At 45.8% G+C, this 144,179-nt stretch overlaps 1 protein-coding gene across 2 annotated transcripts; it reads left to right on the forward strand.

The window, feature by feature from the left end:
• The first annotated feature begins 1,699 nt into the window (after positions 1-1,699).
• JPT2 (Jupiter microtubule associated homolog 2) lies at positions 1,700-114,624 on the forward strand. Of its 2 annotated transcripts, none has more exons than XM_086941305.1 (5): positions 1,700-1,828; positions 62,145-62,293; positions 63,092-63,234; positions 112,046-112,097; positions 112,190-114,624. In XM_086941305.1, the coding sequence occupies exons 2-5, from the start codon at positions 62,149-62,151 to the stop codon at positions 112,369-112,371; spliced, it is 522 nt and encodes a 173-aa protein (XP_086797431.1). In that variant the 5' UTR covers positions 1,700-1,828; positions 62,145-62,148; the 3' UTR covers positions 112,372-114,624. The 2 variants fall into 2 exon arrangements, with proteins under 2 accessions (XP_086797431.1, XP_086797430.1); XM_086941304.1 differs by having other exon boundaries at positions 1,784-1,924.
• The last annotated feature ends 29,555 nt before the right edge of the window (positions 114,625-144,179 follow it).

Raw genomic sequence — 144,179 nt, forward strand, 5'->3', positions numbered from 1 at the left:
TGAAAACACGTTTAAACTCTGGGGATTTTTGCGCTGCTAGCGCGCCGCCCAAACGCGACCGGAAACAGCCCAAAACAAGCCCAATTCAGCGCGTTGCTGCCGAGAGCCACCCGGTGCCTACAAAGTCATAGGGCGATGAGGGGAGCCCATGCACGAGGAGCGCACTCGTAACGGGAATGGATACAGAACCGGGAACCAGGCTCATTAAACGAAAAAAGCGTTATCGGTCTGCCTCCGGTCAACGACCGTCACATCTACACGCCCGAACTGGCGTGAATCTAGCCACAAAGGAATGCGATAGACAGCGGGTGAAAGCGACGTGCTAGCAATAACGCGCTCGCCCGCTAAAGCACAATTCCCTCAAATATATTCAAAAGCACACCAGGCATATATCGGATTAACCTGACATTATCAAATAATTGTAATCTTCATTTTAAAACTGAAATTTCGCAATATATACACAACATGCAAAACAGCAGATGGCGGGAACAAAGTGCACTTATCTCGCTGTGAGCAGCAAAGAAAGAGGAAGATGGCAGCACGCTAAGGGTTCTTATAGACTGTCTGGCGTGCCTATACATATGTGCACCATGGGAAATTTAGTTTTGTTATACTGTTATTATGAAAATATGCATTTTCATTGGCTGCTGTGTTTTTGCAGTAAAGATAGAGAAGCATAATCTGAAGCCTCCGGTCCTGTAATAGAATCAGAAGCCTCCGGTCCTGCCATAGAATCTTGAACTCGATCAACGTCACCTCGATCAACACCCCCCTCGCCACCTCGGGTCCAGCTGAGCTAGACAGTATATACCTTCAATTTTTACCTCCCATGCTGTGAAACTTCTGCCGTTTTACTGACCGACATAAACGTTATCAAAGATGCCAATATGACTATCGAGATAGAAAATAATGCTTGCAGCGTTTCTTTTTGTGGAGTGTAAGCTTCGTTATACAGCACATCACAATACTGCAAATAAACGTGTAATTTTAGGGATGCAATCGCTTTAATGGGACTGTACGTGGTCAACGTGTACATAGTAGGGTCGAGGTCCACATTGTAAAATGTAAAACGAGATGCCAAAAGAATAGCCTCATCATTGTGACTCCTCGCCGCGTGCCCTTGGCAACAAGAAACCCACGCCACGCGCAGTCAGACAGTGGCGTGATGTTGTAAGCTTAGCGTCTGCGCACTTACAGCCATTGGTGCACTAAACACTGAGTAGAGATTGGTTGGGACTAACGGCAGTCTGGGGCACGTAACCGACGCAGCCATTTCTACATTGTTCCATTTATGATGTAATCCGAAAGACGGTTGGAAAAAAAGCATACTCTTCAAGAACTACATGATACAACTTTATTTCTGCAAAGTTGAAAACATTTAGTCTATTTAATGGGTTTGAAAACGTATGCATACATGTCCTTTTCAGCCCTTTTGTCCACGGGGCTCTCTGACACACGCATTTAAAAAATAAAATTTTGCAGATTGTACAAACAAAATTAAACGAGTCCAGAAGCACTAGTATTTCGTTAGGAGTGTTAATGTAACACGGAGGTAGCTGCGCCATGTTAATACAGTGACACATTTAACAAGCAAATGGACCTTTCCTGTTCGTGCTCCTGTTGGCGGGCGCGCTGGACTGCCTACGCATGTTGTTCTCAAAGGATTCTAGCTCTAATTTTTTTTACGATGCTGGGAAGACTGTGGTTGGTTGGACAGGAGATTGACACTTCTATCGCCCAAAAGGAGCAACCCTAGCCATTCGTCTCTTGGACCCGCCTTGCTGCTCTTACTACCTACGTAGTGTGGAGTGAAAAGAACATTGAAGAGGTAAGCGGGCAGTAGAGAAGAGCATCAGTGGCGTGCCAGCATGACCTCTACCAACAACTACCAGTGGCTGGAAAGCACCGACAAACCCAGCTCCCGGTGAGACCCAGGAGAAGGACTCTCGTGGGAGGGAAAGCGCTAAAGGAAAGAGACGTGGACACTCGCTGCCCGACGACCCCGCCCCATCTGTGCTTAGACTTTGTGGATGGGAGGTCCCTGGGGAGATGAGTTAGCTACTCTACTAAATTCCTAATGCGCCATGCTCGGAACCTTAAATGTCGCTTATGCGCGCTCCGTGCATGCTTCCTGTATGTGGACCCTGCTACCACTTAATGTAGAATTATAACTGTCGATCTCCCGGGCAGCTTCTCACAGATACAATTTCGGAGACAGTGCATTCTGTTTGTTCGGCCCTAAAGGAAGCTGCACCCCCTCCCCCGTTATATTTGTGTTCGGTCTGCCGTACCTGAGTGCTTCATGTCTCGAGATTCGCTGGAAAATACGCATTTAAATTGTCTGGCCAAATTGGCCCTTGTGCCCCCCCGACACATCCTGGTGGCGCTTTGTGTCAAGGCTCATGCCTGACAGCGCTCCGCATGGGGGCTCGCCAGTTTGCGCCTCCATCTTTTTCCGAGTGGGATTGTGTTGTTGTAACCCTTTAAATGTTGCGTGTTTGTTATTGAATGTCGCTGACGCACACGGACTATGGATTCTCCACCCCCTGCCTGTGAAACACTCCTTCCTTCAGTGGATCGTAAATTGATTCCCAGACGAATCTTTTTTTGTGACATGTATAATTGCCCTATTTTAAGAGATTCTAAGCCCGGGACAAGTGTGAGCTGAGTAACCTAGTAGGTTTCTTAGCAAACGGTACTGAACGTCTGATGTAATACTAATTTGCTATTTCTTTTTGTTTTGACTTGAATGTAGGGCTAGCTAGGAGACAATGGTCTAGGTCGGTGAGGTTAGATTGCCCAAAGTACAGTGACGGAGCAGACCAATACAACACACTCCCCTGCTCTTTCCCTTATGGGATTGAAAGTGTCCTACATTATCTAAACAACATCTACACGTTTCTGCTGCCAGCTTCTGGCCTGTGTGTTTTGTTAGGGCTCCATGAGTGTGTGTGGCCACGCCTGGAACATTTGCAGATGGGTTGCTTGATAGGAGAGTCGGGAGAGTGCTGTGATAGGAGAGTCGGGAGAGTGCTGGAAAAAGGGAGAGCGCAGTCATAGCAACGGGAAATGCTGCTCTTCCATCCTTTTGGGAGTGAAGCGCGAGTAACGCTGTTCCAAAAGGGGAACTGGAACTCGTACTCCTGGGGCTCCGACTCCGTGCCAGTAACTTAAAGTAAAAAAAAAATACGTACCCAGTGATATTCAGTTCGGGCTGCAAAAATCTAACGTACAATTGATATTATCTGCTGAGCTATGGACGCCCGTTGATTCATAAAGGTAAAACATGGGCTATACAGCCCCCAAGTGCACGCTCTGTGATCTACCACACACAAGATACAAAATGCCAGCATCACAGGCTCAGGTGCACAATACAAGCAAGCTTCGCCGAGTGTACAGGACATCGGGTATTGTGCAAGCACTTTACATAAACCGAATATGTTTGTTCTTTTGTAACTTGAAATAATTTCCGCACGTACTGTTGAAATGTGAAAAACATCTGCTTTTGCGAGGGCTTGTTATATAGCAAGCGCATTCCCAGGCTTACTGGCTTGTATTTCTGGGAAGGTTTCATTTATAATTCAGTATGTTACTTTTACGTTTTCACAACTTGTATCTTCTTACAATTGTAAATAGCGATTTTTCCCGGATCTTAGCACATGCCATGTATCCATCCCAATTAGTGACTTATTTTTTCATTCAATGAGCTTCTCCATTAGTGTGCTTCTGAAAATCTGTTGCACCCCCATTTAGCCTAATAGATGGGTGCGCTCCGACTATCCATCCTGAAATTTCCACCGTGCTTTGGAGATGCTGTGCCTTTTTGGTAGCTTCCAATATAGGTGTCGATTGTCAGCCCACGAGAACAACCCTAAATCTGTAATTTATTTTTGATTAACAGCAAAGGTTATTTCTGTACATTGCCATCAGGTTTGCGTGTGCGTTTTCATTCTTTCATATAACCTAAAATCTATTTCCACGAAATTAGCAGTTTGCCTTATTAACTAGATTAAGATATGGCTCTTAAATACATTGGCAGCGTTGTGGCTACGTTTATTTTTATATTTTAGTAGGTGAAAGTCTACCATGTTCCCTGCTGTCTTGCCATTGCTTAGTGAATAACATCACATTCTTGCTATCGGACATTTTATTATTTGCATTGGTGCGCCCATGCTTTTGAAATGTATTTGTTTTATAGTTTTGGATGTCCAACTCGTTACTGATTGAATCGTTTTAGTCCGAGCCTTGGCAGAGCATGCGCTGTCTCTTACGTACATGCTGTATTCACTCTGAGGGCTTACTGCCCACCCATTGCCTTTTTATTCGTTACATCGTTTTGTCCTTTAAAACACTTGTTTGCTACTGGTTAATCTTTGCTTTTTGGCCCTCCTTGTTTTCATTTGCTTCCTACCACGGAGCAGTGCCTAACTACTGGTATCTTGCCACTTGAGTTGTTCCTGGAGTACAATTTTTGTATTTGTTTGCACCCTAAAGGCATAGTTTTAATGTGAGAATGGTAGGCCAGGCAACTTTGATTTTATTAGCATGACATTCGTGCTGCTTTTATTTTCAGCACGGCGCCCGCTTCATGGACAACACGTGTTATGTTTCTGCTCATTTTTAGGTCGAGTTTACTCGAACCTAATGTTGTCAACCCAAAAAATTCCTTTCTAGAGGATTTTGGACAGTGCATGAGAGTCATGTGACTCCTTGTGGACGAGCATGCCCAGCCCTCCCGCTGCCAGCAGCATTTCTCCACGGCCGCCAGGCCACATCAAAGGCTTCCACAGCACTGCCCCGCCCATCCATCACCCTCCCACTGCCAGCAGCATTTCTCCACGGCCGCCAGGCCACATCAAAGGCTTCCCCAGCGTGCGCTCGGCCGGCCTCTGGTATTTCTCCTCCCCTAATTATTCACTTCACTTTGGCCGCCAGGCCGTGACTTACTCGCATTTCTCCTCCCACCAGCCCATCGCAGCCTGCCCAGTCGTCTCTCCCTACCACTTAACCCTGCCCCCACCACCTCTTGATATTGCTGCTTGAGCTTTTGCTATTTAAACTTGTTTGACATCTAATGATGGCACAGAGTGTAACCTGACTTTACAAAGTGTCACCGGAAACAATAGCACTCGATAATTTGGCTTCAGAAAACTTGATATCTGACAGTATTTCATTTGAAAATAATATTTACATTTACTGTCCCATCGGATGAGCTCATTGACATCTGATGAGTTAAACGACATCGGATCATCTGATAGTACCCAGGCCCGCAGACACACATCCAGTTCTGCGCATTCTTGTTGACAATATGCGTGTTCTTATGGATTTCAGGGGTGCTCAATTCGGAGATGGACGGACGGAACTCTGCGTCTGCCTGACACAGATTTTTAGTGGCATAAGGTGTTTGTGGGGTTGGAGTGATGCTTGCTGATGGGACATGTATTTTAATGTAACACTCAGATAGTTAGTGCCTCAATCCGACATTCAAGTACTGTAATTTTACAAGTCTGCCACCTAAGGAACGGTCTACATTTTACCCAGGGTGAAGGATAAACAGCAGACCGAGCCACGTTGGGATTCGATCGCGTGCAGTTCACGCGCACTTATCTCCGCCGCGTACACTGCAATTCTGAGACTGTTTTTAAAGCCAATGACGCAGAAAGTGTAGAGAAACAATATCCGTATTTATTAGGTGGGTTTGGAGGAACTGGAGCCGCGTGAATATCGATACATAAGCAGAGTTGAGGATGCACCGTGCATAATGCACGTGCCCGTGAAGCAGCCAAAGAAGGTGTAGGCATTGTATTAGCAGGGTCTGAACCACAAACGTAGGAGCAGTAGCAGATATTTCACACTATAAGGCTACTTGTTATTCAAAAGCACCTCATAGGAGTGCGGCTAAAATGCATGTCCTTAAAAGGGCATTTTCACCCGGGAGCAGGTCTCGCTGCTCTCTGCCCCTTTCCCATGCGCCGAATCCTTCGCTCTAAAGATGGCAATGACAGCCCACTTTGGCCCCGCGAGTTTAGCGTGTGCACCTTGACAGCCCTCTACGATTTGTTACAACTCGAAAGCATTTTGAGAAATCCTGCGCAATTTCACCATAGTCTGTAATTGCTCAGAATGTTATAGTTTTATAGATTGCAATCTGTATATTTAGTTATATATTGTGTTTTATACTGGTTTTTGTTTTGAGTCAAGTTATGCGGTTTTATGTTTTGGCTTTGATGTTGTGTTTGTGTTTTAGGTTCTGCTGTCTTTCTTGTCCTTCATGTCACTACTCGCGCGTTGTGTAGGTATATCGTATGTGATATTTTGTGTACTGTGATTGTGACTTAAAAAGCTGCGTGGTTAATGTTTACAAAGCAGGGAATGTTATTTAAAGAAAAAAGTTCAATTATCGGGCACGCTACTGGGTTTAAATGGTCTTTATGTATATTCTTACTGCCTAATCTGTAATTCTCTGCTGAGGAGCGCTGACATCCCTGAAGTAAAATTGTAGTCCTCCTTCTATTTCCTTGAAATGTCCCGTTTTTTTTTTGCTTTAAAATTCTGTCCACCCTATCTATGGGGACTCTCAGTGTGAGTGATCACAGAGGTGGGAATGACCCCTGCATTGCAAGGTCCTATGGGGACTCTCGGTGTGTATGATCACAGAGGTGAGAGTGGCTCCTGCAGGGACTTCAGTGTTTAGGCTTACAGATGGCGAGGTCATTCTTGTATTGTTAGAACCTGCAGGTAATCCCAGCACACAGAATTACAGAGAGGGGGGTCCAACCTCACACAGAAATGGCTCAAGGAGTCCCCTAGTACCCAGGACGTACCATGTTAACTAAGTTGCAAGACATTGTACTCCAGTGATGCTCCTGCACAGGGCACTCAGCTTGAAAACACTTGACTTGCTAGCTGCAATGCTACATCCACTATGCTTTGCCTCTAGACACCCACTCACCCTCACCTTGCCCCTCACCCTCACAACCCTCTCACTCACCCTCGCCCCCTCACACACCCTCACCCTCACACCCCCTCATCCCCTCACCCTCACACACCTCCCCACCCTCACACCCTCACCCTCAGAACGCTCTCACCCTCACCCTCATACCCCCTCACCCTCACCCTCATACCCCCTCACCCTCACCCTCACCCCCCTTCACCCTCACACACCCCTTCACCCTCACACACCCCTTCACCCTCACACACCCCTTCACCCTCACACACCCCTTCACCCTCAGATACCCCTTCACCCTCACCCACACCCTCACAGACACCCTCCTCCTCACACACACCCTCATCCTCACACACACCCTCATCCTCACACACACCCTCATCCTCTCACCCTCACACAACCTCTCACCCTCACACCCCCACACTCCCCCACCCCTTCACACCTCCACACCCCTCACCCTCACACACCCCTCACCCTCCCACCCTCACTCACCCTCCCACCCTCACTCACCCTCCCACCCTCACTCACCCTCCCACCCTCACTCACCCTCCCACCCTCACTCACCCTCCCACCCTCACTCACCCTCCCACCCTCACTCACCCTCCCACCCTCACTCACCCTCCCACCCTCACAACCCTCACTCACCCTCACAACCCTCACTCACCCTCACAACCCTCACTCACCCTCACACCCCACACACCCTCACCCTCATCACTCAGCACCACCCCAGTATCACTCAGCACCACCCCAGTATCACTCAGCACCACCCCAGTATCACTCAGCACCACCCCAGTATCACTCAGCACCACCCCAGTATCACTCAGCACCACCACAGCACCACTCAGCACCACCACTCAGCACCTCCACAGCATCACTCAGGGGCACCACAACATCACTCAGGGGCACCACAACATCACTATGCGCTACCACAGCATCACTGAACGCCACAGCATCACTGAACGCCACAGCATCACTCGTCGCCACCACAACCTCACTCTGCAGCATCAATCTGTGCAACAATTCAACAACAACTGGGTCAATATGTTCTCTCAATGTTTCAAGCTTTATTACAAATGTCACAAAAAGATGTTAATATTTCACTTCTGTTCTTGGATTTTCGTCACAATAAAATACACTAAACATAATCTTCACTAAAGTTACTTACAAAAGTTTAAGCTATTGCCATTATAAATTACACTCACTTTAATTTAAGTATTAATTATTTAAAAAAATTAAAAGCGGTGGTTATTTGTAATATCAATACATCTAAGTCACGTAAATACAAAACATGGTGCATTACAAATGCTATAGGTGTCACATTTGCGAAAGTTATAACTATTGGCATTGTAAATGACAAAGCTATTAATTTAGCTTCTTTCAAAACCAACACATAAATAAAAAAATTGTAATTTACAAGACCAATAGCTCAAATTTTCATAATGCGAGACCTATTGCATTGCAAATGCTTGTTTTGATCAAGAAGGTGGCGTGTGTGATTTTGTCACACAGCTTTCATTTTATCAACACAGCACGTGTGCGGCTTTTATCAGCACAGCGCCTGCTGCACAGACACCGCATGTTATGTTTGTTTAAAAAAAATCAAAATCAAAAGGGAAAAGTGTGATTTTGCAGCTGGATCAAATTACGCTGGGTTGCCATAGAAGCAAAATACCCAGCCATCCATTTCCGATTTATATCCATAGCTTCTCATGGGTAGAGTCATTCTGCCATTAAGATTGCAGCCCCCACATGTTTACAGTGGTGGCAGCTGCCTGTGGTATTCTTTAGCAAACTGGGTGCCGGCCAGCTAACCGTTTCTCGCCTGCATACAGCCCTCCGTGACTCCTATCAAGCTATTACGAGACACTTGCCAGTCCGACTTCCCTACACTAAACGTGCAACTAATTTAATTTTCACTAATTTCTCACAGTGTTTGCAGTTAACTAACTCGTTATAAATTCCCATGTAAAGTGTGTACAGGACATATACACCAACTTCTTGCTAACTGCATGGTTACTTAGAGTGTTCCTACAACATGATTTCTAATTGAATGTTAGTTGATGGTTAACTGAAAATAGCCCAACTGTAGCCCAACCGTGTCTCTCTGAGGAAGGAGGGCCTGGGGCGCTGTTATGTAGGCCCGAATGAGCACTGGTGGCTAGACTGGCATCAGGGGTGTGTGCAGAGTGCTTCGTTCTGCTGAATGTTTTTTTTTTTTTTGGTCCTGTGGTTTGACACTGGCAAACGTGTGTCAGCTTTCGGTGAAGAGGAGGCACCCAACGCCTGCTAAAATAGCCCAAATGTACCCCAACAGTGCCGCTCCAAGGAAGGGGGTGCTGTGATGTAGGCATGAGTAAGCTCTGGTGGTTAGTTGCTTTTCTTGTGTAGTGTTGTTGCTTTCTCCTTCCACCCATCACTTCTCCATGTTGATTTCTCCTGCTCCCCACCCCTCCGTTCTTGCTTGCCCATACACCCGCCCGCATCCTTGCTTGCCCGTCCCGCTCTTCAACCCGAAAATAAAAAGCGATATGATGTGGCGCCTGTGCTGGCCGCAGCACAGTGCTTTTGTTTGGCAAGGAGGAATGCTAGGGCTTTTGTCGGAGTTGACACTTTGGCAGACTGCAAGCAGGGTAAGTTTTTATTACTTACACCTTATTGTCGCTCCTACATTTATTTACCAGGGTGGAACTTCAGGCAAAGTACAAAACCAGATTGGTTTGCCTGGGCTGTGAGGGGTTTGTTGTAATTTATTTGCCAAAGCAGTCCTGTTTTTTTTTTTATTTTATTTGTTTTTTTTTATTGATGACGATGTTATCACATTACAATCATTATTGCAAATTCTTATACAGAGCTATACATTTGAGTACTTCTTTATCACATCTTATTCTAGTGTCTTTACATATGGTGATACTGTTCCCCTCTTGTTACTCATTCTATGATGAAAGTGAGGTGATGCTTCGCCTGTGGAGGCTCACAAATGTTTCCTATATACTCTTTTCACTTTCCCCATATTTGCGGCCACTTTTTGGGACAACCCTGTGATTCATATATTGCCCTTTCCTTTTAACATGCACCAATCCATATCTCTCTTCCATGCAGTAATTATTGGTCTTTTTTGTGCTCTCCACAACCAGGCTATGTTACGCACCTATCATTCCCAGCGTCACCCAGGTTTTCTCTTTACTATTTAGGTCTGTGGGTTGCCAGATATTTAGAAGGCATCGTCCTATCTTGGGTTCTATCTTCGTTCCCAGCACTCTTCTCCCCCCCCCCCATATACATTGGATCACTGCTGTCCAATATCTTCTATTGTGAATACATTCCCAGATAGTATGGATGAATGTACCCGTACCCTCTTGGCTACACTGTTTCCCACACTCTGACAACCCATTTTCACAAGAGATGGACCTAATAAGTATATTCTATGTAGCGCTTTGAGTTGTACCAGTCTTAGTCTCCAGGAGATTGCGATTTCTCTGGGGGATGCTAAGGCTTCCTGAGAGGCGTCGTCCTCCAAGTCCACAATAGCTTTAGTCCTGCGGTTTTAAATAAAAAAGAAATTCTTTATCTCCGCTACCTTACTTGTTTTCATTTTGTTTACCAGCACCCCTGACAAACTGTAATTTCCACTATTTAAGCTCATCCAGCCCCTTTACTAGCTCCATAATCAGTTTCATTCTGACTCTACTAGCCATTCCAATTCTTCCTGGTGGTTCCCATTTTTTTAACTTTTTTTATTTTTTCCATTCTCTCCAGTTTTAAACTACTGCATTAATTTATGCCAGTCAAACTCACCCATGGAATGTCCACTAGACTTAAGTTAAAAAAACAAAGTGCCTTTTGAAAATAAAATAAAAAGTACAGTGCGTCCCAAACCCAAGGCAAGCACAGTCGTGTGCAACAACATACAGATCCAGAAAGAGAACCAAGTACTGGCTTGTATATAAATAGGGAGTAATCAGGAACAACTATACTAATTGTTGTTGTTGGTGTGTTATTTAATTGTTTTCCTATACAAACTAACTATAAATCAAAGTGGCTTTGGGTCCCAGAATGATAGCTAGTGCAGCAAATAGTGTGCCTGTTAAAAACCTACTTAACATGGTGATGGTATTTTCAAATCATGGAATGTTGCTTGTATAGTTTTGCAATGCAGTGGCAGCAAGCTATACTTACTTTTTGTGACTCAGTTTACTCAATGGAATCACGCAGGCGAGGATCCTACAATATTCTATTGTGCTGTGAGCATAGGTATTCAATACGTTCAGGTTTATTTGAAATGTTGTTCAGTTCATTCCGTAAACGTATTTTCTACATTTCTTACCATATTTATTGGTCTGTACATGAGAAGTTGATTGGTCTTGATGACTTTAACGAGGCAGCCCTCTTGGGAAATATATATATTCAGCCCCGAACTTCACCAAGTGAAGAGACTGCACTCAATTGAAGGGTGGAGAACTCTTGTTTTTAATTTACAGAGACAAACCAACAGGACGGGTTTTACCGTGCGCTTTTTTCTACTGTTTACTCAGATGGCTAATCCGACATATTTTGTAATCCGTTACGCCAACACCTAATTTCCGATTCTGCGATACATGGAAATTAAACACATACTTTGCTCAGTCGTTCGGCGTTCTTAGAGTGGATATATGTCGCGTTGTAAGCAATTCATTATCACAGGACAAATATTATTCTCCCTCATATAACACAATCATCAATGTACTGCTAATTAGTTTATTCATTGATTACGTTTGAAACAATAAATACGTATTGATGCAAACATTGCAAAGCACAAATCGAGCTTATAACTTGACATCGTTTTCACAATTGAGCGCTGTATGAGCACACCTTTCTATACAATCCTACCACAGTATTATAAAGATGGTCCGTAAAATAAAAAGAAAATGTTTTAACTTCGAGAGATTTCAAATCTCATTCTGTACAAAAAATTGCACATTTGATTTTATAACACAGTATTATTGTGCCCTGTATGGGCTAAGCAGAGTCGTAAAATCACTTGTTCCTGTCAATATTGTTATTTTAAATTCTCCCTCATTAATTGACAATTTGTACTTATTGTGGACAAAAAACAAGTCGTAGAACACAAATGCCATAACAATTCATGATCGAACACTCTGATAAATGGATACATGTAATAATCTGGTATTACAATGACTCAGACTTGTACTAACTGGTACCATTACTTTATACATTTTGTCCTAAGTCTATCTCTAACTCCCCTACTGTATTTAGACCCAAAGGGGCCTTTGTTTGAAGATAAACAATAAATCATGATTGAAGCCTGCACAATTTCAACTCTGTTACCTCCTCTTTCATGAGCTGTAACATGATCAAGACAAAATATTCGAAGTAGATTCCTATTACTTTGATACTTGGCAAAATGCTGTGCTACAGGATAAGTATGATCGTGTTTTTCAGTGGCTCTAGCATGTGCTAATATCCTGCGCTTAGTGGTGTGAATAGTACTGCCTATATATTTTAAATTACATGGGCAGACTAGACAATCAATACAGAAAGGAGTAGTGCATGTTAGAAATTTAGTGATGGCTTTGGGTTGCTTGCATCCTGGAATGGCATAAGATAATGTTTTTGAACTGTTTGTGCATGCTTACACTTGGTGCAAGGAAAGAATCCTGTAAGATAACTCATTCTGGGATTAAATGGGACTGAATCAAAGTGGCTTTGCACTAAGGTGTCTTTGAGAAAACAACACCACCTATATGTAATGTTTGGATGGTCTGGTAAATGTTTCCCAATCACCAGGTCTGTATGTGCTAATTCCGATTGATGACATTCCTCAATGTCTGTGACTCATTAGAGAAAGTTGTGATAAATCTAAGTTAATTTTTGTCACCCTCAACTATCTTATTCTTTTCACTCAAGACATTTTCCAGGAATCTTGTGAGTTTTCTGGAGTAATGATGTGGAATATCCTCTTTTTTTCAAACCTCAATCGCTTCATCCGCTGCCTGTGCAAAGTGATTATTTCTGTTACAATTCATTTTCAGTCGTAATAACTTGCCATAAGGAATACTATTTTCTAAAGAATTGGGATGGCTACTTTGAGCTTCTAAAATAGAGTTCTCTGCTGTTGGCTTTCCAAACAAGCAAGTGCAAATTTGTCCTTCCTTGACAAATACTTTTAGATCCAAATATGCCACTTCAGTTGCACTAATATATCCACTAAAATGTAAATTAACCAAATTCTTGTTCAGGACTTTAAGATATTGTTCTGCCTCTACTTGGGGACCTTTCCAAAGGATGCAAGTCCTCCAAATACCTGTACCAATTTGTTATCAGCCCAGGCCACCTGCTTCTCCCACCAGCCCACGAATACATTTGTGTAGCTAGGGGTGAAGCAGGTGCCCAAGGCTGTCCCCTTTGTCTGTCTGTAGAGTTGCATCTGGAACAAAAAGATGTTACTGGTCAGGCAGAACAAGAGGAATTCAATCAACATTGTTTTATGCTTCGCATATTTCAACAATCTTCTTTTCAGTAAATATTGAATGGACTTGATACCTTGATCATGATCAATACAGGTATACAAGCTGGTTATATCCAGTACCACCAGTAAAACCAAACCGAGTTCTCCAGCCTTCAATTGAGTGGGGTCTCTTCACTTGGTTTACTTGGTGTAGTTCGGAGCTGAATGTATGGTGTGGGAACACTGCCGCAAGTGAGACCGGAACCCGTTCCGGGTTGCCCAGCTCGTCGTCCTGCGGTGGATCGATCGATCTATCTGTCGCTGATAACCCATTTACTTTTCTTATATGCGTGAACAATGGCTGTCAAAGGGAATTTTTCCTACTTGAAAGAATGCACATTTCCACGCATACCCATACTAGTAATGTAATTCCCAAACAAACGCTGGGCTGTCTTTGTTGCCGATACCTAATCACATAAGCTCTGTTACTGTGAATGTGCTACTAATAATCCACCTACCACTGACCCCCCCCCCCCCCCCCCCCCACCTTTAATCTGGTGTAGGGTCAATTACAGAAGCATATGACCACAGATCCTTATCTGAGTTTCTTTCTCCTGCATCAGAAATCTGCCCATACTAATGGCAGGTTATGCACTCCGTAGGTACCTAATAAAAATAGCAAGATGTTTGTCTAGTGATCTGATTGTATCAGCATGTTTATTACAGTGGAAAGGGTATGTGCGTTGTAGCTGTGTATTTTTTCAGCTTTGAGGGCTCAAATCTATTCAAAATGTTTGTGATTGCATGATTCTCTGTTTACAATATAAAAAAACTGAAGTTTTGTTTTTTCTGTTCACTTCGGCAACATTGAATCCAGACTAGATTTCTTTATTCCAGCCACCAGACAAACGCAGATATTCCTATTTCTCTGCTGACTCTGCTGCAGATGTCGCTATTGCATAGCTTTGGAATGGAGTTATTTCTTGAGTAAACCTCCTCCCATTTTGTCTTGAATTTGTAGGTCAAAGCCTTGCCTAGGAATTCTTGGGGCCATTCCGAAAGCTTCTTGTGGAATGCATTCCGCTCACTACTTACCATTGTGACACCTAGCAGGAGGTTCAGGTGAAGTCAAAATAAACAATCAAACTTCAAAGGTAGAAAGAAGAGAAAAGAAAAGAAGCCGAGACAGAACAATAACGCTCAAGGAAAATGTTGGCAAAACAAAAACAGACAATTCACATGCCAGACAAGTGGCTAACGAACAAACATTATATATACAAGAGAACAACAAAAACAAAATGTGTCCTTCACAAATTCTGGCCACAAAAAGCGTCAACGGCGTTTCAACTGCTAGGTTACTGTGCGGTCATCATCAGGCATTTTGGCGAAAATTCAAGCTTTGGAAGGGTCAATTATGTGCACAGTGCCTCGATGGGGCAACCTCTTGTGTGAGAACTCTAGTCCTGACTTTGCCGATTATCCGTGGGCGCAATTTACACGCCACCCACTGCATCCATATCCTTGGAGATATTCGAGGGCATAATTCAGACGCCTTGAATGGAAGCATTGGATTGCACCCATAATTGACCCTTCCAATGCCATTCCATTTATGATTGGCTTGTCTTATATTAAGCAATTTAACCCTCAAGTAGTCTCTTGTCCTGATGATGACTGCACAGTAACCTAACGGTTGAAACGCCGTCGACTCTTTTTGTGGCCAAAATTTGTGAAGGACACATTATTTTGTGTTAGTTGTTCTCTTTGTATATATGTTTGTTCGTTAGCCACTTGTTTGGCATGTGATTTGTCTGTTTTTGTTTTGCCAACATTTTCCTTGAGCGATATTGTTCTTTCTTGGAATAAAAAAAAAAAAAATCATATGCATAATAAATTATAACTGTCCTTTGAAATTTGTTCTTGTATGTATAGGCTTCTTTTCTCTTCTTTTCTTTCTACGTTTGAAGTTTGATTGTTTATTTTGACTTCTTCACCTGAACCTCCTGTTAGGTGTCACAATCAATTGTCCCTGGTTCAGGGTTGTTGGTCAATAATCACTACTTGCCATTAGCGGTGTTTTGTAACTCTCAGTTGCTTTCTATTTGCTGGGTTTATTTGTTTCATTTAGACTGTCCACCTTGAGCTAGTTCCTCCCAGTGGAGCATAGGCTGCTCACTGCATTCTTCCACAAGAGCACGCTTTCTGCAAACAGGCTTATTAATTTCGTTCTAGTCACATTTGCTGTGCATTCAAAGACCGAGATCAAATGTTAGGCTCTTTCTTCCGGGGAGCTTTGTGTTTACTTTTCTTTCTCTGACTGGAAATTGAGAGGATTTATGTGACACCCTAGCTTGGTATAGGGATGTAAAAATGCTTAGGAAGTTGTTTTCTAGTACACAAGAAAATTAAATGAACAGTACAAATATTTCAGAATATATTCAGAATAGAAAAGCACAAATGAAGGACATTTTTTTGTAGTTCTGAAATGTGATGGAAACAAATAATTTAATAGGATGAGAACAAGTCAATACACTAGGTGATGCCAATTTCCACACATTATCATTTGTGTGAGGCACAGTTTATCAATTAAACTCCGTGCAAATGAAATGGTAATTTCATCTGACCACTCCACAACACTGCTCCAATCTGTCTTTGAATGCACAGCAAATGTGACAAGATAAACAATCTAAAGGCCTGTTTATTTCTCACTCACTTCTGAACTCCAGCATGGTTTTTATGCAGGTGTTTTATCGCACTGTCCCCATACTCCAATACTTCCAATGTTTATGGAATGGGCAGCGAAGACCTGGATTGAAGTCTGCTACCCTCTCAGGACTTCATCTCTAGTTTTGTAGTCACTTACAAAGGGTTGTAAAAGGCATCCTCCTTCATTAATATTCATGAGGCTGGATATTTTTTAACACCCCTAAATATATCTCTCGTGCTCCCACTAATTAATACATAAGTTGCATCTCAAAATAAAGAGCATTTTTTAAACAAGTCTGTGTGCCGTTTGGCACACCCTGGTTTGTGAGCAGCCCATAGTACTTCAGACTCCTCAAGAGCAGAGTAGTGAGACTGGAGAGGATGGTGAGAAATCTGACTTTGGCTGACCCCCATGAAGCACCCTACAACTTTAGGAGCTGCATAGACGCAGCATGGGTGATCACATGACCCCACGTGGTTACACCACTTCAATTGCAAGTACAATCTCCACACAACCTGTTTCATTCTGGAGCTGAAAGGCCCCCACATAACCTACTATATGGAGTTAGCTGGGAGAGTCCGCCAGCCTTCCTACTGGGGATCTGGTTAAAAGACTTTGGTCCCACTACTAGAACCAGCTGCCACGCACCATTCATAGTGACGTGGCATAGCCACAGGATCAAAAGTCACCAGTGTGTTAAAGCAGGATCTATTCTTTATCTTAAATAACAGATCAGTCAGCCAAGGGGATATTTATATCATTGCAGCGAGTGTTCCTGCGTCGAGCGACCAGAGATTCTGCGTGACAGAAAAAGCAGAGAGCATATATACCTTTCATGATTACATAGAATACCTAGAGCAATGACCTCAGCAGGAAAGCGTCAAGAGGGTCATGGAGTTACACAGCTACTTGAAGGAGGTTCCCAGACAGGTTTTCTCGGTTGTGGTTGCCAATACCAAACTTACTACTGTTCTCTTGATTCAAGACCTACTTCATACAACATCTTATCATAAACCTTAAGAAAGGAAACTGAGAGATGGAACAGCAGCAGTAAATGTAGGTAAGGAACTGCACAACTTTAACCATCTGGGAAGGTATCCCTTTGTCCCTTGGTAATAGGGTACAGAAATATGTGACAAATAAGCACTTTCTATACTTGAAAGGTTGAACAATTATCCGGTCCAGCTGCAAGGCCGTTTAAAAGCACTAGTTCCATAATTGTCAGAACATCCATCACTTACAGCTAATTTTCTTATTTTGCGAGTCCAGCCCCCACCTCCCCCACCCATTATTCATTCTATAGATAGGACAGTCTTCCCAGTGCCCACCTCCTTACTTTCTTCAGTCAAAGACCTGGTTCTTACCCTCGATTGAGCACAATTCGTGCTGTACATCTGGCCTACCTCATGTTACAAAGGTCAGGAGAAACTTTCCCGTCTATGCTAACAAGCTTCCTTTTGAGCAAGCATATCACAAAATAACATTTTTCAAAGGACAACGGTTTAAAGGATGATTTAAAAAAAAAATGGGTGAAACAATGGTACACATTATTACGCCGTGGAAAGTGCTAAAAGAAACATCACTAAGTTTGTCCCCAAAGCCTATTTGTCTTTTGCACCAGAAATCATACCAAGTCTGTCAGGTTGCTAAATGAGAAGCAGGTTGCCATATGCACACTGCCCAACTGGATTTTGAGTCTATAGCTTTACAGGTTTACAACTCGCAGAAACCGTGCAAGATTTAAAAGAAAGCAAGAGCCCTAGCCACAATCCAAATGACCAAAACAACAAACATAAAGAGGGCTCATATAAAACATGTTGTTCTCCTAATAGAAAATGGCCAAAATGCAGTATCAACCTCCTTTTACTTCTATATTTTGCCAACACATTCTTAGCATTGTCTCCTGTTGTCATTTGATTTGTGGTAAATACTGGATGGAAGAGTCTGTTCCTAATATCCAGGAGTAGCAGGCAAGTCACAAGTAGACATTTACCTTTGTTTATATTATCATTATTAAATTGGGGATAACCTTTAATTCACTGTACCATGTTTATAACAATTTTACATTTTAGAATTTCTTTCAGTCCTGCAGACACTCTAAAAGCTTGTCAGGGATGCTGGTGTAACAAGAGGGAGCAGTGAGGCTGCTATTCTCATTTCTTCTTTTAGTGTACATCCATAGCAATTTGACTTGGAGAAACACTTTGTATTCTTGTGCACATTGGTGATTTGGTGTTCTGTTTTGTGTAGGTTATTTGCACCTATATTCTGCCTCTTTTTCCCTTGCTGTGTCCCATGCATGACTATCCACAGCGAGCGAGATACAAAGGCGTTAGTGGAACATGGTGTGATCCAATTACAGACCGCACACCTTAAATTCCAAAGTGCTTAACATTCAATTGTTTACAGGATATGATACCATGAATCAGAACTACGGGCGAGGTATAGATACAAGAAATGGCTCAGCATGGGAGGTGATGGGTTACGCAAGAAGCATGAGGTCATTCTGTCTGTGTGCTGTAATTAGTGGTTGCTGAGCGCCCTTTGTGTGCTCGAGTTCTCTTTTTTTAGCTTGTAGTCTTTTGCATTATGTACGCAAGTGTTTACTGTAAGCTGTACTTGGCTATTTTTTTTTTTTTTTGGGAGACTGTTAAATCATACTTCCTAGGACTCAATTGCAAGTTAAATGGTGTGTTGTTCCGCTGTTGCCAATCACGAATACCTTTGTTTTAGCACCCAGTTTTCCTGGGTGCGGGAAAACCGGCTGGTAAAGCAATGCTCTGACACTTGGGCTCAGAACAATTCCTTCAGAGCCTCAAGGAACAGAGCAAATCATTGAGCATATAAAATGTTAAAAATTGATCTTTTGAAACCCTCCTGTGTTTGCTGATTTCCATCTTGGAATCTAACTACCAAGTAATGACATATAGAAGGTACACCTCAGGGACTCTGACCATCCATGACCAAGGGCACACTGGTGCCTCTCTTTTCGTCACCAGCTACCTCCTCACATCACCACCATATAGGATTTGATCTTTGAATCTCCATGCAGCGAGCCTCAACAGGCATCTAGCAAAACTTTTCTCTTCGACGGTATCACAAACGGTTCTACTTTGTGTATGCTGTCTCATAAATAGGTGTTCAATAGACTTACATTGATTCTAACAAAGTTCTGTCAGGTGGCTGCATATTTTCATACTTGGACCTAAGACCTATACCAAACAATTGAATAAAATACTAAATTGGTAACCTGTTCAGAAAGCAATTGTAGAAAGTGTTTGTGGATTCGAGCTTACTTAAAAGCGGGTTAGAGGCACCTTATTGTATAGTCTGACCTGTATCTTTTATTCTGAGTTGATCCTGTGGCTGCACATGTAATCGATCCAAATCATTGAGTAAGAAACAAATACTTTTACAAAAAAAATCAAAATTAACTTTAAAAGGAAAAGAGTGGTTGTCCTCGAAATTCAGGGAACCAATTTGCCCTAAATATTTGAGGCTATTCCGTCTCTCCGATCTGCCCCAGAAGACACCCAGGGATGGCGAGGCAGCAGAGGACCCCCAGACATAGGCATCATAGCCTGCGATGTAAGGGAGACAATCTAATGGTACCTTTTGCGAGTCTTATCTTAAGCAAGGGAGGGGGAGGCCGGGGGGAAAGGGGTGGATTTGTCCATTTTTAGTGTGTGTGTAAGTGTGTTCCTCATGCAGACCCGTTAGGTCTTCGACAAGTAACACATGCAAAGGGTAGTATGCATTGTATTTCAGGTACATGTTGTACGTGTTTATGAAATGAAGAAATGTAAAACAAAAAAAGGAAAAGTGTGTGCCAGTGAGGAGTATCATTACACACGTTGATAATATTAGGAGTTACAAGATGCATCAGAATCGTTGCAATCTATACAAGTATATTTTTTTGTCTGATTTTTACAGTGCACCTGTGAAACAGATCTGTTGCTAACAATATATAAAAAGTGTGTTTTGGGTCTACCTCTTACAGCAATTGGCTTTTCTCAACCAGTCTCTTTCATCTATTGGCTTGAGACTTTGTCACTCACATCTTGACTCATCACAATAGTTTTCATCTCATACATAATTTAATTGGATGTTTGGGTGTATCCTTCCACCTCTGCTCCAATGCTCGAATTGAACTGGCATGAGATACTAGTTTACGATTAAAGCCCGCTTTGGCTGCTCCTGCTGGGTACCCCATTTGTCTCCCACCATTGAGCTAACGCTGTCTGCGTTGGCACATAAAATGCAGACCTTTTGGCTTTAACAATACCGGTTTATATTCAACTCTGTTTTCTAAGATTGCCCACGTCAAAGTGAATGTAGTTTGGTCCTAGGAACACCATTCTGGTAACAATTAAGGTATTGAACAGAAATAATTAATTCCCTCCCCCCAGGCAGCAACTGGCAACATGATCTCTCCTTGTATGGGCATTTAAGGCAGACTAGCATAACTAGTTTAAGGTTTGTGTGAGAGGGTCGTTCGGATACTGCCTTTCTAAAATCATTGGAGATACTACACCCTTAAACTTCTCGTACTTGGTCAAGAGACCTCCGCCTTACCTCTGAGTTCATCAATAGCCGAGTATGCAAAGACCATATGTTTGAAAAATAACAACCTAGGCAACTAATATTTAAAATACCCTAATGGTAAAAAATGATGAATAGTTGGCTACAGCTGACTAAAGGACATAGTTTTTTATTTAGTAGTTAAAACAGTTGACAAATCATTCACATAACACACAATTAGGGTTAAAAATTCACAATGTACATTATCATAAACACCATTACACAGAAGTTAATAAACAGTATAAAATGATTCTTTATCTATAGTAGATAGGTGGCACAAAAATAAGTCTCTACGCGCGTTTCGGCGGCCAGCGCCTTCTTCCTGGAGCAGCCACGTAATATTAGTAGGAAATTTTTGTTTTAAAGAAACGGTCAAGTAAGGTTTCTGCTTCTTAATATGATTCTTTCAACGTCAGGTGTTGCCGAAGCTGATTGGTTTGGAAGTTAAATAGTTATTGCCCGCTTTTGGTGGCTTCCTATTGGCCTAGAAAATTGAATTCTTATACTTCAGAGATCTGGATGATGTTAAAAAAGATTCTCGAATCTTGTATATGAAGGATTATGGTTAAAAGATCTCCCTGCCTGAGGATGGTCGGCAGGGCTCTCTATGTCCGGTGGCGGGTAAGTACGTCTGGCAACAGCAAGCGCGGGGAAATGATGAACCCGCGCTTGCTGGGAGATCTTTTAACCATAATCCTTCATATACAAGATTCGAGAATCTTTTTTAACATCATCCAGATCTCTGAAGTATAAGAATTCAATTTTCTAGGCCAATAGGAAGCCACCAAAAGCAATACGTTGCTAACAGATCCAGGGGTGTGGAATTTAATAAAATATCTACTTGTCCATGGGACAGGTTGCTTTTATAAATCAACTTGTCCTGTAACTAAATCCACTTGTCCCTTTGGTGCCGTGTAGCGCACCGTCAAATAATGGCAGCATTCTCATTATAGAGAGCTCGGATAATAGCCTCTCTGGTTATGTCAGGCTCGGATTATAGAAGGTTTCTAATACTAGTGATTTCTTTATATCTACCCATTCATCTTTTCATTCACCTACTGATATCTAGCATTTCACCTTTACATTGGTATACATTCATTCTTTCATCATTCTGTTTGTCCATCCATCTATCCATCCATCCGCCCATCCATATTCAAACCTACTCATCCATCCCCAACCATATCCATCCATCTCAGCAATCGACCCATCCTTCCGTTCATTCATCAGTGTACCCTTTCACTCATCCATTCTTCCACTCATCCATCAATTTACCCTTTCACTCATCCATCAATACACCCTGCAACCATCTATCTTTTCACCCTTTCCTTCATCAACACATCCATCCACCATCCCCATCACTCATCCATCCTTTCACTCATTCCTCCATCTAGTAAGCCAGTTAGTCACTCATCCATCCATCCATTCATCCACTCACTCTCCGTTACACATTAATTATGGGCCTTTGACTGCTGAGCTGCAGAAAGATGAGGCCCATCAAAAGCTCAACCCCCACTGTAGCTGCTAAAGAGAGGGGTTCACAATGCCCCGGTCCAAACCTATCCTTCCAGCTCTAGATCTATCATTTTAAATTCATTCATCCCTCCTTCCTTCCTTCCACTCATCCATCCATCCATCCTTTAGCTCATCCATCCACTTTCACCCCCTCTATCCACCCTTTCACTTATCCCTCCGTCCTTTTGCTCTTCCATCTTTCACCCCCATCCTTCTTTCCCTCATATCCATTCACCTTTTCACTCATCCCTCCATCCGTCCTTTTGCTCTTCCATCTTTCACCCCAACCATCCTCTTTTTTTCCTCCTATCCATCCACCCTTTCATTCATCCCTACATTCACCACCCTTCTATCCATCAATCTATCCATCCTTCCACCCAGCCATCCATACACCCACTCCACCATCCATTTATCCACTCTCTCATCCATCAAGCCACGCTTTCATTTAACCATTCATCCGTCCACTCATCCATCCACTTTCACCCCATCCATTCATTCACCCTTGCACCCATCCATCCATCTACTCATCCATCCTTTAACTCATTCATCCATGTATATATCCTTTCACGTCAATTATGAACCTTTGTCTGGACCTGCAGAAAGAAGAGGCCCATGAAGAACCCTACAGCTGCTGTAGGGTGTTCAGATGCCCCTGGTGCACGCATGAAGTGAGACGAGAGGCCCAGTGCAAGGCCAGACATGAGGGTGTGCCTGAAGACTGCATGAATTCCCCATGGGGAAACTATTGAGCGTTATTGTAAGCCCTGGTTGATGCAGGATATGAGAGGCCAATGGGGCGGGTCAGGGGAGTCAGAGGGGGGTAACAGAGGGGGGTGGGATTAGCTAATTCAGGCACTGGGTGAAACATAAGGTGCACAGTAAAGGCAAAGTGCAAAGGAGGGTTGTGCAAGAGCATGATGATAAGGAAAAGCATGTGCTTTACTGCAGGCCCACGGAGGCGAGGGTGAGGAGCGATCCTGGGTTCCGATTGAGGCCCAAGGGTGAAGCACAGAATAAAAGGCAGCGGGTCAAGCACAGAATAAAAGGCAGCGGGTCACAAGGTTCAAGTCTGAGCAGGAGCCAAGAGGCCGATAACATTACCTTCCAGTTATGTGAGTGTTCTGGCGCTGCAGAAGCTCCGTGTTCGTTTTGTGCTCTAAGAAAATGAAAGGACTAGGGGAGGGCCTGAAAGCCACAAATGAGCCTCTGGTAGAAAGCAAAAAGACTCCAGTGCTGTGGAAGTATTATACGGAGCTGCAACCTTGAGCTCAGCAGAGCTTCATCATGTTGTGCTTCTGCTATTGGGAAATTAAAATGCAGACCCCAGCTTTTACATTTACCCTTTCACTGACAAACTTTGCAGAGCTACTTATTAACTGGCTGTGACCAACAGGGTTAAACAGCTGTGTATCAGATTACCGTAAGACTGTCTACTTGTCCTTTGGACAAAATAGAAATGAAAACCTCTTGCCCTTGTAAGAAATCTTGATGTCTCGGGCGTCGGGAGATAGGAATTCCCCACCCCTGGATCATATCATAGAACGGAAGCCTAGGCTCAAGATATCAAGAAAACATTGCAAACTTAATAGATACCAGAATATCCCTGGAAGAACTCACCTTGAATATTATCCAGCGCTATTCTATATAAAGGGTTCCGGTTGGCGGGCAATAACTATTTAACTTCCAAACCAATCCGCTTCGGCAACACCTGACGTTGAAAGAATCATAATAAGAAGCAGAAACCTTACTTGACCGTTTCTTTAACCCCTTCCATGCTCATGACGAGCTCAGCTCGTCATGAGGCACAGTTGAGCTGTGCTGATGACGAGCTGAGCTCGTCATGAATAAAGGTGAATAACGATTTACAGCACAGGGGAAAAATAACCACAGCAGCGATGTGGTTAAAACAAAAGTTTCCTACTAATATTACGTGGCTGCTCCAGGAAGAAGGCGCTGGCCGCCGAAACGCGCGTAGAGACTTATTTTTGTGCCACCTATCTACTATAGATGAATCATTTTATACTGTTTATTAACTTCTGTGTAATGGTGTTTATGATAATGTACATTGTGAATTTTTAACCCTAATTGTGTGTTATGTGAATGATTTGTCAACTGTTTTAACTACTAAATAAAAAACTATGTCCTATAGTCAGCTGTAGCCAACTATTCATCATTTTTTACCATTAGGGTATTTTAAATATTAGTTGCCTAGGTTGTTATTTTTCAAATGTACTGTTTTCCCTGACCTAGGATTTATAAGATTCATATACTCAGGGGGTCCTTGCTAAATACACACATGCAAAGACCATATGTACATGCGCCTGCTGGGGTTACCAGTAGCATGTTTCAAGCCGGCATGCGCCAATCTGGATATCCATGGGGCTTGTAGACCATGTAATTCAAGCGAGAATCATGGCTACACCTTCTGTGCTGCTGCTCATTGCTAGATGCCACAAGAGCCTTACTGAAACTAACTTTCCTGTTGAAGGTGCCGCGTACATGCCTGGAGATCCCTATATCGGCGTAGGAAGTTTGTTAAAGATCTGAGAGCTCCGCTTTGAAGTTCACCCACCAACTCCCACGGCATCAAACATGTTCAAAAACTCATAACTGATTATTGCACTATGAAACCTGGAAACACCTAGCCATATGGCATGGACAATAGCCCTCTCGTCTAATGATGCCCCGGCCTAATTATTACTTATGCATTAAGTCAACTGGCACTTTTAGTACTCTGCCTTGGGGGACATTTGTCTGTTTTAGCTCATATAGCACCTTATTTGATTTCCTTATAACTAATCTCATTTTCTTCGGTGCCTCCTAACATTTTAAAAATTCCATAATTGTTGAGGTGCACAAAGAAACATGTCAATATCCAGTGGTATGGCAGGACCAACTGCCCACCAGTCTAATTTTGTTCTGACTTACTACTACCCATGCCTCATATCAGCGATATGCACCTTTGCATTGTTGCCACACTTTCTTAGGCCATTATAACTGTTTTAGTTTTGTAGAATTTTAAATATTTTTACTATAACCACTCTTTTTCTTCTTTGGATGACTGAACTGCATTGCATCGTGTGCGTTTATACATTTTACTAAGTTAATGAATTGCACACATCAGTTAAAGTGGTCTTTAATGGGTGCTGTACTGACAAAGTAACATTAACTAATCCTGTTTTTATGGTTTTTTTTAATTAACTAAACATTTTACTTGACCTGCCCCAAACTATGTGCCTCACTGTTTTGTTTGCATCAAGGAATATAGTTTGAAATGGCCAGTGAGTTTTTAGGTAATCAGACTTACTTTTTGAGAACTGCTGCTTCTGGGAAAGCCAACTCCAATTCTTTGAAAACCTGTTTGAAAGGACAGCCTCTTACTATTTTATGACCCTCGATCACCATGAAGAACCCAATCACACTGTTAATATAAATCTTTAACAACCCTCTCACCCCGACATTAAATAATTGTGGGTTCAGATGTGGTTGACTGGTTGAGTTGCTGGATATGTAAGATTTCCAAGTCAATCTGTCATCAATTTCCAGCCCTGGGCTTTCTTTTCACAACTTAATGCATGCATGAAGTTAGTCTTGGTTCGTTTTAAGAAAGCTCTTTTCATTAACAACTGAAAACAATGAATTATAAAAGGAAAGCCTTATGGACTTGTGACCTGGCTTTTAATTCTGGGTTTCAATTCTGGTTTTGACTGCTGGACCATAATTGTATAATGGCAAAACATCTACATCTTCGTTTCACATTGTAAATGCATATAATGTAACCATAAAATAACTCTACCACTGTTGTCTTGGTATTGGTTCCCTCAAATCATTAAGATATTCTATTTCCTTACCTCGACATGTGTCACTCTTTGTTTGACATCATCTTGCTTCATATGAAAACGATACGACTTCTAGAACCACATCCCGATCTGACTTTTTCCCCATCTCCTCCACTTTCCTCCACAGTTTCCCAGCAAGCTTTATCCCAACAAGCCAGGCTTGGTTGCAGGAGTGGTGAATGTTTAGTTTTTGTAATTGCATCTGTATAGTGCTTAATACCCCATTGTGAGATGCCAAAGCGCTGGATCAGAGAGGTAGCAGGTTACACCACAAGGAAACGCTTGGGTCGATGGCTGTTGTTCGTGCAGTGAACCTAGGTGGGAACCGATTTAGTGTTGTCTGGGTGACCTAAGTGGTATTCTTATTGTGTTTTGGGTTGCACATGAAAGAGGATCGCCAAGTGAGCGATGGGACCCACAGTTTATACTTAACTGGTTGCAATAGATTACTCTGCAGGTTCCAACTTGATTTTCTGATTGTTCTAAAATATTTTCGGTCCACCTCTTGCCCTCTGCACATTAGGTAGACTATCCCAGAGGTCTGCAATCCCTTTTAAATTCCTTTCAAACATATTGCAACAGGAAAGGCCTTGAGATTAATACCAACTAGACCAAATACATGGCCATAAATCCTCATAAATCTTTTAGGGGGAACCTGTTCTTAAATGACCAAAAATTTGAATCTGTGCAAAGTTTTATCTACTTGGGAGTTACACTGGATTCAAACGTTTCGTGGAAACCCCAAGTAGAAAAAAGTAAGATGATATTTGCACAGAATACACTGCCAATTGTGAAAAGCACGGGTCGAGCCTTAGTAAGGCTGTATCCCCGGCACTCAGTTTTTAAATTCAAAGTCCAGTCTGCCTCTCTATATGGGGCTGAAATATGGGGGCCGTTTTGCAAGAACATCTTTGCAACTAGTGAAAACAAATTCTATAGGACCCTCTTAAGATTACCAAGAAACACACCACTAATACCGCTAATGCTTGACTTAAACATGAAACGCACGGACCATCATGCCACCTTGAGACCATTGTCACTATGGGTGAGACTCTGGTGTACACCAGAGCTAGTTATGGCTCTATTGTGCAGATATAAAGATTATAAATTAAATGAATTAGGTAGACTATCGAAACTTTAAGTCTTGTGTAAGAAAGAAAGTGCAGAGCAAGAGATCAAAATGAGAGTAATCATGGGTTTACCCCCCCCCCCCCCCCCCCAAAAACAAATGCTCCTATTTACGATTGTAACTTTAATCGTGAGGCCCAAAAAGCTCTTTATTTTGTTTGAAATATATGTTCATTGAACCGCTTAGTGCCAGATGTATTCGTGCCTTACTGCTCCGCTGGCTGTATTTACCCATGGTTGCTTCACCCAGTTGTTAAAACATAAATCGTTAGGTCATGGAGGACCGCTTAGGAGTGAAAAACTTTAAGGTCACCAGTTTTAAAGCAAGGCACCGTGTTATGACGTTCTGTAGTACAATTTCTAAAGAACGTTTCAATTTAATGAGCAATATGCTTCACGCAGGTGTGCGAGGGCTTCCCTGTCTGACAAAGAGGCTTGAAATGCAAGCATGCTGCTGCACCTGAAGACTTGTTTCCGTATCTAAAATGGATTTTAGACACCACCCATTTAGAAGGGTACAGCGTAGAGTCTTTTGGATGTGTTTTTGGGAGCACTTATTAAATGACGTCTTTTTCTGTTTTCGCTAAATAAAGTTTTTATTTTGCACTTCAACTATTTGAATGATTTGCGTGAAATATATCCACCATGCTGCCAATATTTAAAAGAACTGTTTCAGTTAAAGCGACACAGCGGCATATTTCCAGAGTAACACTCAGCACTGGCAAATATAATAGGTCTGCCATTGGTGAAAATAAATTAATTAATAACCCATTTGCTAAAATAAAAAAACTTGAACAAAGAGTCCACCACCTTTAGCACTGAAGTGGACTAACTTTTTAAGGAGGTGGGTATAAGTAAAATGTCATTACTCAAAGCTGAGAGAGTCCACTATTTAGGTGGGCCGATCCCTTGTCCTCATGATATATGCTGCGGGTATAAATAGAAATAGGAAAGAAAATAGTGCTCCCCAAAACAGCATTTCTTTTCAAAAAATGGCATCAACGAAAGGTTTGCTGTGCTAAAGTCACTATTTCCCAGCTTTCAGCAACATGCACAGCTGAATCAAAACTATTTCCCTTTTTTTAACAACAATTGTCATTTTTCAAAGATTTAGGCCATTGTTTTTCCTAATTGTTATGCTTCCAACCTACTTCTAGTTTGTGGTGGAACCTTGGGTGAAACCCATGGGTGACCCCGTAAAGCTTTAGATTTCTGAGAAGTATACCGAATTCTGAGTTCAGCAAGGAATAATTTGTGTCTATCAAGATTTTCCCAAAGAAACAGTTGAAATTAAAAAAAAAAAAAATTGAAAATGAGTTGGAAGAAAATGTTCATTTCGGGCAACGTTTTCATTTAGAACTTCTTATCATAATGGCCGATTTACAAAAGCAATATACAAATATGTTGCGGGGGATCAACGGGGCTTGTAGGTTTTCCTAGAAACCGAGGTACCCAGAGCCAACAGAACTGCATCTTTTAATGGGTTTTCATTGTGTACATAGAACAATTCAAATGGTAAAATATAAAGACGGTAAAATGGGTGATCAGGGAGACTTTTTTATTTCTGAAATAGATACCAAATACGAAGTTGAGGAGCAGTGGTTATTTGTTCACCTCTGACATTGTGGGTACCCTTGTTAGCATGTGATTCAGAGTACATTTTTCATAATGCCTTCTCTGTTTCACACTTGCTTACATTTCGAAGGCACAAATGCAGAAAAATACAATTGTTAATAGCAAATGTTCTAATATTCTATGGTCCCACATGTCTTCAATTAGAAACTACCTTACTTGAGTGGTTAGGGCCAGTGTTTCCTGATTTTATACCAAGTGCTGGCCAAGTCTTTTAAAATCTTTAAACGGACTTTCTTAAAAAAAAGTGGATCTCCAAATTTATATAGAAAGGCTTAATCTCCACCTTTTACATCTTGCAACATTGCCTTTAACATTTTGCCTATATCGAAGCTATTGAGTTCCCACATAAGCATTTTCCCTGCTTTTAATAAGAATACCCATGCATAGTATATCAGATCCAGCGCACATAAGCCTCCCTTGTTCTTCCTCCGTTGTAACTTTTTATATGAAATTCTAATTCCTTTAGAAGCCCAAATAAAATAATTTATCTTTCCCTGAATTTTCTTCAATCCAGCTTCTTTAAATGCTAAAGGTATGTTTTGAAAAAGAAAAATAAGTTTTTGCGGGGGCATCATTTTGACCAGGTTAACCCTACCGATTAATGTTAAAGGTAAGTATGCCCAGTTTTTTAAGGATTCTGACCGTTCTTTATAAGCTCTGTATAGATTTGTATCAATTAAATCATTGATATTTTGAGTGATCCTAATGCCTATATATCTTATTTCTTTTTTTTTTTTAAAGAATAATTAGTAGACCGCACATTAGCGTTCCATGCCATACATTCGGTTTTAGATTGATTTATCTCTTATCCCGAGAACTTTCCAAACAGCTCAGCTAAGTTATATATACAGGGGATGGCCATTTCTAAATCCGATGTAAAAATCAAAATATCTTCTACATATAGGTATACTTCCCCCCCCCCCCCCCCCCCCCCCCCCCCCCAATTTTTACATTTAAAAGGCAGTATGTGGTCATGCCTTCTAATCTTCTCGGCGAGCGGTTCAATATACAGATTAACAGCAAAGGTGAAAGAGGGCATCCCTACCTAGTCCCCCTTTGAATTGGTATTGGAGAAGAGCGGTTGCTGTTTATTAATATTCTTGCTGTTGGAGTATGATAAATTGACTAGATTGCCCTGCAGACATTTTTGCCCAAGTTATCTTTATTTAAGATAAAATTTAAATAGGACCAGTTAACCTGGTCAAATGCTTTCGTAGCGTCAAGCGTAATAATGGCCATCAGAGTTTAATAAAAAGTTGCCATATCTATGGCCCCGTTTAAATTATATGTTAAATCTTGAATGCATGAGTTTGAAACATACACCTTGACACACTTTGAGTGAGTATCCACGGTAGAAAACGATATCTGGACTTATGTACTCGAGCTCAATACCCCATGGCACCATGGTATTGGTAACGAAGAATAAGCTGCTCACACTCACTGTATGTTCCTGGACTGCACCGATTGCTACCTCTTATATTTGACCACTCACTAGTGGCTCTCCTGTGCCATGTAACCTACGGTTGACAGTTGTTCTTTGTATAAGCGTATCCTCCCGTACCTACCTATACAGCCAGCCCAACATGGAGCTCATCGGCAAGCACACATATAGAATCAACTACCCATCCACTCTCACCAAAAAAGCCGCTAAACGCTTTAAACACAATTTCCTGAGGTCTCACCCTGAAACCCCCTTTGCCGACACCTACTTCTCACCGGTCAATGGAGCCCTGAACATTGATATCATCTTCCACACCCCACGCAGAGCTCAATGGAAAAAGCGTTCCTCACCCTACTCACCGTCTCCACCACCAGGAAAACCGCTCATGGCCTAACTCTCTCCATCACACCATCCCAACTCTTCCCTGGCAGAACCACCATTGCTATTTACAATAACGGGATTGTCCTAATTCAATCCACAGACAAGAACCTGGAACTACTAGACAACCTGTTCTCCAAGTTCAAAGAGCACCTTTCCAAGCGGCGGACCCCACCCATGACTCCTCCAGCACTATCACTCCTGACGTCACAGCCCTCACCCACAACCCCTCTAACCTAGCACAGCATCAGAATGACACACTCCTCACCTCTACCCCCAGCACCTTAATCACCCACCTACTGTTACCACCCCACACACCTCATTCACAGTCACAAATCTCTCCCCCCTCATACACTAGCCCCCCCTCTAACACCAACCCTTTGACCCCCTCACATACCACTACCACTCCCATTCCTCTCTCCCCTGACATAACAACTCCCACCCACAACCCCTCTAACTTAAATCAGTACCAGAATGACACGTATAGCGACAAATCCCACCCGTTGTCCCCCCCACTCTTAGTCCCCACTTCCACCCGCTAATTAACGAAGCAGAGCACATCACACCTATTATGATAACTCCCCCTCCCCAGGACAGGACCATCCCCAGCCCCATCTTCCCCCCCACTCTAAGCCCTCACTACCCTTCAGGCTCCCCCATCACCACCAACATACACTCCACTTCCACCCGCTCTCTTCGCCCGCTACCAATGCCCTCCTATACGCCACCAACCTCCGCCGTACCTCATCCACTCCCATCGCCCCCATACCCTCTCACCTCCCTAACACCAACCCGTATGCCGACACCGCGGAACCCTGCGGGAACACAAACCCACCCCACCACTCGCACGATAATCCCCAGGTCAGCCACTCACCCATGACTCTCACCCCCAGCACTCCTACTTTTCCCACGCTGGACAAGATTATGTCCTCCCTCCTCCAGCTCAAAGAAGACATTCACACCATCAAAGAAGACATTCACACCATCAAAGAGCTACTCATCACACCCCCCAGACACACCTCACTCACCACCACTCCCCCTCTCAACTTGCCCTACACCCGGCCGGATGACGCTTCCAAGCTACACCCATCACACAGGACAGCGATCCGTGCCCACAATCGCAACAACCGCACCCGTCGCCCACACTGGACAACGATCCCTGCCCACAATCGCAACAACCGCCCCTGTCGCACATGCAACCCTTTGTCGGATCCCGACACTCTCACCCTCCTCCGCTCCTACGACCCAGCTGCCATCAACATCCCAACCGCCTCGCACCTCCCCATTCCCACGATTCACTCAAATCCCTGTAGACCCTCCACACTAAACAGAATCTCCGTCTCGAATAAGCTTAAGACAGTCCCCCTCTCTCTAGTACCCTCTACCTTCACTGACACACCCCGTCTTAAATGCACTCTCGTAAACTGCAGATCGGCCTCTAGACACTCCTCCGCCATCGCCGACCTAATCCTAACATTGGACCTTGACCTAATCATCTTGACTGAAACATGGCTAACTGAATCTTCCACACCTATAATGGACATTCTGGTTCCCCCCAACTACCACATCATTAGGCTTGACAGGTCTGGCAAGATAGGTGGTGGAATCGCATGCATATACAGGAACAACCTTGCTGTTCTGAAAGTCTCCGCATCGTCTCTACCCTCCCCAACTTCCCACGAATACATCTGCTTCGATATTATCAGTGAGGGCAAACCGGCATGCTCTCTTCACGGCATTTACCACCCACCCAGAGACAACCTCTCCTTTGTCCAACAAATCATGGACATGATTTCAATCAACGCTGGACGACAGCACACCCAAATATACCTTGGTGACTTCAACCTCCACTGGAACGATCTCAATGATGCGGTGGTAAATAGTCTTAAAAACTTCCTCGACGCACTGGACCTCACCCAAATATGCAACAGCCCGACCCACGAGAAAGGCTCTATCCTCGACCTTATCATTGCCAAAGAGGAAGCTATCCAACTTGAGTCTATCCAACCATGTGACCGGTCAGACCATCATATTGTCACATTCTTCATCAACGAAAAAGTCAAACTCAACACTGGTCAACCCTCCAGACTTAAAGTATGGAAAAGAGATCTGAAAAAACTCAACCCATACTCCCTACCCCCGAACAGCCGCGACCTCCTGCTCCCTCCTACGGGCGCTACAGATGTTCAATCCTTGACTGACCACTATCTCAACGCCATGACCTCAATAATTAATGAGGATGCTCCCATACAGCTAAAAAGAGTCTCCGCTAAAATCTCCAATCCATGGTACGACGGGAGTCTCAATGAAGATAGACGAGCCATGCGAATGGCAGAGCGCACCTGGAGAGCAGCTCCCTCTGCACTGCACCTGAAAATCCTGAAGAAAAAGAGAAACGCCTACTTCAGGAAAATAAAACGCTCAAAAGCAAACTACTTCAGCCTCCAGCTCGACCAAGCAAAAAACCGCCCAAGAAAACTGTTTGAGCTAATCAGAACACAAGCCAAGGAACAACCCCACCCTCTAAGTACTTCATGCGAAGCTCCCTCCTGTGAAGACTTCGCCGCTTTCTTTACCCAAAAAACTGACAACATAATGAGTGATCTCCGCACTGACGCAAACCTCTTCGCCACACCCAATTGCATAACACCCTCCGACCTAAAAAACAATGCCACATGGTCTTCCTTCGACACCTACTCCGAAGAAGAAATAGGCAAATTGCTCAGCACCTTGAAACCCTCCAATCACCTCACTGATCCCCTCCCTGCTAATGCTGTCAAAGATTTCACCCCATTGCTCCTACCACTCTGGACTAAAATTATCAACAGCTCGCTCCAACAAGGAACCGTCCCAGACTCCCTCAAAGTTGGACAAGTCACACCTTTACTAAAGAAACCTACCGCCGACCTATCCGACCTGAACAACTACCGTCCCATTACCAATATTCCCACCCTCGCCAAACTACTGGAAAAATGCGCACAACTGCAACTGACTATACACATTGATCAGTTTGATCTCCTCAACCCGCATCAATCAGGCTTCCGAGCAGGACACAGTACGGAAACTGCTATGACCCACATAATTGACCACGCCCTTCAAATCCTAGATCAAAATGATACCTGCCTCCTCATCCTTCTTGATCTCTCTTCAGCATTCGACACTGTTAAACATGAGAATCTACTCGATCTCTTGAACACAAGAATGGGTATATCTGGGACTGTTCTCAAGTGGTTCTCCTCCTTTCTACATAACAGGACGCAGAAATTCAAGAGTAACAACCTGATGTCCTCGCCAATACCTGTTTCGCTAGGCGTCCCCCAAGGATCTTCCCTATCATCAACTTTGTTCAACCTAGTTATGGAACCTCTCACCACCTTACTACAGCATCCAATGTACTCTTTCACATGTACGCAGATGACACCCAACTATATCTCAAATTACAATCCCCCAATGACATTTCACTCCTGAACTCAACGATCAGAAACACCCAATCCTGGCTTGCCAATAATCTTCTCAAACTCAATGCTCTGAAAACAGAGTTCCTTCTGATCTCACCTCCCGCGAAGATCTCTACCACTCAAACCTGGCTTAAACAGCTAACTGCACTCAATGTCCAGCCCACCTTAGTGGATTCAGCAAAATCTCTAGGCATAACTCTCGACTCCAATCTCAACATGCAGCATCATATCAGCAAGGCTACTAAAGGAGCGAACTTCCAAATCAACACCCTGAGGAAACTTAAACCCTTCCTGCCAGCCAAAGACTTCCAAACTGCAGTACAAGCACTAGTAATCCCGCGAATTGAATACGGCAGCATCGCCCTCTGCGGTCTCCCGCTAACGACTACTGCACCCTTAAGAGCTTCTCTAAACGCTGCAGCGAGACTCATCACGGGGTCAAAAAAAACACTCGCATATCTCCCCTGACTTGAAATCCTTGAACTGGCTGCGGTCTGAAGCCAGACTACATCTGAAAATAGCCTGCATGACATACAAGGCTGTACACCTGAGCTCCCCCGGGTACCTCACTCAGAAGCTGTCGATCTCGGGCGGCTCCAGAAACACTAGAGGCTCAAACCATCTTCTGCTAAAACCTCGAAGATTCCGGAAGGAAAAAACCTATAAACGCTCTTTCTCAGGAATGGCACCCAGGATCTGGAACTCACTCCCTCCTGAAACCACTCATCTCCTCCTTCACACTTTTTAAGAAAGAAGTAAAAGCTATTCTCATGGCCAAATACACTTGACCTATTAATGTTGAGCTGTAAAGATTCTGCACCGATCTGTATTATTCTGTTCGATTCCTATGACTGTGTTTTACCTGTACTATTGGCTTACCTGACTATCTTTGCACACATTTATCTGTAATATTTGCTTTATTGTTGTATCGTTGCTACTTTACTCCTTAATGACCTGCTTTTCATTCTCTTGTTGGTATTCCCCTGCATTGGAAAGCGCTCTGATATCTGCAAAGATCTTGTTCGCGCTATATAAAACTTTCAAAATAAAATAAATAAATAAAAATCCCCAGTTCACTTGCAGGACGGGATGCGGAACCTGTTAGTATACTACGCACCATACGCACTGTGAAGGGAGGAAAGTTGACAATTATACTGATATGACAACGAGAGACATTGCCTGTGAGACATGTGTGCTCAGTGAGTGCTGTGGAGGGAGGGGGGAAGGAAGTTTATATAAGTTTTAGTGATAAGTTGAAGAGAAGATAAAATTGAAAATTGCATTGCAGATTATTCTGTTCAGCAAGGAAGGACAAATTGTACAATACTGAGGTAATGTTTATATGTCTGTAACAGAAATATCAATGCAACAATAAAAACAATTACAAAAAAAAAATCTTGAATGCATCTGCCTCTCACAAATCCCTTTTGATCTTCATGTATTAAGTCAGTTATGATACCGTTCATTCTCTCCGCTAAGTTCTTGGTAAAAATGTTATAGTCCAGGTTCAGCAGAGAGATCGGCCTATATGAATATGACTGTCGGGGTGACTTAGATGGTTTCAATATTAGTGCTACCAATGCCTCGTCCCAAGAAGGCGTCTATCTCCCCCCTTTTTCGAAGATATGGGAAAATAAACTAGCCATTACCGAAATAATAACCTCTCCTAAATTTCTGTACAATTCTGCTGGAAGACCATCAGGTCCTGCCGCCTTCCCTTTTTTCCCTGAATCTTTTGCCATTTTAATTTCAATTTGATTTATTGGTCTATTGAGTGTGTCAGATTTTACATCCGTGATTATTTGAAAGGAAATATTTTCAAACCATGTTTCTATACTTTTGGCCTGTAATGTTAAATCCTCTTGATAAACTTTGTTAAAATGGCCTTAAAAAACGTCTTCAATTTCTTGCTGGATTTTTCATAGTTTCCCAGTATTTTCACAGACTTTCTTTTATGTTGGCTGTAACCCGATCGTTTGTAGTCTTCCAAGCTAGAAGCTGGCCACATCCTTCTCCATATTCAAAATTGGCCAGTTTGCTTTCGTCCCACCTTTTTTTTTTAAGCCTAGCATCTAGCAGCTCAACCAGCTCTGATCTGAGTGTTTGTAGAGCATCTGCATGAGGGGTGGATTCATTCTCTAATTTCTGAATTTTATATTCAATATTTCCTATTTCTGCCTTATATTTCTTTTGTCTAGTGATTTGTATGGCAGTTATCCTACCTCTCAAGAAGGCTTTATAAGCATCCCAAACTATTTCAATGGATGCAGTTTCCTAGTTAGTCTGGAAGTAGCTTATTGTGTCAGTTGTCAAACTAGTGATTACATCCTGACCTAACAAAATCACACTATCTAATGTCCATCTTTTGTTGATCGGGTTACTAGGGAGTAGTATATGGGTAAATGTCTTATTTCTTTTACCCATTCTCTCAATTCTGTGCTAATTTAAAAAAAAAACCCAGTCTAGCTGTATGATTATACTTCTAATTATGAAAGGTATATACCCTCCTATTACCCATCCTTGCCCTCCATATATCTATCCAGCCTTGGTGTTTCATCGTATTTTTTTAGCAAGTATCTCATTCTACAATTCTGGGCTGATCTGCTATTTACAGACCTATCTAAAATGGGATCCAAAACTAAATTAAAATCGCCTGCCAGAATCGAAGGATCCTGAAAAGGTAATAATTCCGCTAATAATTCTTTTTGGGGGAATAAATCATCCAAATTAGGACCATAGCAACCCGCATTCGTGAATTTGTATGTGTGAAATGTTATTCTAGCTACAACCCATCTGCCCAATTTATCTGCCTTAAACTTTTCCACTGATAATGCAGAATTTTTTCATGATTATAGTTGTGTTTTGTGAGGTACATATTACTTCATGAATCCACTTCCTATTTTTACATAAGTCCTCCATTTCCAATTCAGTGAGATGAGTTTCTTGAAGGATAAAAATTTGCTCTGCGGCATCCTTAATATATTGAAATATTCTTTCCATTCTAGGTTTCACCCTGAGTCCATTTAAGTTCCAGGACATCATTCTTAAATATGTTACTGCATCAGTTATGATCATCATTGTTGTTCCTTATGTGACTGTGATATCATAAGAATTGATATGGCGATTTGGCCAATTTTTTTATTCATTTTTTCCCCCCTGTGCTCCCCACCCAGTGCCCTATCTCTATACCACCCCTTAACCTTCCAAGTGCTCCCCTGGAGAACCCCCCCCCCCCCTTATCTTATGGCCCTACTCTGGCCTATAAGAACTCCTTTTTTGGTTGGGACAATGAACAATTCAAATATATGCACTTCGCTGCTTCTACCTTATTAGTCATTTTTGATCATTATTCATTCATTTTAGGGCCTGTGCGAGTTGCTGAGGCACTGATCCGCCTCCTTGATTAGAAATAAGACTGTAGAAATGCCTCCGCTTCCTCCACTCTTCTGAAAACATTCATCTTGTAATTAAACATCACTTTTAAAGTTGCAGGTATTTTAACTGAGCTGTTGCACCTGATTGTTTGAAAAGGTCTATTAGTTTCCCCAGCTCCCACTGTTTTGATGCTGTAATAATGGAGACGTCAGATCGAATTTGGAAAGAAAATCCTACCGCACTCCGTGTGTTTACTTTCAATGCTTTATTCAAAATTTCGTCCTTTAAATTATGGGTCAGGAAATGGATCAGGATTTTCCTGGGCCTAGTTTTAATTGGGGCTAAGTTTAAACAGGTCTCTATGCACCCTCTGGATGTCCGCGGCTAAAGCCTGTTCCCTGCTGTAAATTTTAATTGCTTCTTTAATCAATTTAACTATGAAGTCTTTTATGTCGCCTCCTTCTCCTCCCTCTGGAACTTTAAGTAATCTCAGATTATGCCTTAGCTGCGAGTTTTCAATTGATTCAAGCTTGTCCATCATGCCTATTTCTTGTTCTTTTAGCTTAGTAAGGTCTCTAGCATTCTCACTAACTTTAACCCCTTGTATGCTGGTGAAGAACCCCAGCCGTCACGCTCCGCGGTGCTCGTGTGCTGATGACGGCTGGGGTTCGTCACGGCCCCGCCCTGTTCGTTTGTTTACCGCACAGCGGCGGAAACGGGCCAGTAGCGAAGGGGTTAACGGTAGGCTCCTCCACCTTACTTTCCATCGCCGTAGTTCTCAATGTCAGAGAATCTAACTTATCCTCCATCTTCTCGCTGCTTTAATTTCTGATTGATTTTTCTCTGACACCTTAAACCTTCTACTCATTTCGTCCGTTAAAGATTGTAAGAGACCTAAAACTGAAGAACTTAATGTACCTTCTGCATGATCCTTTTCCGCTTGTTCTCTACATGCTGAAGTGCGTTCTATATACTTTTGCAATTAACAAGTGTGCAAACTGGTAAAGAATTACCTTACATCCGCAATGATAGATGAGCGCTTAAATCATTTGCTTCACAGTGGATCATTTTAAAGGATAAACACGTTTCAGTTTAAGGTCCAACTTTATTTTGCTTTCTTTTTCGTAAAAGTCCACCTTTTATGATTTTGTTCCTCTGCTCTTTTGTAAATTGGGGTTTATCTGGCCTAAAGGTTTATCATGGTAAAGAGAAACTGATCCACTGAATAGTTCCAATGGACACAAACTAATATAGAATGATAACAGACTAGTTGAATACTTATAAACAGAGTACAAAGGTTTTGATAGTTGCAGACACGTGGAAAAGAATCAATTAAATAATTTTTCTGGTAAAAGCCGTTTGTTTCCAACTATAGGTGTTCTATTATGAGTGTTCTATTGTGCCCATATAAGCACATACTAAAACAAATGATTTATATTTTACTGCAGTTTGCAAATACATAGACATTTTGAGTTCTATGCTAATTGAGTTGTGGTTTAAGATTATATTATTGCTACCAAGAATGTCCTTGCTTTACTAAATATCTTAAAGCTACTGAGTAAGGCCCCTGAGCTTGTCCATTATTGCCGTTCAGTGACCTCAGCCGGTAGCTACTCTTTTCAGTTGGGTCCAGGATGTTGCTAATTGAGAAATCTCAGACTCGCACCCCCCTACACCTTTGACTAAGCTACGCCCCTGCCTCCATCCTACTCTCCTGGACACACACTGGCTTCACCAATGCAGGGCTGCCTACTCTGGACTGCGGCTACACCACTGTAGATTGTGGCAACCGCCGCCCCCCTCACATGGACTGAGGCCAGGGCCCCCTGAGAGCTGCAGTCAGTCCCGGGAGTGTGGCAAGCCTCTCTGTGTGCGGTGCAGTGCTAGTAGCCCCCCTCCAGGAGTTCATTCAGCCCCCTTGGAGCGCAGTCGAGATTCCCATAATGTAGTCAGGACGCCTCGTCTAGAGCAGTCGACCCCTCCCCTGTAGAGTACAGTTAATGCGAGCCCCCAGCAGACAGCAATCAGCACCCCATGAAAAGTGCAGTCAGGACCCCCCAAAAGACAGAAAGTAGACATGATTCCCCAGGCAGCCACTCAGTGCTATGCAGTCAGTCACATTACAGATTGCGAGTCGGGACATCCTGCGGTGAGCAGTCGTAACACCCTGAGGGGTGATGTCGGGACATTGTGGAGTAGTCAGGACATCAGGAACACCCTGCGGAGTACAGCCAGGGCACCCCGCGGACTGAAGCTACTGCTAGCATCTATGGACTGCAGAGAAGACACACGTGCAGCGCAGCGCCCTCGTCCCAGCCGCCCCTCAGGGCCCGGCTGCCCCCCAGGGCCCGGCTGCAGCTCGGATCCTTCCCCGGAGCGGGTCCCGGGTGACTGCGGACTGACGCTGGGTTCATCGGCTACGACCAGGGCGAGGAGGGACTGAGGTAAAGGCCCCTGTGGGCCGCAGCAAGGACGACCTGGGAGCTAAAAAGGTCAACCCGTCGGCTCCCCAGGACCCCCCCCTGTACCTTTTGCAAACTGAAGTCAGGGGTCCCTGCGGAATGCCCATGGGTGCCCGGGGGTCCCTGCGGAACGCCCATGGGTGCCCGGGGGAGCTCACCTGGCCGGCGGCGCGAGGGTCGAGGTTCATGCTCCGAAGAAACTTCAGTCGGGAGTCCCCTCCTCCCCTGGCTGGACTGGAAGTGTTAACTTCTGAAGGTGTTGTTGTAAATTTCCCTTTTTATGTCTCGAGAGAGATGGTGGATGAGATCTGTTTAGGAGCACAAAAAGAGTATGCCAATAATATGGACAAATACCAATAACTTATTTTTATAGTGCTGGATTCCATCCACCATGTTGCAGTTTCGTGTATCACAGGTACTATATTACCCACTTATCTACCTCTGAAGGATAACACGCTGAGTCAGCCAAACCTGCTACCTGGACGTCACAAAGGGTGTGAACCGTGAGCACTTAGCTCACTGAGCTATCTGGCTGAAAAGATAGGTTTGGCTGATGATGTCACATAAGATGGAGTCACTCGGCAGATACCGTCCAACCCCAAGTGAGCGCTGTTTGTGTGATAAGAGAGAGCTCCTGCTGCTTGCTCTTGTTTCCTGTGGGTCATGGTTGTCTGTTATGCTCGAGCAGTCACAGTTATGGGAATACCTGGGGTTTCCTAGCCTGCTATGCAGAGCCGGCCATACAGAGAGACCTATGTCACCCTCGCAATATTCACAGGTTAGCTCCTAACTGATGGGATCACAGTGGTGTCTAGCCTCTAAACACAAACACCCCTGCACCTCCTCGAGTACACACGAATCATCCAAAGCTCAGCTTTCTTCACACTGGTACCAAGCTGTTTGTTGGGGGTGGCGGCAAGATGTGAAACTGAGATGGAAGGACAGGGAAGGGGGGGGGCTCACCTGCTACAGGTTTAGCAAATGATTAAACGCACTTCAAACTGAATCACTGGAGCCTCAGCCAAGTCAGACGGATTCTGCTGATTTCATGGCCACAATTTCGACCCTAAGTAAGGAGACTAATTTAGCTAAATCGCTGATCGTTTCAGGGCATTCTAAAGTGCTGGAGTCCCGTGCTTTGCGCTCTACTTGACCCCACAACAGCAGATGATGACACATCCTCGGCAAATGCCCTCTCCGGGATAGCAGGAGTTCTGGTGATGATGAACAATTGCCGCAGCAGCTGATCTGTAATTTGTGATTCCACTGTCTGTTGCTAGGTATGCTGGGACATGTAGTCCTACCCACACTGCGGCCGCTGCCAAATATCCAAAGGCTGCGGCCGCTGCCAAATATCCAAAGGCTGCGGCGGCGGGGGGGGGGGGGACTGCGAAGGAGCAGCGAGCGTAGGCTGCGAGCGTAGGCTAAAAAAGTGACCTCTCTTTGACCCGAAGGAGAATTTATTGAAAAACAATGGCCACTGCTTGGCGAGGCTCAGTGTACCTGCTTCTGCTATTGACCGACTTAATGCCGCACTGATTTCTGCACACGTGATGCGTCCGCCCGCTCAGCTGTTTTATCTCCTGGCAGATAATGGGGGGGCGCTGCTCCCCTCCACCTCTGACCCAGATACTACTTACTGTAAGCATGCCCTGAGCGCGTTGGGCTGCTTCTGCTGGGGTCATTGTAGCCCGCGAAGGGAAACAAGTCGGGGTATGGCAGGCGCGAGAAGAATGGTGTATTTGGGTTTGTGATAGTGCCCCTATCCTCTTGCAAGGCGGATGCCCGGGCCCTATTGTTATTCCAGAGAAACACCTCGCAGCTCCTGGTCAACACCGGCCTGATAAGCACAGGTGTGACCCCAGGCCTTTCTGATGCAAAGCAGGGCCTGGGGTCTGCGTCCTGTGGCACCCCGGGCCGTGGACTCCTGCTCTTACCTCGGGTCACCAGTAACTCGGAAAAAAGTCACACTTTCTGAGCCTTATGACTACGGTGCAATAAAAGTATCCCCCCCCCCCCCCCCAAGGCGGGACATCCATTTAACCCCTGTGGGTACACAGCCTTGATGTCTGGAAGATGAGGCAACGCTTGAGTGCTGCAGCTTGTTTTCAGTGTACTCTCATTTCCAAATACCCGTATTGTTTGTATTTACAAGATGCTTTTAGAGCATAAGGTCGGCAGCAGTGCATAGCTTGACAGGCGGGACTATATGGATAATATACTGCGAAGTGGGTGGTTATTCATTGTATGTTGTTTGTGATGATGCACAGCAGAAAGAAAATATTAATTAAAGTTGCGTGTCAGTTTCACTAAAACACCTATTTACAATGTACTTTAGTATGCGACTTTTTCCAAAGATGGGTGATACTGCAAGATATAATCAGGAACAGCCGCTTTAATCTCCTCTGCAGTGTGAGGTTGCATCTGTAAACGATGCAACAGTGAATCAACATTCGTGTTATGATGTATGGGTGGGACTGCAATATTGTCATCTTCAGGAAATCCCAAACAGTCACCAACCCCGCGATCACCTGCACCTGGGGTTGTTATGGATTCTTTGACCACATGTTCACTGCCATATGGTCTGCAGCAGCCATGCTCACTTGGCACGGACCCTACAGGCGAAGAGGCTGAAGAAAGACCCAGTGGCTCCTGCCTGCTCGAATGGAGCCTCGAGAGGGATCCAAGGAATCTGATCACTATCGCACATTGACTTGTCTTGTGTCACTGCAGCAAAAACCAGGTTGGAATCCTGCTCGATGGAACCCTGGCTGCCTATAGCAGGATCTGTTTCATGGGCAGGAGATGGAGTCCTTTGACCTCGCCTCCGCCCCCATAGCCTTGTGTCCTGAACATGTCATGGCATGCAGCGCCCCTGCTGGGCACCGCAGGGGCACTTTACAGCTGTGTGAGGGCCAATGGTGGCAATAGTACCCTTTCACGTGCAAGTATCGCAAGGTGGAGGCTGCGTCAGTAAAACTATGGATGAGAGACCGTTATTTTATAGCTACCAAATAACATATGCCCCCCCGCAGAAGGTAAAGCCTCATGTGCTCAGATATACAGTTTCCAGCCTTACCCTTTCAGGAACGCCACAGAATATTCCCGAAGGGATGTGAATTGTCCTCGCTCGGTGTGCTGAATAGAGACCTTGGAACGCCTCAGAGGATTGCTGAAGGGAAGGGGTGCATTTTGGCCTGGCTTCACACGGTCAACAGGGACCTTGGAATTCCAAAGTGAAATCCCATTGTGCGCCTCTGCTCTGCCCTGTTATGCTTTCCACGCCATACCTTTTTGATATAAAGAGAGCTCCGTTTTTGTTTTGTACAGACTTTTTCCCCCACTGTGACTCCCTGCCCCTCCACCTCTTCCGCACCCCAAAAAATGTCTGACTTCACTTTGATAGGTACCAGCCTGCCTGGAAACCGCGTGATTTCTCTTGATTCGCATCTGCATGGCAGACTTAATGTTCCTTCCTTCTGAAGCGCCGGGTGCACAGTTTGCCCCTTTCCTTCGGTGCGCCTCTCACATGGTCGTCATTTGTGGTGACGTGTATTCTCTGAGCCCTCAAGGGCGTAGCTCTACTTTGGTGGAGGGAGAAGAGGGCTGTCGGGAAGCAGATGTCCAATCTGTCGGATTCTCCCACAATATGGGCCGCCAGCCCTGGAGTGGTGCACGTTTCCTACGCTTTACTTGGAGGGAGTGGAGAGGGCCCATGATAAACTGATGAGTTCATCTTTCTTATGCCTTTCATCTTGGCTTTGGCCGACAGCGGGAGAGGGGGGGCGGGAACGGACACACGGGGAGAGGGGGGCGGGAAAGGGTAATCAAAAGGCAGAGCACTCGGGAACGGACACACGGGGAGAGGGGGGCGGGATGGGTAATCAAAAGGCAGAGCACTCACCTGGACTTCTTGGAGCAACGAGAAGTCGACGGGCCCCGGCGCCATCTTCGGCGCAATGACAAAAACATGACTTGAGGAAAACAAAAAAATAACCCCGCCCACTGCCGCATGACTACAGAGAGGGAACGCCCATGGAAAAAATCTCGGGAACGCCCCCGAATCTGGTCCGTGAATGACGGACAGATCTCTGTTCCAATGGCTAGCCTCCATTTATGGCGCTAGCCAATGAAACAGAGGGGCGTATTCAAGTGTCCTTACTGAAATCTAGAGATTTCTCCTGGGGGCGGAGCTAACGCTCCGTGCCCCAGGCGAAACCTAAAAAGAGGAAACGTAGCAGGCCTTTTCCATCTATGCATTCAGGCTTGGAAACGGCGCCCCCATAGCCATTGGTGTTCCAATTTACGAGAGTATCCAACTCCTCTTTTAAAAGAACACTACATCACAATGCATTCACCGTCCACAATCCAGCTTCCTCTCTTGTTACTCATGGACTTTTCTTGTATGTGGCCATTTACAGTGCTTTGTTGCCTTTTGGCTTGGTATGTGATATTAAAATACAATATACATAAGGAGCTGGCTTTTGATTCTCTGGAAATAAAATATCAACTGGCTTCTTCCATTCTAAACTACGGGGGGGATCAATTCTAGAGTCAGAAATTAGCTGTACAAGCTCTCATTCTGTCAAGCATGGATTATCGTAATAGTCTCTATCTTGGCATTTCAAATGCTGGGCTGTCCAAAATTCAGGTAGTACTTAATTCAGTCGCCCAGTTAATACTTGGTTTGTGGAGACAGGAGCACATGTCTGTTTTCACTCATAGATTACATTGGCTGCCTACTGGGAAGGATCTCATTTGGGTCTGCCATGTTTCTTATGCAATCCTTTGAAGAGAGCCCCTTTCTCAACATGCTTTTTACATGTAGCAACCCAATTGCCCACCACGCTCATAATCTTGTGCTCCTCAAGGTTAAGAAATCCAAAATGGGAGGTCAAGCTGCAGCTAGAAAGCTGAATGTTTTCATCCATAGCAGACAGGAGAAATCCTGCACCTTTTCTTTTAGAGGTCCTGAAATCTTTTACAAATATGGTGAAGTTGAGTACACAATGTGGTTTTAGGCAGTACAGGGATGCTCTTTGCCAGCCTATCTTTTCTAATAACGCCACAGTGCGGGTTTGCTTCATACCCCCTCTTCCTCCACACCACAGGGCCTCCTTCTGGCCGTCTTTTTAGTCAAGATTGCTCCTTATTTTAAAAACCTGTAACCTATGCTGACTCTCTCGCATAAAAACCATGGTCCTCTTTGTCTGCCCCTTCTTTAATAAGCATGCACTCGCTGTCTCCACACCGTGTCCTCCTATTCAGCAAAAGTACTTGCGCCTCCCAAAGGCGAGACCTATTGGCTATGCCAATGCTGGTTTTAAAAAACTTTTTCATTCTTATGAGGCACTAAATTTGCAGATGTGCAAACAAACATGCCAATATGCATCATGTGTCGGGTACCCCACAAGTCTTACCTTTTGACTTGTGAAGCAATCTCGCAGAGACTACATGAGCCACCACCACCGTGCCCATCTTACACCAGCAGGACTTGTAAATTGGCTATGATGGTGATGGGTACGGGGAAGGAAGCAAGGGAATATAGATGTGGTGTTCTTGAAGCCCGGTTAAGGAACCTCCCTTTGTCTGGGGAATATCCGTGAGTACCGATAACTAAGAAAGAGAATGAGCAGACTCTATTAGTAAAGACACAAACACACCCCTTGCTCCTCTCTATTACACACATGCGGCATAGGCTTTACCTTGTCAGGAAGACACCAGGCAGACCGGTAATCCAATTGGTTAGTGTCACTGTGGAATAGCGCTCCAGCACGGTGAGGAACATGTCAGGCGCCCCAGCATGGACTAGTCTCATCAAAAAACAATGCGCTCCTGCGCAGCCAGTACATACAAAAATAAGTGTTACAGCGCGATAAATGCAACCGAAAAAATAAGCACTCCTGCGCGGCCCGACCCCCAAAGTAAATAGTGCTCCAGCGCGAATGGCACACCAAAGCAGTAGACCCCCAAAGATCTTAGCGCTCCAGCGCGGAAGGCACCAAGAAACAAGAAAGCGCTCCAGCGCGGCAAGGAAAGTCTAGGCAACCCGGAATACCTTGGTCCTGGAATACAGGCGTCGGTGAACATAGTATCCGAAGCGCCGATCTGGCGGGAAACCGCGGTTCAAATGTGGTTTCTCCCGGATGCTCTAGACGCCGCAGTGGTAGCTTCTGGTAGTGAAGCTAGACTGCCAACCTTGATGGGAACTGAAGTCTGGTGCGCTGGTTTCCGCATGTCGAGGAGCCTGCACACCCACTGCAAACAACCAGGATGCGAGGAAGCCTGCACACCCACTGCAAATAACCAGGATGCTCTGAAGCCTATCGGAACCATGACCCATTTAGCTGGTTCCAAATCTATTGAAGCAATGTTGTTGGTATTGACCAAAGCTAGACTACATACATTCCAAAGCAAATACAAAACCCTTTCAGGCATAGAGTGATGCATAAATTATGCAAAAAAGGAGAGGACTCTGGGTAGTTCAAGTTTAGGTGGAAAGCAGCTTCTGTAAGAGCACTCTCAACACCAGCGACACTCTAGATCTGCTCACCTCAAATGTCTGTTTTTCTATCAAAGTTTTTAAGCATAGGATTAGCACAATGCTATCCAAGCCGAGTTACAAAATGACAAAGTCTTTTGCAATTTATACAGCAAAGTCTTTAAGCATAGGACTAGTACAGTGCTGTCCTTGCCGAGCTGTAAAATGACAAAAGCCATTGATCACTCCAGGGGTGGTGGTTTATGTCGGTGAGCGACCCAATATACCCTTGAGGGCTTGGGTAAGAATATAGGGAAGGGTAAAAAGTGCCTTCAAGGGAATTTGTTTCTCAAGCGGTAACTTTTTCAATAACTTCAAAACTATTTATAAGGACAATTCAATGGTCCTCTAATGGACTAAATCCCCACTAATATTTTCCTATTAGTCATATAGGGAAATATAGACTATTAACCAACATAAAGGACATGAAAAACAAACAATAAGCAGGTGTATAAGAAAATATTGAGTTTATCATTCAGTTTAAAAGGTAATCAATTTGTATTAACAAATATATATTACAAAAAGGACTACAGGTAAGGCAATCCTAAGTAAATATATAACTCTGTAGGTCCAGATGACACCTTTCCTAATTTATAATCTGATAAATGAAAAAGGAAAATGGCGCTAGTCGACGTTTCGGTCTCCTAAGTGTTAATCTGTGAGACCATCTTCAGGACTGTAGAAATTTATATTTGTAATACCCTAATGTAATCTGAAACAGAAAAATATTTACTGTTACAAATATAACCGTGAATCGGGACATCTTTTTTTTATCTATAACACCTGCCAAGAAGAAAAACAAACATGCATAGGAATTCAAAGAAAAAGATAACCTACTCAAAAACATATATAATACACATAATTATATATATAACATACCGGCATTTTGTCTCATTGAAAATAGTAAGACCTCATCATTTCTTTTTTTTAAATGTAGAACTTGATATAAGCATTGACAGCACAAAATGTTGTGATTGCATACACATTTCAACAAAAATTCATACTTGATAGCAATTGAAAACTTACATTGCAACAGTCTAAATTAATTCAAGGCATGGGTTGGTAGGTCCTCTCCTCCGAAGGCAACTTTAAAGAGCCTCTATTGGAATTGGGTTGCATCTAGAACTAGTATTGATCACGCTCTGGGTAGGCTTACGGACGACTTCCTAAAGTTCAAGGATTTGCCGATTCGGGAACTTTATTTGGATATTATCTGGAAGCCACTTGATAGGGCCCTCTACTTTAGATTTAGGGTCGGGGCTTTCCCAGTGCGTGCCCTAACAGCTCGCTGGAAACCCCCGGCTCAAACAGCATTTTGCCCTATCTGCTTAACCAGACCAGAAACTAGCGCACTTTATGTTTTGAATGTCCGGCATACATGCACCCAAGAAATAGGTGGCTCAAACCTCTGTCGGTTGTTAGGCACTAGGTCTCACAATGAGGCATTGCGCATTTTGATGGCAGATTCACGGCCATCGTATGCTTGTGGCCTCTCTAAATTTTTATCATGGGCATGGCATGTTAGAAACAAACGCCTTAAATGAAATGTTTAATCTGATTTTTAATCAATTGCTTAAATGTCGTTTTTAACTTGTAATTATTGGCTGTAAAAATGTGGTGTAAATAGATTATTTCTTGTTTTTAATTCCAAATGTGCTTTTTTAAATGTGAAGCTTTTATGTTTTTATCGAAATGAAGCCTTTCTGACTGACTGAATTCAAGGTAACACACGTCTGTAATAGAATCACCATGATAGAATGTGTAGACTTTGCTAAATAAAGTATAAAACATATAAATTCTAAAAAATTAGTGGACAAGTTGTTGACATCAATCATTACTATTGAAAGAGTAATCCAGATCTAATAATCTTAACAAAATGAGCCTACTAAGGTAAAGTGTAACCTCTTACACATAACACCTTTATCACTGGGTGAAACTAATTCAAAAGACATCTAGGTGGTGAATAGATCCAAATAATTGATACGGTTGTTTACAGATGCTGTAAAAACAGGACAATCTGAAGTCCTAATTCTGTTAGAATAGCCTAAATTGGTATCAAAAATAAAGGTGTATCAAAGATACCTACTAGTAGTATTCACTAGATACGGATGAAACAAATTTGGATGGCAAAGGGAGTCTTGACAGGGCTGAATTGAGTGCCTGTTATGGATGTTCGCCTAAAATAGGTTAAGAAGAGACTATGTTAAACAAGTTACATTGAGATCGACTAGTTATATCGACTTGAATAACGCTGACCAATAATCTAAAGAGAGGTAAAGAATCTCTGTAGATTATTGGTCAGCGTGGTCCCTATCTTGCTAGATGTACGCGCTGTAGATTTCGAAATACAATTGATATAATCACGACTCTAAAATGCCATTAATGTCTACTCCTTAGATTCCAACTAATCTGTGGACGTCTATATAAACAGAGTTAAAGGATTAAAATACAGATAATGTATAAACATTAGGTTATATTTTAGTCTGCCCATTTGTTAGCATATTTTTATATTTATTCAAGTTAATGTTCAACATATCGTTTCAGGACGATGTGCCTTTCCTGATACAAAGATATACGGGCTCCTTCGTCTTGCTGTTTCTCTGCGAGACAACATGCCGCATTGATAGATCGAGACTGCAGTGTCAGTCACTCTAAAGGTACTATTGATAGACCATTAGACACGATAATTAAAAATACCCCTCATTTATCAACCTTCATCTATAAGACATTTTGTGTCTCTTTTCCAGATTATCCTTTATTGCCGTAGCTTTTCTGTCCAGTTTTAACTAAGGTAATTGGCAATCCCGTAACTGTTCACAGTGTAAGACTCTAGTTGATCTCAATGTAATTTGTTTAACATAGTCTCTTCTTAACCTATTTTAGGCGAACATTCACAACAGGCACTCAATTCAGTCCTGTCAAGACTCCCTTTGCCATTCAAATTTGTTTCATCCGTATCTAGTGAATACTACTAGTAGGTATCTTTGATACACCTTTAGTTTTTATACCAACTTAGGCTATTCTAACAGAATTATGACTTCAGATGTCCTGTTTTTACAGCATCTGTAAACAACCTTATCGATTATTTGGATTTATTCACCACCTAGATGTCTTCTGAATTAGTTTCACCCAGTGATAAAGGTGTTATGGGTAAGATGTTACACTTTACCTTAGTAGGCTCATTTTGTTAAGATCATTAGATCTGGATTACTCTTTCAATAGTAAAGATTGATGTCGACAACTTGTCCACTAATTTTTTAGAATTTATATGTTTTATACTTTATTTAGCAAAGTCTACACGTTCTATCATTGTGATTCTATTACAGACGTGTGTTACCTTGAATTAATTTAGACTGTTGCAATGTAAGTTTTCAATTGCTATCAAGTATGAATTTCTGTTGAAATGTGTGTGCAATCACAAAATTTTGTGCTGTCAATGCTTATATCAAGTTCTACATTTAAAAAAATAAATGATGATGTCTTACTATTTTCAATGAGACAAACTGCCGGTATGTTTTATTTATTTATATATATATATATATATATATTTGTGTATTATATATGTTTTTGAGTATGTTATATTTTTCTTTGAATTCCTATGCATGTTTGTTTTGCTTTTTGGCAGGTGTTATAGATAAAAAAAAATGTCCCGATTCACGGTTATATTTGTAACTGTAAATATTTTTCTGTTTCAGATTACATTAGGGTATTACAAATATAAATTTCTACAGTCCTGAAGATGGTCTCACAGATTAACACATAGGAGACCAAAACGTCGACCAGCGCCTTTTTCATTTATCAGATTATAAATTAGGAAAGGTGTCATCTGGACTTACAGAGTTATATATCTATTTATGATTGCCTTACCTTTAGTCCTTTTTGTTATATATATATATATATATTTGTAAATGCTAATTGATTACCTTTTAAACTGAATGATAAACTCCACATTTTCTTATACACATGCTTATTGTTTGTTTTTCATGTCCTTTATGTTGGTTTTATGTTAGTTAATAGTCTATATTTCCCTATATGACTAATAGGAAAATATTAGTGGGGATTTAGTCCATTAGAGGACCATTGAATTGTCCTTATAAATTGTTTTTAAGTTAAAGAAATTCCCTTGAAGGCACTTTTTACCCTTCCCCATTTATCACTCCAGGCACAATATTACAGCTTTTAATACATTCTAAAGCACTGAATTAAGTGAAGGCACTTATGTTTAAACAAAAACATATATGTACCACAGCAGTCACATGTCGCTTGTGCTCTAGTCGTATCGTCAACCCAAATTTTCCAGTAATTCACTAACATTTGACAACCCAATTTAGCTCCGCCACAGAAACACCACACCTATATACAGAACTGGGAAAGGGCTAGGCAGGCAAGGAGCGAAGGAAAACATGGCATGTTAGGAGGAAAGGGAAGACTACAGGAAGGGTGTGAACAATGATGATTATCTCCAGCGCAGTCAAAACATCAACATTTATTTATATTAATGATTTTTCTCGTGCAAACATATCTCGTGGTTGTCAGAGCACTCTTACATATAGACAATTTGTACAACCGGAATACCACGGACAGGTGTATCAAAATATAACGTGAGGAAGGCGAAGAAGCGTGTGACATAATTATTAGGGTGGATCTTACAGTTAGCTGTGTTTATAGTAATGTGGAACAACAAAAACACTACGGTAGGGTAGGACCCGGGGGAATATTTAAAGACCAAACTCTGGGAACAGTCCCCACAGATACACAACAACAAAAGAGTACCAGAGGGTCTGGAAGAGAGGTGGGTTTACAGTGTGCGGAAAACAGGCAAGCAACAAACGACCCCTAAACTGACCTATAAGACATGGTATTCAATGACAACCTGATAGATGGTCAGACATACCCATCGTTCACCACTCTGAACCGCCCTTCATCATTTGGGATTTTTCAAAACCATCTATACAGATATGTTTTCTTCAGACAGAAAGAGACCAAGATGTAAATAGATCTCTTCCACTGAACAAACAATAGTATGGTATACCACTCCTCGAGACTGGTGAGTGGTCAAGTGTAGTGTGACTGGGGAGGTGCAGTGCAGAAAAAACTCATATGTGAAAAAATAAAATAAAAAGGTGTGTTTAAAATTGGATGAGGGAGCATAGAACAAATTTTATTCGGATGATACCCACTCCGCCAATATTTAAAATTTGTTAAGACAGTTTGAGAAATGCGCTGTCTAGAAGTGGAACCAGGTCGACATGTTTCAGCAATAAGTGGACACAGTTGTCCTTGCTTTCTTCAGGACCTTACAACAAATAAATGCTACTGCGAGTATAAAAGAAATTATAAGTGACAACTTAGTAACGAAATGCACAGACAAGTACAAAGATCACCTGCAGTCTCCAGGTGAAGAGTCTCGTTTTTTGCTTACAGGTTATGTCGTTCACTAAAAAGGTCAGTACAGAAAGGGTCAAATGTCAGAGAGACTGACTATACACACAAAAACTCACATAAAAACTAGGTCTAATAAATGTGGACCTTAGACTGAGACAAACTTTTAGTGCTGACTCTGGACACTCATCAAAGTAGTGTGGTTGATTTACCATATCAGGATATATAAATTATATGCCAAGGATATGAAAGGACATCTTACCATAACTTGTAAGAAGTGAAGACCTCACCCCACCTGGCAGTGGCTCAGGAGTAGAGTGAAGCACCGCTCTATAGGACACGTACAAAAACGAGAAAATATTTCTCCACTGTGTACAGAAACCCACACAATTAAAAAGCCTTCAATTGACTAAATATGTAGAGGGAGTTCAAAACGATGTTTAAATTCAAGAGTACGGGAAATGGAGAGTCGCGTTAACCAACTCTGCATAGGTATTGAAAGCCTCTCGAAGAAGGTTACAGATTTAGCGTTATGAGATATCCCCGGATGTATAGCCCGTGTATCCATAGCAAGGTGCACATTAGTAGTTAGCCTGAGAACTATCACTTAACGTCCCAATGTATGCGGCATGAAATCGTGACAGTCTTACCTGACCGCCGGTACTTCGTAGCCGGCGTCTGAACCGACTGGGGAGGCACCGGAGGGTCGGGTCGTGTCTCCTTAAAAGGTAAATCCTGATTGGGAGAAGGAGTCACGTGATAAGCCAATTACGCCCTGTGATTGGGTTGCTGCCTAGCGAGAGTGATACAGAGCTCATCATTGGTAGTGGTGCGTTGCCTTGGTAACTGATGTTTGTATGCATGTTAACTGTCCGTTCGCATCGGATTTCTTCACGCCCGCCTCTGCAGCTGTTGAGCATACGGAATGCTCGCGGGCACCATTGAAAAATAGGATGCGGACGAAAGACCGTGACAGCGTCGCTCCAATGTTTCTCCCAGCCACACAAACGGGAGCGAGGTAAGCCCACAAACGTAAGGGTGGCACCATAGCAGAGTGGGCTCGGGAGGATGTGATCAGACACGGCCGTGTCGAGTATAGAGTAGTGAGTGATGTATGTGTAAAATATATCTGGAAAGTTGTGTTTGCCTCTCAGAACCATTCACAGAGAATTGGATGACAAGTGAAGTAATTAACAGGGCTAGATAGTTATGTTTTCCTCTCAGAACCATTCATAGAGGGTTGACAAGTGATGTTGTTGACAGGGCTGATGTCGAGAGTGAGACTACAGTTATTGGTCTGCTTACAAAGTAGACCATGGAATTTCGTCGTTTAGCCTATTGCGGTGAGTGTCAAGCTTTAGGACCCATTTCTGTTCCTTCAAAAGGAGAAATTTCGCTACATCCGCAGTGTGGGAAGGAATGAAGGGTTGTTCTAGCTCTGTCCATTGGAATGCAGTAGAGGGATGATTCGCTTCTAGGAAATGTGTAGTCCGCTTGGTGGCCTGCCTTTTGCAACGGATAGTGCTCTTGTGTTCAGATATCCTGATGCGTATTTTTCTTGTGGTCATCCCCACATACTTGTATCCACATGGGCACGTGATGAGATAGACTAGCCGTTCACTGTTGCAATTAGTGAATTTGATTTGTTTCCAAGGTCTCGTTGTTCCTATATCGACCTCAGTCGTTTTTCTAGTTTGTGGGCATGCCTGACATGAGCCACAGGGGTGGTGTCCGGTCACAGGAGGGAGGTCCCATAGCGACCCCAGGGCCCTAGGTTGTTCTTCACGGGGTCTTGTATGGACCAGCCTATCTCTCAAGTTTGGACCTCTCTTGAATGAGAACAGTGGATGTTGGAGAGTCAGGCGTCCAGAATTGAGGATTGGCCAGTGCTTTTTAACCGATTTCTGGATTTTGTTGGAGAAGGTCCCAAACGTATGTACAAATGTGAGTCTCTCCATTGGAGCTTTAGGTGTTGAAGGTTCCAATAAAGCTGCGCGGTTATTGTTCATGGCCCGTTTTCTTGATTGTCGTACCAGCTTGGGTGGATATGTGCGTGAGATGAGCTGATTACACAGACTACTAAAGTGTTCATTGTAGGCTGCAATAGTGGAACAGTTCCTTTGAACCCGCAACAATTGTCCGAAGGGGAGATTCTCCCTTAAGGCTCTATGGTGGTAGCTGTCAAATAGGAGTGAGTTCCTTGAAGTAGGTTTTCTATGAAGTTCGGATTGTAGGCCATCAGGTGTGGCCACAATTAACAGATCAAGGAAAGCAAGGTTGTGGCCCCCTATCTCGATGGTGAACTTGAGAAAGGAATTCCTGCTATTGAGCCATTCAAGGAACTCAAGACCGCTCTCACTTGAGCCTCGCCAAATCACCAGCACATCATCGATGTACCTTTTCCAGGTTTTCAAATTATCAATGTATGGATTATTGTCACTGAAGGTATGTTGCTGCTCAAAGGAGTGAACATATAGATTCGCTAGACTGGGGGCGTAAACCTTGCGCTGATCTACTGTGTGTATATGAAGTGTATTTGTGTGCAGTGAATGTGTAGCACATGTATTGTAGTAGAACTGTGTGTGTTACATTTCTTTAGTACTGTGGTCAGTTGGATCCATTTTGGATGCCCCTTGTTTAGCACGGCACAAGATGGAGGATAGCTTCCTAAGAGAGTGGAAGTGTATTGCCTGCATTAATGCGGCTGGAAGGTGGAGACCCACACTGAAGTGAAGGAGCATGGAGATATAGCTTCTCTTAGAAACCAATGAAGGCCTTGTTAGCAAAAAAAAACCCTGTTAATTATTTCTTCTTCAGCACTGCCATTTGGTAGATGCCAGGGCTCAGGGATGGGGCTGCAGTTTCTGCTGAACAGGGGGAGGCAGTTTCTAGGCAAGGTCTGCCCTTTTGTTTGTCTCAGATAGCGGATTCAAGAAGGCTGATGACCGCTGTTTTGTATCGTTTTAGATTCCGTATGAATTACTTTATTTATGCCCTGATATAGGTACATTTCACATTGCCCTTCTATAGGTATAGAAATCCAGTCCTTATTTAGGCATTGTCCATGCTAACCAAATACAGACATGGCTACTTACTTACATCCGTTCATCTACGTCACAATGAGTTCCTGGAAAACCAGACTCTTGAGCCTTTAGGAGTTCCCCTTGCTTGGATATGGATTTCTCCAAGAACTCATTTATTATGCATGAACATCTATTCCTTAGGGGGTCATTCATGACGTTCATATGCCCAATTTCTATGTCAATACTGGCATTCCTAAACACCTTCAAGGTATAAATATACCTTAACTTGCTATGACGAGGCACGGTGCGGTTCGGCGACCTACTTGCACGACGCGGCTCGCCACAGCAAGTCTCGAAGGAAGTCCTCTCCCCAACTGACTCACTGAACAGACGATGTCCTCCACCCTGCCGAGAATCCAGCTCCAGTGTTTCTGACTCCCCTTGCCGGGTGTTAGAGAATCGAGTCCGGGGAAAGAGATACCAACCTCTCTCATTCTAAGGTATGGAGCTGATTAGAACCTAGAGAAACCTTTGGCAATCCTTGGCAAAACTAAACTAGACTAGACTATAGTGAGGGATGCCCCCGGGGGCTTCAGTACACACAATGTCCGACTCTAACTAAGGAAAGGTTGCTGGGCAAGGCTAAAGCAAAGTTAGTAAAACATTGAGAACCTGAGCTACGCAGTTCTTGAATGTTAATGGATGTTTTGCAGCCTTGTGCCAATAAGAGGTGCAATTTTGAGATTTGGGTTGTACTTTTTATAGGGGTAGTCGAGCATATAAGGTGGAAGTGGGCGCAATTCATTTTCTGAAAAAAATACATAAGCAGTCTCGTCTCTGCAGCCTATAGGTCAGACCAAGGGCGAACTCCGATTGCAGCACTGTGTGTTTCTGACAACGTTTGCTGTGCAGCTGCATTAAACCATGCCACTTGATGAATGTGTTTGTAATACAAAGCCCATGTATGATTGTGGCTTAAGAAACTTTGCTTATATTTGTGAGTGTAGCTGTCTGTAGTTTTCCATATGTGTGTTTTTAAAAAAAAAAGCACCAGAGTTTTGCTCAGAAGCACACGGCCGATCGAAGGTCGAGGTGCAGAATACCAAGCTTTTTTTCACAGGTTTTGTCAATTTGCTGAATCTGAGTATTGTCCAACCACCCAGGCGACGAATCCTTAAGCAAGAGATTTATAGTCCTCAATAAAATACAAGAGTAATGAGGTCACACTGATATAACAACCTTAGTGATGCAAAGGTGAGGGCTCATCATTGTCTGTCTGTCAGTTAGTTGAGCTAACAGAGTGTATTTCACGCTGTAGATCAGTAGTAGAAGAGATGCAGATATCCCCTTTTTATTTGTTCCATCTCCAACATTTGTGGTCCCATTTCCTGGGGCACCCTCTACTCTTGAACACAGCCTTCTCAGGAATCCATTGCTCTATCCATGTCAAGTTTGGGACCGTATCCAACCCCCATTTTTGTGCGATATTTCGTTTCGCAATGGCCGAACCCATCAATGCCTGCTCTGCCTGGGAGAGGTCAGTAGACTCTCATATATTGAGGAGACAAAGCTGGGGAGATGGCTGTAGGGATTTGCTGCATGTCCTTTCCATTTGTTTCGTGACTTTATCCCAGTAATGCTCAATTTGTGGGCAGTCCCATAGAATTTGAAAGAAGGTGCCTGTCTGATTGCAATGTCGTAAACAAAGGGGGTCAGGAAGTCTACCCAGTCTGAAAAGGAGTTTAGAGTCAAAATAAACTTGGTGCAGGATTTTCAGCTGGATGAGACGTAGTCTCATGGGGATGGCCACTTTTTTTGGGGAGGCCAGCGCGTCGTGCCAGTCTTCATCGATGCTTCCCAGGTCTGAATCCCAGCCCACACGTAATCGCTGCATAGGGTCGGTCCTATTATTTACTCACTTTTTCACAATACCAACTCTTTAAAAAAAAAAAAATGTAAACTCTTTATTCAAGACTGATTACAACAAGGTATCATTTTTATGTATTAATACATGTACCTTCCATCAGTCCCATTTTTGTCTTTTCTCCCCAACCAAGAACTTAAGAAACAAAACACCTTAACTGTCATCATAGTGCTTACATTCCTCCGCGCAACATATGAGGCTGTCTAATAGTGTACATATTAATACGGGTAGAGTCCAACGTTCTCGTGTTTGTTTGTAGTATTGACATGTCCTTCCAGCTCTATGAGTAGAGCCTGCATTAGTCCTTCAGCTCCACCATACATATCAAGGAAAAAAACAGCCCTTGCCCCTCCCTCCCCTCCCCAACAGTCCCGCCCAATCCCTCCCTTGTCTCCTGGTCATAGTGAAATAACTGTAGTATAGTGCCTCCTGATTCATAATGTAACCATGTAGGTCATAACATAGGTATACCTGTGTCCTGTACGCTGCCCCGGGTGTCACAATAACTTGTCCCTCCAGCTCGATTCACCGTGTAGGCATCACACCCTATCTCCTTGTAACGGTATAAGGTCTATCCCCTCCAACTCCATCAACATTACCTCCCAGTCCTGTGCTATGGGATACTTCCGCTGACCTTTCTCTTCTTCTCTCTTAAGAGCTGACCCCTCCACTCGGCCCCATTTCACAAGGTCCGTCTGCCACACGGACGTTTTGGGTGTCCTGGGGGATTTCCATCTCATTGTCAATGCCCTGACCGCTAATAAGAGGGCCAGGTCTAAGAATTTCAACTTGGCCTTCAGCTGTTTGGGTCTTTTACGAAACCCCACTAAGCAGTATAGAGCTTCCACAGGTACCGGCATCTGGGTAACGGTCCCTAATATCTGACATATCTCTGCCCAGTATCCCCACAGGTGTGCACAGGCCCAGAACATGTGGAGGAATCCGGCCTCATCTTCCCCGCAACGTGAGCATGTGTGTGAGGAGTCCAGGAACATCTTATGTAGTCTTTTTGGGGTTAGATACGCCCTATGCAGCACCATTACTTGTATGAATCTGAATTTAACATTTTGTGACGCTCGCCTGGGATGCTCAATGATAATCTGCCAAGCCTTATCTGTCAGTGCTGCGTCTGTAGCCTGCACCCAAGTAACTCTAAGCGTGGTGGGTGGAATGGCTGCGTGTTCCCTGATCCCAGTATATAACCATCGTACCAAGTGTCCCCCCTGCCCCCATATAGTATAATAAGTGGACCAACTCGTGTTGTGTGGGCTGGAGTCGCTGTGGCGCCCAAGTGTTCTGGATGTAATGAGATATTGCAGCATGCAATAAATACAATCTGGGGGGGGCGCCTGTGACCCCACACAATACCAACTCTTGATTCCACCTCATCCCTCGTTAATCCACCACTTGACACTCCCTGCCTCTTTCATTCACTCTTGAAGGTTCCTTTTCAGCCCTGCTTTCCCCTTTTAACGCTGTTTTCTGTCTTTGTATGCGCCTTCTTTGCCCCACCCCTTCCTTTCCACAGTTTGTGGTTTTCTCTTACTTCCTTGGATCAAATTTTGCGGAGGAAAAATAAGTGCCAGTCCCCAAAAATCCTCACTTGCAACTACTGGCTCAAATCAAGCACTGTGTAGCAGCCTGATTTAAAATAAATGATGTCATGAACAAAAATATAGTCGTGCTTATTTAGTTTCAGCCCTAATTCTCCTTTGGAAAAGCAAATCTGCCTTTGCTGTCGTACATGCGGGTGGAAACATTGGGCAAGGTACCTAGGTCTCTCCTACACAGATTAGCTGTCTGGCAGCAGCTTTTGTCATCACATCACACAGCACAAACAATACATATTCAAACGTATACATATAGAAAGGGACTTTTGTGCAGTCCCTTTCTGCCATTGGCTACTGTGCTTCAACTGGCTTTAGCCATTAGCTCACAGGGCTGTTGATCAGCTGCATGATTTGTGGCTGTGAGCATCTGAGCAGCTGAAAAGTAAAGACCTCCCTTCGTGCAAAATCCGGTTTCTCCACCTGCACTCAATCATACTGCTTGTCTGTTGCTCTTGGTAATAATGGAAAATACGATATCCATGTACCTCATGATGTGTGTGTATAATGACTAACTCTCACCACCATTGTTGAAATCACCCAATGTGACCTCCCCCCCTCAACCCAGAGTCAGAAGTACGTGGTCAGGCAGGCCTGCGACCTAGTCCCGAAGCAACTTACTGACATATCACAGGTGGGGTGACAACTAACCCTTACACAAGCATGCGAACAGGAAAACCCAGTTCAATCCCACAAATGGGCAGCAACACCACAATGGTTCAAGAAATTGGCCTCCGATGAAACACGTTTGGCTGGATGGGGCTTGTGTTCCCAAAACACCATAAGCTCAGATGCCACAGTAAGTTGGGAACACTCAGCCAATCAGAAGACCGCATGCACACTGCACGCAGTGATCAGGAGCTCCCCATGTCTGGCATCTGGCACCTACCCACTAGCTCTGCATTGTTTCCATTTAGGGTCGAGACCCACCTACGCTTCTTATCAAATGACCAGATGAATGACTCCGTGACTAGGCCCAGATTCCTGTTGTAAAAAGAATGCACACATCACTTTATTGCACCTTGTGAAATTTATAAAATGACAGAGAAAAAACCCAATGTACTTGCAGTAAGTCTTCAGACCCCGACTCTGTTACCTGCTCTCCCGGCCACTGTGTTTAAATCAACTTTTGTGTTTTGCCTAATGCCTTTTGTCATCCATTTGTTCAGGGTAAATTTGTATTTGAGCAATCTTCTTGCAGTCTGACTTAACATCTGGCCTGCTCGTCCGGTGCTCTACACTCTGTCCCCCTCTCCCTTTAGTACTTCCCTTATACCACTGTATGTGCTGCAGTGCAGGAGGGTTAATGTTTGATTTGTAAGTCACTGATATATTCAAGTGGTCTTTAATTTGGGATTTAGTGAAGTGTTGTAAAGGGGAGATATTTCTTAATGTCTTCATATGTCCTCTTTCTGTCCACGAGTGAGCTGAAGGGAGGGGGAGGGCTGTGAGTGATGTCATGTCAGTGCATGGATTGTTCCCTTTCTGCTTTTTCCCCTGCTGAATATTGCCTATACAGTTAACACGTGGAGCCATATGAAGCTGCGCACAAGTTTATTCTGAAGCATGTACATGTAATTTTGTTTTTAATGCTAAGTTAGTCAACCAACCAGACCTCTTCATGTCTTTTCTGTTCCACTGGATGATTTGCATTAGGAATACGCTAACCTTCAATCATCTAACTGTGGCGTCTTCTAACCCGGGTGCTACATTTCTTCTTTCTATAGAGCCTGTGGCACTCACTCATCTGATTTTAAACAACAAGGGACCCCAATAGTATCAGCGAGGGACCTCGGGGAACTTATTATACAAACACAACAATGGTCCCAGGCAAGGAGACAAAGAATAGTAGAAAAATAAATATAGACTCAGTCAGTTCTCTATTGCCGAAGACATGCCCAGCCGGGCAGAGGTCTCCAAAGTATTTACTTGAATAAGAGTTTTGAAACACAAAATAACACCTTTCCTGGCCAGGAAATCCATTGCTGCTGACTGACCCGGCCACCCCTGGCTCCATGACCCCAGCGCGACTCGGCGCTACCGGTAGTATCCGGATTGCGATACACGCGGACACTATGTAATTCGCGTGCTCCGCCCCTGGGCCCGAGAACAACAGCAAATAATTATTTCCCTGCTAATCCATGTCCTCGACATTATCAGTCGAAGTCCCTGGCCCTGCTGAACTGAATTCATCTCAAGCTCTTCTGTGAGCTTCTCATCTTGCGCTCTCTTGGCTAAAGAGGCTTATATTCTAAGGCAACTATTGTTTTGTCCTGATGATGGACCCCATCATTTAGTAGGGGGTCCGAAACGCCGTCGACCTTTTGAGTACCATATACCTGTGAAAAGAATTACTACACAATGCTATGTAATGGTACCTATAAGAATCTCTCTGTATAACTGGATTTCTACAGAGATTGCCGCTCTTGCCTTGCAAGCCCTTTTGTGTGTTGTATGTGTCTTTGTATCGTCGTGGTTGGGTACAGGCTTGTGCCCCACGCACGTGAATTGCTGAAGGTGTTATTTTGTGTTTCAAAACTCTTATTCAAGTAAATACTTTGGAGACCTCTGCCCGGCTGGGCATGTCTTCGGCAATATAGAACTGACTGAGTCTATATTTATTTTTCTACTATTCTTTGTCTCCTTGCCTGGGACCATTGTTGGGTTTGTATACTCACTCATCTGATGCATCAGTGCAGTGAAGCTTACATTACATATCGCAACAAATAACATTATTGCTCGCCTGAGTGCTGTTTGTTGTTGTGTGCCTTAAGCAGCAAATCAGGCTTCTAGGCTGTTAAAACTGGAGCGTGTATGTTAAACTTAGTCAGTGTATTCTAGAATGCATATCCTGGTCAACAATGCCAGACAAGCCTGTCAGAAGGATTGGGAGAGCTGGTTAGTTTCTTGGCCAAGTAATGGAGAACACTTTTCACATAGTAGAACCTCAAAGGAAAATGAGGTTTAACTAGCAGGACTGGTTTTTTAACAACATCCACCGCCCATACTTGTTTCAGAGGGTAATAAATGGTCGTTTTGCTTTTGCAAGAATAAATGTGATGGTAAGTGGAGGGGAGTCAACCGTTGAGCTGACTACTTTGGTTGCACAACATTCTGTTTGGTTATGAATGCTTTTGCTGTCCTGAAGCATCATTCTCCCTCACTTGTGGGCTACCTTTCAATGGTTGGTGACCATGATCTTTATTGATAGGAAGCACTCTGCCTGCACCGTAGAAGATCCTTCTGTAAGGTGTTAGCACTGTAAGATTCAAGTATTCCAAACAATGTTGTGAGACCTCCTTTTCACACAAGGAAGAAGCTAACATTCATAGAAAGCAAAGACCGGTTCCCCAAATGTCTACAAAGATCTTTGAGCATTCTAGAGTTTCAGATATTGGATTTAAGTTAATCCAGCCCCCTCCTTCCTAAATGACCATGGTTCCTGCAGCTGAGTGCCTTTAATTTACTAAAAAGTGCAAAGCATATGTTTGCTTGCTGCCAGCTTACCAGCTTTTCTACGTTTAGAGCGAAGCGCTATTCTAGGGCTGCTAATGTGAGCACTGAACCCACCAAGACACACAAGTAAACATTAACCGCATTTAAAAAATCTGACTTGATGGCGTTCAGGGGCAGAGTTGGATGCAACCTTCTTAATCGTGGCCTTTTCATTTGAAATGCGCTGATGTGCACTGTGAGATGGCTTACACTGGGGTTGAATGTTACCACGCCTGTTCTCGGTTGATAAGATATTTTTTCTCCACAGTGGCATGCAGTCTTGTGGAGGTGGGGCGAGTAACATCTTCGGCAGTCCTCAAGAGGTGCCGAGCTCCAACAGGAACCACAAGATGTCCTCCAGCATCTTTGCCTCAGCAGAAGATCCTCAGAGTGTGCCCAAGAGATCAAATCCGCCAGGTACGAACCTCTTGCAGAATGTAGGAGATCTTTTGATTCCTGGTTCCCAGGAGCAGCATGTGCTGTATTTAAAGTTAATGTAAATAACTGTACAGTATCTAAATATTTGCATATGCAGTGATTTGGATTTCGTTCCTGCTTGTGCTTCTCCATATTTACTTGCTAACCATGCTGTGCAATGATGGCGAGCAGAACGCAATACGGTCTATTCAATGCTATAATTGTGATGCAACAGGAATTATTTCCAAATGTGATGATGGCCTTAAAAGAAGCCATGAACATTGTTGTGGTTTTAAAGAACCACCATTGTGGTTTAAGACCTCTCCCGGCGGTAAGATGCCCATCGCATGTTTTTAGTCAATCAATGACATCAACAGTTAGTCAACTAACTTCAACTCTTAGAAAGACCCCATCTTGCACCACTATGCCTGCACAGTCAGTCACAAAGGAGATCAACCCCAATCATCGATCAACCCTCAAGTGCTCTAAATGCATTGTTCCTGGAGCAGATACATTATTATCTTTCTCCCAGCCCTCCAAACATGTCCCTGCCCGGTTCCCTGCTGTCCGTGTGCCTACTGCAGTCCTCCACTCCCCTTATGGCCACTCTTTTTACACCTGTAGGTAAAGTAGACCTGCAGTGGGGCAAAGCTGCTTTGCTATTTGTTCATAATGGAAAAAAACAGTACACCGGCATTTGTCTTCCCTTACCATTTGTTTCTTAAACCCTGTGTCAACAGGTTCGATCTGAGTTTGTGCTTATCGTTGTAGATGATGTGATTTTTCTCTTAATTTTAGGTGGAAAGGGGAGTGGGATATTTCATGAGCCAGTGTCTTCCCCTGTTCGCCCGCTTACTAACCCTCCTGGTGGAAGGAGCAGCAATATCTTTGGAGATGCCGTAAACAAGGCACCTGTTTTGCAGCATCCGAATAAACCTAAGGTACCCATCATGATCCACTAGAATAGTAATGTAAACGGTGGCTCAGCATGAGTGAACAGCATGCAAGGGTAACTGAGGAATTTGTGGAGAATTAAGGGGATCTATTGACCTGTCATTTTTAACGTATTTGCTGTGCCTTCTAACTTGTTAAAAACTCTGAATGATTTGAAGTTTTGCAGACGGTTTACTCCGTTGCAAATGCGATTGATTACTTTGCCCGCTGAACCCTCAGTCCTCCTACCTCATTTAGTGATGGCGTAACATAAGTATCACATTAATACATCCTCCGTTGGCTCTGTTGACAGCTCCCTTTTGGCTCTGTTGACAGCTCCCTTTTGGCTCTGTCGACAGCTCCCCCCCCCGTTGGCTCTGTCGACAGCTCCCCCCCCCCGTTGGCTCTGTCGACAGCTCCCCCCCGTTGGCTCTGTCGACAACTCCCCTCGTTGGCTCTGTCGACAGCTCCCCCCGTTGGCTCTGTCGACAGCTCCCCCCGTTGGCTCTGTCGACAGCTCCCCCCGTTGGCTCTGTCGACAGCTCCCCCCGTTGGCTCTGTCGACAGCTCCCCCCCCCCCGTTGGCTCTGTCGACAGCTCCCCCCCCCCGTTGGCTCTGTTGACAGCTCCCCCCCCCCCGTTGGCTCGGTCGACAGCTCCCCCCCCCCCCGTTGGCTCGGTCGACATCTCCCCCCACCCTGTTGGGTCGGTCGACAGCCCCCCCCCCTGTTGGCTCGGTCGACGGCTCCCCCCCCTGTTGGCTCGGTCGACGGCTCCCCCCCCTGTTGGCTCGGTCGACAGCTCCCCCCCCCCCCCCGTTGGCTCGGTCGACAGCTCCCCCCCCCCCCCCCCGTTGGCTCGGTCGACAGCTCCCCCCCCCGTTGGCTCGGTCGACAGCGTCCCCCCCACCCCCCGTTGGCTCGGTCGACGGCTCCCCCCCCTGTTGGCTCGGTCGACAGCCCCCCCCCCCCCCGTTGGCTCGGTCGACAGCTCCCCCCCCCCCGTTGGCTCGGTCGACAGCTCCCCCCCCGTTGGCTCGGTCGACAGCGTCCCCCCCACCCCCCGTTGGCTCGGTCGACAGCTCCCCCCCCCTTGGCTCGGTCGACAGCTCCCAATACCCCCCACCGTTGACTCGGTCGACAGCTCGGCCACCCCCCCCCCCCCCCCCCCCCCCCCCCCACCGTTGGCTCGCTCGACAGCTCCTCCCACCCCCCCTCCCCCCCGTTGGTTTGCTCGACAACAGCTCCCCCCCCGTTGGCTCGCTCGACAGCTCCCCCCCCCCCCCCCCCGTTGGCTCGCTCGACAGCTCCCCCCCCCCCCCCCCTGTTGGCTTGGTCGACAGATCCCTCCCCCCCCCCCCGTTGGCTCGGTCGACAGATCCTCCCCCCCATTGGCTCTGTCAATTGAATGCTACTCCTGACAGTCCAATGGAGTAGGGCCACCAAACGAAGGACCTGAATCCACCTGCTCTACATAGTGTGGATGGTGAAATGTCGCTTGTCTGTCCCCCCCCCCCCCCCCCCCCCCCCCCCCTCCCCTCGATCTGTCAGCACTAGGATAAACCGGTCTGTGAGGGATGAGAAAACTGCCCACCCCACCCTGAGAATTATCGTTTTTTTCCCGTTTTTTTTGTCTTTTGCAGCCAGACAGCTTTGCTGTCTATGAGCTCTACCTAAAAATGGCCCCAAAGTTCACAGCTCATTTAGAAAGATTGGAAGCCTCCATCTACTAGTAAGAACAGCAGCAAGACAGATGAAGGCTTGGTCTGTTCGGTGCACCTGTTATCATCAGAGGATTTGTTCAGGTTCTCTCACATAGGTGATCAGGTGTTCTAAACTTAGTCCATTCTTCTGGCACAGTGGCATGTACATCAACTCCTTAGTGCAGATTTCATTCACTAGCTAGTGACCTAATAAACTCCCCACTACAACATAAAATGTTCTGCTTTTAAAAGCTGATAATCATGAGTGGGATGCTTGTTAATGAGTACTGTAGATTTTTGGCCCATGGCGAAAAAGACCTGTAAGCAGGCGTATTGCGCATGTTCCTGCACTCTGCTATGGTGAAAATGATGGCTACTGAAGCCAAAAGCCTTGGTTGTGTGGTTGCTGGTGTTGGGGTGTGTGGGTCTGGGTTTCTTGTGTGTACATGTTTGTCTTGCAATGCTATGTGTAGCTCTTGTACAGTTTTCATACAACAACGTTTTTTTTTAGCAATCTTCTAGCCGTCTTCAATAAAGCCCATTTTTTTTTTGTAAATTCTTTTTATTTGATTTTCATTGTATACTTTCAGATGACCACTTTATTATCAATTTGAATTCACATAAGTGCTTCTGGATGCATTACTATACGAACCGTTGGCATTTCATAGCCTAGGATTTTGTCTGTGTTCAGTTCTCGTCGCTGTCCCTGGTGTGGGGGTATATTTTCAATTAATTTGACTATTGCAGCTATGCCTAGCCTGTTTCTGGCATATGCAAGAATCCATGTTAATGGGGAAAGTACAACCCTAACTGAACTGGGGGGATTGAACCGGGTGGAGACTACACTACACTGTGTATGCAAGAGTGCTGAGTATTAGATGCGGATGTACATCATTGAGAGTTCTCGTTACGATGATGGTGTGAGGGTATCCAGGTCGTGTACATCTAGGTGGGGTGTATGTTTTGGTGCTCATATATGCTCTGCGTTTGCAGCCAGTGTATTGTGCACCCGGGGAGGGTCGTCTTGGTCTCTTTTTGGATTAGGTTCCTCTGAAGAGGCCTGTGAGGCATTTGTCGGTGATTGAGGGGACTCATCGTGTACCGTTGTATGTTTAAAAGTGTGCCCATTGAATGGAGATGTGAAGTTTACGGATGCCGCAGACTTTTTCACGGCATAGTGCATCTTCCTCTGATACTCCCCATTTTGCGACTGCTCCCTTCCAGGCTGCCGGAGTTCTCCAGTGCATGGCAGTGCTTCGTTTGAGATTTCAATTTTGTGTTGCTTGCTGTGTTTGAATATACCCATCGCGCTGGCTTCCCATGTTGCAATGTCCGTGAGCCACTTCACCTCTCCAAATCTTTATTTATTTTGTAGTTGCATTACCTGCTTAAGATGCAGCATCTAAACGTGTTTGGCTCATGTAGGGTAATAATGATTGATAATTGCAGCCAACGGACAATTTTCAGAAGGTCCAAACCTGGATGCCCTGCAAAAACTTATGGGCTTAGTTCATATGGTGGCATCTGGGTGAAACGTGTGTATATTATGCACTAGGGCCGTAAATACATAGAAGATTATACTATATGTATCCCAGTATTGCTAGTTAGCTCTTAAAGGTTTATAAAGTCAGAAGAAAAGGAGAAAATGGATGCTAGCTCAGTGATGGGCTTAAGCAGAACTCCCATTATTAGTAAATGTTTGAGGCCGACATAATTGGGAACTCCTAAACGTAGATTTAGTGAAAGAGGTTACCGCTTGAGGCATGTTTATAATCTATTGACCCAGTCCCTTTGAAGAACACTACTCTGGTATTATCTCCAGCTGAAGTAAACTACTGGCCTGAAAGAGTCACTTGGGTGGTTCCCAGCTACTGTTTATTTTGAGCCCTACATATGCCACTGACTAAAAGGACTAAACACATTTGCAACTGATTGTCATTTAACTGTGTGTTTTTTTGTAGGAATGGTATAATCTATAAACCAGTGACAGCCCTGTGGAAAGGTCTCTATTTTAGATTATAGCAGCACTTTATTTCTACAGTATACACTTTTTTAAGGCACCATTCTGAGCTGTGTTTTTTAAATTTCCTGGATAGCAAGGGCATTTTTCTGTGTACAGTTTTTGCTAGGTGCTTCTACGAGTCAGTGCTTTAAAGCATTCACAGAAATGGGTAGCAGGAGGAAAGAATAGCCGAGGGGATACTCAAGCTAATGAATGAAAAGGATTTCCGAAACGTTTTCTTCACTTAAATGATTAAACAGCTGCACATTTTTCAAGAGTATAGGGATCTTCATCTATACTATTTGTCTCTATGCTAGCTGTGCCAAATTGTGCTGTGGGGCATACCTAAAGCAGCTGATTGGATAGTGTGAGAGGAACAGTTTCAGTGGACTACTCTGCCATCGCCCAATGCATTTCTGTTCTCCTCAAAACTATATCTGAAATCACGAATTGTGAAGTAGCATTTCAATTTGACAACATTCCTTGTTAATTGGGTTGGTAATAAAACGTGGTTCATGTCATAGGAGTGTGAAGCTCCTCTTTAGTGAACCTCTATGTCCACCTAAAACAAACAAAGATAGAATCTTGTAAGTCTGCTGCCTTTACTAAATCCTGGAAATAACCCTTGAAGAATACAAAAAATCTCACATTATTTTTGCCTTAATGTTGGTTTTCTTACTAGGGGGTTTAGATCTATGCCGCTTATGAGAGGCGTCCAAAACCTACTTTTTGACATCAACAAGCGTAAATAGGTTACCAATAGTCCTCCAGTCTGAAATAGGGTAGAGACGCACACACTTGACAGTCTCTACCTAGTGAGAGGAAAACTCTGCCTTTCTTTGGGAATTCATAAATATTTCCTCTGACTAGTGGATGTATCTTAGAAATGGTGCAAGAGCGTACACGCTGCAGCTCATCTCTCCTCCAGAAATTCATTCCCACAGATTGAAAGAGCCTCGATGTCCACAAGAAAGGAGTAGGCCTGGTTTTACTGCTGCTGGTTCCAGAATCTGAAATGGGGTGGAAAAGATATGAGCTTTCCGCTACAAACGTTAAATAAATAACTGTAGAAACAGTTTAATTGTTGTTATGGCAGCATTCCTTACTTCAGAAGAAGAATGTCGGTGTGTTTTAGTGCTAAACACACCTACTTTTATATTGCAGTTAGACCAGTAACCATTGGGATTTGTGATTACCAAATGGAATGGGTACTTAATCTCTTAACCTCTAAAGGAAGAAAAGATGAGTTTGTCGTCTTGGTTTTCGATCCTGTCTACAGGTTGCTCACAGGTATCCGCACTGAGTGCTCAATTTATCTAGATATTCTGTTTGATCAGAACTTTCACATGGTAGTGAATCTAAGTTTCTCCCTGGACTACAATATCTGGAAGTGTTGTAATATATGGATCTTTGCAGGCTTCAGCTACATGATTTGTGAGCTGAACTTTAATCAGTGATACCAAAAACAGTGTGAATAGGGAAAGCCAGGTGGGAGGCAATTGAAACCAAAACTGCCACATTTGGTGAAATGAGTGGAAGTGGGGGAACTCTGCATTATGCAACATGGGACTGAACGCAGGGCGTGGCGCACCTGCATATAGCGAAAGTGCTCTGTCGGCCAAGTCGAGTTGGTTCTGTAGGGCAGCGAATGTTTTTATGTCTTCCCTCTCCCAGAAGTCTTGAATTCGTGAGATACCACTCCAGTCCCACCTGTCAAAGCCCTTTGTCATCCACAAGTTTCCCATTTGCGCAGAGTCCCATAGAGGGGTAGCCAGCGTCCGTTTACCCTCCCATCCTAGTGACTGTGTAGCAGCATGCCAGACAGCTATCGAATGCCCAGTAGGACCTGTTAGCGGAGGCCGGACAGGTTTCGAATATAGCGACCTATTCTAATTCCCTCCCGGGTGAAGCCACCTGTCCTTTCGGTAACCTGGATCTTCAGGGGCCCCGTATGTACTGTGATTAATCGCAGCCAGATGAACCGCCCAATAATACTTTTTAATGTCTGGGAGAGCAATGCCTCCATCGTACCATTTCAAGGTAAGTTTCCTAAGAGCTATACGTGGTGTTCCATCCCATAATAATTCTCTCTGGAGGTGTTCAATCTCTTTAAAATAGGCAAGAGGGACAGCGTCGAGCAAGTTTTGTAGGGCATAAAGGAAGCGGGGAGGGACATAATTTTAAAGAGGGCGGCTTTGCCCAGGAGGGATAGAGAGAGAGATTTCCAACTAGCTATATCACATTTGAGCCGTAGAAGAGGGGGAACTAGATTAATATTATAATGGAGTGCGAGGTCCAAGGAAATTATTATCCCCAAATATTTGAACCCTGTGGTAATAACTTGAATTGGACAGTTACGGGGTAGGGCTGGTACTCTCACCCCCCTCCCACCACCCCACAGAGGGCATGTAAATGGGACTTAGTTCAGTAAATTTTGAACCCTGAATATATTTTGAACCCTGAATATCTCCCGAACACCACCAACATGTCTAGTAAAGCAATCCGAGAATTATTTGGGGTCGGTTAGATAGAGCGGTACGTCATCTGCGTAAAGTGAAATGCGGTCCTCCCAATCTGGTGACCACTGTAATCCGCGGATTACTGGGTCCCGCCGGATCCAGGCCGTCAATGGTTCCAACGCTAAGGCAAATAAGATGGGGGAAAGCGGGCATCCCCGACGGGTGCCCTGACTCATGGGAAAAGTGTTTGATTGTTTGTTATTAAATATCCTAGATTTTTAGCTCTCAGAGCAAAATGTTTTGAAGTTTTACCCCCTCCAAAACTTTATTGTAAGAATTGGAGGAGTGGGAGAGATGAGACTGAGCGCTGTGGGCAGGACTTATGCGATCATTTCATAGGTTCTTTTTCAGTAGCTCGTAGCTCATATTAAAGGTGAGACTTCTAAATCAGCAAATACATGAAACGGAACCAGTAATTGACCCGAAAATACTGCTCCCTACTCCTGGGGCCCCAAGACGGCTGCACCTACTGCACAAATCAAAACGGAGGACCAGGGTAGCAGGTTCTTTCACCCTTTTCTCATCTTGTCTGATTGTCACTGACCTAGCCCATGCTATTCCCTTTTGGCTGCAAGGGTGCGCTTGTCCCTAATGCTAGATATGTCTTCGTTTTCAAGTGAGACAGTACTATTTTGATGCAATCTGCCCCTTGGATCCCTGGGCCTTGGTACCACTGCACCTGCTTCACTAATTATAGCTACTGCCTGGCAAAGTGGGCTGGCTCCTTTGCCATTTGTTGAAAACGGGGATCCCAATTCGTGCCACAAAGATACCCCCGCCACACCTCTCGAAGGCTAAAACAAGGTGTCTCTTCTGCTTCAATATTCCTCTCTTGAGCCACAGTTCGGAGCCTGAAAGCAACACTGTCTAAGCAAGTGTGCATTGTCCCTAGCAAGCAAAGAAGGATCGTTAAACAGCCCTGTTTGGTGTTAAGTTATCTCCTCATACCACGGTGTCCCAGTACAACTATACCTGCTGCATCAAAGAAACGTGCTGCTCATTTGAGATTTAAAAAACAAACAAAAAAAAGCAGTAAGGGTGGCCTGCCTGCCTGCTAAGCCTAGCAAGGACAATGGGCCTGCATGCCGCTTTTTCATAGTAAGACCGCCATAATTGGGGTACAGTGATCACTTTCGCCATTTGTCCCAGTGCTTTTCGCACTAATGATCGTGAATGCCTTTTAAATTAAAAACAAAAAAGGACCTATATATCACCCCCTTCCTAGGTGGTATCTCTGTGGAAGTTGTCTCTGATTTGTAAACAACAAAAAATGAGTCCCCACATAGTGCCCCCCCTATTCTGGCCGATATCTTTTGACATTCTCCATCCATGATTCGTTCACGTCTCCTGTTCCTCCTGTGCCATTACTCTGAGGCCATGGGGTTTCAGAGGATTAGAGCTCTGCATCTGAATGCAACCCTGTGTGCCTCCTCCCTGCCACCACCACCTCAACTCGCTTTTTACAAAAACCGCTGTCCTTGGACGGTTTATGCCGAACTTGAGGTCCCTTTGTCTACAGGCGAAGAGAGTGGTGGGGTACAAGAAGCTAAAGAAGAAAATCACTCCTTTATTAACACTTCATGTTGATAAAGGAGTATTCTTTCTAGGAGGTAATGTAAGGTTGTTGTCAGTTGAGTTCGTAAGTGAGACACTAAAATGTTTGCACTAGGTACATTCTCATTACTTGCTAAAATATATGTATTTTGAAAGCACTTGTTTTATCTCAAACGCTACATCAGGATAAGGCATTATGGCTAGAGCTGAGACTTTGAAACTGGAGAACCAGGTTTGGGTCCTGGCATCTGCTCAACAGCTGTGATTTTGAGCAAATCACTTAATCTCCCCCAGTGCTTTGAATGGAAATATAGAAGTGCTTGTACTCACCATCCACAGTACGTGTTTACTCCTGAGAAGTGCTGGTACTCTTCCATGAAATTGAAGTAGTGCAGGTACTCTCCCTTTCAAGTGCTCGTGCCCCATACCGGACAGTGCCTGCCAGTTTAAAGCACTGAGCTCCACGTACCTTAATACATTATTGTGACTTGTATATTGCGATTGTTGCTCATATAAAGCTCTCCAATACCTTTGGGTCGAGTCTGCGCTATATAAAACTGCACAAAAAAAATTGGAGCAGCCTAGCTTATACTGTGTGTAAAACTATTTTACAAAATGGACGTGCATATTCGCAGTGCTTTTTGCACAAGCTGGGACCTCCTAGCATTATAAATTCACAAGACAATATTCCACACTGCCACTAGGATTCAGTTTTGTCCCTTTGTGATCACACGCACACAACCCCTACACACGACGCAACCCCTACACACACAACCCCTACACACACACACACACACACACACACACACAACCCCTACACACACACAACCCCTATATACACATACACACAACCCCTACACACGCACACAACCCCTACACACAAAACCCCTACACACACGCACATACACAACCCCATCACACAAGCACATACACAACCCCATCACACAAGCACATACACAACCCCATCACACATGCACATACACAACCCCATCACACATGCACATACACAACCCCATCACACATGCACAACCCCATCACACACGCACATGCACAACCCCATCACACACGCACATACACAACCCCATCACACAGAACCCCTACATGCACACACACTCAAACCCCTACACCAACACACACATCTCTGCAGTGATGACCTGAACCAACTGAAGTTTAACATTTCTTAACATTTAGATTTGTTGTTTTTTGCAGTTTTATGTCACAAACTTGACCAGAAGGTATTGGAGCACCAGTAACATTACGCAAGGTCACATTCACTTAAGGCACACTGAGGTTAAGTGATCTGCCCAAAACCATAGGATGTTTAACTTTCATTTACTTTTCATTTAATTTCATTGTGTGTGGGTTATATATTATGCACTTGCATGAAGACATATTTTGTTTTTTAGCCACCTCTTAGACCTTACCACCACACTCACTGACCGCCGCCCCCATCTATCACAGTTCCCATACTTTATGCACTTCAAGGTCTGTAAATGAAAAAATGTGCCAATTAAATGAGGTCGCACTTCCAGGTGATCTTCATTCACGCTTCTTTGCTGAGGCAGTCACACCTTTCTGTGAATGGAAAGACAGACCCCAGCGAGGTGCTCCCACAGTTTGAAGACCTCTGAGTTAGGTTAGTCCTTTTCTTTAACTCTTCACTCACTTAATTGTTTCTTTTATGGGAGCTCGCTATTTACTGTTTTTCATTGTTGGAATATTTTTCTAAAAAATAAAATGCAGCTTAGTCACACATTGCTCTTTCGTCAATGCCGTTTCTTAGGCTTTGTACCTCAACCACAAAGAACCACCTCTGCATAGGTTATCTAAAAGAGACTTAGTTATAGATTCCTTACCTTAGAATTACCCCCAGACTGGATCCAGAGAATTTTTTCTCAGCAGTACCCCTGCGCGTCGGTAGATGGCGTCTGTTGAATCCTCGGTTGGCGTCTTGATCGCCGCAATGATGTTGCAGTATTTTCTTAGGCGCTGCCCCTGCGCTCTGACGTCAGTTCTATCTTTTTCTTCGCCAGCCAGTGCAGATCCGGAGAGAGCGTACCCGTAATCACTTTTTGTCTAAAGCTTTTTCGAATCATTCGACTCCTGGTGCACGTAGGGATGTCCCACTGCCGTACCGGCTCCAAGTCTTTTGACTCCTATTACAAGCTGATGTCTGTCATGGATCCGCAACTTGTGTGCCTCTGGTACCTAGACTGCGACCACGACCCAAAGTCGTGCTTCGACTGTCTGGCCATGAACCCGATGTCTTAGCGGGAGCCGTCCCGAGAGCTTCTGGAGGTCTGGCAGTCGGCTCCGCGCCGCTCGAGGTACCGGTCAAGAGAGAGGTCGCGGAACTGGTCACGGAGCCACCACCATCATTCCTCATCGAAGTCTTCATCATCCGGTATGTTCAAGCACAGGACGAAGGCGAAGAAGCATTGTTGCTCTTCGCCTTCTCCCAGTCTGTCGACTGACTAGATGCAGGACTTGGAGGGTTGTCATCTTCCGGCTCCGCCCTCAGAGCCTTCTGGGGCAGCTCCGAGCTTCCCTCCCTTCCCGGGATCCGGAGCGTCCCCTACCCAGCTTTGTGCTTTTTACGAAGCCCTTCATTCCATCTTTAGGCAGCCTGACTCTGCCGGCATGCCTTCTGGCCCTGTGGAGTCAGCTGAGGGCTCTAGGCCTTCGATTCCGGCAGCTCCGGCCTCTGCGCCGCAGGGCCCCCATGGATCCAGGCCTGGATCGGGATCGATGCCGGTCGACCTCACGGTACCTTCCCCGGCATCGATCCCTCTGACGACACCTCCGACGCCATTTGTATCCCCGGCCAGCCCCAACCCAGGCCTTCCCCCTCGCCTTGGACATGGAGCTGGAATGGTATCGGCTAATGCTTGTACCGGCGCCAGAGGACACATATTGTACCGCTGTTCTTCCCTGGCGTTCCTTATCACTCTGAGTGGCTGTTGAGACACAGCAAAGTTCACCATCAGGTGTTGACTGGATACTGCTGACTTGCTGTATAGGACGATTTCCATGTCAGTAGCACTGAGATGCTACGCCAGGCTGAGAACCTCTGGCTTCTCTGAGGATGTCCAATCTACCCTTTCGGACATGCCCTTTGATGGCCGTCGCCTGTTTGGCAACAAGTCAGACAATGCACTCAAGTGCTTCAAGGTCTCTAGAGCTACAGGCCAGGTCCTTGGGCCTTGCAGCGACTTCTCGCCCCATGCAGTCTGTCTTTCGCCACTTTTATGGACACAGAAGTGGTGCCCCACCACGTTCCACACAGGGCTGCACAAGCCACCCAGCCTCTGCGTGGCTGGGGATGTTGGACCCAGCAATCGTGGGTCCGGTGGCCAGAGGGTGGCCAGTCCACCAATGCCCCCCCCCCTGCAGCTCCCACCAAACCTTCCAAATCTGACCTTTCAGGGCCATCAGGCCAGTAGGCAGCAGAATTCGCCATCAACTTCCCTACTGGCACATTACGTCGGCATGTGGGTTTTGCAGATAGTCCGAAGGGGTTACTCCCTCCCCTTTGACACTACCCCTCCCTCCATGCCACCATCATTTGGCCCTTCTCCGTCAGGAAGTTATGGCTCTCTTGGCCAAGGGAGCTAATGAGCGAGTCCCTGTGCCAGAAGTAGGTTGTGGTTGTTCTTCCCACTTCTTCCTCGTACCCAAGAAGGACAAAGGCTTGTGTTTTATCTTGGATCTCAGGGACGTCAACCACTTCTTCCGGAAGGAGAAGTTCAAAATGTTGACATTAGCTCAGTTTCTGTCTGCCCTCGACCCTGTGACTGGATGGTAGCATTGGACTTAATAATAATACTAGGTCATTTATAGAGCGCCTGGCCACCCCTATAGGTGTGTCCCCGTTCTAGAAGCGTATCAGCTGGAGTGGAAGGCGACCAAACTAGAGTTGATATAGACAGGTTTTCAGACCTTTACCAAAAATGGGCTCCTATTTCTCTGCACAAAGCAGAGGTGGGAGTGTTGCAGTTTTTGGCCTCTAGTTAGCCAAATGAGCATGCTCCCATCCTTGCCATTTTTAGGTCTCACGACCTATCGATGCGCACAAGCGCATCGAGCGGAGCGAGAATTCATGTCAGCAAAACACAAGTCAAACCAAAGGGCTTTCAGCCCCGCGGTTTTCTTGCAGTTCACGTGTATCACGTGAGCAAACATGCACGCGCATCAGACCCATTTGCTTCCCAATCTCCTCCCACGGCCGTCCTTTCTGCCCGCCAGCACTTCAGTTCGTCCCTCCTCACATTACATCAGACCCATTTGCTCATCCTCCCACGGCCGTCCTTTCTCCCAATCTCCTCCCACACCGTCCTTTCTGCCCGCCAGCACGTCAGTTCCGTCCCTCCTCACATTACATCAGACCCATTTGCTCATCCTCCCACGGCCGTCCTTTCTCCCAATCTCCTCCCACAGCCGTCCTTTCTGCCCGCCAGCACTTCAGTTCCGTCCCTCCTCACATTACATCAGACCCATTTGCTCCTCCTCCCACGGCCGTCCTTTCTCCCAATCTCCTCCCACGGCCGTCCTTTCTCCCAATCTCCTCCCACGGCCGTCCTTTCTGCCCGCCAGCACTTCAGTTCCGTCCCTCCTCCCCCCTAATTACATCACTGTCCGCGGCCCTCGTCTTTGCCTCCGCATCATCCTTTCTGCCCGCCAGCACTTCAGTTCCGTCCCTCCTCCCCCCTAATTACATCACTGTTCATGGCCCCGGCTAGCCCTGGCTCTCTACTTCCCTGGCTCTGCCTTTTCCCACTGTGTTTGAGGACGGTGACAGCATACAACAATTTCATTAAGCTAGGACATGCCCGTCAAAATGTGTCTAAACCATGCCTCCTTTCTCGTCGTTGCCTCCACATCAGTCAATCAGATGCTCGTTCTTGTCTATAATTTGATATACAGTAACAAATGTTCATTTGTATGTCAACCATTAATCTGTGAAACAAACTGTTCTAGTGACGCATCACAATCATATTCAATGTTTACCGGTCGCTGTTTAAGCCCTGTCTGGCACAGCTGGAATACTGAGTGGCACACTGAATGCAATTGGTCAAGTTGCTTTTATTACTTTGCAATTCATTTGTGTAGTTTCCAGAGGAGTCCGATCTGATCCATTTAATTACACGTAATCACCACACGTCATGGTGATATAAAGAGGTTTTTTTAAGGTTTCGCCTACAGACAGCTTGGGAAACCTATTGATTCCAAAACACCTTGTACTTAATGCGAGCTTTGGACCAGCCCGTGCCCATGACGGAATGGCTTTTTTTTATGTTATCAATCTCAGTTGAGAGGCTGTGATTCCACTGCTTTCCTATCTAGTCGTGTGTTTGTCGCACCAAGAAGTATTTCGGCTTCAAGAGTTCCAACTGTAGGAGTTGTATCCTTCCATGCATACTTGAGGGAGCTCTTGTTTAGATGGAATCGACCAAGAAGCACAGCTGTCTGGCTGCAAAATAAACACTGTGGCCGTACCAGGAGCTCACAAGGGATTTTGCGCCTGCCAACTGCATAAAATTGGTTGGCTTTTATGCTACTGTCATTTGCCTGCTTCTATTCCTGTCCCAGCATGCCAATCTTGTGTTTGTCCCTCCCATGGAGCATACCTGCTTTTCAGTCTTTTGATTGGCTGGCTAGAATTCTTTCACTGCTTGCTTTCTATCACTTTTCTCTTTAGGTTAAGAACTTCATTAGACTTCATGTGTACTCCAGCTGTCTCAAGTACTTCTTCCTTGCACTCTGTGTTGCTCTAGGCTTCTTTCTCCCCTCAATGTTGCGCTCGCCCTAGTCTACTTCACAGTTGCTCTCGCCTATGTACTTATCTCCACAATTCATGTAGGTTTCTCACTCGCCTTCTAGCTTCTCTCCACCCACACCCTCCTCATCTGTTTCTTCTCCTCCCAATCACCTACCTTTGTTGCTTCTGTCCCACACACTGCTTCCCTCCACTACCATACTCCTTTCTTATTCCACCCCAGCCATGTGATGCTCATCCCATCACGCTAAATAAAGCTTGCTTGCCACTTACATTTTTAAATTTACTGATCCAACAACAAATGCTCTGTTCGCCTATTGCTTCTTTTATGCTACACACATTTGTTTATTTTAATTCTCTAAGCAGTGTGATCATTTGCCGATTGTGTAAACACCCCATTAGAAACAATTGATCTTTTATCCCCTCATCATTTTGTAGGCATGTGCGATGCACACACCTTAAAATTATAATATCACTGCATCACTTTCATTTGCCATGCTGCACAATACAGCAAGGGTAACGAGCACTGGCATTGCCAATAGGTCTCGCAGTAGGAAAGTTGGAGCTATTGGTTTTGTAAATGACAAAGCCCTTTATGTTTTTAAAATGAAAACAAAAATTAAAGTCATTGTTATTTGCAATTGTAAAAGCTCCAACTTTACTACTGCGAGACCTATTGGCAACGCCAGTGCTTGTTATCCTAGGTACTTTGAGTAGGTGTGCTCCTGTCGATCTTAACTGCCCACTGGGATTGTGAGGAGTAAGAAAATCGTGCAGATAGCTGTGGCCGTTCCCCTGTATGCTCCAGTGACAGAAACGCAGGGCTCTGAAAAGAATTCTCTCTCAAACTGACAGCCAGTGAAGGGAGTCGAGGGCTTTAGTCATTGAGGCGCATCTTGGAAGATTAACAACGAGACCTGCTGCTGCATTCTGAATTTGTTGGAGGCGTTGCAGGCAACGTTTTGGCGCACCCGGATACAGGACATTCCTGTAATCCAGTTGCGAGGTCACCAAGGTGTGGACTATGGTTTTCCTTGCTGATACAGGAAGAATGTACAAGGTTTTTTTAGCATCTGAGGGTGCCAAAACATCTCCCTCCCTGCTACTTTTCTGGTTTGGGACTCGAAGGTAAGTTTTGGATCAAGCCACACTCCCAGGTTCTTCACCTCTGTTTTGGGCATAGGGACCGCCCCAATCTCTGGGGCCACCAGGCTGAACCCCATTTGGAGGGAGATTTCCCAACTGTCTTACTGCCATTCAATTGTAGGCAGTTGTTTGACATCCATGAGGCCAGATTATTGAGACCGGAGAACTGTGACGCTGATTCACCCGAGTCTTGCGCAAGGGTCACTACAAGCTGGGTGTCGTCAGTGTATGACACCATAGAAATCTTGTAGCTATCCATAATATCAGCCAGTGGGCTAATGTATAGGTTAAAGAGGGTGGGGCTCAGGGTAGAGCCCTAAGGAACCCCTTGAAGGAGTGGTAGAATTTTAGAACGATAAGAATGTTGTACAACTTGGAAACTGCGGTCTTCATCGAAGGACCACATCCATTTTAGTGCTACCCCATTTAGTCTACATGCCTGTAGACGCTGGAGGAGTAACTTGTGGGACACTGTATCAAAGGCTGCGCTTAGGTCCAGCAGGACCAAGGCCACTGTTTGACCACGTCCACATGTCTCTGTATAGACTCTGCTGCAAAAAGGAGTGCTGACTCAGTTGAAAAGGATGCTCTAAAACCTGATTGTATAGAGTGTAGAAGATAGTGTGAGTTGATATGTGCCACTAATTGTTTATTCACAACCTCCTCTACGATTTTGGAGATGTAGGGAAGTAGAGAGATGGGGTGGAGATTATCCAACAGCTCAGGATTAGGTAAGGGCTTTTTTTTTTATTTTTTTTAAAGGTATACTTCCATGACCTAGGGACCACCCCACATTTGAAGGATGTGTCTAATAATGGTTGTATAAAGAGTAGTATCCATTCAATGTCCTCCCTTAGTCTGCTAGGTGCTGCTGGATAGGCAGGCGAGCCAGATTTAATTTTTAAGCCCACTTCCGAGAGCTCTAATTTTGGGGGGGGGGCGACAATTCCCTCAAGGGCAAGAAATCCAGCTCAATAGGTTCCTCTTTTAGTCTGATGGGGCTGTTTCAGGCTTCCTCCGGGAAATAGTTGTATGTATTTGATATTTTTTGAAGGAAGATGTCTGCTATCAGGTTGCACCGCTCCTCAGAGCTTATAGGTGTAGTCTGTGTTCTCTCTCAAGATGAAATCTCTTTCAGAGTGGCAAAGAACTCCTTCGATTTTCTGCCAAATCAATTTTCTCCTTAAAATACATAGTGCCTCTTTTTTTAATAGTGAGTGATATTTGTTTTGTGCTGTTTTATAAGCTTCCTTAGATTCTTTAGAGACTGCCGCCCTCCATTTACCTTCTAGGGGCTTACAGCCTTGTTTTCCACTTCATTAAACCAGGGCGCTGATTTAGACCCTTTCTTAGGGGTCTTAATGGTCCACTGAGCTGCCTCATCAAGTGCTTCCATGATCCACTTCTCCACTGAGGTATTAGCCAGATTAATGTCTTTACCTAGTAGAGGTGTATTTTTCTGAAGTGCGGTTGAGAAGCTTTCGCAGTTAAACCTGGACCATTTCCTACGTGGGAGGGTTGAGTTCCCGTTTCCTGTGGATGGTGGTTTAGGTAGGGGGATCTAAAATTCTATAAGGTGGTGATCAGACCAAGGGATAGGGGTCGGTTTCTCAAGCACCAGGCCTGGATGATTGGAAAAGATGGGGTCTAGCAGTTGCCCTGCGCAGTGTGTTAGTACCATAGATTTGAGGTCTCATTTTAGGCAGGCCAATTCTTTACACACGGTTTGTGCCTCAGTCTTCAGGTGGTCCTCCATGTGGAGATTAAGAGCACCCAGAACCATAAAGTTAGTGTACTTGAGGGCAAATTGCATGACCAATTCCACAAGGTTAGTTGTGAAATCAGTAGGAAGCTCCGAAGGGCGATAGATCAGGAGACCACTCCTGGTCGAATCATTTGCCCTCTTCAGAGTGAAGTGGGCCGCTTCAGCACTTTCGAATTGAACTGTATCTAGAGTGCAGTTTAGGGACAGGTGAAAGATAATGACTATTCCACCTCCACCCCTAAGCGTGCGATCTTGCAGGACGCTTACGTCCACATCCCGGTCCTGCCTGCCGACAGGCGTTACCTACTGTAGGCCACGAGCATTTTCAGTTTACCGTGCTCCCCTTTGCCTTTACCAGCACCCCTCTGTTCTTCATGAAAGTGAATGCAGTGGTCAAAGCTCATCTGCGCAGATCTGGGGTTCCAGTCTTCCCTCTATCTCGATGACTGGCTGTTGAAGGGGAGCTCGCCCCAGGCTGTCGTCTTCCACCTCCAGACTATGGCGGACCTCCTGCACTCACGGAGGTTCACTATCAACGTGCCAAAGTCACATCTGATTCCCTCGCAGAAGCTCCCTTTCATCGGGGGGTTCTGGAATGGCGCAATTTCACACCTATCCTCCTGAGCAGCGAGTCAGGGATATTTTGGCTAGGATATTGATGTTTCAGCCTTTATCCCGGATTTCGGTGAGAATGACCCTGAAGCTGCTGGGCCTCATGGCCTTCTGCTGGTGGATCATGCCAGCTGGCATATGCAGACTCTGCCGTGGGACCTGAAGTTCCAGTTGGCACAGCATCCAGGGGTTATTTCCAATTGCGTCCAGAACTCGGAGGGCACTGCACACCAACTGCAGTGGTAGCTAACGAACCAGGATTGGGCCAACTGCAGATCCTTCTCCCTACCTCAACCGCAGTTCACAGTGGTGACAGATGCGCCACTCCTGGGATGGGGCGTCCACATGTGAGAGGTGGAGATCAGAGGCCTCTGGCGGAGTCTTGGCTATACATCAACCTTCTGGATCTCTGGGCGATTCGTCTTGCACTGAAGGCATTCTTTCCTTCTGTTAGAGGAAGGGTAGTGCAGGTGTTCAGACAACACCACCGCCATGTGGTACTGCAACAAACAGGGCTAGGTGGGTTTGTGGACCCTATGTTAGGAGGCTCTTTGCCTTTGGATGTGGCTTGAACATCAGGGCATGTCCATAGTGATTCAACACCTGGCAGGTTCTCTGAACGCCAGGGCGGACGGACTCAGTCGCCAGAGCATGATGGATTGCTAATGGCGTCTTTACTCTGAGGTGGTGCAAGGTCTCTTTCAGCATTGGGGAGAGCCTTGTTCAGATCTATTTGGCACTGAAGAGAACGCGCAACGTCAGCAGTTCTGCGTGTTGGAATTTCCGAGGCAGCATTCGCTCAGTGATGCTTTTCGTCGCAAGTGGTTTGTGTTCTTCTATACGCCATTCCGCCTGTACCACTTCTGCCCAGAGTGCTGATGCGCGGCCGACCCAAGTCATCCTTGTGACTCCGGACTGAGCACGAATAGTCTGGTATTCTGAACTCTTGAACATGGCCAGCGATCCTCCAATCAGACTGCCTCTTCGGAAGGATCTTCTCCACTTCCTTACGTGAAGATTGAGCGGCAACAGTTGACAGCTTTTGACCTTCCTCCCGAAGTCTGTAATGTCATCTTGACAGCCAGGCGTCCCTCCACTAAAACGGTATACGCCGGTAGATGGAACAGATTTGTGGCGTGGTGCACAGCAAAGGCTATGGATCCGCTTTCTGCCCCTCTTTCAGAGGTTCTCCTCTTCAATCTATCTTTGGCCCAGCAGGGTTCTGCCCTGGGCACCCTTAAAGGCTATTTTTCGGCTATTTAGGCCTTTCTTCACCTTCCTGATCAGCATTCTCTTGTCAAGGCCCCTATTGTAAATAGGTTTCTTAAGGGCATTACATACACCTTTCCTCCTATTCCTTTCGTAATGCCCCAGTGGGACTTAGCATCTGGTCTTAACTCACCTTATGTGTGCTCCTTACGATCCACTACATAATTGTCCTCTCAGACTCTTGACTTTAAAGACTGCTTTTCTGCTTGCCATCATCTCTGCTCGAAGGGTGAGTGAGCTTCAAGCTCTATCTTCTAAACCTCCTTTCCGTCCTGTCCATCCGGACAATGTTGTCCCTCAAACTAGGCCTTCTTTTATTCCCAAAGTGGTTACTTTTTTCCATATAGGACAGACCATCACTTTGCCCACCTTCTTCCCGCCCCGTGTCCTTCCAAGAAGGAGGATACTATCGTCTAGATCCAAAACGTGCGTTATTTTATCTGGATCGTACAAAACCATTTCGGGTGGACGATCAACTCTTTGTTGGTTATGTGGGCACCAAAAAAGGTCGGGCTGTGCAAAAATGGACCATTTCTCGATGGGTCGTCCTTTGCATTAAGTTCTGTTACCCTTTGGCAAAAAAGGAGCCTCCGGTGATATCGGTCAGGCAACCACGTGGGCATCACTGCTCACGTTCACTAAACATTACAGCCTGGATAGTCCAGTCTGGAGAGGCTGCTTCTTAGGCGGTTCAGTTCTCCAGGACTTTCTGATGTGAACTTAGTTCTCAGACCTACCTCCGGGGTTGGTATTGCTGGGGTATTTATTCTAAGGTAAGGAATCTATAACTAATAGTCTCTTAGAGATATGTTACTGAAGGTAACTTGTTCATCTGAAAGAGACATGAATTATTTATAGATTCCTTACCACCCCTCCCATCCTCCCCGTTCTGCAAACTGACTTCTAGAGTAAGGGACTCCCTTTCAGGGCCCTAGGTTTGTGCACCAGTGCTCCATGTCTTGCATGGCTCTGCGCTTCTGGCGTGGAATGGTGTGTAAAAGATTGGACGTCAGCGATCAGGGGCAGCATCTAAGTAGATACCGCAACGTCATTACAACGATGAACGCAGATTTGACGGACACAAACAACCTACGCCCAGGGGTCCTGCTGAGAAAAAATTATCCGGATCCAGTCTGATGCCTGGGGGTAATTCCAAGGTAAGGAATCTTTCACTAATACATATTCTACAGATATATTGTTACTGAAGGTAAGTAACTTGTTCGTCAAACAGACCTTCATGTAGTCTTTAGGAAAAGTAATCATTCCTGACAGTAAAGAAGTTCTTTGAAACTTTTTAAAGATAAACAGAAGTACAAACAGCGCAGAGAAATCTTTGTGAATTGTCAAATCAACTTGTTCCTGGATATGAGGTTCCACCCAAGAGGCACAGCAGTCTTGTGTTCGTGTCCACATGACCTTATGTGCATGTCAGTAAACCCAGTTGCGTCCAGTTCAGTCTTACAAACTCAATTTAACATGTACTTTTTCTCCTCTAGCCCAAACTTCTGGTTTGTGTGGTACTATATAGGTACTTGATTCTAGCCATGCCAAATGTTTGACTGTGACTTCAGGGGTTTAAATAAATGGATATTGTTGCATCAGGTCTTCACATAGTGCATGCCAAGTCGCTAATACTCACTTTTACCATAATTTGATGTTTTATAACTGGATTTTGGCATACTATCTTCAACTTTGACTTCATTTTAACCAAAGTACGTGAAAAAGATCTGGAAATTTATATGGATACTTCTTACTGCAGATTCCCCACCTTTGAATTCCCCCTGGACACCATTATGGATCCGGAAATTGCTTAATCAGTTACTCCTGTGCACTGGGATCTGGCACCATCAGACTACACGGCAACCTGACCCCTCCTCTGTAATTGATGACGCACAACTGTATATAGGCACTACCCTTGCGGATCCAGAGTTCTTCTCCCAAGCATACAGTTCTCACCGACTTCCGAAATGTTTTTTCTAGTGCAACTGTGCTGGGGATGTGTCCTATGAAGGCTAAAGGCTACACAGCATGTCACACTTGCAAGAAGCAGATGTTAATTACAAACACCTTTGAATCATGATTGTATCAGATACATCAAAGGCAGACATCAAAGTCATGCGGCAGATGCTAACCGATTCATCCAAATGACGTCAGGGAGCGGGAGGCGAAATTGTATGCCACCAAGCACATGAAAACGAGACCTGTTACATTGCAAGTCCTGGGTCCTTTCCAGATCCTGGTCCATAAGCTTAGCATGTTGGGCAGATCCTCTTACTTCCCCTTGGAATACGGTGAGCAAGAGCTAGTCCATCCTCCCTGGAATGATTCAGAAGTCCTTCATACAAACAATCCATGTTCAGGAGGACATGGCTAAATGCATTTTGCAGGCCATGCTGGACACCACAGACTAGGTGATTATGTGGGTACTGTGTGGTGATTTGTTGAGCTACTGTGAGTTTTCTTAAGACGTGCAGGCATTCCTCATGTATAGGCCATTTAATGGCTCCAGGCTGTTTTTAACATGGTAGACTTACCTTTTGGAGAGATTTACGACAGCCAAACCACAGCCTGATTCTTTGGCTTGCTCTCTCCACCAACAATACCAGTAGTGTAAGGGTTGCTCCCATGGCCTGCGATACCGCCTGAGGCAGCCGTCTCAGCCTGTGCAGCAGCCTGCCATGCCGTATCTCAGTCCATGGGATATGGTTGTTGCAGAGGAAGGATCCCTGTTAAAGAGTTGCCTGCGGTGACTGGGGCAGTAGTTAGGTGGTGGTTGTGGGAGGCACTATTACCTACCCAGCTGGTTTGTGGCTACCTCAGAGCTGTGTGCTGTGCATGATGTCCTTCACAATTACACCCTTCCCACCCACTATCTCCTTTTTGTTTTTTCTTTCTTCTACCCGTCCATGTCAGAACATGCCTCCATCCTTGCCAAAGAGTTTGTCATTGTCGAACAAAAGACAGTCTGGAGTTTTGCGCCTTGAAAACCTTTCATTGCAAGGACTAATTCAAGATGTTAACCCTGGCGCACTTCCTCGCTGTCCTTGATCCTGGGGATTGGTTGATGTCCTTGGACTTGCAGGATGTGCATTTTCATGTAGCCATCATTCGCTTCCTGTGCTTTGTGGTGGGGTCCAGTCTGGGTCTATTCTGGACACAGTGGTGTGCAGAGCCGTTCCACCCATGCAAAGAGTCTGGTACACTAAGTATATGACCCTTAAGCTTCAAGCTCTACCCTGTAGAGCTGGAGTCTGACTTTATTTAATCTATATATGCGCCCCCTAGCTGATGTTGTCGAGCGTCATGACATTAAGATCGTGTTAAATGCTGACAACGCTCAGATAATTAACACTGACGCAGGACGAAGGCACTGCAGTGGATGGTTTTAGAGCATGTCTGGTGGATTAAGCTGAATGGATGGACACCATCTTCCTGAGACTTAATGCTGATAAGACAGAAGAAGTGTTGGTTGTAGGGAGGCAACCATTGATATGGTCATCTATCTTGTGGTCAGACAACCTAGGCTCAACACGTTCTCCTAATCAAAAAGCATAGCCAATAGGACTCGCTTTTGGGACCTTATAAGTATTTAGTTATGCAGCACAATATCCTTGGTGTAACATCACCTGTTGCATGGCTAAACACTTATAAGGTCCCAAAGGCTAGACCTATTGGCTATGTCACTGCTTGTTACTTTGTTTCACAATAACGATTATCAGAACGCAGAGGAGCGCTAAAAATCCAAATGCCCTTCGAGGCCTTATACATAAGAAGTATGCGCTAGGCAACTACACATAGCAGAACATGTGCACATATTTCAATAGCAATGCAGGCCTCACTTGTTGTATCATTTTTCCGTAATGTGCATAGGTCTGCATGCATTCATTAGCATTAATATGTTTACCAGGCTGGGTGTGCGTGCAATTATTTCAGGAATGTGCACATATATTAAAGATGTATGTCGGCAGCGGGATCGTAGACAGCCGTGTGCAGAGTAATGCAGATTGAGTGAGGTGTGTTGCCTTTTGTCTGGATGGATCTGTGATGTCACCTTAAAGGATGGCGCCCTAATAAACACAGGCCGGTGAGTGGTGAAGACATGCAGCCAGAATAAAAATCCCTAACTCTGACCTAACAACAAAAAACTGAAGGGGCAGTCACTGTGGTAACTTTCGTTCAATAATTAACTTCTGATGGAAACAAGCATTTACAATGCAATGGTTTTGCCTTTGTTAAAGTTAGAGCTATTGGCATTGCTCTTGACACTCTGAAGCTCCACTCTGAAGCTCCACTCTGAAGCTCCACTCTGAAGCTCCACTCTGAAGCTCCACTCTGCACTCTGAAGCTCCACTCTGCACTCTGAAGCTCCACTCTGCACTCTGAAGCTCCACTCTGCACTCTGAAGCTCCACTCTGCACTCTGAAGCTCCACTCTGCACTCTGAAGCTCCACTCTGAAGCTCCACTCTGAAGCTCCACTCTGAAGCTCCACTCTGAAGCTCCACTCTGAAGCTCCACTCTGAAGCTCCACTCTGAAGCTCCACTCTGCACTCTGAAGCTCCACTCTGAAGCTCCACTCTGAATCTGCACTCTGAAGCTCCACTCTGCACTCTGAAGCTCCACTCTGAATCTGCACTCTGAAGCTCCACTCTGCACTCTGAAGCTCCACTCTGAATCTGCACTCTGAATCTGCACTCTGAATCTGCACTCTGAATCTCCACTCTGAATCTGCACTCTGAAGCTCCACTCTGAAGCTCCACTCTGAAGCTCCACTCTGAATCTGCACTCTGAATCTGCACTCTGAATCTGCACTCTGAAGCTCCACTCTGAATCTGCACTCTGAAGCTCCACTCTGAATCTGCACTCTGAAGCTCCACTCTGAATCTGCACTCTGAAGCTCCACTCTGAATCTGCACTCTGAAGCTCCACTCTGAAGCTGCACTCTGAAGCTCCACTCTGAAGCTCCACTCTGAAGCTCCACTCTGAAGCTCCACTCTGAAGCTCCACTCTGGCTGAACATAACAGTCTGCAGTTTCACACGTTACATTTGTGTTAGCTGCATTACGTCATAATTTATTGTCAAAGGCTGGTTCAAATATGTTCTTTCAATGTTTCAAGCTGTTTTCAAGCGTTCACGCTTTATTACAAATCACAAAAAGATGTTAATATTTCACTTCTGTTCTTGGATTTTCGTCACAATATAAAACTCTGAATATAATCTTCACAAAAGTTATTTACAAAAGTTTAAGCTATTGCCATTACAAATTAAATACATTATTTAACAATTAATTTAACAAAAAAAATAAAAGCCATTGTTATTTGTAATATCAATACATCTAAATCACGTAAATAAAAAACATGTTGCATTACAAATGCTATAGGTGTCACATTTGCGAAAGTTATAACTATTGGCATTGTAAATGACAAAGCTATTAATTTAGCTTTTTTAACAAACACATAAATAAATAAAAATGCCATTTATAAGACTAATAGCTCAAACTTTCCTGATGCGAGACCTATTGCATTTCCAATGCTTGTTTTTGTTTCACTTTTACTTGCGGCGTTACACAGTGTCCTTGATAAGTCGGTAAGCACTATGTTTTTTGAGTCAGTCGATTTTGATTGACCGGCAGTCCTCAGCTAGTCATAAATCCATCATTTAGAGGCCAACCCTTCATTTGCAAATAGCCGTGCTATTCGAAGGTTTCTGACTACACAGTTAATCAAGTACTAAGGCATCTTTTCATGACCTGGACTTTTCAGCGCTCAATATGGGGGAGTGTCACAGTGATCATCAATTGCCAGTGGCGCTTCTGTTTATTGAATGTGGCAGAGCAGCCCCGTCTGTGCTCTCCACGAAATAACTGAGCTGTCTGGAAGACTCAAGTAACCAAAATAGTCGCTGCTAACATTTTTTGTTTGCACAGGTCGTTATTTCATATCCGGACTGGGCCGACACGGCTGTTCAATCTTCTGAGGTCGATAAACTGAGTGCTGGTAATGTGCTGCTAATGTGTGCAGTTATTTTCCAACACTTAGAAAGGGACGAATTTGAGATTTTAGGTTCACAGATGCCAAGAAGGTTCAACGTGGAGGCATAATCGTAAGGTAGGTTCAACAACATTTTGCAGCCCACGCCCATCTGTCAGTCACGTTCAGCAATCATAGACACATTATACCCTGTGCGGCTCATCTGTGCGGTACACTGGTCATGCTTTCAGAATAAACAAGCATTTGCAATGCAGTAGGTCTCGCATTTGCTGGGTCTGAGCTCTTGGCATTGTAAATGACAATGCCTTTGTTTTGTTTTTTTTAAATCTAAATAAAAGACATTGTAATTTACAATGCTAATAGCTTAACCTCTCGCAAATGCAGGACCTATTGCACTAAATGCTTGTCTTGTTTGCTTGCGGGCGCTGCGGGGGAGGGGCATTGCTGCTTAGTGCGATAAGTTTCACTTCCTGCTAGTTCACCGTTTCGGCATGTCGAGGGTCCGTGAGTGGAGCCGGATATGGAGGTAAGTGCGCCTGGTAAGACCGCAGCCAAGCCAAGGGTCACTCCGCCTAATGCATATTTGCTATTATCACAGCCCTTCCCTCAAAATACACTTGCTTGAATCACTGTGCCAGCGATGGCTTTGTGCCGATACTAAGGATGTCTGTTGTTCTGCTGCTCTGTGAACGTTCCCATGAGAGGTCATGGGGTCATGGGTTATCAGCCGTTTACAAGTCACAGACTCCCATGGCTGGAAGCTTATGACCCAGCTTTACTTTAATATTCATGGCAGCCCTGGCAGCTTCTTTTCCCCTCCCTACCTCCTTTCGCTTTTCTTCTTGGTTCCGACAACTTCCGTTTTGTTTGTGTGAGTGGTAAGGGGGCGGAGGGCTTGGTTGAGGGCAAGTGTCTGTTACGGAGCTCTCGCCACGAAGCTCCGCCCCCTCCCCGGCTCCACTCCTCAAACGGTGATTTCAGATCTGTATGCAATATTAACAAAGCAACGCATGGCCGCCCGTGCTTTCCTCGTACTCACTAGTGTTAAGAGGCGGTGGCTTCCGAGTTTCGAACAGCACTTCGCGCTGCAGGAGGTCAATGACAGTCACTAGTCAGCCCACTACCGAGCAGACTGACCCGGACCCAGCCCAGTCCATCCAGGGCTTTCAGTGGCATTCATCACAGTGTCTCACCGGAAGGCGGGCATCAGAGAGAAGCGGGAGGGGGCGGGAAAGGGGGAGGAGAGAGCTGACGACGGCCGGCCGGAGCAGAAGACGGGCACCAAAACAAGCGGGAGGGGGCGGGAAAGGGGGAGGAGAGACGCTGACGACGGCCGGCCGGAGCACGAAGGCGGGCACCAGGAAACAAGCGGGAGGGGGAGCAAGGGAGGTGCCGGCAATGCCGGAACAGAATCGGGGGCGTTCCCGGCGTCGCGTGACGTCGGCAAAAGCCAAAGAATGTCGGGAACGCCCCCGTGTCTGGTCCGGCATTGACGGACAGGCCCCTCATCCAATGGCTAGGCTCCATTTATGGAGCCAGCCAATGAATGACGAGGGCCGACCCAAAGCCACACTACAGTTCTCATTAGGTTTTTGCTGCGCAAAAAAGATGCGCAGAGCGCATCTTTTTGGCGAGGCAAAACCTAAAAAGAACAATTGACGGACAGAATGCAGAACAATGTCATACATTCACCCCAGTACAGAGATCTGGGCCTAAATCCATCGGGTTTCTTTTTTGCTCACCATGGCATTCCAGTTTGGACCCAGCCATATGCAAGTCAGTCATGACCCTGTGCCCAATGGGAACAGTACAGCCTGAACTGCTTTGGATTTAACTCAGATCCTTGTGACTGGGGGTGAATGTTTGAATTGTCCAGCATTCCCTCCATCAATTGTTTCTTTTGAATGTGTCACGTGCAGTGATGTCACGCACAGTGATATCACTTGCATACTGATTAACTAGGTTAGTGCCCCCACTTCTTTTTTTTACCACTTGTGCCCTGCAAGACCCCTTCACAGCGAGTGGAGATTGAGGGGGCGGTTACGTGTGAACTGTCTGTGAAAGAAGACAGGACCTCGTGCGTGAAGGTGTTTTTCTTCAGGTGCCAACTCTCGGCGCTGGGTGCTCTTTGGTACCAAGTCTCTGCCCGCTGCTTCCCTCGCAGTATAATGAGGGATCGAACTTCAGCTTCCTGTGCTCTGCCTTCCCACCAGAGTTGAGATCCGGGCGCAGACACGGACTGAGAGCACAAGCCCACGGGCCTCTTAGCAGCTGGTACAATGCAATCTGAATAAAGCAAAATAACCCTAATAAGCCGGCGGCTTAAGCACTGACTGTGGCTGGGGCCGCGACTGAGGGCATGAGCAGGAACAGGTGTAATAATAGCCGCGGATACTGCCTGGCTGTCATTAGCCCTCTAATAACAGAGATGCTCGCGGCTAAGCCGCCGCTGCTGCTTGTTGAACTGGCGCACAGGAATAACCAGCTCCGCGGCTCCAGCACGCGCGCTTGTTGTGTTATAGAATGACGTTCAGGACACGCCGTCTTCCGTGAAAGGGGCAGGTCCTGTGACAGGAGCAGACAAAACAAAAACAGCCACCACCCAGCCACCTCACAGCGCATCAGCACATCAGAGGCACGGGAGCCCGTGGGTGGCAGATTAGAATCAGGGCCCCTGCCCGCCGCGCGCGCGTCAGCTGAGCGCTGGGCAGCAGTTCAAGTCCCTGCTCGTCGACAGCTCCCTCGCCCTGCCTGGTTCCAGCATGAGCTCACCCGCGCGCAGAACACAACACAAGGCCAAGCTGTTCACACGCTTCAGGAGGAAACAAATCAAACTCGCATTAACACATGATGAGCAAACGTGCAGGGTTGAACGGCTCTTCAGGCTTCCACCAGAAAACAAGATTAGAAAAAACACTCTGTATCCCCAGTGCTGTGTCCACAGCAGAAACAAACATCTGTGTATGTCTAGGAGCCCTTGCACAACACCGAAACCGCAGTTTAAACAAATGGTCCCACAGTTACGCATATAATGGAGTCCTGTTGCCTGCCGGCGAACATTTTGGCACCAAATGCAGCTCCGTTGCTTTACATGCAGTCATACATCTCATGGTATGTCAAGAGCAGGCCGCATATCAGGCAGAAGGAAACAAAAGAAGGACTACGTCTCAATACTTCTCCAGTTTGCACGAGGTTAGTGCCCGGGGTCAGGCAATTGTCATCATTCGGTGACAGGGTTTTATTTAATTCATAATAAAAAGAAAACACAAAACATCAGTCATCTCTCAGTTTATCTCAAACACCACCAATCACTCCTTAGCCAGTGGTTCCTGACCACATCTAAATGAGCCCATGTTGGCTCCAGCCACCTGTCAGTAGGCCTTTCCCAGCCCTCATAGGCGCCTCGCAATCACCCCTTGTCATCCCTCAGTGGCCCCGTGATGCCACTCCATGAACCCTTGCCACCACTTATTGCTTTTAACCCAAATATCAAAGGGCCATACTCCACTCTCCATGGACACTAGTCCTCTCTCCATACGCCCTAGTCACTTTTCCATAGGTCTTAACCACCCTCAATGTAACTTTAGACGCCTGGGTCCTAGTCCCCTTCCAATGGGCACTAATGACCTTTTGCTCTCCCCTTCTAAATGTTTCCCTTCTAAATGTTTTTGTTTAAATCGGTTTGTTGAGTTTTAATGTCCGTAACTAGCAAATACAGCATTTCAAACGCGTCCACAACAGTCACTTCACTCGGAAGTGGGTGGCAGTTAAACACAACAGTGTGTGCTGAACGGCTCAATGCGATATCCGGCTTACTAGTATATGAGTCCAAAACCGTTGTTCATTATACAGATAACTGTTTTGAAGCCAGGAATTCATCTGCCTTGCTAAGCGCCTAGTGGCCACTCGGGCGTTAGTTAGGCTAGGCAATTCCTCAGTGACGCTTGTTACATCTTATCCACACTCTGCGAGCCCTGGTTTCTGCTTGTTGGGGCCAGATAAAACGCTGGCTTAAAACAATCTACTACAGGATCGCAGGCCCCTCAGCCCCTCGGTTGAAACCAAAACTCCCTGATAAACCTTGTAATTATAAAACACTAGATTTGTTTATTAAGCCAACCTTTGTTCCAAGTACAGCCCAGTCACCCAAATCACACCAACCACTTTTTAGACAATTCCCCTATTTAAACAAAACCTTTATTGAGCCAAGCACTGGACATCCAGATGGAGTCGGCTAAGGCGGGGGAGGAGGTCGTTTCCCATTTTCTCCACTCCTCCCACAATCCTGGAATTTAGAAACCCACGTGCTACATTTAGGTGTGAAGTCTTGGCGGGAAAGTTTCACCCAAAGCGGGCCTGGCTAGGGGTGTCCGTTCTCCCGACTCACACAAATTCTATGAACAGAACTTGTTGCCAGAACAATCCACGCGTCAGAGATGTTCAGTCCTGGGCACATAACACCCCCTCCATCATTACACTGCGGGACACATCGAGTGCCCCCGGAAATGACTCATCAGTAATTACTGCCGAGCACGATTAGCTGTGGCACAGACGGGACGGGAGGGGGGGGGGGAACGTGTGTGCAGGCATGTTCCCATCACCACACAACTGCAGGTGCATGAGGAGCAAGGATTTGGGGTAATTTAGGGAAAGAGGGTGGAATAATATAATGGGAGGTCGACGGGAGCGATTCAACGAGTGCTTTAGGGAAAGGGAAACAGTGAGTGACCAAAATAATGTGAAAACTGGGGAAACGCATCCTTGTTTATAAAAGCGGTGGAAGTACTGGTGTACCCTTGCACGGGGGCATCCACGTGAGCCGGCTAAACTAAGCAGAGATTTTTACTGTCCTCGACGAGGCCATTAAGAATCAGGTGAAAAATGAAGATTATTTTCCCCGAATATCCCTCAAGAACCCAGTCCAACCCTATGGCAAGCTCGAGGAGCTTCTCCGGTCCAATGCAGCCTTTGCGTTCTGGTACTTGCATGACTTGTTCTTTAATGGAATGCAAAACTACAAAGACCAGAATGCAAGGCGAAAACATGATTGGATAGTTGCCGTCGCCAGTCAGGAAATAACTCGATATCACTGGTCAAATAAAATTCGAGTATCAACGACGTGTTTTGAAAATGGGTTTCTCCAGCTCTGCCTGTTAGCTTTAGTGGCATTTCAGTGACCTGCCTGCACCTCCTTCAATTTGGAGAATTACAATAAAACAAAACACTAAAAGCGTACAACAACACATTTCAGAGACATTGAAAAGTCCCCTTTATATCGCCACATAATTTTTAAAAGAATATCAGGTCCCAGAGAATCATTAATAAAAGAGTAACATCAACACTTACTCTCTGCAGCCAGAATGGCACTGGAGCTGATGAAAGTAGCCAAAAGTGCCCAGCGGATGCTGGCGCCGTGCGCTGCCATGGTGCCCGCGCGGTGCTGATGGCTGCGGCCGAGGTCCTCGGATGTGTCCGCCTGTCCTGCGCGCCCAGGAGTCTGGTGGGTTTGGGCTCTCTCGGGACGGATCGCAGCCCGCTGTCTTCTGTCTCTCGCGAAGGCTGAGCTTGCAGATTACAGACCCACGTGCCCCGCTCTCTGCCCAATGACACACTCCGCTCTGAGGCGGGCTGGGCTGTCGGGAGGGCGGTGTGACCTGCGGCAGGCAGCGTCGAGAGCCTGATTGCACGGCCTGAGAGCTGGAGGGATGCTGTGAATCAGCTGTTCCGAGTACTGTGATGCACTCGGCGGGAGTCTCGAGCTGTCAGCCAACTCGGCTTCTTCTGTATGTTGTTATCGTGGTGATTTTGAATCAGAAATGCAGTACCACGAGTCCAGCATGCAACTACTTTGTTTATGTCTAAGTCAACCTGTTCCATTTTTTTTCAATTCTACTTTTATTTCCGGAACGTTTGGGTGTTTTCGGAATTAAACGGCCAAAAATCATTACATCTGTGGCATCCCCTCAGGTGTTTGTGAGATCATAACCTTGAACAGTTCGTCCAGTAGCATTGCACCAGGAAACAAGCGGGAGGGGGAGCAAGGGAGGTGCCGGCAATGCCGGAACAGAATCGGGGGCGTTCCCGGCGTCGCGTGACGTCGGCAAAAGCCAAAGAATGTCGGGAACGCCCCCGTGTCTGGTCCGGCATTGACGGACAGGCCCCTCATCCAATGGCTAGGCTCCATTTATGGAGCCAGCCAATGAATGACGAGGGCCGACCCAAAGCCACACTACAGTTCTCATTAGGTTTTTGCTGCGCAAAACCTAAAAAAGGGCATGGTTTTACTTCCCTAGGCCAGTTGGTAGCACGCCCCAATATACATGTTGGGTGGGGATGAAAGAAATGCCGTGTTTAAGCGACGCCCTTAATTACACAGGCCACGGCCCTTTTAGAGACCTAGTGCTGTAACCAAGTCATGTGAAATGTATTAAAGATGTACTTAAACAACTAATGGCTTGAATGTTTGCAGCGTGTGCGCTTTATTTACTGATTGGTGATTTTACATTTTAAACAAAGCACATGGGCAAATCGCAAACATGAAGAAACGCCTGCTCTGCTGGACGTCAGATGGCTGAAATTAATAACAACTGCGTGTTAAATGTAAAGTAGTGGTCTATTGGCCCAGTTCAAAGCAAACTCTCTTCAGCCCAGAGTGAAAATAGAGGCCACTGGTGAGGAATCCAGACTAAATATGAAGTAATATTAACGTTTAGGTTTAAGTTAAAGATTTGAAACCAAACAAAATGCCAACAGTACTTAACGGTGTTGGATTTGCACTATGGAATGCAAAATAATTCAGATTTTGTTGCCCACGGTGGTAAAAGAACCGCAAACTCAGATTCTGCCATTTTATATTTACCATAAGGTGCGATCCTACTGTGGCCAGCTGTCCGCTGCTTGTCTGTGTGTGATCGTGGGCGGTCGGCGGACTGGTAAATCAGGCGAGGAGGCCGGATATAGTGGGCGATAGTGATTTATTGGGGTTTTTGTACAAGGTTTTCCGGGGACAGTAGGAGAGTCCGGTCCAACACCCAGGAAGGTGTGTACGTCTTCTTCTCTGTTGTCCGGGCGGGATGAGGGTCCAAGGATCGTCCGGGTCTTTGGTGTAGCTGCCTCGTTGTGGTCGGAGGACACCTCGGAGGGCAAACAAGAGAAAAGAGGGAGCCGTTAGCTGTGCCTGGACTCACGATCCGGTACCTCCACCGTTAACCCGGGGTGTGTGGAAATGAAGGGGAAGTGAGGGCGGTATAGGTAGGGGTCACGGGAAGGAAAGAAATAGAAGTGTTCCGGGAGGTGGGGAGAGGGGTGCTCTTTATACAGTGTGCAGTGCGTATTTACAACCTAACTAGTGCTACTGGTGACGTGCCTAGGATAGCGGGAACAATTTACACTGGGAGGGGTTTCTAACTATGTACACAGACACAAGGGAGTAACTGGTACTCACGCGCTCCGCCGTAACTCTCCTCCGAGTTACGGCCGCTCTCCAGCCACCTCCGTGGGACTCCACCACTCTTCGGACCACTCCTCGCGCTCTCCGTTCCCGTCTTCTCCGTCCGTCACCGGTCCAGCCGAAATCTCCTGCCACAATCCTTCGACGACGCTTGTGTCTTCCCTTCCGGCTTTTCTGTGTCCGGCCGTCGGTGGAGAGGCGGGACTTCCGGGTTCACGGGTTATCCCTTCCGGTCCTTCGGTACCTCTGATTGGTTCCTGCAAAGGAGAGAGGGGCGGGATGCCTGTCGTCAGGGACGCTGTTGTTGGGGACTCTACGCGTCTGCCTGGACGGGATATGGTGCGAGATGGTAATAGAGGGGATAGACCGTCTCGGATATGGCGATCTCGGGGTCCGAGATCACATTCCCTTCCCCTAGCTGTCTTTCTTGTACCCTCTGTGGACACAGGGTAACGAGAAAGGTAGTCCGCGTTACCTTGCTCTAAGCCCTTCCTGTGTACCGTGACGAAGTGATATGGTTGGAGGGATAGGAACCATCGGAGGACTCTATCGTTGTGGCCCTTGTTCCGCGCCATCCACTCCAGGGGAGCATGGTCAGTGTAGATGGTGAATTGTCTCCCCTCCAGATAATAACGTAGGCTGTCTACTGCCCACTTGATGGCCAGGGCTTCCTTCTCCACCACGGCGTAGTTTTTCTCTCGGGGAAACAGTTTTCTGCTAAGAAAGAGAATAGGTTTCTCGTTTCCTTGGGGGTCTTTCTGGGATAGGACCGCCCCGAGTCCCTGTTCGGAGGCGTCCGTCTGTAAAATAAATGGCTGTGTATAGTCTGGGCTTACTAACACGGGATGGGAGGTCAGAGCGTTCTTTAGGTCGGAGAATGCCTGCATCAAGTCTACCGTAGGGGATCTGAGGAGGGTGTCTGTTCTCATAGATTTTTTTAGGAGGTCAGTGAGGGGGGCCGCTCTTTGTGAGAAGTTGGGGACGAACCGTCGGTAGTAACCCAGGAGTCCCAGGAAAGCACGAAGGTCTCTTTTGCTCTGAGGGAAGGGGAGGGACTGTATGGCTTCGATTTTACTCTCCTGGGGTCTGATCAAGCCTTCCCCCAGGAGGTAGCCTAGGTACTTCACGGTCTGTGCTGCTAGGGTGGTTTTCGAGGGATTAATGGTAAAACCATAAGTCCCTAGGGAGGTGATGACCTTGTACAGGTGTTCTAAATGCTGGGTCCAGTTGTCACTGTAAATCACGATATCATCAAGATATGCACCAGCATAGAGAGAGTGAGGTTGCAGGATTTTATTCATGGCCCGTTGGAAGGTGGCTGGGGCGCCATGAAGACCAAAAGGAAGGACCAGGAATTGGTATAACCCGTCAGGGGTGGAGAAGGCCGTCTTTTTTCTATCTTCTTCACGGAGGGGGATCTGCCAATACCCCTTACAGAGGTCTAGCGTTGAGATATATTGGGCCTTCCCTATGCGTTCGACCATCTCGTCGACGCGGGGTAAGGGGTATGTGTCAAAGGAGGAAATTTTATTTACCCCCCGGAAATCAATACAAAACCGGACAGACCCGTCCGGTTTGGGTACGAGTACTATCGGGGAATTCCACTCGCTTACCGAGGGCTCGATGATACCCATCTTCAGCATTTGTTCCGTTTCGTGTCGTATTACTTCCCTGCGGGCCTCGGGGACTCTGTATGGCCTTTGTCGTATTACCTTCCCGGGAACGGTTTGTATCGCGTGTTCAGTGATGGTGGTATGCCCCGGGGAGGAGGAGAACACCTGTCGCAATGGAAATAGTACCGTTTCGAGTTCCTGTCTCTGGTGTGGGGTGATATCGGGATCGATACAAGGGGTGAAGGAGAGGGGATCTGTGTTAGCCGACCCACTTAAGACGGGGCGAGGACCTTCCCATTTTTTTAGAAGATTAACGTGATAAATTTGAGTGATTCCACGTATGGGATCTATGTCTAGCTCGTAAGTGACTGGGGTCACCTGACGTAAGATGGTATATGGACCTTGCCACTGTCCCAGGAGTTTTTGATCAGAGGATGGAAGCATAAGTAACACAAGATCCCCTGCCAGGAAGGTTCTGGGTTTGGTGCCTTTATCATATTGTCCTTTTTGCCTGTTCTGTGCACTCTCTAGGTTCTGGCTTACTATATCTCTCATAAGGGCTAGGTGGGTTTTCAGGTTCTCCATATATTCTGGAAGGGGCCGTGTACGGTCTGGTTCTGCTTCCCATGCTTCTTGGGCCATATCAAGAAATGTGCGAGGGGGTCGCCCGTATAACAATTCATAGGGGGAATACCCGGTGCTACTTTGGGTGGCACAACGGATAGCAAACAGGGCAAGGGGTAGCATGTCTTCCCACCTCTTGGCTTCTAAGCCCAGCAATTTCTTAAGGGTCTGTTTTAGGGTGGCATTATACCGCTCGACTAAGCCGTCGGTTTGCGGGTGGTATGCCGAGGTTCGAATTTGTTTGATCCCCAGGTTGGCACATACCTGTTTCATCAGAGAGGAGACAAAAGGAGTACCCTGATCTGTTAGTATTTCCCTGGGAAAACCCACCCGAGTGAATACAGAAATGAGGGCTTTCGCAATGTTCTGGGTGGTGGGTTGTCTCTGGGGTAGGGCTTCAGGGAAGCGGGTGGCATAGTCAACAATAACCAGGGCGTAACTACACCCACTCCGGGACGGTAATAGGGGTCCGATTATGTCCATCCCTACTCTGCTGAATGGGATATCAATGATGGGAAGGGGTTGTAGCGGGGCCCTAGGGGGTCGGTATCTACTATGCTTTTGGCAGACCGGACATTCTTTGCAAAACTTTTTGATATGTTGATAAATTCCAGGCCAATAAAACTTGTCCAGGATTGTTTGGCTGGTCTTTTCTTCTCCGAAATGCCCTCCCAGAAGATGACTATGTGCTAGGAAGAGCACTTTCTCCTGAAAGGGAGCGGGGACCAGGAGTTGGGGTTTCTGTTGGATCCCCCCTTTCCGGTATAAAAGGCCGTTTTTCTTAAAGAAGTAGGGACCTACGTGAAGGGGGTCCTCTTGATCCACTGCCCTTCCCCAGGCTTCCTGTAACAGAGGGTCTTCCTGCTGTGCTGCCCGGAATTCACGGTCCGTTTGCCAGGGGTGTTCATCCGGAAGCACTGGGTAGGCGCCCGTATATTCCCTTTTCTCCTTTTTCTTCTGTGCTTTGGTTTTCGCTGGTTTACGGGTCTGCATGGGGGAGGACAATCCCTTTGGGAAGGGTGCTTCTTCCCACCAGTGTGTCAGGGATTCCGTGGTGTCATGCAACATTCCGGGCAATCCGGGGTAATCACTTCCTAGGATCGCCTGTTCTGGCAGGGCGGGGATCAGTCCCATTGTAAGAGCTGTGCCGGGATCTTTTTCATGCTGAACCATCACTTGGGCGGTGGGGTAACTCTTCGTGTCCCCGTGCACACATTGTATGGCAACCATGCCGGACGAAGGGTTAACCGGGTGCGTTAGGTCTTGAGGCCTGAGTACACTCTGTCGACACCCAGTGTCCGTAAGGGCCATGAGGGTTTGTCCATCAAAGTTCACTGGACGTCGGAAAGGGGGAGGAGGGGCCCCTGGTGCGGAGCACACATAGTTACGTGCCAGACCCACTTCCATCGGCTCTTCCTTGTGTGGACAGTTCCTGGCAATGTGACCGAATCCGCCACAGCTATAGCATTGTGGTCCGGGATTAGCAGGACGATGCATCACCGGTGTGGGGAAAAAGAGAGGAGGATCAGGTCTTCTTGGGACCGGGGGACGTGGAGGTCGTAATCCTGTAGGGGGATGAGGTTTGTGGGGGTGATCGTCCTTTCCTCTCTGGACCTCCTGGGCCCTGCTATACGCGCTAGCAATTTCTATTGCTGTATCCAAGGTCAGGTGAGCATGCTGGCGTACCCATCTTTGCGTACCTGGGTGCAAAGACGATAGGAATTGTTCCAGGTAAATTTTTTCCAGGATATTCTCTTTAGTAGAGTTGTCGGGTTTCAGCCAGCGGTTGGCGAGGTCTTTGATTCGGAAGGAGAGGGCCCTGGGAGTCTCCTGGGGTCCTTCTTTCACTTGGCGCAGACGTACCCGGTAGGTTTCCTCATCTATACCCAGCCGCTCAAGAATGCATTTCTTTACGTCGTCATATGGGGTGTTGCCTTGAATATTCGCTTGCTGGTAGGCAGCCTGTAGATCCCCCGTTAGCAGGGGCCCTAGATAATGAGCCCATCGGTCTAACGGCCATGTGGCGGCCTGGGCCAGCCGTTCAAAGTTGGTAAAGAAAAAGTCAGGGTCCTCCCCCGGTACGTATTTTTGAAGTACCACTGACGGGAGGGAGGACATCGGGCGTGGTTGACCCAGGACATCGGTCAGTTTCCCCATAGCCTGGTCGTGGGAGGTTCCCTGTCCCTTCAAGACGTCATGGAGCTGCCCCCGATCGTCCTCGGCAGTTTTGAGGAACTGCTCCATTAACTTTCCCAGTTGTTCTTGGGATTCCGCCATCCTTTTCATCACGGCCTCCATTCCTCCAGTTAATCCCACTTCTGACACCAGATGTGATCGTGGGCGGTCGGCGGACTGGTAAATCAGGCGAGGAGGCCGGATATAGTGGGCGATAGTGATTTATTGGGGTTTTTGTACAAGGTTTTCCGGGGACAGTAGGAGAGTCCGGTCCAACACCCAGGAAGGTGTGTACGTCTTCTTCTCTGTTGTCCGGGCGGGATGAGGGTCCAAGGATCGTCCGGGTCTTTGGTGTAGCTGCCTCGTTGTGGTCGGAGGACACCTCGGAGGGCAAACAAGAGAAAAGAGGGAGCCGTTAGCTGTGCCTGGACTCACGATCCGGTACCTCCACCGTTAACCCGGGGTGTGTGGAAATGAAGGGGAAGTGAGGGCGGTATAGGTAGGGGTCACGGGAAGGAAAGAAATAGAAGTGTTCCGGGAGGTGGGGAGAGGGGTGCTCTTTATACAGTGTGCAGTGCGTATTTACAACCTAACTAGTGCTACTGGTGACGTGCCTAGGATAGCGGGAACAATTTACACTGGGAGGGGTTTCTAACTATGTACACAGACACAAGGGAGTAACTGGTACTCACGCGCTCCGCCGTAACTCTCCTCCGAGTTACGGCCGCTCTCCAGCCACCTCCGTGGGACTCCACCACTCTTCGGACCACTCCTCGCGCTCTCCGTTCCAGTCTTCTCCGTCCGTCACCGGTCCAGCCGAAATCTCCTGCCACAATCCTTCGACGACGCTTGTGTCTTCCCTTCCGGCTTTTCTGTGTCCGGCCGTCGGTGGAGAGGCGGGACTTCCGGGTTCACGGGTTATCCCTTCCGGTCCTTCGGTACCTCTGATTGGTTCCTGCAAAGGAGAGAGGGGCGGGATGCCTGTCGTCAGGGACGCTGTTGTTGGGGACTCTACGCGTCTGCCTGGACGGGATATGGTGCGAGATGGTAATAGAGGGGATAGACCGTCTCGGATATGGCGATCTCGGGGTCCGAGATCACACTGTGAATTCAGTTTCATGCGTCTCCCCAATCGCTGCACCCGCGCTTTACTTTTAATGTTAAAAGTAAAGCGTGGGTGCCGCGATTATAGCAAAAGTAAAGAAATGGAAAAAAACCATCTATTTCTTTACCTTTGCTATAATCACGGCACCCGCGCTTTACTTTTAACGTTAAAAGTAAAGCGCCGGTGCCGCGATTATAGCAAAAGTGACTGCATTCTTATCTTTGACCCTCGATAGAGCACCACTGCCTTATGGCTTGGATTGCGCGATACTAACACAACTTACATTCATATGCAAATTGCAATCCCAATTTTATTCATTCAGCATTTTGCTTATGTAAAACCTGTCCCCATATATTTTACAGGATTTAAGGACACAAAATTACAGAATATATTTCACGACATCCAGAGCATCATAAACCTTTGAAACACAATTGTAAACCAAATTATTGAAAGGGGAACTTTAAAAAATGTTTTAATTACAAGACAAAAATGATAATTTAATATATGAACCATTAGTACGAACAGTTGTTAATGCTGCAATCCTACCTTTCCGGACCCCACTAGATTCCTGTATTTTGAGATTCCCTCACTTAGCGTTAACTTTAAAGCTAACACCAATAATTACTGTGCACTCATTTAATTATGATATTTTGGACTATGATGTGTCTTTTCTAAAGCTTGCAATTGAAGAGGATATAGTCCTCCATGCGGACATGTGGAATCTGCAATGGGGTCAATTCCTCACGGAGGGCCTTCATTTTTGCTATCAGTAAATCCCACCTCAAGTACGGCCTGTCACAGTGAAAAACAATTGATGCCATATTTAAAATTTTTGTATTGGAAAAACCATAACAAAGCATCACTACAGGATGTTCCTAAGAGATTTCTAAAGTGGAAACACTGATGATTCCCCAAGCAAAGATGGACGCTTGTCAAATGTACAGGATTTATTTTAAAGACCAGAAGGAAAGCACTGGTTTGCCAAAGCACATAACATTTTTATGTGGATTAATCCAATGCAGGCAGACATCCACTGAGTTAGGTTTTATATTTGTATCTCAAATGCTTACTTTTGAAATCTGTAGGTTTTGCGAACCACACTTACAGATAAAGAGCAATACTCCACAACATTAATATTTAATAAATAAATCCGAGCATGTATCTAATTTGGGGTTAGTAGATGGACACAGTTTACTTTTTTACGCTGAAAATAACATTATCCGGAGGAATGTGGACTGGAGACAAATTAAAAGCCAAAATGGATTTCTTCTTTAGAAAGCAATTTTAATCTTGGAGGATAAACAAAGAGTGTTAATTAAGGACAAGAAAACAAAGTCTAAAATTTGCAAAAGTACCAGAAAAAGAAAGACCATTTAACCTTAAAAACACATCATCAAACCTACTTACATCAGTTGATGTGTCCCTTTGCTTAAAGCAATCACTACTTTCTAATCGCGGCACCCGCGCTCCGTTTTTAATGTTAAAAGTAAAGTGCCAGTGCCTCGATTTATAGCAAAAGTAAAGAAATATATATTTCTTTACTTTTGCTATAATCGCGGCGCCTGCGCTTTACGGCGCAAAAGTGAAAGAAAACGAGGGATGCGAGCGCAGCAGTTAATGAGAGGCGGACCGTGGCGCCCGCGCTTGTGCGTGTGACCGCAAGCTGGTGGCCGCTTGGCGCTTTGGTAGCACTTTGAAAAGCCGCTTACTAAATGTCTCGCCAGCGCATATGCTGGCTCAGGTGAGACCTAAAAACCTGGGCTTTGTATTTGAGTGTACCCTGTCTTATGATCTGTAGAGGCCCTGGCTGGAACATGCTTCGGTATCTTTAAAATACTTCAAAAGATCTTGGGGCTCCTTCCTGAATAGGCAAGGAAGACAGTAGTTCAGGCCCTTGCAGTATCCAGACTGGATTACTGGAATTTCCTTTATCTCTGGGTTACTCAGGCTAGACTGAAAAACTTCAGATGGTCCAGAATGCCGTTGCACGATTGCTCCTGAATATACCTAGATACTTTCCTACGGGCTGTGCCCTTTTTAGTCTCTATTGGCTCCCTATTAGGGAAAAAGAGTCTCCTTAAAGGCGCCCTACATTTGTCCCTGATTAGATGGTACCATCTAAGTGGATGCCTCAGGGGAAGCGCTGACTGTTATCCCTAAGAGCACGTTTGGTTTGCCGCTCCTTCAGCTATCTGGCAGCAAAGTTGTAGAACTCCCTCCCTTCTGAGCTGGTACTCCAACCCTCTCAAACCATGTTCTGGAGAAATCTCAAAACGGGTTTTTTGACAACTGTAATAGCACAGGATCAATTGCAGAACCTCTGTGACCTATGGAAGCCTAGCGTGGGTACACTCTGACTAGAGTAACCATATGCTTTATAAAAACCCATAACATAACCTCCCCCTTCAATGGGCCCAGCACTGGGGGTGCCCCTTGGACAGCATCCTTTTGTCAGATGAGCGGTCTCCTGCCTCCAGAAGTGTCAGGTTGAGCTTTTTGTGTTCTACAGTTTTCACCTCAGGATGCCAGTGGAGACTTGTTTTATCTACTAGGGAACTTCAGTCTCATTTGTGGTTCTTGCCTCTACTTCCCTGGCACCTGAAGAAGACAAGAAGGGACTAGGCTCAGCTCTCCATTCTAGCCCCTGACTGGCCCAGAGGATCTGGTACACCAACCTACTAAGTGACTGTCTGCCCTCTGCTCCATCTACCCTTTCTGGAATACCTGCTCTCCAAACAGGGTAAAGCTGTACGTCCACATCTACATTAATGGAGAACAAGCTGAAATAGTTGAGTGGATATGATCTGCTTGATGAAGTAGTGAATCTCATCTTGGCTGCTTGTAGTCTGCCCATAGTATTTTAGATGTTTGGAAAAGCTTGTGGCCTTCTGGGAGGACTGTTTGGGTCAATCAGCTGTAGATTAAACTTTACGATGCTTTTCTGGTAGTCCTGTCTTTGGCCCAACAAGTCCTTTCTTTGAGCACAGTTAAAGGTCCATTGTCGGCCCTTTCGACCTTTCTTCATTTATCTGCTCGGTCCTCTCTATTGAAGTGTCCAGTTGTGATGCTGCTTTTGAAAGGGCGTGCATATGTTTGTCTGTGCCTTTTGTTTTCATGCAGTTGGATCTTAATCTGTTTTTTACCTCCTTAATGTGCACACCTCTCAAGCTTACGCATGGCAGTGTTTTGATGATCCAGACCCTTAAAACTGCCTTTCTCACTGGGATTACTTCTCAGTGCTATGTTGGTAAACTTCAGGCGCGGTCAGTGCAACTGCAATATACCACCTTCTTTACGGACAAGCTGGTGCTTTTGTCTCTGGCCTAATTTCTGCCAGAAGTGGTATTGCCTTTCTATGTGTTATGTCATCTTGATTTGTAGATTGCTTATTCACTCCCAATGTAGGATCCTGGCTCTAAAATATTATTGAACTGGATTGGAGCAGGGAGGGTGATAAAAAAGGGTAACAGGAAGGATTACAAGAGCTAGGTTTAATCTTCTATTTAACGATTTTTACATTTTTCATTAGTCTGATGGAAAGGGAAAGGGGGTTCCAGTTATGGGCTGCCAGATAGAACAAGCATTGGAAATGCAATAGGTCTCGCATTAGAAAAGTTGGAGCTATTGGTCTTGTAAATGACAAATATTTTATTTATGTGTTGGTTTTTAGGTCTCGTAGCGAAAACAGCGCGTAAGCGCTGTGTCTCGCCAGAGATCTTTTGTTGCTGACTCTGCTTCCCAGGAGACAGCACCTGGCCGCGTGCATCTCGCAAAAGGCGATCGGCGCAGGCCACGTGCGCGCGAACGCGCTCGCCGTTTCTGTCTCCTGGGAAGCACATACATACACAGGCACACTTCCCCCTTCACGCATGCGCACACACAGACACACACACACACACGAGCGCACATACACGCACACATACAGAGACCCCCGTCGCGCGCACACACACACACACACACACACACACACGCTCGCACACACAAGCGCACCGCCCCCCATCCCACTTACCGCCAGTCCGGTATTCTGTAGGCTCCGCGGGGCTCCGCCCGAGGGAGAGCCCCATGTCACCGTGAATTATGTCCGCCTTCCAGCGCGTGGAAGATCCGGGGCCAATGGACTCCGAGAACGAGGCCGACGTCACAGCACCCCTCCCCGCCCCCTCCGACGCCGCCGGACGACGCAGACTGCCGACGCCGCCATGATGGTGCCCTGTCCGCTCTTGCTCGGCGCACTCCACGCTGCAGGCTGTGCTCATTCATTTTTAATGGTGTTGCACGTTAAGAATGAACTTGTCTTTTAGGCAGCGGCGCGCACATGAAGATGTCTTCTGTTGCCGAGAATAATTAAAAAGGCACAACGCCTCTGGGGCCTGTCAGCGTCTCAACGTTTAGGGAACAAAGGAGAATTAAATTGTGTGTTTAGTGCGGGCGGGAGGTATCGGCGTGAAGCAGGCAGAGCTTTCAGTGTATTTACGTGTCAGCTGCCGTGCACTGCAGGCAGCTCCCCCCGCACCGGGATGCACAGGCAGCGCGCGCCGGGTCCTTGGGAGAGTACAGGCCAATACTACCGCCTGGCTGGTCTGAAGAATGTCCAGGGGGGGAGAGGTGGGCTCGACCCAACCCAAGGCGCGCGTTGCATTGTAAATGCTTTTTTTTCTGTCCTTTGCTCTTTTGGTCTCCGGCAGGCCCCCTCACCCCCACCCTTGCACTCCTTCCCAAAAGCCTCCACATAGGAGATCTCTGCAGCATTCTCAGCAGTCCTGGGGGCCTGGCCTTCTCGCACTCGGCCCGCAGCGCAGACATACCGTCAGCTCGAAGGGCACCTGGAGGGCCCTGTTATGTTTTCGCGGCTTCATTTAAACTTGTGTTGTTTTTTGGGTGGTATTAAGTGCTGGGAGGGGTCTGGCGGAGGCCAGCGACGGCCAGCGACGGGATGGAAAGGGTTGGGGTACTACTGTCGGCCCTGGTGCTTCAAGGTAAATAGCCCCTTTAACTGCTGCTGGGGTAGAAAATGCAGACATTTTCAGGGTTTGGTGAGGCCCTCAGTGCTCGGTGCCCCGGTGCTGCTGCACCGATGGTAGCTAGGTCCATGTGATGGGCAATGATGCGCAGTCGGGGGCAGCAGCGACACTGCAACGGCTAGAACAAGTTGGCAGGTTGGGAAAAACAGCAACGAAGGCTGACAGGAAGCCACGACAGAGGTGCCTGGGCGGAAAGAGTCGCCAAGGGTTCATGCGGCGATCCCCTCGCTTATGAGCAGACAAAGGCAGTCAGGCGACTTTCCGCGCGCTGCGTGCGCTGCCCACAAGTCTTACGGATGGAGACACCTTGGCAGCGCTGGTAAAAGACGAGGAGACGGGTTTGACGTCTCTGAAAGGGGAAGGGAGGCTGGCGATGGGAAGCAGAAAGAGCTCTCTGGCGGCGGCAGAGAGAGTCAGAACGAGACAGCGAAGAGAGATGGAATAATAGCCTTTGAGGGATTAGGAAAGTGAAGGGTGGCACTGCTTCAGAGTTGAGATTTTTGTTCCATCCTGAGGACGAGGGCAAAAACGGACATCTAGTGTGGTGACGCGTCTCCTTCATTCTCGGTACATGTTGCTGATTTGCTCTTTCCTTTCGGGACAGCAACGTACAAGGCGCGTCACCTTTCATGCTCACACACGCGTGGTGCCATCCTGCCTAGGATCTGAGCCATGACCGAACTAGGGTGTACATGGCTTTGGGAGTCTTCTGAAGCTTGGGAGGGGTTTGGGGCATACATACGACCTCCAAAATGTAAGGTTCCTTCAGCCTAGCAGTAGGTGGAATCTGAGCATTTTAAAAATGTTGTCGTTTTTGCTCAGATGTGAGCCTTGATTGCTTTTCCACTTCCTTCCTCGCACATAGGGTGTATTTTTTTAGGAGTAAGCGGTGCCCTTCCCTGCTTTAAAAAGAAATAAATAAATAACGGCTTATGTCTACTGATCGTGTCACCAATTCCCATCCTTGCCCTTCTTGGCATCATTTTACTTGTTCAGCACCGTCTGTGCCTGGTACATGTTACCATATACATCAGATTTTCTGATTAACACGCTTTTTTGATGCATACTCATAGCATCCTTCTGCTCCTATGGTTAGGCTGGTGCAGTCTAACTGCTTATATATTTTACTTCTTACAGCTTGTGTGCCTGTCTCTTACATACCCTCACCCATCAAACTGCCCGTCGCAATTTCCCCATAACGTGATAACTGCACATCGGTTGTCATCATGCATGACATGGAAGTACTTGTTGTTCTTACCTATCCTTCTTTTGCCTCACCCTTTCTTTTTTATCTATCTCCCTCACTTACTTTTATGTATTTGTTCACCCCCTCTGTGTTTTCCCGTTGTTCTCTTGTAATTTAAAAAAAATTGTAATGTATGTTTCCTTCCCTGTACATGCCAGCGCACCTCCCAGGCCTCTCTGTCATGGCATCCCCTAACAGTGTTATTTATAAGCTCTTTGTCTGCAGAGCTGAAGACAAAAACGCCCATGAACAACTAGCTAATGTTTTATTGGTACCTAAATCTCCTGCCACGTGGGCAGAGGGCCAGTCCTCAACACTTTAGCTGCTTAAGTGGGGGGGTCGCTGCTCTTCAGGCACATACACATATTCGTTCTAATGCATCAAGTTAGTTCTGTGGGGCCTTTGCTGTAATTAGGAGTACTTTGCTGCTCTTTCAGGATAAACAAGCATTTGCAATGCAATAGGTCTTGCATTTGCAAGAGTTTAGTTTAACCTATTGGCATTTGGCATTGTAATTGACAATGCTGTTTTATTTATGTTTTAAAAACCAACACATAAATAAAAGGCAGTGCCATTTACAATGCCAATGTCTCAAACTCTAACAACTGCGAGACCTATTGCATTGCAAATGCTTAATAGCTAAATGGATAGCTTGTCATTTACAATGCCAATAGTTATAACTTTCGCGAATGTGACACCTATAGCATTTGGAATGCAACATGTTTTGTATTTACGTGACATAGATGGCAGCTCTGGTCGTTAGGCCACATCTCTAGAGAGCACGAGAGTGCAGCAGGGGAGAGCAGCACAGAGAGGTAGAAGAGAGTGCAGCAAGGAAAAGCAGCATGGAGAGGGAGCCCAAGAGTGAAGCAAGGGTGAGATGCACGGACAGGGAGCCTGAGAGTGCAGCAGGGGACATAAGCATGGAGAGGGAGACAGAGTGTATCAGGGGCGAGAAGTACGGACAGGGAGCCCAAGAGCGAAGCAAGAGAGAGAAGCAGGAGAGGGAGTCTGAGATTATTAGTCTCGCTCAATGCGCATGCGCATTGAGAGGCGAAACCTAAAAAAGAACCAGAGTGATTGTAACTGGCCATGTTTGTTTGTAAAAAGGAGTAATATGCTAACATTTATATTCTTGCTTTGGATAACAAAGCCGACTGGAAGCCAGAGAAAGCATTGCAACTCTGCGCCTAGTCACAGCAGGTCTGTCTCTATTTAGTCACACCCATCCCAAAACCAACAAAGAAGTGTGAACTCTCCATAGTAAAGTGCGTTTAGCATACCTATGGGGCTGGCTGACTGTGAATGCTTGAATGTAACCTCCTATTCCACCCCTAATGGTCCATTAGCATTTCAAAAAGTTTGGTTTGATGAGAAGATTTCAGAACGAACTGTGGGGAAATCCGGGAGGCTATTTGTCTACACAGAAAAGATGCTGTGTCCAAAGAGGCATAAGTCAACATAAAATAAAGATACCGAGTGGACTAATGTTAATCGCATTTTTAAATGTTAACCTTTGGAAGAACAACACGTAAGCTTGGCTTGGAGAAAGGTAACCTTGCAGCCCTGCTTTAACCCTTTAACAACGCGTATTGTGTATATGTTGATCTACTAGGGAGGGGGTGGGGGAGTGATTGTGTGGGCCATGCTGTATAACTAGCTGGGATACAAACGAGAGCGCACCTAAAAACAAGACTGAGGGAAGGCAGAGAAGGGGAGGAGAAATGCGACACGGCGGGCAGGGGAGGGGGCGGAGCGGGGAGAGTGGCGAAAGAAAGGAGAGACAGCCAGTGAAGACAAGACGGAGGGAAGGCAGAGAAGGGGAGGGGGGCCTATGGGGCTGGCTGACAGTGAATGCTTGAATGTAACCTTCTATTCCACCCCTAATGGCCCATTAGCATTTCAAAAAGTTTGGTTTGATGAGAAGATTTCAGAACGAACTGTGGGGAAATCCGGCAGGCTATTTGTCAACACAGAAAAGATGCTGCGTCCAAAGAGGCATAAGTCAACATAAAATAAAGATACCGAGTGGACTAAGGTTAAGGCCATTTTTAAATGTTAACCTTTGAAAGAACAACACGTAAGCTTGGCTTGGAGAAAGGTAACCTTGCAGCCCTGCTTTAACCCTTTAACAACACGTATTGTGTATATGTTGAGCTACTAGGGAGGGGGTGGGGGAGTGATTGTGTGGGCCATGCTGTATAACTAGCTGGGATACAAACGAGAGCGCACCTAAAAACAAGGAAAACAGATGCAAGCAGCAGAAAGCAAGCGTTAACAAGCTGGGCAGACAAGGCCGGCCGTGAAAGGCTTTGATGCCGCAGGGCGAAGGCTATCCTTTGTTAAACTGCTGCAGAAGACACGGTGGACCAACATTATTTAATTGGAAGTTAGCTCAAGGCTAAACAGCATCACGCCCCAGCAAACAGCCCGACGACTTACCTTTTTGTCTGCACACGTTCAATCATAGATGCCACTTCAGAAAAAAGCCAGCCACAAATATAGATTGTCCAAGGCATTAAGAACTAGATATTTTAGGTATGCCGCTTTTGCTTCATTCAGCCAATTAAGGGTTAGGAACTTTGTCTGGGTGCAGTCTACACAGCCAATACAACAGAAAGACAAATAATCGAGGTTTACACTAGGGCATATCAAGGAAAACAGATGCAAGCAGCAGAAAGCAAGCGTTAACAAGCTGGGAAGACACGGCCGGCCGTGAAACTGAAAGCACGGCCGGCCGGCCGTGAAAGCCTTTGATGCTGCAGGGGGTGGAGCGGCACCAAGCTGGGCAACAGATGGCTGACAATTTGATGCTGTGCACGCGCATTTTAGGTCAATGCGCTTGCGCATTGACCTAAAAGCGCACGGGCACAGCACCAAATCGCCAGTTAGTTAAAGTCTGTTTAAAGCCCTATAGTCTCGCTTCTCTCAATGCGCATGCGCATTGATAGGTCACGAGACCTAAAAAGCATCTTCCAAATGTCAAGTGAATAAGTGGAACATTATCCAATTGTAAGGTAGAGGAGCAGAGCTTATGGTAAGGGTTGCTGAAAGAAATTCTTCTGTTAAGACAGAGTGCACCTGTACTGTGCAGTACCTTTTGTGGATTTGACAAATACATTTACTCACTGGCTGCCGGTGCAGTGCTTTTAAATGGAGAGACATTGAGGTGTGCACCAGGGATTGATAATCAATTGGGCTGTTACATTTTGAACAATTTGCAGTCTCTTCGTGCAGTGGGCAAGGATACTGATTTAGACGCTTTTACCGTAGATCAGGTGGCTGGGAATCCTAGCCTGTGTGAAAATAAATCTGGTGCTGATGGGAAGTCATTTGAATGCTTTGTAGACCATTTAAAGGATATCGATGCAGGATGAAGACACAACAGTATCTTAATCAGCCATTTAGAGATTTGTAACTATGATAATGTCAATATTCCTGGGTGAGTTCGTTGGATGAAGTATACTCCGATGTCCTTTAGCCACATGCTCTTGAACTAATAGGCTTTGGTTTTCCCAAAGAGTATTACCTTTTTTTTTCTTCATTAAGCTTGAGGCCAATTAGCCTTCAACTAGAGGCCAACGTGGGACAAACCAGCACAGACGTTTGCTTGCTTGCATTTCAGTTAGATTCTTTTTGAGACCATCAACTATGTGTTGTCCGTATATACTATATATCAAAGCCAAAGTATCTGATTATCCCAGCCAAAGAGCTCTTGAAAAAAATTGCGTTCCAAAGAAGAACCCCGAGTTGCTCAGCCTTAGGACCTGGTAGTATCGGAGTGGTAAAGGAAGGACACATCAGTTTGAGATCGTGGTGGGGCAGTCCACTGCACTCCCTCTTTCTGCTGCATCCTTCTAAGGAGGAGTAGAGTTTTAGCAGTCCAAACCGGAGAGTCTTTGTCACTATATCAATTGAGAAATGAAATGGTGAGTGGATGACAAACTTTTTGTGTGGTTCATTGGTGCCAAGAAGGGAGGAACACTTCAGGGGCAGACCTTATCTAGATGGATCATTATTTGGCTACAGTTGTGCTATGCCTTGGCCAAGGAGCCTCTGGAGGTCTTTGGGATCTTTTTAACATATCTAAGGCTGCCACTGCTTGGCTAGGGGTGTAGCGGATCTAGACACCTGCTAGGCGACTACATGGGCATCTATCCACACTTCACCAGGTATTACTGCCTTTACTTTCTTGTCCTTAGGGTGGGCTTTTTGCCTGCTTCGTCTTGCAGTATATTTCCTTGTGTGAAGTTAACTCCTAAGACCCTCCACCTTTTTGGAGGTAATACTTGGGTGTCTTTTCAAATAGTGATGAAACAGCAAAGGTAAGAAGCCTGTTCTTCCAAGAGGCACTTCTAAATGCGAACACTTTGTATGGTTAAAATACAGTCTCACCACAAATTCCTCACTGACCTGCTCTCCGTGTCTATGGACGTGGAATCCTCTGTTGTAAGCGGACATCAGTGCACTGGAGTGGCGCCTATGACCCCTGCGATGACAGAATGAGCCTTCATTGAGTCCGATGGTGCCATCTACCAGCACACAAGAGCAATTTCTTGCTAAAGTTTGCGGATCTTTCTAAAGTTTCCGGATTCCTGATCAATTTCTTGCTAAAGTTTCCGGAAATTCAAAAGGTGAGGAATCTATGAATAGTTTCCATCAACAACAGCGTTACCAAAGGTAAGTAACTTGTTTGTTTCGGCATTGATGATAATGCAGGTAGTACCGGTCTCCTTGGGACATTTGTTGTTAGCAGTGAATCGCATGCATTTTCTCCAAACTCTCCTTTATAGACGTGTTAAATCCATACACTATTTTAGTAGCACATCTCAGACTTGTCTCCTATCTGACCTTTGGCTTCCGAAAGTGGTCTAATTATTTGATATAGCCCTTTACCAATGATGTGTAAGATGCTGACACAATTTTCTTTTTCCTGTTGGTTACATCTCCAACCATATTTAGTTGCACAGCTGCACTACTCCTTGGAGTTTGTGACCTGTAAATGTGACTTTACATTTGGGTGCATTGAACCCTTCATTCAGGGTATGAACTTTGACTGGTCATTAATTCAAAGAAAGCGATTTGTTGTTGTCAATTTTCCCTTCTATGTAATTAACAAATGAATCCTATTGCCGTCCAAATCTTGAGCGGTGAGCATGCACTTGTCTGCTCTACTTTGATTTCCAAACCGAACCCAGCATAAGAAAACACCGTTTTGTTTCCCTTACTCTTTCCTCTTCTTGTGTCACAGGATAACATTTCCTTGTATGGGAGAGGAGAAGAAGTCAAAAAGCCTGTGCCAGGTGAGCTTCTGCACTTGACGGTTTATTATGAAGGACTGTTTAATCCATGTGTGTTAAAACAGTGCTGTCCATATGTTTCTCTTTGTGAGCAGCTTCAGAAAATTCCAAGGAGCAGGTGGATATTAAAGAGAAGCAAGACCTGAGAAAAGAGGAACAAGCCAAGGAGCCTGGGCCCTCAATTACTGACCATGAGCCCAGATTAGGACCAGTACCACGCGCTCACAACAAAGTCCTCAACCCACCCGGGGGCAAATCCAGCATCATCTTTTATTAATAACGCCTGAATTTCAGCAGCACACTCTGCATGGAACAGCCCGTTGAATCTCGGCTTTGGTTCTTGGAGGAAGGGTGTATGAGCAGCACTTTAAAGGGGCTTTTGGACTTTATTACAGGAGGAGCATATTCCCTTTGGCAGTACTTCTGGGCGGCCTAGCTCTTCTACTGGTGTTAAAATGTAGCGTGTTCTTTTGTGTAGATCAGGAGTTTAATGGTTCCAAGCTTAGCACAATCACCCTGCTTGTGAAGATTGGCAGTTGAGGAGGCAGCAGTGCAAGTTTTATTCAGGAAGCACAGGAGAGAGCTTCTGGAAATCGATGATGCTACTTAATATTTGTTATTAACATTTACAATGTTCCCTATGCCCCACATTTCTAATCCACGTTTTCCTCCAGCTACCTCCTACTTTTCACTGGTAAGGACAGTTCCTTACCCAGTTTGATTGGTTTGTGAACAAATTTGCAAAGTAGCATTTTTTTTGGACATTCTACTATCTGGGAGCAGGGTCCCTGCCACTGGCAAGCAGTAGGAATATTTCTGATGGGGTATGTGCTTACTCAGTATGATCCAAGATATGACACCGTTGAGTCTGCCTCTGCCTTCCCTCCCTATCCCCTGCACTGTACAATCTAAAAGAAAGCCCATTCAAGAGGCAACTGCACCAACCTTTTTTAGAAGCGAATTTGAGCTGTTTGTATCATTTTAGGTTTATGGCTATTTAAATGATGGCGTTAAAACCTGACTGAAGGAGGTTTTCTAAGACCAAAAATAATGCAAATGTGCCACTCATTTTGGTTTATAGGTATTTTCACTGCTTGTAATTTCAATTCTGCTGTGACATTTTTACGATTTTTATTTCAACTACAGTGTCTGGATGCTGCGTGTCGGCACCTCATCCCTTCTGTTTTCAGTAAGCCTGAGGCCTGTGAAAGCAATGTCAAGATTTGAAAGCATGAATTTAGCTTGTGAAGTACATTTTTCTACTGAGATTTTGAACAAGGCATGGAAACCCCAAGTGGTCGAAGCGTTTTCGGAAAACAAGATGTTGTGTTAAGGGAAACCGATCTGAGGTCCTTGAATGTATATCGCGTTGCTCTTCAGACGCATTTGGTGCAGTGTATAGCATATGTAATAGGGCTCCTACCACATTTTGACAGTATCCTGCTGACTCGCAACAATGTTTTGCAGCATCCCCATTTGGCTATTTTTAGATACTCTCATGATGTCCAGGTACTCAGCCATGTTTTGCTGGTCTCCTAGTCTTGATGTAGAAGTTGTAGATAAAGGGCTTCATCTCATCACTTAGCATTTATTGCCTTTTTAGGGTTATGAACGTGTTGACATGAACTGAAAACCTTCAGTGCCAATGCATGCCGAGTCAATGCCTTATTGTGAGCGTACCGCCACGTGCTTTCCTTACTTTGACCAACCGCTTGGGCAGCCCTTTGGGAAGAGCGGACCACACTCCATGTGCTCCGGTAGGAGTGCATTTGTGTGGAGGAAGCTCGCAATGAATTGTTGGAATAGGCGCGTGCACGGAGAACATTGCCCGCCGAAGGCGATGGTGAGAATCTACTACAGACAGGGGAAAGAGGTGTGTAGAATTTTTTTGGGAAATGTGAATAGCATTTCCTGCCCTGCACTTGGAACTCCTTGTACAATTTGCTACTGGGCATGTTTTCTCTGCTCGACTTTACCAAACCGTTGAGGCTCGGGCTTTCTTTTATCACATTTTATGGTTGGTAATGTTTGACCTAAATCTGGGCAGTAACTATGTCGTGGGTGTTTTTATACCAAAGATACCAAAGACAAGGCTTGCTTATCGTTTGGTAAATAAATACCCTGTCATTCTTTCCTTGCCCGTGGCCTCTTTATCAGTAGCGACTTTAAAACGTTTTTGTTTAAGGAGAAGGTTTTAAGCATTTTTGCATTTTGCTCAAAATTGAATTAGAAGTTTACTGTGTTACGGTCACTGTCTCAGTTGGCCGCTTCGTCTGTGCCTGCGGCTCCAGCCATTTGCAGCCAAGCCTTAAACAGAATTTGTTTATTTTTGTAAGTCACATTTGTATCTTTTCATATCATGTAGCAGCGTTTAATGCGGTCATCATTGCAACAACCCAGCCTGAATCAAGTGTCACTACTGCAGGGAAGAATTGTTTCTCCTGTGAAATAAATGATGCATTTCAAAAATTGTATCAAAAAGCGACTGCTCACTATGTACCTCTGAATCAATAAACCTCGATTTTTGTAACGGTTGTTCTCATATTCATTTTGTAGGTCGGTGATTGGGTATCTGAGAGATGTTTCTGTAGAGCAATGTTTAGGAGTATTTGTAGGAAAACAAGTTTGGTTCCGTGGGTGCCGCAAAGGTTAGGTGGGCAGGGCTGGATTGTGTTATTACATTGCACAAAGAACACCAAATGACAGTATTAGGCGAATGGAGGGAATTGTCTGGATAAAATGTTGTGGCCCAGATCTAAGGAAGACTAGCAGATATGCATGTTATGGCTACAAGTTGTGGTCTTTGGCCTATTTATTACATTTTTGTTACGGAAGATACAATCTTAGAAACATCACATACATTTAGGAGTGTCACTGTAGCATACCAGAGCAGCACACGCCTTAGTGGTCCCATCAAAGTCAACAGTGCCATAGAAGTGCATTCCTCTAGGAGCTTTTATGTCCCCACCTCCCGCGTCAACACACTTGGTCTCTTTAACTGCACATTAATGAACAACAATTATACATGCACCCTCTCCTCCTCCGTCGTCCACTTCTCCCTCTGTATATTTTACACTGTCACTCGCCGTTTCCCTAAGTAGAACTGTCCTTGTAGGAGCTTTTAGAACAGCACACTTGTAATTGTCTGTTGCTGCTAATAGCATCTAGAAGTGATGAAAATCGTTGAAGGGTTTCATATTGAGTACATTTCAGTGAACCTTGCTTTGAAGAGTAGAACAAACTTAGCATCTAAAGGTCAATTCACAGACTCCTCCCTTTGACGAACAATGGCATCTGATCACTATCTGAAACCACTTTCATTAGATAATCCGGCAACAGTACCCACCTTTTGATGAATCCATGATTTTCAAAGTTGCAGTGATCTAGGTAAAATCCACACCGTGTGAGGGCAAAAATAAAGATAGCTGGTTACTCACTGTGTCGGAGTACAATTGGAGGAGGCATTTAAGTATCTACTTTGTTATTTAGCACTGTAGTTTGTGTACTCGTTAATTTGTGAACCCATCAAATTGTATATGTTCATATTGTCAAGCATATGCGAAGATAAAGTTGTTCTCTGGCAGCTGCCACAGTGGTTGTCCCTCTTTAAAAAACTCCCCATCACTTGGAACCATCTTGTTTCTTCTTCTTCTTGCATGTACAGCCAAACCTGTGCTAGAGATTAGAGAGATGCTCGCAAGGCAACGGAGACTCTGAAAATGCCCGTTTGATTGAAGTCACTGAGACAGAAAATAGTTGCATTTATTTCTGTCTTTTTATTGAGACCTTTCCCCTAAAAATGGCACAGGAACAGATATTGAAAGTGTCATGAGTATACATTTGGCCACAGAGCTTGCATGGGTCGGGTTAGGCATGTGTGCTCTTTCCTGGTGAACTTCATTGTGGGCACGAAGGTTCTGAGAGAAATGGAGCAGTGGTCCAGGGCTTGAAACCCATTCTAGGTTAACGTGCTCCAGCTGCATCTCTGTTGGGAGATTGTTCAGTGTGGGTCAGGGTTAGGGTCACGGCCACGGTCTCAAGATTCGCAGCCACTTTGCATTCCTATCTTCCTTTAGCTTCTGACAGCCTTTTTCTTGTGTACTTCCTTAAAATTATCCATTTTACGGAACACCACATGCTTAACAAGGTGCTAGAATTGGATTCTTTTAAGACCCCTGTCTGCTGGGATTCTTGAGCGAGGAGAGACGGAGGAGACTCCGCGGTTATGGCGGATTGTCATACTATCAGGACATTGAGGAGGGAGAACGGGTAAGTAACGGCACACACGTTTCTCTCGATTTATCTGGAGCGAATATATTTTAGGTGGGTAACAAAACCTTCCAGAGAGTACCAGGCATTTGTATTTTTGTTGAGTTATGTGTATTCTTTCTCCCCAAAGGCGCACACAAGAAATGCAAGGTTATTTTTAAAGCTTCATTTAAAGACCATTTTAGTGCAGCATAAATGCAAAATATGATTGCAACTAGAAGAACAATACTAACTAGCATGAACTAACCGAATGTAGAACTTATGAACCTAGGCAATTTGATATTATGCGTCGTTCTAGCTAATAAGCAAAATTGCATGAAAAGCTTCTGCCTTTCTATAACATTTTAGAATTTTTATGTTTGTCGCATACCTGAACTTCCTTATTTTCCAGTCCTTGGCCTGACGTGTGTGTGCGCATGTTCAGATTATGTAATTTGTGTATTTCCTCAGAGAACTGGTCTGCTCCTTCTGGGATCATAAAATCCTAATTTTCTCTATGAGCAGGAAGCGAGCGATCGTTTTATATCATTCATAACATTAGTTTGGGAAACCTTCCTTTGTGATTCTTGATGCAAGGTGGGAAGAAAAGCAAGAGAATTTACTAACCTAGTCATGTTAACACCACTTAGCCTTTCTCTAATAATCAGACATTCACATAAATCTATACATTACCTATAACCAGGATGTCCGAATGTATGGTACATGTAGCACACATTATTGCTCATTAATAAATGCATGTCAGCTGACCAGGGATTGCAAGCAAATAAAGACTTGTAGGATTTGTCGCCACAATGAGCAAATGCTCAATATAGAAGGGTTCTAATAGGCTAGTAAGGTTAAACATTTGACATGATCTTTCAAGGAGTAACCATGCACAACTGCCATCTTTTGATGCTTTACATGGTGAAAAATAAAGACTATTCTGTAGATGAATGGGTTTGAGCTGCTTTATGGAGGCCTTGGACAGAACAATTAAAATCTAATATGAGGAATGTCATGGAAGAAGATATCAGTCTACTCGAGCTGGTGAGTGGTCAAGAGGAGTTTGTGGCATTCCTGTAATGTGCAGCATATGATATCATCATTTTATTGAAAAAGTGGCTGAATATTCTCTAAGCGAACGCTAGGGTGGAGGTTGAACTCCCCCAAATGACGGTTGGATGTCCTGCCTTGCCACAGAGATAGGGCTTGGATATTTTACAGTTTGGAATAGTGATGGGAGACCTGACCGGCCTGAATGTTAAGATTCTATTCGGAGCACGGTGTCCAAGAAAAGGATATCTTGCGAGGAAAAAATGTGTTCGAGGCATGTGGGCTGCTGAATTCATATCTGTGCATAGTCCGCCACCTAGTGTTGGGTCCGGATGATTGCACATTGTTGTCCTGGAAGAGTCTTCGAAGTATCACGAGATAGGTGGCTCCTCCCCTGGACTACAGTGCGCATGGGCATCGCCTCCATCCCCAGATTGTTTTTTTCCGCCATAGGGTTCGGATGTGTTTTCGGTTCCCTCCTTCGGAACCGATAGTTGTTCGATTTTACTTGAGACCAAAAGGTCTTTAGGCTGGGCGTCGGTATAGTTGCTTTCGGGTTCTCTTACTGACTCTCAGCTCCAATCTCCTACTGCCCTTCCACGTGCTTCGACGCGGACGGGCCTACACTACCGCATTTGCTATGGAGCGGACTCCATTCAAGAAGTGTCCGCTATGTCACTCGAAATATTCGCACCTCGACGTGCACCCCGTGTGCAACACATGCTTGTCACCGGATCACCGTGAAGACACCTGCATGGCGTGTTCAAAGTTTAGGAGTAAGAAAACTTTGAAGATTCGCCGTGCTAATCGACTCCAGGCACAGTTGTCGGCTTCGGCACCCCCACCTGATGACATCTTTCAGGAATCGATCGAGGAGGAGGACGACGTACAAGAGTCGGACTCTGGCCCCGCGTCCGAGGAAGAGACCTACGACGCGGACGAGGAGGCCTGCGACGAAGTCTCCGGTGAGGTAGGGGACGACGAACTGATTTGTGCCACGATGGGAGATAGCTCAGAGGAAGAGCATCCCCAACCGGACTCCGGGGTTTCCCCCCGTCATACGGCCCAGGTCGAGGGATCGCCTTCGGGCCTTACCCGAGATCTTACTATAAGTCCTACGTCCCCGCCTCCAGGCCCGGTCGCGGACATTTCTAGCAAGAAAACGAAAGTGAAGCCAACCGGTCCCGCACCCTCGGATGCGAAACCGAAACCGAAACTGGCGTTGGTAAAGAAGGTTCTGGAGGCGTCAACTTCCACGAAACCCAAAATGGCCGACTCGAAGAGCCACGCCAAGATGGCCGACCACAAGAGCCGCGCCAAAATGGCCGACCCGAAGTCCTCTGGGTCGGCACCGAAGGTGAAGACTTCCGACGCGGCTGCGTCGGCACCGAAAGGGGTCGCGGACCCGAAAACGGCTTCGAAGAAGCGTCACGCCGACGGTGCGACAGGCCAGGGGGCGTCGGCACCGAAGAAGAGGTCTGCCGGCGACCGGGCTCTCGGAGACGAAGAGTCGCTCGAGACGGTTCAGCCCTCGGCATCCCTTACAAAGAAGGTGGGAGAATCCTTGAAGCGGATCCAACAGTCCACTGTGGTTCCCAGCCAGGACACTGTCGTGCCTAGGCCCACGCCGAAGCCTGCCAAGGAACAAACGCCCATCCGTTTTACCCTTCCTCCCAAGTCGGCGCCGAAGGCCTTCGCGCCTAAGCAGGGCGGACATTCTCAGGAAGTATTGACGCCGAAAGCTGCCTTGGTGGTGTCGAAGCTTCGGCTCCAACCGCTCGCGGTGGAGGAACGTCGAGAGGTGACCATCGACGCCAACACCGGAAAATTGTCGCTCCTCAAACGAAAGATTACGTCGGAGCCGCCATTGGAACCTTTTAGGATTCCACTTAAGAGCAAAAAGTACTCTGCGGACACTTCGGCTCTGATGGAACCTCTGTCTCCAAAAGCCATGGAACGCTCGCCGGCCCATTCCCCAGTGCCTGATGTGGACGAGGAGTACGACGAGTACAACTATCCTGCGTACTCGGATCCGGAAGAGGAGCAGGTGCCCTGGACGGCAGGAGGCGACACGGATGACCTGCAGTCAGGCCAGGACACTCAACTTTTCACCGCGAAGACGTCCCCGACGGAGGACTCGGCGGCGTTTAATGCATTAATAGAGAGAGCTGCAGCGAACCATGACGTCGAACTGCACTCAGACCCTGTGGATGCGGACTTCTTAGTCGACACCTTCTCGGTAGCCGAAAAGCAAGTCAAGACGCTACCTATGCTCAAAGGGGTGCTGAAGCATGCACAGGAGGTATTCAAGGAGCCCACCCGGGCGCGGGTGGTCAATCCTCGCATCGACAGGAAGTATAAGGCGGCGCCCACGGATCCCACGTATATTAAGGGACATTTGCCATTGGACTCCCTGGTGGTGTCCAACGCACGAAAGAGGGCGAATTCGCAGACTACTGGTGATGCTCCTCCCCCAGACAAAGAGTCAAAAATCTTTGAGGCATCAGGCAAACGCATTGCTGCACAGGCAGCAAACATCTGGAGGATCTCTAACACCCAAGCCCTGCTTGCACGTTATGATAGGGCCCATTATGACACATTAGAGGCCATCCTACAACACTTGCCTGACCAATACAAGGAGGCGGGGGAGATGCTCATTCAGGAGGGTAAACTCATTACTAATGCATCCATCAAATGTGCCCTAGATGTAGCAGACACTGCCTCCAGGGCTATCAATACAAGCGTGTTACTTAGACGCCATGCCTGGCTTCGAATTTCTGGGTTCAAGCCTGATATACAAACCACATTACTGGGTCAAACGGTGAATCCTGACCATCTGTTCGGCCCTGAGGTGGATGCCTCCCTAGAAAAAATGAAGAAAGATACCGAAACTGCCAAGTCTATGGGGGCTTTACAAAGTCAGCAGTTTCGGGGTGGTTCCTTTCGCCGCTCCAATTCAAGAGGCACCTCAAGAGGCCAGGCATCCCAGCCCACGCAATACTACAAGGGTAACACCCAGTCCTCGTATAACAACAACAAGGGCAGGGGTGGCTACAGAGGCAATAATATCAAAGGCAGAGGACGTGGAAACAATGCCTCCAGGTCCACCGCCTCCAACAAGCAGTGACGTCTTGTCACTTCCCCCCGATCACACGACACCTGTCGGGGGGAGACTACAGCAGTTCCTGCCGGCGTGGAGGTCCATCACCACGGACAGGTGGGTGAGGTCTCTTATCCAGTACGGGTACTGTCTAGAACTTACGTCCATTCCACCGGACATACCGCCAAGAGGCCGTGCTATGTCCGACGAGCACTTGACCTTGTTGCAGCAAGAAGTACTAATCATGCTGCAAAAAGGGGCGATAGAGCTCGTTCCATTGCAAGAACGGGGAACAGGGGTTTACTCCCTGTATTTTCTAATCCCCAAAAAGGACGGATCACTCAGGCCGATCCTGGACCTCAGGCCCCTGAACTGGTACATCAACTCAGAGCACTTCCATATGCTCACATTGCAGCAGGTGCTTCCCCTGCTTCAACGGGGGGACTTCCTAGCAACGCTGGATCTGAAGGATGCCTATTTCCATATTCCCCTGCATCCTTCACACAGGAAGTATCTCAGATTCAAGATCTTAGACCAGCATTACCAGTTCAGAGTCCTGCCGTTCGGGGTCACCACGGCACCAAGAGTTTTCACCAAATGCCTAGCGACTGTAGCAGCGCATCTCCGTCGCCAGCACGTCCATGTCTTTCCATACCTAGACGACTGGCTTATTCAGGCAAAGACGGAACAGCAGTGCGTAGACCACGTGTCACGCACCATTCACCTCCTGCACGATCTGGGATTCTCTCTGAACTACCCAAAGTCCCATCTCCAGCCCGCCCACGTGCGACAGTATCTGGGCGCGACGATCAACACTCTGGCGGCCACTGCGCAGCCGAGTTCAGTGAGAATCGCCGGTATCCAGGCGCTGATCCAACGATTCAGACCCCAGACCTCGCTTCCAGCGAGGGTGTTCATGCAGTTGATAGGCATGATGGCCTCCTGCATCTCCATTGTCCCGCACGCGAGACTACATATGCGTCCGCTTCAGGAGTGCCTGGCACGTCAGTGGACTCAGGCTCATGGGCAACTGACAGACCTAGTGTTGGTGAGCGGTCGGGCGTACAACTCTCTGCATTGGTGGAATCCACAAAACCTTTGCAAGGGCCGACCATTCCAAGAGCCTGTCCCACAGATCATCCTGACAACGGACGCCTCTCTCCAGGGATGGGGAGCGCATGTACTCCATTACACAGTGCAGGGACTATGGACACTTCAGCAAAGGAAGATGCACATCAATGTATTGGAACTGATGGCAATCTTCATGGCCTTAAAGGCGTTCAAAGTACATCTGTGCAACAAGGTCGTGTTGATCCGGACGGACAACATGACGGCCATGTACTACATCCAGAAGCAAGGAGGAACACACTCTCCACAGCTGTCTCATCTGGCTCAGAGCATGTGGAAGTGGGCCATTCAGAGGAACATCTTCCTCATGGCAGAACATCTCCCAGGCAAGGACAACCAGATGGCGGATCTGCTCAGCAGACACAGCCATCAGATGCACGAGTGGGAGTTACATCCATCAGTACTCCAACCGTACTTCCAAAGGTGGGGTCATCCAGAGATAGACCTGTTCGCCACAAAGGAGAACGCAAAATGCCAAAGCTTCGCCGCCAGGTTCCCACACCCCCAATCACAGGGCAATGCGATGTGGATGAACTGGTCAGGCAGATTTGCGTACGCTTTTCCCCCAGCACCTCTGATACCGCTGGTGGCACGCAAGCTCAGGCAACACTCGATGACGCTCATCCTGGTTGCTCCAACGTGGGCTCGCCAACCATGGTACACCACGTTTCTGGAACTCTCCGTGGTACCGCATCAACGGCTTCATCTCACTCCCAGCCTTTTGACGCAGAGCCATGGCGACATTCAGCACCCAGATCCGCAACAGCTCAACCTGGCGATCTGGCTCCTGAAGTCCTAGAGTTTGGCTACCTCAATCTTCCTCCCGACTGCATGGACATCATTCGGGAGGCGAGAAAGCCCACTACTAGAGTTTGTTATGCGGCTAAATGGAAGAGGTTTGTCGTCTACTGCGTGGAGCACAGCATTGACCCGCTAGACGCTTCCATTCAAAACATCATATGTTACCTCTTTCACCTGTATCGGTGTAATCTTGCCTACTCTTCCATCCGCATTCACCTGTCGGCTATGGCAGCATACCTCCAAAATAGGCAACACCTGTCACTCTTTAAGGTCCCTGCTATCAAGGCTTTTCTGGAAGGACTCAAAAGAGTCATTCCACCAAGGACTCCACCAGCTCCGGAATGGAACCTCAATGTGGTTCTTACAAGGCTGATGGGTCCCCCCTTTGAGCCACTACACTCTTGCGAACTGCAGTTTCTGACCTGGAAGGTGGCTTTCTTAGTAGCAATCACATCGCTACGGAGGGTTAGCGAACTGCAGGCGCTCACCATCCAAGAACCTTTCTTCCAGGTACATGCCAACAGGGTGGTGCTCCGCACTAACCCTAAATTCTTGCCCAAAGTGGTCTCACAGTTTCACATAAACCAAACTATTGAATTGCCGGTGTTCTTCCAAAACCCAGAGACGCTGGCGGAGCGGATGCTCCACACTCTTGATGTGAAGAGGGCCTTGATGTATTATGTGGACAGGACAAAAGATTTCCGCAAAACCAAACAACTTTTTGTTGCTTTTGCCACTCAACACAAGGGAAATGCAATCTCCAAAGCAGGAATAGCTAGATGGATAGTAAAGTGCATTCAGATCTGCTACGCTAAAGCAAAGCGCACTCTCACTATACCACCGAGGGCCCACTCCACTAGGAAGTTGGGGGCCTCTATGGCATTCTTAGGTAACATTCCCTTAGAAGACATCTGTAGAGCAGCCACATGGTCTACCACTCATACTTTCACTAAGCACTACTGTGTAGACGTGCACTCAAAACAACAGGCAGCTGTTGGTCAGGCTGTTCTAAGAACGCTTTTTCAGACTGCTGCAGCTGGCACGGGCGGCCGCCGCTAATAGAGGGACTGCTATGTATTCTATGCACAGATATGAATTCAGCAGCCCACATGCCTCGAACTGCAAATGCTACTTACCAGTATGCATCTGTTCTTGGCATGTAGGGCTGCTGACATTCATATCGCCCACCCTCCTCCCCGGCGCCTGTAGCAGCTGCAGTATGTATTCATATACAAACATATGCTCATAGCATGGTCATCACTCACTTCTTCACTCCATCTCTGCCTATGGCTAAAAACAATCTGGGGATGGAGGCGATGCCCATGCGCACTGTAGTCCAGGGGAGGAGCCACCTATCTCGTGATACTTCGAAGACTCTTCCAGGACAACAATGTGCAATCATCTGGACCCAACACTAGGTGGCGGACTATGCACAGATATGAATGTCAGCAGCCCTACATGCCAAGAACAGATGCATACTGGTAAGTAGCATTTGCAATACCCTACCTAAGTAATATTTGTGGGGTAATAAAGCAACAAGGATGGGGCAGGAGGAAATTATAAGCATTCAAACAGACGCTTCCACTCTAAATCTAGACTGCATTATAATGAAGCTTCAACGAACTGAATAGCAGTAGAGTGCTGAATTGTGAGTGAGACCTACAATACAACTTATGAGTGTTTAGAATGTAGTTTGGTCTACTGGGGACATAGTTTCTGATTGTGTAGGTGATTGGTGTCCTTTTAAATGAGGTCCATACTTACTTTCTAAACTGCAAGACGTTTGCAGTGGTTTGAAAAAGGTCTATAACTAGTACACATAAAACATTAAGGAATAGTGATATAGGAACCCACTATATATAAATGATCATTGACCACATAGTTGTACTTTTATTCAAGATTTATTATTTTTGTTTGGTTTTATAAAAATATATATTTTTAAAAAAATGAATTTTGTAGAAGATAGCTGATAAATATTTTTAAGAAACCCTTTTATGCATTTCTAAATCAATGATAGTTTATCATCAAAGGTGCAAAAACAAACATATGACAAGACATAAAATTAGACAGAAGATGAATAAACATGATGTAGGCAAAGCGGTAGATGCACTACGCGCGTTTCGACTCGTTAGCCTTCATCAGGTGACCCGTCTTTGACTTAAAGCAGCTCAAGATGAATGGAGGAGCTGGTCGAAAATCCTAGCTATATAATTGTTCAATCTTGTAGACCCAACGTAGTTGTAGGGGAAGTGCAGATACAAGGTTTATATGATAAACGTGTGATCTCCTTCAATGTATTTAATCGCGACGTGGAGGATTTCGTTGATACTAGAAGTGAGTATGCATCTGGTGATACTGTTAAATAGCTTCAGGTATATCGGCGCTGTGGATACTAGCTTTGAGGAGGGTGAAGTGTGTCCAGTCGTCTGGCCTTCCCGACTTCTCTTAGTGGATGGAAACCGGCGTCTTGTGTCGGAAACGTTTCCGACACAGATGCATACTCACTTCTAGTATAAACTAAATCCTCCACGTCGCGATCAAATACATTGAAGGAGATCACACGTTTATCATATAAACCTTGTATCTGCACTTCCCCTACAACTACGTTGGGTCTACAAGATTGAACAATTATATAGCTAGAATTTTCGACCAGCTCCTCCATTCATCTTGAGCTGTTTTAAGTCAAAGACGGGTCACCTGATGAAGGCTAACGAGTCGAAACGCGCGTAGTGCATCTACCGCTTTGCCTACATCATGTTTATTCATCTTCTTCTGTCTAATTTTATGTCTTGTCATAAGTTAGTTTATCATCAAAGGTGCAAAAACAATCATTGATTTAGAAATGCATAAAAGGGTTTCTTAAAAATATTTATCAGCTATCTTCTACAAAATTCATTTTTAAAAAAATATATATTTTTATAAAACCAAACAAAAATAATAAATCTTGAATAAAAGTACAACTATGTGGTCAATGATCATTTATATATAGTGGGTTCCTATATCACTATTCCTTAATGTTTTATGTGTACTAGTTATAGACCTTTTTCAAACTAGAAATTCTTTCCCTATGTATAACTAGCATATTTCATATATAGGGGTCCCCTACTTCCTAAATCAGACGTTTGCAGTGGTTCCAGTGGTGATGTGGATGTAGTTCCATATCCGGGGTGCTTAAATGCAAAAAGGTATTTTGCTTTTGAATTTGTAAGTTTTCAATCTCGCTATGTTTGCCTAAGGTGGTTGTTTTCAGAGCCAAGGCCTTTTAGGATATGCAAAAGTCGTGGGCTTGGAAGGAAAGACTATTTAGTCCCTTCAGTACTGAGGTGGTGTGTTTGAACTTGAGGCATTTTGAGTCGTAGTGCTGGCTAAAGAGTGCCTTATAGTTGTTCCAGTGTTGTCAGGGAAGCTGCTGTGCAGAACTTTACCACCATTCAGATTAGAACGGACTGTTGCTATATAGTCTGCTTCGGGTCTGAAGTGTTTCACTTATCTCAGAAAAGATGTGATACCATGCTCTCTGGGTTATTTTGGTTATTAAAAAAAAAAAAAAAAAAAAAAAGGATTTTAAAGGAGAGCTCTTTGGCGTAGGTGAATACAAACTATTTTGTGTTGACTTTCAGTAGAGTGATTAAACAGTCTAGATTCATGTTTGATAGCCAAGCTTGATTCTGTGCTCTTGGCGGTCATGAGAAATTCTACTTTTGTCAGGGCAAGTTTCAGGTAGATTCTTGACATCCAATTTCAGATTGGATTGAGGCAGGTTTGGAGTTGCTGAATGTCATGAGACAATATTTGTCTGGGGGGACTCCTTGGTTGTCAGCTGATTGATTGATCTTTATACTTCTGGTTAGCAGCAATTTCCAAAGGGTTACATGTAGAGATTGAAGGTGGTGGAGGAGAGGATGTGTCCCCGGAGTAGTCTTTAGGAGACAGGGAGATTCTGGGGTTGTGAGTTTAGTACTCAACCAGTTTGACAATAAGACCTGAATGTCCTTGGCCTTTGTGAATGTATTTGTACACGCGTCTTGATTAAATATGAGTCGGAATGAGTGAATCAAAAGAAGAAATGTAGAGGGGTATATACTCCTGGGTTCTGGTTCTGCTTCCACTGTATGGTGGATTAATTAATGACTAGTGTTTGGATATTTGTTTTTACAGTCGTAAACGTTTTTAGATTCACATGCTATGTGCTAGTCCATGATCGAACTATTGGGTCCCCAAAAGCAATTTGAGAAAATCTTGCTTTTTTTTTTTTTTTTTTTGGATTTGGGCTATAGGAGTCCATATATCCACCATCTTCTGATTCTGTTTTTCACCATTTGGATCAGTAGCATGCATGCGATCAGATGGAAAATTATGGATTTTTCAGTTGTTTAACTTGCATAGATCTCATACTAGGAAGACTTGAACATTAGAAAAAATATATACATGTATCAAGAGCATCTGAAAATAAGCGACGAAAAACTTAGGCCAGAGGGGAGACCCAGTAATACAGAATGTTGTTGTCCAAGTTATTCCTTTCTCTGTGTGTTCTACAGCGTTTACTCGTTTTTGGTTATTAACAGAACCATGCAGTTCTGTCAATTGTGCCATCCTTGGTGCCTGTGGGTAGACTAGTACAGTATGCACAATTTAAAATTCCCATTTGAACACCACAACATTGAGTGAGAGCACTGTTTTCTTTACAAGCCTGAAACTATGTAAATTTAGAAGATATTCCAGTTACACCTTATTGTAGAGATTTGATTCCAGAAATCTCCATGGTTCTGAATCCATGGTTCACGGATTTTCATTCTAGCTCTTTAAACTATGGCTGCAATGTTGAATGTAGGAACATTGCGTAAGGAGAACAGTTTGGTCACTGGGATCATGAATAATAAGGGGAGAGTGACATTATGGCTCCACTCCCTTCTGTCCTAAAAGTGATCTGGATGGCGTCAAACACCCCAAGCCTACAACGCCACAGAGTGACAAGGTTTTGGGGTTGCGAATTTCAGTTCCAAAAATACCTGAACCCAGGTTTATTTCCAAACCCAGGTGCACCCCCCCCCCCTCCCCCAAAAAAACTTTGCTACAGTGACTCTAGCAGAAGTAGTATCCTCTAGGTAGAAATACTCCAAAGGTACTAGAAGGGTACAAGGGCATGACTTGGCTTTTAAAGAGGTGATTGATGTCATGTGGAGGGCAAAAGGTTGGACATCGAAGAGTGCCTAAAGGGCTTCTTTGACACTCAACGTTCAAACTGCAACTAAAACCTTTAAGTCCTTAAAGACTTTGGGATCAAAAAGTTAACTTTACATCGACCATATTTTGACATGGTCCTCGATTTTTATTACCACTTAGTAGCTAAGACTTAAGAGACAGAAAAAAGACTAAGACTGTTGAAGATCATTCGCTACGACCTCTCATATCACCTTAGCATACATTGGACGAGGAAGTTGAGAATCCACAGGCAAGTCCAGGAATTGAAGAGCCGTAGGGTAGGGTAAGCTAGGCATGGCGAGGAAGAGGCGCAAAGGATATGGTAGGGACTTAAGGGTGAATGGTTTCCAGGTGTTCATCTCCACTTGATAAGATTTCAACCTACCGCTTCCTGCAAAGACTAGCAGACATTCAATGATGTTACAATAGTAGATAATCAGGAGGAGTTCTTTTGCTTTCTTGAGACCTCTTGCCATTTTTAGGTCGAGCCTAGTGCAGCGCACATGTGCTGCTCTATGGGCGGCTTCTTGTAACTACTCTAAACTACTCCGTGTGAGTCTGACCCCCTCCCCCCAAGCATAGGAATGGCTTTTAAGAGTGTCTTTCAAGAATGAAAGCACGCAAATTGCTAAAGGCAGGTGCGTGTCTCACTTCTCTGTAATATTGACTCCCACGTTGTTTTGCTCTCTGGAGTGAGGAGTGGCTCGCAGGGCGGCAACTGCATTCCTGTGCCCGCCCCCACCACTCCTCTTGAGCTGCTTGTTTTCATTTGCAGCCTGCGCTCCATGTTTGCACCCCCTCCCACTCTTCTTTGTTTGTTTTTTGTAGCATGGTCCGCTTTCACTTTGGGGACCACGCTTGCTGAAAGTGGGATTTTTAAAATTGCAGAAAAAACACCACGAATACTAAAAATTGGGCAAGTCAATCCTAAATGTATTTTTCATTCCGACAGTGCGTGCTGAGAGACCGTGTGACACCATCTGAAACTCAGTAACTTGGATGTAAGACAGTCGCAAAGTGTGAATCTGTAAATGCTTAGATGGTAGCAAACTTGCAAACATACCTTAAAAACATTCCCAACATCTCTGGCTGAAAACACTTATGAGGTCCCAAAGGCGAGACCTATTGGCAATGCCAATGCGTGTTTAAATAAGAGGAGGAGAAGCCTGATGTAAACAACAATAAAAATACAACTAAATATTTAGAGGGGGAAACGGCCTTAAGAATGCAGGCTGACGCATGTGTGCCGTTTCCCCGCAAGAGGGATCACCCTTGCCCTAACCACGCTTATGCCTTAACCAAGCATAAGCGTGTTTTTTTGTTTGTTTGCTTATTTTTATTGATTTTTAGCAAAAAGTACAGTGTCACTCCACTGCATCACATTGACAATAATATGTATAAAAAATTGCATATGAGAAAAATGAGAGAGCAGATAAGAGTATTAATGGGGGGTCAAGTAAACATAATGATAGTTAAACAATATTGACATTCTTTATCTCAAAGATATTGTCTCCAACTTTATTAAAAATAAGAGAAATCTGTTCCACATGTTCCTTGTATGTGCTCTATGACTGAGGTATATGCTTATCTAGGCCACCACCCACAAATATGTGGATATACAGATGGGTGTACAGATGTCAGTGCTATGTGTGTTTGTTTTCACATATGAAGGTTGCGGACATGCAAGCATAAGCGGAGCTGTCACGCACCCCAAGTGTCACTTATGGAAGAGCAGTCTAATGCGCTGTATATGATTTGTCCGGGAGGGTGGATTGTAGCTTGGACTCTATGGCAGTTTGGTAAGCTTGCCACTGTGCGGGACTAGTGGATGGGGGTGCCGTGCAGCGTTGGATAACTGATTAATCTGTTCGGATACCACTGACCTACGGAGGTCTAAAAGCCATACGTGCCTACTAAGGCCCATGGATGGCTTCCAAGACATAGCCAATCTGTGCTTGGCCAGTCCCAGTGCCAGATCCAGGAATTTATTAAGGCTCTTTCGGCGAGCATTGCGTTTCGTGATAGAAAGCATGAAGTGTAGGGACTGAGGTGTCACCAGGATACTGGACGCCTCCGTTAGAATCGCCACTATACCATTATGCCCCTAATTGAGGGCACGACCAGTCCATGTGGAGAAAAATGGCATCCGAAGACAAGCACCTGGGGCATATGTCTGAGGAGTCCGGGTACATATGGGCCAGTATGTGCGGGCTATGTAAGTGTGGTGGGATAATTTAATTGCATGTGCTTCAGTCTACCATTACTTGATCTAAACTTGGGATAGCCTATACACTGCCCACTGTTTGTCAGTAATAATAGCTGCCAAGGCAGTGCCCCAGTATTCCCTCAGGTGCCAGCAGGGGGAGTTAAATTGGGCCTGAGGGAGTTATACAGCGCAGTGATAACATTTCTGCCTTGACTATGGGTCAGTGTTTGTAAGACCTGGGATGTAGTGGGTTCCGTATGTACGTTCCCCCATACCTGAGGAGGCTGTTGCGTCAGCGTTGCATAAAGCAGAAAAGTACCCAATGGCACTATACAATCATCTATCATGTGTTCAAACCTGCATTACGTTTATAGATTCGAACCGGACTCCCCATGTGTCCAACCCAGTGGTGAGCCACACTTCTATCTCTGCTCTCTTGAGGCAAGTATAGGAGCCGGGCAGCAGCTCAAGGGGGAGTGTATGGCAAGGTTGTCGAGCAGGCAAGCATACCTTAACCTACTAGCCCTGGCACCACCCCTGACCAGTGACACCAGGAGGGCCTCCAGCTCCCGAACAAATCTGCACAGAGGTTTGTAGGGTATGGCAGCAAAGTGGTAGAGGAGTCTAGGGAGCAGCAGCTTCTTAGCAATAGCCACACCTCTCATAGGGGATAAAGGGAGCCCGGTCCAGAATGGTAGGGCGGCCCAAGCTCTGGTAATGACTTTGCCTAAGTTACTGTCTATTACATCTGTCTGAGAGTGGTAAATTTGGACCCTATGGTACTTGAAAGAGTCAAAAACCAATGTGAGAGGAGTAGGGGGCAGATTTTGCTTCTGTGTCATTGAGAGGAGCTTCATTGGGAATACCTCCGACTTGGACTAGTTCACTTTCTATTGACTAGCAACTGCATAACAGCAGACAACCCATCAGCTAGTATCTTGCCCAGAATCTCATAATCTGCATTTAATAATGACAAAGGGCGGTATGAACCCATTATTAATGGATTTCTTCCTGGTTTAGGTAACACCACCAGTATTGCTTTCCGAAGGAATGGAGGAAGTGTGCCACAATCAAACGCCTCTTGATAAATGTTACACAGGCAGGGTGTAAGCAAATCCACATACCTTGCATGGACTTCCATTGGCCAGCCATCCGCCCCTGGTGCTCTATTTCTTGCTAACAGTTTTATTGTTTCGGAGAGCTGTGCCTCGGATATGGGGACTTCGAGGGACTCGTAGTGAGCCTGTGCTATCTGTGGCAGGGTGGTGCGTGCCAGGAAATGCAGAATGTCCTGTGACGTGTTCGATACTGGGGCTTTATAGAGGGAGGCGTAGTATTTGTAGAGGGAATCAATCTGTTTTTGTGTGTTTACCAAGTGTCCTCCTAATGTACGTATGGCCGTGATTGTAGGATGAGAAGAGCTGGTTTTGAGCAACCATGCCAGTGTCCTGCCAGCCTTATTGGAATGTTGTCCGGTGAGGTACTGTTTGTAGGCTAGGGCACATAACTTGTCTTGTGTCTCTTTATAGGCCAATCAGGTCATTGCCAATGTGGTTGTAATATGAGGATCTATGGCGGCAAGGAATCCGCAGCACTTTACTTCAGACTCTTGGTCCTGAAGTACAATCAAGAATGTCATGCAGGAGCCATGCACAGCTTTAATCACCAGGCCGTGCAATGCGACCTTAAATGCATCCCATTCCATACCCTCATATGTGGCTGAACCAGCGTTTATTTGAAAGTATGAGTTGATGGATTGCATTATGGAGGCGCGCAGTAGTGCATCCTGGAGTGCCTCCAAGGGTAAACGCCACGTTGGACTATTAGTTCTGTGTTTGCCCCATGCCAGGTGTATTTGAAGGGGACTACGATCTGACAGTGTGCAGGTGAACTATTCTGCTTGGTATACGAAGAGTAAGGCAGTCGCTGAGCAAAATATTGTAATGATTCTAGTGTGCAGGTCGTTCATCTGCGAGTAATGTGAGTATACTCACGCAGTGGGGTGTTTACTGCGCCAGGCTTCGCGTAGCTGCCTTTCCCTGGCCCAATTCTTTGTGTAATGTCTGGCCTATAGTTTAAGCACCTGGGAGTTGCAGATGTGATCTATCTAGATTTAAATCTTGCACACAGTTATAGTCACCCCCCCCCCTCTTTCCCCGGACCATCTTATCACTTAATAAGGACAGGGACATAGGTTATGTTTCTACAAACTATCCATAGTTTGGTGCATTTAAGGAGATGAGTGCTATGGGGAGCCATGCAGAAGTCTCCCTAGAGCAGAGATCTTCAAACTTTTTGATGCCGAGACCCTCCTGTCAAAAAATGTTAGGCATAAGGACCCCCCTCCGACAAAAAATTCTAGAACTTGGTACTCCTCATCATCGACAACCAAAAGCGCCCCCCAATTACCACGGCAAATCATTTTGCAGTGGGGAAATAGTTTTAAACAGTGTTTAGCAAATCAAAGGTTTGTTCATGTCAGTGTCCCTAGAAGTGCCCTTCTATGCAGGCCAGACATTCAGTACAGTGGGAGGCTTAGTGTCTGGAAGGAGAATGGCACCCATTGTGAAAACGTGTTCCCATGCATTTGGTGCAGGTGGAGGACAGCATGTTGCACGGTCAGACTGGCTAAACTGAGCCTTCGCCTACGCCTTGGAAAGGCCTTTGCAGGGTGAGGGTCAGAAGAGAGGTTGTGAAAGGTTGCAAAACGCACTCGTCTAGAGATGGAAGCCAAAAGACACAAGTTGTTTCGTTTTTGTGGGTGAAGTTCATTGTACCCAAAGGCTGGTAATCTAACCGACAGGTAAACTAGATCATTCAAGATCACACAGGCAGTCAGCGAGGAGCTGAGTGGCCTCCAGATTAGCACACACAGTGATTTTGTGAGAGCCTGGCCTTGACATGAGACAGACAGCTGTTTACCGCACGCCATTGTCTCTTCCTCACCTCCCCGGTACCTGGGTGATTTATGACGTTTTATTGCTGACAAACTTATAGAGCAGTCATGGAAAATGAAGCCTCGAGAGAACAGTTATAGCACACATTGGTATTCAATACCACAATGACAACAGCATATATGCGAAGGAACCATTCAGCGTTGAGTCACACGGTTTCTAACCACAGCAGAAATTCAGAAGGCTTTTTAGGTTTCCATGAGCCCATATTCACCAATCTAGTGATTAGCGCAGTTCTAAACCACAACCAATGCCCTCCTTTAGGTGGAATGTATAAGTGGGTGGAACAGCCTATGAATATTCTGACTGCATCAGATGTTAGATCAAAACCTAGACAGTTGGTCCTGTATATATGTCAGTCAGTCAGTCAAATACTTTATTCGATAAATTAATATCATAAAAAGACATAGTACAATACATTACACAGAAAAAACATCATAGACAAAAAAGTTCATTATGTCAGTGTAAATATTATACAATGTAAATATGTCTAAAAATATGATAAAAAGTTGCAGGGACTTTTGTCCTATAATAAAATCATGGAATAAAAAGACAGACAATCTAATTCATAGGATATTGACAGGATAGGTGTGACCTTGGCAATCTTATTCCTTATCCGAGTAGCAGCAACTAGAAAACTAGCAACATGAAATATTATTCGTGGGGTATTTAATTGTTGTAAATACAAAAGGGCTGGCCTGACCTGTATAAAACCCACCTCCCTCAGAATTGGGAACAAATATTTCTTTCCGATTTCTCGATAATGTTCACAGAACATAATAAAATGTAAGGTGTCCTGGTTCGAGAAATCATCACATTGACCAGGATCTGCCCGCTCTGGGGGGCACCAATTTTTAAAACAGCCTAGAGAGAAATGAATCAGATTAAAACTAAATCTTGTTAGAAGGTGCCGATGAAAGGGGTGATTAACTATGGTGAGGTAAGGTTCAGGGCCTGGGGAGCTAATTAAGGCATAATTAGTTCTGACGGTTGGTTTCATCAACTCTACCTCCTCCCGCTCCTGAGAGAGTAAGTTCATCATAGCATTTTTGGTCAATCCGATGTCCTTACTCACTATGGAATCTGGAGACGAAAAGAGTTCAGGACGTCCCAACTTGTGAAAGCCCGATTTTATATAGGTCAACCAAGGAATTTTATTAGAATTATCCAGCTTCAAACAGTCTAACAGTATAGTGTGGTTCAAAGTAATTTCTTGGTTCAACCATGTTTTCAGCCAACATATTAGCGGGGCTATTTTGATTTGGTCTGTTACGTATCCAAGCCCCAGCTCAGTATGAATGGAGAATGTTGGAGAAGACTGAGGGACAGTCAGAACTGATCTGAGGAATTTATTCTCAATGATCTGGATTTTAACTTGGGCCGAGTAGCCCCATATCTGACAACCATATGTGGCTACCGCTAGGCATTTGGCTTTATAAACCTTAATAAGGGCTTCTATCGGCCTAGCCCCTAGCTTTTTTGAGAAGCCCATAAGTGCAGATGCGGTTCTAGCGAAAGCCATACTACGGCTGTTTTTGTCAGGGCCCCAGTTTCCACCTTCATCAAAAAACTCCCAGGTATGGGAATGTGGGTACCCTACGAACTACTTCCCCACAACAGTAGAAGGTTTTGACCTTTGAGTCCCTACGGGCCTTTCCTGTAATCCTGACTTGAGACTTTTTTGTATTAATTTTCAAGTCTAATTCCTCCATAAAGCTTCCAAAAGCATCTAACAGTTTTTGCAGACCCACCCCTGTGCGAGCCAGGAGGACGGCAGCATCCGAGTACAGGAGAACTGGAATAACCAGTTCCCCAATACGCGGTACATCATGTGACACGTCCTCCAGAGCAGGCTCCAGGGCGTTAATGTATAGTGTAAACAGGAGGGGGGCCAGAATACACCCCTGTCTGACCCCCCTCTCTGACCTAAAATGACTTGTACATCACCCCTCAGTATTTACTCTTATTGCAGCTAAAAGACCAGAATGCAGGTCTGCTAGAAAGTGCACTAATGGTGGGTCGATACCCATGTTTAGTAATATTTGCCACAGCTTTGACCTATTGACTAGGTCAAATGCTGAGGAGAGGTCCATGAACCCCATATAAAGTGACCCCTCCTTAGCTATAGTGTACTTCTTGATCTTTTTTTAGATGTGTGAAATGCAACACAATTATCGTGGAATGGTTATCCTCTGTTGTCCGCATTTGAACGCTCGCTTACAAAACTGATTTGTATTCAAAATGTATGCTCAGTGCAACAGCCTGGCAGGAAATTAACCTTTTCCAGTGAATATGTTCTGCCTGTAGCTTTTTCGATCCTGGAAATAACACCCGATGACTATGGGTGCCAGTTTGCACAATTTAGACTCTGCGGTACTGATCAGCTCTGCCAGTGCTTCTATGTCATTTCTTACTACCACCAGATTTTTGTCTCCACTAAAACATTTTCTCCCTTTTAGGCTTTAACATAATTTGTGTTTCTTCCACAGCCTTTTGGCTCAAAGTGCGACAAGAATCATCATATTACTCGGGGCTTTAAGTGGGATGAAAAAACTGGGTGGGGTCTCAAAGGGGCGTGGCGAATATAATTAAAGGCGTGGCTTGAACATGTAAGCTAAAAATCTGTTGCTCGCATAGTGTGCCGTCCGACTTTTATTTTGCTGATTCCTTCTTTGCATCCAGATATATGATACAGCAAGTAATATCACACCTACAAGAAGTCAGGACAATTGACTTTGTCAATGGTTTAGTTGTACACGATAAATAAGCAGCATGTATGACTTCTTACCCTGTGTGTTTCACAATCATTACTCACAGTTCCTTTAGAGTTTCTCTTTTTCTAGTCTGGACTGAGCATATGCAACTTTTGCGTTCTTGGTGTGAGACAATCTTTGCATTCTTTGTGTGTCATTGCTTGCAGTCCGAGTGCCGTCACTGTCCGCTTTCTGTTTCATTATCTTCTTAATGAGTGTTTTTTTCTCAGTATTTTCGTCTTGTGGGTCTGTTGTCCATTTGCTGTGTGCCACTGTCTGTATTGTGTTAGGATGTTGTACTTTCTAAGTGTCTGCTGTACTTTGTGGGTTACTATCACTTTATTCAGGCTATGTGTCAATTTATTCATGCTCTGCATGTCTACTGTGCACCCTGAGTGTTTTTGTTTATTTGTAGTATATGTTTTTATGTATTTATTAATGAAGAACTTCAACTGGAAACCCAGTGCCCCACTAACATGATGGTACATTAGATCTTTGTCGCCAGAAATTGTTGTTTGATAGGCAGTGAAAGTGACTGGCTGTGAATGTGATGGTATACATTAATGGTATATTACGTTTAAGTGTACTCTACACCCATTTAATTTAATAATTTCGCAGTGCTACTGCCTTCTCTCATTGTAGAAGTCACTGTGATCTCAGTTTCTTTCTCTGGACAGTGTGTGAGTAAGAATACACACTCTTTGGGTGTGATTCGTGTGTTGTCACTGTCTACTATCTGTGTAATAACAGTTCTGTTGCTTGTTTTACTTTCATGCAAGAAGGGTGTCCAGCGAGGGTTGGGATCCTTGACACCTATTAAGGTTAACCACTATGTCATTTGCATTTATATCAATTAAATGCATATTTCTCATATGTGAATGGCTTGTTTAATTAGCGTGGCCGCGCTGGACTCCCACGCAGTCTCCCAACCCCCCAACAGCACCTCCCTCATTGACTCGAACCGCTTTGTCTTTCCACTCAATAACATCCTTGTTCTTTGACCGGCTGTAATGAATGGTTTGTCACACGTGCACAGTGCCTATGGGGTCGCTGCACCTTCCTGCAGGAGCTCACACTCTTATAAAACGGTCCATGCCGTCCCCCATAAACTTCAGTGCGCAGCAGCTTTTCACCGTAGAATGTCAGATTTTGTGAGTGTTTTTGTGCGTGTCGTGTTTACTGCGGAGCGTGTGCAGCGACAAGACCATACTTGTATGATAATGGTTCTCTGTTCCAGGCACAGACTTACTTTGTCCGCATACAAGGCGGTTTTCAAGAGTTAGGCCATTTTTAATTTATGTTTAAAGTATTTTATTGAATGAGTACAGAGAAAGAAAATCAAACATACAGGCAAGAATGATTGCGCAGTACCCCAGGAGGCTATCCAGATGAGTGCGCCGTGCATTAGGTCCATTCAGCGTAGCCTCCTTCAGCGTAAACTCAGCAAATACCATTATAATACAAAACAAAGATAGTGCAGTCTCTCTATACTCTTTCAAATTTTGCAGAACTACCCCCCCAACTCCCCCCCCCCCCCCATTCCCTACCCTCCCCATCCAGAGCCTGTCCTTCCTTGTGCATCATGCCCACAACGCTGCCCGTCGGTGCTTCCCATACCCAGATAGTGAGTTCTTAAGCAGTGTGGGCTATCGGCGGAGTGAGTCTCAGCAATCGGAGGTACCTAGGACATGTGAGCTCTCTAAATTCCGTGGTTAGTAGAGCATGGAATGGTTGCCACAGTTCCTCAAATTGATCCACTTCCCCCGCCACCATAAGTGATAGTTTTTCCATACCCAGGACATGCCACAATCTTTGAAGCCAACCCACGGCAGAGGGGATGACAGTCGAGCGCCAGTGTATTAGAATGTTTTGCACCGCTGAGCCCAATGCTATTGCAATTTGTCTCCCCCTATGTGACTTCAAGGGGTACATCAACCCATTTGGGAGGCCTAACAGTGTGTAAGCTGGGAAGCGGGGGAGCTCTATACCAAAGTGTGTGTCAATCTCATCAAGCACCTCTTTCCAGTAGGATTCTAGCAGGGGACAGTCCCATAATACATGTGTCAAGGTGCCTATCTGTCCACACTCACGCCAACAGGTGTTTTCAACATTGTGATTCATCTCGTGTAATCTTTCTGGAGTATAGTACCAATAAGTCGATACTTTGGTGAACGTTTTAGTGAGCCCTATATGGTATGCAGAATGCCTAGCCCGATACGAGATCTGGTCCCATTCCTTATGGCTCAGCGTCCTGCCTAGTTCTCGATTCCACCGCTCTCTGCCTGGATTGTGAAAGTGGAAGGGCGCGGCTGCAACAGTTTATAAAGATCAGATATGTGTTTAGTGTCGGACGTGCGTGTGATCAACCACTTCTCGTACGGGGACAACCTCCTGTCAGCTAACTCCCGCACCTGTGGCTGTAACGCCCAATGCCTCACCTGCCAGTAACGCATCCTGTCCGATTCAGACAACCGTAATTCCTCTTTGAGGCTCCGAAAAGGGAGAACCCCATTCGTGTTATACAATTGTGAGAGCGCCCTACAATCGGCTGTGCACCAGTGCGTGAAGGCCCCTGGTTCCATCCCTGGTGTAAAGTCCGGGTTGTCCACTATTGGCGTAAACGGGAAGGGGAACGTGGTGAGCTCCAAAACCTGGGGGAGGATTGTCATCTTGACCGCCGCCACTCTGCCAAGCCATGATATCATGCCCTTGACCCATCTACCCAGCTCCTCCCTGATCTTCTTACTCAGAGCCTCGTAATTAGCTGTGACCGTTGCCGGCAATGTGGGAGCTAACAGTATACCTAGGTACTGTACTTGATGCGACGACCAGTGCATAGGGGAGAGCCCCTGCAACTCCGATCGAGTGGCAGCCGTTAGAGAAAGATCCAATGCCACCGACTTCCCCATGTTCATGCGGAAGCCAGCCACGGACGAAAAAGTCTCCAGTTCGCTAATACACGCGGGGAGCGCTCGGCTTGGATGGTCCAGGGAGAATATCACGTCATCAGCATAAAGGCTGACTGTATGGACATATCCCCCCATTTTCACACCTGTCGCGTCCGGGTTTTGGCGTATCCGCTGTGCGAACGGTTCCATATATAAGGCGAAGAGAAGTGGTGACAGTGGGCAACCCTGTCTGGTTCCTCTCTCGATGCTAAATCCTTGTGAGTTACAACCGTTCACCCGTACCACCGCAGTTGGAAACCTATAGCAGTTAAATACCATAGTGCGGAACTTTTTTCCAATCCCCATTCTCTCCAGCACTCTCTCCAAATAGGGCCAGTGCACCCGGTCAAACGCTTTCTCAGCGTCGACAGATAGCAGCATTCGTTCCCCCGGGATTCTGGAGGCTTTCTCCAAAATGTGGACTATCGGCTTGGTGTTATCCACCGTCTGCCTCCCCGGAATAAAGCCCGCTTGGTCCGACTCAACCAATCCCGGCAGGTGGAGCGCCAACCTCGCCGCCAGGATCCCTGTATATAATTTTAGGTCAACATTGAGGAGAGAGATCGGCCGATATGAACTGCATTTGGTCCGGTCCTTTCCAGGTTTGGGGATAACTGACCCTGTCGCCTGTAGGAGATCAGATGGAATGGCTTCCGAGGTGGAGAAGGAATTAAAGAGTCTGGTTAGAATGGGCGCCAGTACGTCACTGAACGTCTTATAAAAGAGTGTGGAGTACCCGTCGGGGCCCGGGGCCTTGCCATGCTTGAGTCTGGAGATAGCTGTAATCACCTCCTCGACCCTGATTTCTCTCTCCAAGTACTCTGTTTGTATCGGCGCCAAAGATGGGAGGGTGATCGTATCTAAGTAATCCTCCGCGATCCCCCCCTAGGAGATCTTCCGTATATAGCTTTGCATAGAATGGCCGGAAGGCCTCTGCTATCTGAGCATCGTCAGAAACCACCGCTCCGTCTCCAGCCTCAATCTCTTTCACTCGACGACACTGGTGAGACTCTCTCAATTTATGCGCTAGAAGTCGGCCACACCTGTCCCCTCCTGTATAATACGCATGCCGCAACCTCAGCGCCGCATATTCGGCCCTATCCATGTCCAACGCTGACAGGACTTTCCTCGCCGCCTTCAACTGCTTCCAGATTCTAGGGGCCCCCGTACGGCGGTGCACCTGCTCAAGTTCCCGGACCTTTTGCGTCAGTTCATCACGTTTCTGACGCCGTTCTCTATTCTCTGCAGAGGAGACAGCAATGAATTCGCCCCTCAGGACCGCTTTAAGCGCTGCCCATTGAGTTGCTAGCGAGGTCCCCCCATTGTCATTATGAGCCTGGTATTCTCTGATCGATTCCGTTATGCGTGTCACCACCATTTTCTTATGCAAGAGTGTATCCCTGAGCCGCCACACCCCGCGGGGAGCCTGTGTCGACGGCAGCGTGAAGACGCCTGAGACCGGTGCGTGATCTGACAGAGAGAGGACCCCAATTTCAGATGCTGTGGCCAAGTCACGGACTGGGCCGGTGACTAAGATATGGTCCAGTCTGGCGTAAGTTTTATGTGCATGAGAATAGTAGGAATAGTCCCTATCTGTAGGGTGGAGGTGGCGCCATAGATCGTATAGATCGAGATCCGCTAATTGACCCTTTCCAGTGTGCGACAGTTCCCCCGTCTGTGGGTAACGTTGTGTTGATCTGTCCATAGAGGAATCGAGCACCATGTTCAGGTCCCCCCCTATAATGATATGCCTGTCTGGGGACGCTGTTATGTCCACCAGCGCAGAGTGAAGGAAGCGCTCCTGATGGTCATTCGGGCTGTATACCGTCCCTTTAGTGAGCGTCAGTGACCCAAGTTTGAACCGGTACGCCAAAAGCCTCCCTTTCTGCTCTGCGAGTTTGTGGAGAACCTCCCCTCTAAAGGACCCAGACACCAAGATTGCCACCCCCGCTGTTTTGGAGTTGTTCGAGGAGAAAAACTGTGTGGGGAACTTGCGTGAGCGCATCCTATGGCAGTCACGCGACAGCAAATGAGTCTCCTGCAGAAGGCAGATGTCCGCCTGCGTACCCTCTAGTAGAGACAAGATAGCCCTTCTTTTAACCGGATTGTTGAGCTCCTTAACGTTCAGGGTCACCACCTTAAGGGTCACCATAATTAATCAAATCAAAGTGGCAAGAGCAAATGAGCAATAGCTGTAAATGGTAGAGCCGTGGCCAGATGAGCCCGGGAGCCCACTTCGGGGCAGCATGTACACACCAAGAGCACTGGATGGAGCCTCCCTCCCTTACCCTCAACCTCCTCCCAACTCCCCTACCCCGAACCCCAAACCCCGCCAGAAACTCCCCAACCGCCTCCCACCTTCCCCTCCCTTGCAAACCGCAACCAACCCAACCCCAGCTGTTCCCGTCTGCCCCCCCTCTTCCAGTCGGGCCCAAGAACCCATTGTCCCAGTCCAGTCCAGGATGGACAAGTCTGTGGAAAAGTATTCAAGTGGACGTCCGGCCACAACCCACTCACCCTCCACCCCCCCTCCCCCGAACCCCCAAACCTACTGTGTCAGTGGTGCTTCATCGATCTCCCCCCCGGAGTTCTCTTAAGCTGTCAAAGCGACCTCACCGGTTGCAGTGGACCTGTCCACCTTTTGGATCGCCTCACCCATGTCCGCTCTGATTGTGGGCGAGTCCGGTCGTGCTGAGGACGCGGAGGGGCGCCTCCGTGTCACCGATTGCCAACCATCCCTGGTAGTGCGACGTCTGTCGCGTTGATCCCCAAGACGCTACAGATATCCTGCAAAGAGCGAAGCTGGTGGAGTGTTCCGTTCCACCTGAAGATGAGTGGGAAGGGTGGCCCCAGGAATATTGCGTGTTGTGGTCCCTCAGGAAGTCCGTGGCGATTTTGAAAGCTTTGCGCTTCTGAAGCGTGATCACAGAGAGATCCTGAAAAAGGGCAGTCCAGTGTCCCCTGAAGCTTAGGGACTGCTGCCGTCGAGCTTCACGGAGAGTCCACTCCTTCAAAGGATAGTCCGGCAGGAAGGCCAAGACATCCGGCGGGGGGGCCGAGGCCCGGCGTGGTGGTCCCACCCTGTGTGCTCTGTCTATCCTAATGACAAAGTCCGTCGGCTCACCCAAAATCTCTCTGGGGAGGTCCTGCAGAGAACCTGTCACGTCCTCACCCTCCTCTCCAGATGGGACACCACGGACCCTAATGTTGTTTCGGCGAGAACGGTTTTCAAGGTCCTCATTGTGTGCTTGGAGGTCAAGCTGCTGGTCTTGCAGGCGCAGCACCTCCTGCTGCAGTTGCGTTATCTCCTCGTCCCGGGTATGTCCCGCCGCTTCTACAGTGGCCACCCTCTCGCCCAATCCATCGACCTCTCTGCGCATTTCCCGCACTTCTCCAGCCACCTCCTGTTTCGGTGCTTGGAAATCGTCCCTGAGCGAGCTAAAAAGAGATTCCAGAAGAGACCTGGTCACTGGGGGCTCGCCACCCACTGCCCCCTGGGAGCTGCCGCCAGGTAGGCCGCTAAGATGGCCGACCCTCGGCTTCACTACTCTCGAGAACTCCGAAAGGCAGTCCCAATGCAGCTCCGGGGGTCAGCAGAAGTGCGTACTCCGGTCTCTCCGCATCCGCCGTCACCCCAGTGCCAAACGGGGGGAGATCGGCAGCTTTTTCACGGTCTAGGGCTCCGAGGTCGGAGGAGCTTGCGGAGAGTGCGTCCGCTCACCTCGCCATCTTTGCCACGCCCCGCCATTTTTAATTTAAACCCCTCGGGGGCTCGTCAGAGCTGCTCCTCCACCCTCTCGCTCCACCCTGCGCAAACCGCGTCAACCATCTGTCTGCGAGATGAAAGAGTGTTGCACCTTCCCAGTGTGAAAGTTTCCGAATGCCCTGGGAGTTGGTGACTGTTGCTGCTTCTGCACTGTCGCCGTGTACACTGTCGCAACAGACGAGAAACGTTTATTTCACGCATTCACCACCTTTGAACAGCTCAACCCACGACCGACTCACTTCAGATGATGATTGTGACAAAACATGGTAGAGTTCTATGCCAGGCTTCACCTCAGGGGCAGTTTGTGTTCTCCTCTGCAATTCTGGCTTTTGTCTTTCCTCGCCATCTGCTGCTTGCCCATTCACATCCCTGCCCCCCTTCTCTGTTACTCTTCCAACCAACACCAAATCCACCCTCCAACACCAACTCCACCCTTCCACCCTGCAACTCCACCCTGCAACTCCACCCTGCAACTCCACCCTGCAACTCCACCCTCCAACTCCACCCTTTAACTCCACCCTCCAACTCCACCCTCCAACTCCACCCTCCAACTCCAACTCCACCCTCCAACTCAAACTCCACCCTCCAACTCCACCCTCCAACTCCAACTCCACCCTCCAACTCCAACTCCACCCTCCAACTCCAACTCCACCCTCCAACTCAAACTCCACCCTCCAACTCAAACTCCACCCTCCAACTCAAACTCCACCCTCCAACTCCACCCTCCAACTCAAACTCCACCCTCCAACTCCACCCTCCAACTCCAACTCCACCCTCCAACTCCAACTCCACCCTCCAACTCCAACTCCACCCTCCAACTCCAACTCCACCCTCCAACTCCAACTCCACCCTCCAACTCAAACTCCACCCTCCAACTCCAACTCCACCCTCCAACTCCAAATCCACCCTCCAACCCCAAATCCACCCTCCAACTCCACCCTCCAACACCAACTCCACCCTCCAACTCCACCCGCAAACTCCAAATCCACCCTCCAACCCCAAATCCACCCTCCAACCCCAAATCCACCCTCCAACCCCACCCTCCAACTCCAAATCCACCCTCCAACTCCAAATCCACCCTCCAACCCCACCCTCCATCCTCAAACTCTACCCTCCACCTCCACCCTCCAACTCCACCCTCTCTATCTATCGCCCTCCTCCCTGATCTACCACTCTACCGCCCTCACTCTAACACCTTCACTCACTCTACCGCCATCACTCATTCTACCGCCATCACTCATTCTACCGCCATCACTCATTCTACCGCCGTCACTCATTCTACCGCCGTCACTCACTCTACCGCCTTCTCTAATTCCCTGTTCACTTCTCTTCTCCCGTACCGATTTGCTGCTCTCTTCCACCGCCTCCTTCTCTAACTCCCTGTTATCTTCGCTTCTCCTGTGCCGATCTGCTGTTCTCTTCCAACCTGCCTCTTTTTTTTTTTTTAAACAGATTTTATTGTCTGAACACACATGTTATGCAAAGCTCTGCCATTCAGAGTCTACTGCCATCATCAATATATCAGTAATAGCTTCAGCATTTTAGGAAAGAAAGAAAAACACAACCACCCAACCACCCCCCCAAAAAAAAGTCCCACCCCCCCATGCACCGCTGCTTGTCCCACTAACAACATAGCGTCCATACACTGAGTTTGCCATATCCACCAAAGCACCAACCATGGTATCTCGTAGTCCAGCATATCAGAGGAGGATGGCCTCTTCGGGCGGCGGGTCCAGATCCAGACCCCCTATAGTCTGCCCACCTCTTCCAGATTTTATAGTGCTTTTGAGGACATCCCCTAGCTATAAATAAGGGCTGTTCCAGACCCATACAGAAGTCCATTCCGTTCTTCCAGGCGGCTAGTGACGGGGCCTGGGGCGCCTTCCATGCTTTGGCTATATTGCATTTCGCCAATGTAAAGCCTAG

The sequence above is a fragment of the Lissotriton vulgaris genome, chromosome 10, assembly GCF_964263255.1.
Source record: "Lissotriton vulgaris chromosome 10, aLisVul1.2, whole genome shotgun sequence".
Lineage (NCBI taxonomy): Eukaryota > Metazoa > Chordata > Amphibia > Caudata > Salamandridae > Lissotriton > Lissotriton vulgaris.

Coding starts and splice junctions, on each gene's coding strand:
- JPT2 (XM_086941304.1), top strand. CDS start 1,869: ATGACCTCTACCAACAACTACCAGTGGCTGGAAAGCACCGACAAACCC. Junction 63,235..112,045: donor AGCATCCGAATAAACCTAAG/GTACCCATCATG, acceptor CTTGTGTCACAG/GATAACATTTCCTTGTATGG. Junction 112,098..112,189: donor AGTCAAAAAGCCTGTGCCAG/GTGAGCTTCTGC, acceptor CTTTGTGAGCAG/CTTCAGAAAATTCCAAGGAG.